At 41.9% G+C, this 143,702-nt stretch overlaps 4 protein-coding genes across 7 annotated transcripts in view; 2 read left to right on the forward strand and 2 right to left on the reverse strand.

Annotated features, from left to right (window-relative positions):
- Positions 1–16,859: 16,859 nt before the first annotated feature.
- Positions 16,860–70,091, forward strand: SYTL4 (synaptotagmin like 4). The gene is made up of 17 exons (XM_054695648.1): positions 16,860–16,987; positions 44,381–44,558; positions 44,806–45,021; positions 45,158–45,267; positions 45,507–45,618; positions 53,752–53,847; positions 54,307–54,388; positions 54,750–54,840; positions 54,956–55,059; positions 55,837–55,929; positions 57,093–57,271; positions 57,568–57,670; positions 58,171–58,332; positions 62,284–62,392; positions 64,332–64,431; positions 65,457–65,665; positions 67,523–70,091. Exons 2-17 carry the CDS (start codon positions 44,449–44,451, stop codon positions 67,669–67,671), a joined length of 2,025 nt encoding a protein of 674 aa, XP_054551623.1. The 5' UTR covers positions 16,860–16,987; positions 44,381–44,448; the 3' UTR covers positions 67,672–70,091.
- Positions 70,092–71,981: 1,890 nt separating this feature from the next.
- Positions 71,982–94,927, reverse strand: SRPX2 (sushi repeat containing protein X-linked 2). The gene is made up of 11 exons (XM_037512212.2): positions 94,590–94,927; positions 92,779–92,993; positions 88,420–88,500; positions 80,386–80,577; positions 78,152–78,328; positions 77,725–77,851; positions 77,450–77,571; positions 76,164–76,343; positions 75,715–75,848; positions 73,731–73,852; positions 71,982–72,671 (listed from the first exon to the last, which is right to left on the reverse strand). Exons 2-11 carry the CDS (start codon positions 92,858–92,860, stop codon positions 72,491–72,493), a joined length of 1,398 nt encoding a protein of 465 aa, XP_037368109.1. The 5' UTR covers positions 92,861–92,993; positions 94,590–94,927; the 3' UTR covers positions 71,982–72,490.
- A 7,097-nt stretch (positions 94,928–102,024) lies between these two features.
- On the forward strand, positions 102,025–108,112 carry TSPAN6 (tetraspanin 6). Of its 4 annotated transcripts, XM_054695650.1 has the most exons (9): positions 102,140–102,171; positions 102,290–102,356; positions 103,360–103,548; positions 103,838–103,912; positions 104,428–104,526; positions 104,920–105,054; positions 105,448–105,531; positions 106,241–106,346; positions 106,937–108,112. In XM_054695650.1, the coding sequence occupies exons 3-8, from the start codon at positions 103,537–103,539 to the stop codon at positions 106,307–106,309; spliced, it is 474 nt and encodes a 157-aa protein (XP_054551625.1). In that variant the 5' UTR covers positions 102,140–102,171; positions 102,290–102,356; positions 103,360–103,536; the 3' UTR covers positions 106,310–106,346; positions 106,937–108,112. The 4 variants fall into 4 exon arrangements, with proteins under 4 accessions (XP_037368111.1, XP_037368110.1, XP_054551625.1 ...); XM_037512214.2 differs by having other exon boundaries at positions 102,025–102,356; positions 106,937–108,111; XM_037512213.2 differs by lacking the exon at positions 102,290–102,356 and having other exon boundaries at positions 102,132–102,171.
- A 21,825-nt stretch (positions 108,113–129,937) lies between these two features.
- The window catches only part of TNMD (tenomodulin), a 14,791-nt gene continuing 1,026 nt past the window's right edge, over positions 129,938–143,702 (reverse strand). Inside the window, exons 3-7 of the mRNA XM_037512994.1 lie at positions 135,276–135,416; positions 134,974–135,075; positions 132,237–132,390; positions 130,622–130,788; positions 129,938–130,315 (exon numbers count right to left, since the gene is read on the reverse strand). Of these exons, the coding sequence (XP_037368891.1) occupies positions 130,106–130,315; positions 130,622–130,788; positions 132,237–132,390; positions 134,974–135,075; positions 135,276–135,416 (774 nt within the window). The 3' untranslated portion in view covers positions 129,938–130,105. The remainder of the gene's footprint in view (positions 130,316–130,621; positions 130,789–132,236; positions 132,391–134,973; positions 135,076–135,275; positions 135,417–143,702) is intronic.

Genomic DNA, 143,702 nt, shown 5'->3' on the forward strand with positions numbered 1-143,702 from the left:
AGAGCACTGAGGCTTGAAAGCTTGCCACATGTGTAAGGCACCTTCCGGTGGGCACCCTTAGGGGCAGTAGGGACCAGGCAAGTCTGGAAGGAATAGAGTAAAATCAAAATCCAAGATAAAGCCTGCCATTCTCAGCCTCCCCACGGGTCTCTCACCCATGTCTCTGTCTCTTTCAAGTGTCTCCTACCATGTCCAAGTCCCTGGGACAAGTCCAAGGCTGAGAAGCAAGCACAGCTCCTTCGCTTGTCTCTCTGCTCCATGTGCCTCCTCCACGTCTTTTTCTTGATCTCCTACCTTCCTCTCCCAGTCTTCTCTAGCTTCTCCTCCTTGCTAAACTCCACCCTCCCTTGGGTGGGGCAGGGAACCTGGAACCTCCCCTTTCTATGGATAACACCCTGTTACAGTATCTCTCCAATTTCTATTATATTGTGATCTAACTCTCCTTATGGACATGGAGCAGATGGAGGGGAGGCAGTATTGCCAAGTTTCCACCAAGTGGAGACTGTAAAAGCTATGCATGTATGTTAATCAATTATCTCTTTTTCTCACTTCCCTTTCCTTGCTTTCTTGATGAAGAATACTGGTGGTAACTAATGTTATAATTGTGGATCCTTGTAGGAGTATAATTTAATCAATAGCATCTCATGACAATGCTATGTTGGCTCATGGAATTTTGTGTCTCCTGTGGGCTGGAGATGAGCATGCTTCTTTTTCAGAAAGGACAGGAAAGACTTGTGAGTGAAAAAGGGGTCCACAGTGCTGATTATTCTTTGTCCCTTATCACCATCCAACTTTTACCCTTCTTACCCTGCCCTGGGTCTGTATCCCTACAGACTGTATGTTCTAGACTCACTTGACTGATGCCTTGTAGTTTGGCGTAGTAAGGGGTTAGAAAAGGTAAGAGATCAAGTAGTGGGAGGAGAGGTGGGGCCAGGGTATTTCCCTCTTCCCCCACTCCTTCCCTTTGGCTCTGCATCTCTGGCAGTAGCTTCATCCCTGCACAGAGCAGCTACTGGGGTGCTCCCCCATGATTCTGGCTCTCACTGGATTCTGGCCACTCTTTTTCTTTCTTTGACCCCCTTGGCTTTAGGGGTGGTAATGGTTTCCCACTCAAACTTCATTATCCCTTGCTTCTTCCTGTAACCCTGAGCACTCACTCTAACTAGTCCTTTTGTAACAGGGTGGTCCCCAGGAAAGGGGGAGGTTCCAGGTTTCCTGCTCCACCCAAAAGGAGCGTGGAGTTGAGCAGGGAGAGAAGAAGCTGCAGAGGAGACTGAGGAAGGAAGCAGGATGGAGCCAGAAGGAGACCTGGAGGAGGCACATGGGGCCAAGAGACACGTGAAGAAACTACACTTGCCTTTTGGTCGTGGACTGGGCGACACAGATGTGGGTGACAGACCCGTGGGGAGGTGACAATGGCGGTTTTTGTCTTGATTTTGATTTTGCTTTTTTCCCTCCAGACTTGTCTGGTTGTTTCTGATCCTTTTCTGTGGGTCCCCACTGGAAGATGCTTTGGACTTGTGGCAGGCTTTGGGGCCTTGCTCTGGGCCAATCCTACTTGGGTGGACTTTTACCCACAAGGGAACGGGTAACTTTGGGTGCTTGATTTAGAAACTATATTCTTTGCCTTGCCTGTATTGTTTCCAAATTGTATTAAAATGCCCTCCCATTAAAGTCTCATATGTTTTGTGTTGATGTGGTGGATGGCAGAACCTATTTAGAGCAGACAGGTTTGCGGGGTCTGGGGTGCCCCTCTGCCTGCCCTGTAACACTTCACAAACTTTTTTCTTCTGAACCAGGAGTAAATGATTTTCCTGCTGAGGCCCTGCAGATGAAGTTTGTTCATATCTTTATCTTTTGTCTTATCATCATGATCTTCCAAGAACAATAAAGCTGGAAGTGGAAAACTCCCCATTTGGGTGTTTTTCTGTACACTTTCTGGGCTGTTCTACAGTGTTCAGAGATAGAGCACCAGGGAAATAAAAATGACTCATCTCAGAAGGTTACCTTTAAAAAAGTTTTTTAAATCTCCATAGTACATGATGGAAAATTTAGGATATTCAGAAAATAAAATTCTCCCATAATACCACTCCACAGAAATAGCCACAGTGACTATCTTGATGAATATCCCTTTAAACTTAATTGTACACTTCTTTAAAACACAATGAGGCAAATGATCCCTTTGAACATTTCTGAAGCCATGCCAGCTTGATTCTTCAGCTTTTGGAATTTCCACAACTGCCCTCATTTGTTGCAGTGTGTACAAAGCAGGAGTAATTGCGGAGAAAAAAAGCACAGCAGAGGGGGAAGCAGACCTGGGTGGTTTCAGAGTCCAGCCCCTTTCTGGACTGTCATTTGAAGCTCTGGATGGACCCCACCCACACTAAGTAAGTCCTGCTGGACTGGGCTGGGCTTGTGTGTTCTCTGGGAGGGGCTGTCTTCTTAAGTTCTCACACTCAGAGGAATCTAAGCCAGAGACATGGGTAAATAAGCCACAACTACACAGCTGGTAGTCCTGCTTGAAGCTGGTTTGGACTACATGGAAACCTCTAGAGCCTTAAGGCAGCCCAGAAAGAGAAGAAACAATTCCCTACAGCCCTTTAAATGCTAATCCCAAATTGACTGCAGAAATGCAAATGTATTCCCACAGGGCAGAATCTAATCTTATTGTAGGTAATAACTTTAATCCTGGGAACTGGAGCTTATTTTCTAGATGACAAGGTCATTTTTTTCCCTAAGAATTTGAAGAGCCAAAATTTCTGCTATTTGATTCGTGTCCCTCCTCAAAAGAAATGACACTATTATGAAACAGTAGAACAGCTTGCCCGTGTCTCTTATATTTGCTTTTTCATTGCCCAGTGTTATGCTGACCCCAAACAATCAACTCTTTTGTCAAGTATATAAAGAAAGTTTATAAAATCAATTTATCAAATCAAGTTTACAAATTAGGCTCAAAAACTGCAGAGGGGGGATCTGCACAGGCAGAAATGTACAGAGGGGAGACTGCTCTGAACTAACTGATTGGTGCCAAGGCACAGGTTTTCTTCCTAGGGACAGTCCCATTGTTATAGGGCAGCCCCAATGCAAAACGGGGTGCCTGACTGTGGGTCCTCACCTGCGTGCTTAAAAGGACATCAATACTCTGCTGCAGGCACACGCGAAAGGTTAATAAAAGGTTTATTTACAAGGGAAGGGCAAATGAGAAAATGTACAGCTCAGGGAGAAAAGTGGGAGACAAAGTTTTAAATGCATCCTACCAGATCTGCTGATCAGGAATCCCAAATGGCACTCTGAGAGCTGGCCGCAAGCCAGGAGCCGTGAAGCCAGGAGGCGAGCGACAGAGCGAGAGACCCCAAGGCCCACCTGTTTGCTTTTTATATCCAACCTGGCTGCTTAACTCCACCCTCAGGTCCCAGGCACCTTCCCTTTGGTGGTGACGGGATTTGTCTTTCCCAATGTCTTGATGGCTTTGGTCTGGAGTGAGGGTGGGGTCCACAAAGCCTGTATGGGATTAGCTGGGGACATCTCTTTCCTCCTAACACCATCAGAGATTATTTGTCTCACTGCTTCAGAGCAACTTGAAGCATCAACTTCCTAATAGTTTCTTTCTCTGGGTGGTTATCAGAAGCAACAGAAGGATGGAATTTGGATATCATCCCTCTTGCTTGTTCTTTCTTTCTTGTTCTATTATTCTTTAAGTCCCTAGTTTCACTCTGAAAGGATTCTGTGGCGTGTCTGCTTCTTTGACGACCTAAAGAAAGAGAAACCATCTGAAAAATTTGTCACAGGAAATCATAAAAAAATAGTGCTTTTCACTTTAACACTGCTAGTCAAATACCTTTGCTTTGGAAATCTTGCTGTACCGTCTCAGTTCATGCTGAAGTGAGAGAGTTCTAAGTTTACGAGCTTCAAATAGAATGGTATCTGGAAGGGTGGACTCTCAGTAAACTTGTTTGTTTGCTTAAAATGGGTGTCCGGACTCAACAAATTTGCTGAAGCTTCCTAGGAACTACCTGCACATCTGATCACAGTTTATTTTTGCCAGGTTTCATTCCCATAGACTTGTGCCACACATTAAGAATAGCCTCGAGATTATCAAGCCGGAGTACAAGAAGAACCCCAAGGAGAATTTTAAGAGAAGGAAGTAGGGATTAAACCCAGATGAAGGGAATGTGCCAATAACCCCTCCTTGTAAGTCTGAAGTGAGAAATTTTGAACTGCATTATCAAAAAGGAATGGCAACAGGAAGATAGATGAAGATGTGACCACAAGTTCCTTGAAAATGAAGCTTGTGATATTGAAGCAGGGCTATAAGGGTGCTATAGCCATCCAAGAACAGTGCCTAATAGAGGACAGGTCACTGTGTGTTCTTCACCTGTGTGCACAATCACAAGACCACTCAGACTCGGGAAACAACAACAGTGGGGTTTATTTAACAAACAGAGGAAAGAAAGAGTTACTAAGGCCACAAGTGGCAGGCTATCTCACCTTAGATAATGCCCACAGTTTCCAGGAATCCCAAACAAAAGTTCACTCCTCCAAGATGGCGCTGTTCTGCCAATGAGTGCCTGGAACAGGTGGAGCTTGCTGCAGCAGCCCTCAACAACAGTCTGAAGGTCTAGATCAACAGCACCGCAGGCTGGAACAGACAACAGCAAAGGCAGCAGCACCAAAAGGCAGTGCCTCATCATCTGATAAACAGCTTTTTGAGACACCAGGCCCAGATCCTTTGGTGCTTTTTCCAGGTGAATGCAGAGACAAGACTCAAGGTAGGCCCGGCCTCCTGGTCCCCTGCAAAACTCTTCATGTCCCTTGACCCACATGGTGCAGCAGACCTCTCCTGTGTTGCCCGCTGCCCACCTCAGCAGTGTATTTCAGCAGATCCACCTGTTCTACTCCCCACTCTGTCTCTGGTGAATCCTCTCACCCCTCCCCGCACCTGTGGCCTACACCTCAGTTCTTGTATGCATAAATAAAATGAAAATAAATTTTATTATTTTTTAAAGATTTATGTATTTATGCATACAAGAACCAGGGTACAGGCCAGATCCGTGGGAGGGTGAGAGGATTCACCAGAGACAGAGCGGGTACAGAACAGGCAGACTGACTGAAATACACTGCTGAGGGGAGTAGCGGGCGAGACAGGAGACATTTGCCTCGCCATGTGGGATTCTTGCTGGCTGACCGGGATGGAACCCGCTCTGCAGAGGCTGCAGACAGCTTCATAGTGCTGCACTCAACCGCCTGCGCCACCAGGGGATACCCTAAATAAAAATAAATTAAAAAAAATCTCTTCAGCTCTCTCTTCAGAGGTCAGCTACTAGAAGCTTCTTTCTTCTTTTCAAGGCAGGTACAGAGTATGACATGTCTAGGCCGGGGATCAGCATCTCTGGGATCTGGGAGTCACTCTTGCACTTCCTCATATGCACTTCTAGGGTCCCCCACCATAGATACCTCCTTTTTGGGCCATTTAACCTGGCTGGACCCCAGGGAAAGGCTGCCCACAGGCAGCAACTTTTGGCATGGGCAGTAAACCCACCGCATTTTTCTAACGGTGCCTGCTGCTTAGGCGGCTCTCAGAAAATGGCCAGTCTTTCCCGTGGTCCACACTGCTGGGCCCTAGTTACAATACTAGAGTAGATCCTCCTCTAGTGGGGGAAAGGTTAGTAATGCAGGCTGTGGTGTGGGACCATCAGTCCATATGCTGCAGGGTCAGCACAAACTATTCCTTTGCATTGTGACAAGTGTTGGTGATTGAGTAATTGAGACATTTTCAAGTGGACACAAGCCTGTGAGAATGACCACCATTCCTATAAAGCATTATATATGGCGCTGCAGCAGTCCTCAGTGATGTTCTTAGTAATGACAGAAAAGTTATACAACCACGATTTCCTAGGTGTTTGCTCCTGCAATTGTCACTCCCTATAATTGAATGACTTGTTTAGTAATGACATAAAAAATTCATTAAAAAGATCTCCTGTGATGGGCGTATTGAGATTGTTTCCCACTCCACAGAAGAGGGGGAGGGGAGCACTAATGAGAAACCCAAGAGACAGAACGGGTGTCAGCACTTTCTGAAAGAGGGAAAGGAAGACTGACTCCTAGGGGCCTTGGCTTGGGAGTATGTCTGGGTCTGAAAAGCGACTCTGAAGTTACACATTAGAAAGGTCTTTATGTGGGATGCATCACATCTGTCATGGTCTAGCGTTACCATCATCAAATTTTATCATTTTGCAGGTGAGAAGCCAAGGAACAATGAGGTAAATGCCACAGTCATTTTTAAGCACGCATGATGAATTTAGTTAGTCCATATCTTTTGATTCCTAGTCCATACATGAATCTGTTGGACTTCAATATGCAAATGTACCAGAGAAAGTTGGAGCTTATTCAAGTGTGAAGTATCAAGCAAATGGTTAACTGGACTTAAGAGTAGATACCAAAATATTTTTCTCTTTTATAAGTTTCAGGGATGCCAACACAATGTTGAAAGTATTAGAAGTTGACATCTTCCTTGAGAACTTAGCTTTCATGTGTCTTGAGCACTGGGGCACCCTGGCATAGTGCAGTAGAAAGGCCCTGGAGTGAAGAACTTATTTGTTCACTTAGTATTAATGTGTTACCTAACTTAGCCAAGCTACATTTTCCTCATCTGTAAAATGAAAGGAGATAATAACAGTGTCTAATTTAAAATGTAATTGTGAGGATTAAAAGAGATAATGCACATAAAACACTTTATACAGTGTTTGGCAATAGAAATTGTTCAACAAATGCTCCTTTTCCTTTCCTTTTTCACTTGCACAAGAGCTTGTCTAACATACTTAACTTGGATAAAAAACAATGGCTCTGAAATCTTTTCTGAATTTAAAGTCCTGTGGACCAATTATAGATGGTCCATCTCTCTGAAAGTGAGCATTTAGCCAAATATGGCTTTTAGCATGTGTTCAAATTTGCTTTTGCTCATCCAGCAAGACTAAGTGACGCCCCAGTCCACAAGAACTTTATCTTTATGACTCCTTTTTTCCTCCTCAACATTATCTTACGCTACAGAAGGCAGCACTGAATTTCTCAGGCAGCTCTATAATTCAGCATAGAAGATCTAAGGCTAGAAAGTAGACCATGGTTGACTTTGCTTGCCCTAGGTCCCCTGGGTCGGGGTCTATTAACCTTGACACTATTAACACTTTCAGCAACATACTCCTGTGCAATGCAGGATCTTTAGTCTCATCCCTGACTGCTGCTGGCTAGATGCCACTAGCGCCCCTTGCCTTAGTTGTGACAACCAAAACTTCCCCTAGACTCTGCCAGATGAAATGTCTCCTGAGGAGGGAGGCAATATTTTTCCCAGTTGAGAAAGAGACCTAGGGGAAACAAATCAGCTAGCTATTTGGTGCACAAACACACTATGTGCATAAACCGATGAGTTCCTAATGACTGCAAATTTAAAGGGAAAAGGGGTGTGGAAAAAGAAGGGTTCAGGCACAGGAACTTTTGGATTTTGAATGAGAACTTATTTCATATGCTCATATTTTAGTGGGAGAGGCAACCACTTGAATGATGAAAATGCTATATAATTTGAGGGCTATGCCAGAAACATACAAAGCGTCAGGGGAGCGGGAGGGAGAGGGATCAAAATGGCAGGGACTGGCCTCCCCTGGAGGCGCAGGCGGTTGAGCGCAGCGCTGTGAAGCTGTCAGCAGTCTCTGCAGCTCTGGTTTGGTTTGATCCCAGCCGGCAGGCGAGGGTCCCACATGGCGAAGTAGACCTCTACTGTCTCCCCTGCTGCTCCCGTCCGCAGTGTATTTCTTCAGTCTGCTGTTCTGTTCCCCGCTCTGTCTCGGTGAATCCTCTCACCCTCCTGCGCATCTGGCCTGTAGCCTGATTCTTATATGCATGAAGAAATAAATCTTAAAAAAAAAAAGGCAGGGACTATGGTAATGGGACATGGGTTAATTGGTGGTGGGAATTTCATGGGGACTACACCTGAGAGGAGAAAGCAAACATTGTACAAAAATGAAGAATGATGTAAAATATATATAAACAAAAAATAAATATTAAAAAATTAAAAACAAAAACAAAAAGAAATCTACAAAGAGTGCTCTGGGACAATGGGAGCACGGAGGAGAGGCACCTTCATTAGGTGCAGAGAAGACTTTTTAGAAGAGATCACATTGAGCAGAAGGATGAGTAATGGTTAGAATGGAGAAGACAAATAAAGGATGGAAGAGACCTGAGAGGATTTGAGGTTTGGAGGGAAATGCAAATCATTTATCTTGGCTGAGAGAAAAGTGCCCAAGAACAAGGAGTGGGGAAAGAGAAGATGTATGAGATAGGAAGCAGATCATGAAAACTCTTCAGAGTCACATAAAACACTCAATTCTGAGAACTATCAAGAGTTTCTCTGTGAGACTGTTTGGCTATAGGGGAGATTACTTTAGCAGCACTGTGGAAAGTAGGTTGGAAATAGGGTGACCAGTCAGGAGGCTACGGCTTTAGTCTAGGTGAGAGATGATTATGGCCTGAGTTAGGGTAGTAGCAGTGGGAAGGAATTCAAGATCTGTTTAGGCAAGGACAACATGATCTGGGGACTGGTTAGATATGGGGACAGTTTCTGGCTTGTGCTGTTGGGCAGATCACGCTGCTATTGACTAGAATGGAAACCATTTCATTATGGAGGTTTGGAAGGAAGACTAAGTTTGGAAAAGGTGAATTTCTTTTCTTCACTGAGGAAGCACATCTGGTAGGCATTAAATACTTGAGTCTGATCATAAATGGTTAATTGAGATCCAAAGACTGAATGACTCCTTCATGGGACTCAATAAACTCCAAGAATGTCCTCAACTACTTCTCTTTCACGTAAAAGTGGTTTAAAATAACTAAATAAATTGATGCCCTTTGCAAAAAAATATACATGAGTCTGAAGATCAGGAGAAAATTTAAGGTAAAGATACAAGACTGGTGGGTGTCATAATGAGGAATTTTATCATAGAAAATGTTGAGATCATCCAAGAAAAATGTATATGTTAAAAAGACATAACAAGGCCTCTCTGGTGGCGCAGCGGTTGGGCCCTGGGTTGCGAAGCTGCCCGCAGCCTCAGCAGCACCAGTTCGGTTCGATCCCCGCCTGCTCCCCGGCCACTGGAGGAGGGTCCCACATGGTGCACAGAACTCTCCTGCCGCCCGCTGCTCCCCTCAGCAGTGTACTTCAATCTACCTGCTCTGCTCCCCGCTCTGGCTCTGGTGAATTCTCTTACCCTCCCGTTCTTCTGACTGTGCCCAGTGCTTGTATAAATAAATAAATAAATAATAAATCTTTAAAAAAAAAAAAAAAGACATAATAGCCAGGGCTATTCCCATGGCTGACTTTTCACTTCACTTGTATCACCTCCTCTGAGCGATTTTCCTTGACTAGCATATATAAAATTTTGCTCCATCACTCTTTACCTTGCTTTTTTTTTTTTTTTAAAGATTTATGTGTGCATACAAGAACTGGGGTACAGGCCAGAGGTGTGGTGGGTGAGAGGATTCACCAGAGACAGAGTGGGGAGCACAACAGGCAGACTGACTGAAATACACTGCTGAGGGGAGCAGTGGGAGAGTCAGGAGAGGTCTGCTGCACCATGTGGGTAGCTCCCTGGCTGGGGATTGAACTCGTGCGTCAGTGGCTGCAATAGCTTCATAGGTTGCGTCTTAACCCTTTGTGCCACTAGGGAGGCCCACCCTGCTTTTTTTTGATAACACATCACTCACTATCCGTTATTATGTTACATTTATAATCCATTAGCATTTTGTTTACTTGCAGATATTTACAACAATTTAAATCACTGGCTTTAAAAAGCTCCATTTTTCAAAATCAAAATTTCCACCTCACTTTCAGTTAGAAGCTTCTCATCTAACCCCCAATCTCCAGTACAAGTTGACGTTGGAAATTGTTCATTTCTCCCCTACTTGCTCTACTGCTTCTGGATCCTCCAGGCTTGAGGAGTGGGGCCAGTAGGAAGAGGAACTCTTTTTTAAAAAAACTTTATCATTTTTTACTGAGGTAATATTGGTTTACAACACTGCATATGATTTAAGGGTACAGACCCATAACTTGGAAGGAGTCTTAAAGAGATGGTGAGCAGCTTAATTGGTGTTATTGTAATTTGGCCATCAGCACCCTTTGGAGGTATATGCCCCCAATGCTGATTTATTTTGTCATGTATTTTTGTGGTTTCTTCAGAGACCCCTTTACTCCCTACACCCCTAGTGGGGGTCCTTACTTGTACCATTCCCTGCTGAGAACAAGGTATGCTCTGTCTTCCCCCTTGGCTCTTGGGCACACAACTTTCTTCTCATTGGCTTTTCATTCTTCTGCTGGAGTTTTCAGTTACACTAGTTTTGAGTACCTAGGCCATAGACAATATAGTCCCTTGGATGTACAGTAATATTACTATGTGTGTTTGCTATTAATGCTATTGATTATTTTTCTTACACTTAGAATCTAAGCTCCCTGCATGCAAGATATTTTTTTCCTTGGTCTACTGCTGCATTTTCAGCTTCTAAAAGCCATTCATATAACAGTTATTAGAAAATATCAGTGCCCTCAGACTTACTCTAAATAAATTAATGTGACATTTAAGCCTTAAATGTTAAGATGTGGATAGAGAAAGTGAGGTCTGAGAAGGTTAAGAAAGACAGCTAGAGAGATGGGAAAACCAGGAGGCTGTTATGTTCCAGAAACCACAGGAGAGGAGATTTTAATAAACAAGGAGTGGATAACAGTGTCAGACATTGCTAGAGTGTCAAAGGAAAATAAAACTAAAATAGAGTCATGGCATTTTGTAGTAAGGAGCCTCTATTTTTTTGCTTTACTATCCTGATAAGTGATGATTTTCTTTTTCCCCAAGATGCTTTTGTTAGAATGAATGATCACACAGAATAAACCTTTGAATAGATCTTGAAACTTTTCAGTCCTGCCCTTGCAACCTCCAAAGAGCAAACCAGTCCTGCAATTACTGAAGTTTTAGTCATAACCACAAAGGACCCATCCTCAATGCAATTAAGTATATTTTCCTCTGAGCTGGACTCTCCTCTTAAATCAAACAACAAAACCTGTTGTTGACATCTGCATCCTGCTCTGTGCCAGTTCCCTTCCTGAGAATATCCATCTCTCTTCTCCCACCCACCTTCTTCCTTTTCAAAAGTATAGATTCTATAAAGAACTACTAACACTCAATAATAAATGATACATAACCCAATCTAAAAACAGACAAAGGATCTGAATAGAATCCTTCAAAGAAGATTTATACATGACTAATAAGTACATAAAATTATGGTCAAGGTCATTGGTTATTAGGGGTATGCCCATGAAAACTATAATGAAATACCACTTTATACCCACTGGAAAGCCTATAATTTAAGAAAGCAAATAATAACAAATGTTACTGAGGATGTGGAAAAATTGGGGAAAAATAATTCCTATCATTATTGCTGATAGGAATGTAAAATTAAAAGCATAGACATAGACATAGATTAGACATAGAGTTGCCATATGACCCAGCAATTCTACTCCTAGATATGTACACAAAAGAACTGAAAATATATGAAAATAAATTTGAAAAATATACACAAGAGATTTGAAAACAAAACAAAATGTGATGCATGAATATTCATATTAGCATTATTTATAATAGTCAAAGTACGGAAACAACCCAAATGTCCATCAACTGAGGAATGGATATGCAAAACGTGGCATATTCCTGCAGTGTAATATTATTCAACCATGAAAAATAATGAAGATGATTTGAGTTATGTTACCAATAATGATGGAATACAGAATTACAGAATTCCTTGAATCGCTGTAATTGGCTTCTGCATAAAATCCGTAACACGACTCACAAGTCCTCTACAGTTCTAAAACCTGCCCATCTGTTATGGGTTTAATTACATCCCCCCCCCTTCTCCTGCCAAATTCATCTGTTGAATTCCTAACCCCCAGTACTTCAGAAATTGTCCTAATTTGGAAATACTATCATTGCAGATATAATAAATTAAGATGAGGTCATTAGGTCAGGCTCTAATGCAATATGACCGGTGACTTTATAAAAGGGAAATTTGGACATAAGACACGTGCATAAGGAGAATGTCACTTGAAGACATAAGCAGTAGGCAGAGATTGTGGTGAAGTTTCTACAAACCAATAAATGCCAATGATGCCCAACAACCACCCAAAGCAGGACAGGGCATGAAACAGATTTTTCCTCACAGTCCTTCAAAGAACTAACCCTGCAGTTACCTTGATCTTAGACTTCTGGTCTCCAGAACTGTGAGAATGAATTTCTGGTGTTTAAGTCATTCTGTTTGTGGTATTTTGTTTTAGCAGCCTCAACAAACATCATCTTTCTAGATTCATCTGTGGTCACTTTCCCTTACACTTTATGCTCTAGCAAGTCCAACTTCCTTGTACTTCCTTTGCATTGACCTAAGTTTTTTGTTGTTGCTTAAGCTGTTCTAGCTAGAGTGTCTTTTTGATCTGGCAAATTCTTGTGCACTTTCCCTCCTAAGATCCAGAGAAATTATTTTTTTTTCAGGAACCCTTCATTGACTCACACTCCCAACTAGGCTGGGAGTGGCTTTCCAAGATGATCCCACATATCCTGTGCCTCTCCCGTTTTTGCACTTTCCACACTGTATTAAATTATGCATTTATCAGGTGTACATGCCTCCCCTTTCCCCACCCTGCACAATAAACTTTGAATGAAAGGACTTTTTTTCAGTGTTTATTCATTTTCTTGCTTCCTAGACCACCTATTAAAGTGCTTCACATATAACTCAGTATGTCTTGACCAGTGTTCTGGGGGGCATTTGGCAATATTTGGACATATTTTTAGCGGTTGCTACTGGCATCTAGTGTGTAGGAGCCAGAGGTGTTGCTAAACATCCTGCAATGCACAGGATAACCCTCTGTTTTCCTGCCTAACTTGTCAATAGTGCAGAGACTGAGAAGCCTCGTTGTTTACTGAATGAGGAAATGATTCTACTTTCTACACCTTATGATCATTTTGCCACTAAATTTGTTTTATCAGAAAGTCTGCTGTTTGTTTTTTGGTTTTTGTTTACAAAATTAAAGTATTATCAAACAAGAAATGAAAAAGACTTTGACAGTTGAAAAGTACCTGATCAACAAGAGAAAAGATACAATATATTCATGCCTGGAATTCTCTATGGCTGTGAAAATGGATGCATTTACAGCTACCTAGATCAGGAAGGACACATCTCACAAGCATAATGTTGGGTGAGGAAAGTAAATTGCAGTAGGTACATATGGGGTGATACTACTTATGTAAAGTACTATATATTGTTTAGCAAGAGAGTCATATATGGAAATGATTAAGATCAAATATGGGATAGTAAAAACTTTAGGATGGAGGGGTATACAGAGGGCATCTATTGTATTAGCAAGGCCTTATTTTTTATTTCTTTTATTTTTTAAGATTTATTTATGCACACAAGAACTGGGGTATAGGCCAGAGATGTGGGGGGTGAGAGGATTCACCAGAGACAGAGTGGGGAGCAGAACAGGCAGACTGACGGAAATACACTGCTGAGTGTATTTCACTGCTGAGGGGAGCAGTGGGCAAGACAGGAGAGATCTGCTACACCATGTGGGTCAGCTCCCTGGCCTGCCAGGTATCAAACTCGTGCTGCAGTGGCTGTGGATAGCTTCATAGTGCTGTACTTAACTCCTTGCACCACTAGGGAGGCCTAGCATGGTCTTATTTCTTAAGCAGGCTAGTGGGCATATCCTTGTTATGTTATTCTCCATATGAGTTTTTTTGGAAATATTTAATACTTTTTAAAAGTAGTAATTGCTCAATACTTTGGCATCTGTTACCTGGGCCTGAGGAAAATCTTCATCTTACTCAATGTGGAAATAGTAAATAACTCATTGAATGCAATCGTTTGCTATGGATAATAATTCATAAATTCCTGTTTACATTGTTGCACAAGATAGTGACTGGGTTGCTTGCACTGGCCCCCTCACAACATTTGGTATAAGCATTTGAGCTCAGAATCCTTGTGACAAGGACCATCGAACAGAAATGGACAACAGTTTGCAAAGCATCTGTCTAAACAGGCCTTTGGATAACTTTGTTGTGGTTCATTGTTTATGTTTGTCTCTCTCTATGGATTTGCAGCTGATTCAGGGAGACTGTCTTAGAGTCAGCTCCTCACACCTTCTTTAAGAGATGGACCTTGGAGAGAGAGCAACTAAATGCAGAAAGAAGGAAAATCCTTAAATAATGCCTGGAACTTTTGCTGAGGAGCAACAGGATTGGATTAAATATTTTCTGACGTCACTTCTGATTGAGACTATGTCAATTGTTGCCAAAGTACCACCTGTAAAGAAGGAGTGGCAAAGTGCTTGCCACATGCCAGGTTATATTCAAAGCCTAGGCTTAGCAGAGTGGCCTCAGGACGTAATGGGTATAGCTAGGTTGAACAAAAAGATTTCCTTTTTTTGAAGTGACTTCTTCACACTGCAGGCTGTGGGTAGGTATTGCATGGCAAAAGTATGAAAGAAAACTGGGAGGAGCTTTGAAGCTGAATTTTACAATTTTATCTGTCAGAATTAGAGGGATATTTTTCCCCTTTTAAAGATTTTTCAAACATCTTTTATATTATCAAAGCCATACATTCTCATGATAAGAAAGTGAAAAATTCATTTAGTTGTACCACCTAGAATATAGCCCCTGTTAATTTTGCATATTTCTTTCTGGTTGTTTTTTATGCAGATTCTCCTATTTTGACCAATTGTTATGATCATATTCTATATTAAATACATCCCATTTTCAATTATTATTAGAGCATAAGCATTTTACTGTCATTATTAAACTATATGTAAATACCCAGTGTATGACTGTAGTATACTTAACCATCGAACCATTGAATTTTATTTTTAATATTTCATTATTGTATGGTATTAACATCACTGTATAAAAAAGTTTGTAATGTCTGTTTCCTTAGGACACATTCATTCACTCATTATAGAGACACTAGTGAGAACCTACTATGTGTCAAGTAATATGCTAGATGCTAAGTTTCTGCCTTGTGTGGCATATTGTCATTTACTGAGATAAACATTGGAAGAGGAACACATCTAAGCATAAAGACGATGGGCTCAGTTCTGGATGTGCTGAGTTTGAAAGGCCTGTGAGACATCCAGTAGAGACGTCAAGAAAGCAGAAGTCAGTGAAGAAATCTGGATAGAGCTGTAGAATTACAGCAGTGGCCAGGGAGATGGCTATTAAAACCAGTGAGTAAAGAGATTATTTAGGGAAGGAGTATATGTAGTGGAAACTTGAGAATGTCTGACTTTCAGTGGTTAAATAGAAGTGGAATCTACAAAGGAGACTAAGGAGAGAGCAAAGGAACAGGATAAAAAGCAAAAGAGTGTGGTGTCATAGATGTCACAGGAAGTGTTTCAAGGAGGAGGAAATGGTTAACAGCTTAACATAGGGGAGAGGTCAAGCAAGATAAAAACTGAAAAAATGCATGTTTATTGACAAAGAGCTCATTAGTTGAGTATCTTGTTGAGCACAGTTTCAGGGAGTGTTGGGGAAGGAAACGGATTTGCTGAGAAGTAAGGGAATGGAGATTGCAAATGTAGCTGTAAAGCATATTTTCAATTAATTGTTCATAAAAGGGAGGTGGAGAGACACCTAGTGTGTAAGGAGGATTTTTTTAAATGGCAGAGACTTGAGCTTTTTCTGTTGCTGATGACTGATGAGAGGAACTTGAGCATGCATGAGGGCTGATGGGAAGGAAAGAGGGAAATGGAGAGAGAAATATACAATCACCGAGCAGATAGAAACATTTTCTAGTCTATTGATATATATTACTCACATGCTTTCTCACAGTACTTTTAACCAACATACACACCTACTAGCAATTATGACAGAGCTTGATTGATGGCCACTGTGTCATGTGTTATGTATTATAAAGACTGTGTTATGTATTATAAAGACAAACAGAAACCTCTGCCAAAGGTTTAAAATAATCTCATTTTTTTCGTATGGTGGAATTTTATTTATTTTTATGTTATAACTTGTATTAAATACTTAATAAAACTTACAAATAACATTTTGTCAACAAGGCATTTCTGTTTTTATAATTCTATATATTTTTTATGGAGGTAACTGGTTTACACCACCCTGTATGATTTAGGAGTAAAGGTTCATACCTCTTCAGATGTAAGAATCTCATTATTTTTCTAATTTGCTCTCCTTTGATTAGTTTCAACCAGTTGTATCTTCACGTGTGTGTAAATTTAGTCTATATTCTTTGCTCAAAATGTTCCTATTTTAGACAGACGGTTTTATTTGCCATAAAAGGCCAAAAGGCAAAGGATTAGAATAGTATCATATTTTATCTTCCCAAATTATATGGTCTTGCAGCACTAAAAGCACCCTGAATCAAGATGAATGAGAAACCATCCTAATAAACAAGTTTTGGATACAAAAAAAAAAAAAAATTATATGGTCTAGAGTGTTCCTTTTCTTAGAAGTACAGGACAGTGTGACAACTTTTGGCTCCGCTGAGAGTAAAAGACAGGTGATTTATCATCTGAGAAAGTGACCACAAAGGGAAGTAAAAGGGGGAGGGGGGCATGTCTAGTTTTAGACCTCTATCCTCAGCCTTCAAGCTCCCTTACCGAACCTGGGAAGGCATCCCTCTAGCAAATTGAGGCATTGATTCCCAGAGCTCCACTTCGGGTACTTCCCCGCCCCCCCGCCCCCTACAGACACCGGAGCTCTGTGCGTCCCCTTTAAGAGTCCAGCTCCTCCCCCACTTAGGGAAAGTTGCAGCTTTTTCCGCCTCCCGGGAGGGTGAGAAGGGCCGGCAGCCGGAGCCGAGCCGGGTGACGGTCTTCCCGGAGTCTGAGACCCTCCCCTCGATCCGGCACTGGGACGTCTCGCCCTCTCGCGGCACCTGTTGCAGGTGACAGGTAGGACCGCGAGCAGGGGCCGCCCCTTCGCCCTCTGTCCCGGGCTCTTCCCGGACCCCCAGAGCGTTTTTGCCGCCTAAGTGCCCTCACCCCCAACTCAGGGACCTGTGCCCTGCCCTCCCACCCCCTACCCCCAGTCTTTCCTTCCCCCTAGCTGACGGTCTGTCCGTCTGTCCTGCCACCTTTCTGGAGCGCACCCCCCAAGTTCGGACTTCTGTCTCCCCGGGCGGCCCCTCCCCGCCAGCGTGCTTTGCCCCGGGCCACTTCGAGCCTCTTTCCCGGTCCAGCCGTCGCTCCGGCTGGCGGCAGTGCCCTCTCTGGGCTCTGCCTCCCCCGGGTGCCCTCGTGCCGGGTGGCCCGGCTCTTCCCGCCTGCCTGCTGGAATTGGGCCACTCCCGAGCGCGGGCCCTGGGGGCGGGGTGGCGGGGAGCTGCTAGCGGGAACTGCGCCCTCGCCCGCGCCCTCGGAGGCGTCTGGTCACTTTGCCCTCGGTTCCTCTCCCAGCGCTCGCTCTCGCGCGGGGTCTCCGCCGGGCACTGCCGCGCTACCTCGCACCTCGCGGCGTCGGCTTCTCTGAGCTCGGCTGGTCCACCGCAGGTAACGGCTGGAGGCCCGACGGCCGGAGTCCTGCCTCAGTGGGCTCCCCTTGCGCTTGGGGTAGGGGACCCGGCTGTGTGCCCTGGAGCTGAACGGATTTATCTTGCCACCCTTCAAGCAGGCTGTGGGCATTTGCTCCTGGAGAGGGTCTCCAGAGCCCTCAGAAGGGACACCGAACGCCCCAGTCCTCTGTGAACCTTTGGAAGGGGGCTGAGCAGTGTTTTGCAGACCTTAACGTTGAATGAGATGATTGGGGTTTTGGTGGCGAAGTCTTTTGGTTAGAATCCTGGTGGCTTGAACAAATGATCTATTTCTCATGAACTAATTTCCACCCCCCTCAGTTCCCTGCTTCTTCAGGACCAGAAAAGCTATGCAGAATACTGCTGTGGGCAGGATTGACCCTAGACCTTGTACTTTTGTGACAAAAATTAGTCTTCAGTATCTTCATGACCTATTTTAACTGGCTTCCTTTCTGCTCTTTTCAGCTTCCCACCCTTCATAAATTCATTAATATGAAGGTGTTAATGACCTAATGTGTTTACCCTGCTGGTTTGCAGAGAGAACAATGTTTCATGCAAAGAGTTAAGGCCCTGAGGAAGGTTTTGTGTTTTTTGTTTTTTGTTGGTTTTTTTTTTTTTTTTTTTTGGTTGTAGTTGTACTTGCTTTTGGGTTTTTGTTTTTTTTTTTTGGTTGTGTATTTAGCACCTGCTGTAAATCCTAGTAGAAAAAGATCACCAACTTGTCTTATGAGACTTTTTCTGGCAGGGGATGACCATTTCAGCTAACACAATTTCAGGGGCCTCACTTTAGGTCAGAGCAGTAAAATGGAGCTTGGAGGCCTGTTCTGGGACTGCTGGTCCATAACTGCATGTAGCATTCTGGTTGATACACTTTGAGATTTTCCCTAGAAAGGCAACTACTAATGATGGTTGTTAGAATCCATTGAACCAGGCCCAGTGATAAGTTCTTTGCATAATTATCTCATAATCCTCCCTTTACTAAGCGGTAGTCACTTAAGTTATAACCATGTTGTGATGAAAAGGAGATGGAGAGCTGAGATGCTTTGCCCCAAACCACCCAACTGATGAGGGGCAGAGCTGGGCCATTTGACTAGAGAACGTATGTCCCCATCACTTGTCACACCACCTCTGCTGTCTTATATGCTAGGAACACTAAATAGCCACACATTAGGGACTGAGTTATTAAAATTCTTCCTTCCCAGCTGAGGCATAAGTTTTCGTCTTTGACTCCACCTCAGATACACTGTAGAGACTTTGGACCCCTTGTTTCTCCTACTTCACTTCCAACATGGAGCCAGTTGCCACCTTGTCACTATAAGCACGCTCCCCTAAGTGTATTAGACTGAACGAAACCTCCAGGGCTCTCAGTAGTGAGAGTGTAACCCTGCCTTCTAGAGATGTGCTCCTGACTTAACTTCTTCCTTTCCTGCTGGTGAGGGGAGAAATGAGGACCTGGTAAGTGATAAGGGTGTCCCAACAAACAGGCCAGTGTGTGCTTGCTTTCTCATGGGATGGATGGAGTACCATAGGCAGGGACAGTCCCGGAGAAGATGTGCTCCCTGATTCCATCTCTGGGCCCTTGTTCAAACTGTTCCTTTTGTTGTTTTTTCCTGAAAAGCTAACTTGCTACACATACCCACTCCCCTGCTTTTAATTCCTATTCACCTCTCAAGATTTAGTTCTAAAGTCAGCAGCTGCTTTGGGGCACCCTTACTCAACTCAGGATTCCCTCCCCAAGCAGAATTACCAGTTGTCCTGGGTCCTAAAGCACCTTTACACCTCAGGAAAGCCCTTAACACCTCCCCTAGTTGTTTTTTCCACCTGGAAAGCTGTCACTTTTTTAAGGGTGAGCTCTGGATGTGGGACTTCCTTTGTCTTTACTATGAGAGATTTAACAAATGTTTGTGCTAGGAACTGTGGAAACCGTGCCTTCAAAGACCTGAGGTCTGGTGATGGTGGGATTAACGTAGGGAAGACATCTTCCTGAGGCTCTTGAAATTTGACACCTAGGCCTTTGTACTTGAACATCACCTTATCAGTGAGGCCTTCCCTAATGACCCTATTGAAATCTGCAACCCCTTCTCTGAACCTTTAGGTGTGTTCCTTCTCTTCCTCCTTGCTCTAGCAAGGAGTAACATATTGTTTATTCTTATTTCTTTCTCATTGTCTGTCCCTCGTCCCCCTCTATGTTAGTTCCACAGGCACAAATATTTCTGTTTTATTTACCAGTGGGCGCCAGCATCCATAGTAGAGCCAGGCCCATCATGAGTGCCTCCTAATATTTTTTACATGAATTAAGCAATGATATTACTCTTCTAGGAATTGGCACTCTTTTCATGCTTACCTGTACCCAGAACTACACGTACCCAGTCTGTTGCCCTACAAACCATAAGGCTGCCCTAAGCCCAATTCTCTAACACATTTCCTTCTTCTGAGTTTTGTCTTGCATCTCAAGACATTCCTGATGACAACTTTGACCTAGTTCAAAGTGCTTCTTCTGTCTTTATTTAAGGCATGAGTCTCTGGATGGAAACCTGTAAAGTTGAAAGTGGAAATGCAAAGATGCTATACTTCCAGGAGGCACAGAGCAGTGCTGCGCTGACAGGAGGAGGAGTGTGACTTGTCAGATGTCTTGAGACCTTTCAGTCATTCACTGAGCTCTGTAAGAAAATGAAGAAGGTTGCTATGGAATAGGAAAGTGAACAGCCCCCCAAAATGAAAGATGCCACAAATTAAGCTTCTGGCCTCGAGTTACCCATAACCTTTTAAGCAAGAGATGGCTAATTAGGGTATGAATTTTATGGGAAAGCCATTGTTGAGTGCTACTTAGATAGTGCCCGACTACTTTTATGATAGGAGGATTATGCACTATGAAGAAATCACTATGTAACATGGAAAAAAAGGGTACTGTTTTGTTTAAATGTGTTTAAAAATATGCAGAGAAAAAAATGCTAGAACTCCTTAAGAGAGAGGTTTGAAAGGAGCTTGACCTTTGATACAGTGGTAAATATCTGATTCTCCACCATCGGATATATGTTGACATCTTTGAAACACAAAATGTACAACAAAATCTTCCTATAAGCACTCATCCAGCTCAGTAGCTTTGAACACTGTCTATCGAGCGGTACACTCATCATGCTCAAACTTCTGTCCCTGGTGGCAGCCTCATACACCCACTGGCCTGTCCCACTTCTCTACTTGGATGTCAAATAGACATCTCAAACATAGCATGGCCAAATCAGGACTCCTGATTCATCTCACCTCCCTGGCCTCCCCCATCAGTAAAATGGCACCACCATTCATTTAATAGCTCAAACTGAGAACCCTTTTTCTTTCCTTTCCCTCACCCACTGACATCAAGTTTATCAGCAAGCCCTGTGAACCTGATCTTCCAACTGTGTCATCTATCCTGCCACATGTCTCCTCTGCCTGTCACCTCAGTTCATGCCACCACAAGGCCACAATAAACATCTTTGTGCAATGTGCATGGATGGAGACTTTATACATACATTGTGCATATATGTGTGTATCTATACATACATGCATGCATAAATACATGCAAATATTTCAGTGGGATAGCTCTCTATAGAATTGTTGAGTCAAAGGATATGTACATTGGAAAATGTGAATTGGCACCACCAAAGTTACATCCAGGGTATTTACACCCTCACCACTGAGAGTGCTTTTCTATATGCTCTTGTTGAGGTCTTTTTAATTTTTGCTGACAATCTTTTTTAATTTTTCCTAATCCAATAGGTGAAAAGTAGTGTCTGATTTAACTTGCCTTTTCTGAATAAAAGTGAACCTGAGTCCCTTTGCATATGTGTTCACTATTTGTATTTTTCCTGAGACTTGCTCTTTACTATCTTTGTATGCTTTTCTGTTGGGTTATAGACTTAATTGACTTAATTTGCTTGTTAAGAACAGCATATTTATTAGGGGTAGTTACCCATTGCCTGTATTATAGCACAAGGCCTTTTTTTCCTCTGGTCTGTCATATGTCATAACTTTATTCATGGTGTGTACCCCTCATGTAATCAGATAAAACACACCATAAAGCATTTAAAAAACACGTTCATTAGATTTGGCAATTAGGACGCCAGTGACGGCATCATGCAACAGGAGGAGAGAAGGCGGGTTATGGAGGGCTGAGGAGTGAACACTGAGAAGGGCTGAGAACGGAATATGGCCTATACAATGAAGAAACCTGGCTATGGGGGGAAGGAAAGAGACTTTCTCGTAGACAGTAGGCCACAAAGGACAAGAAAAGCTTGTTAATTTTTATTTTAAACACAGGAGCGAGATGAGTGCATTATGCTTAGATGGCGTGGAGCTCAGTGATGCAAAGCTCTAGAATAAGGGTGGCGAGAAGATTGGCCATAGAGAAGGGGAGGTAGCTCTTGCATTGAGACAGGAAGGAAAGGGGATAGGATTCGTGAAGCTGTGGGGAAGGAAGGAACTGTGGAAGGACAGGATTTTGAAGGAGGTTCTGCCTGACAAGGCAGGTTGGAAGAGCATTTGAGAGGCACAAACAGAGGAGCTCTTTAGGGGCATATGGTCCAGATGACCACATGATCGTGAGTGGAGAAAGGCTTGGGTAACTTGAATTTGCCTCTGCCCCAAGTCACAGAACCATGTATCTATTCTCTGCAGCAGCACTCATCAGCCCAGGCATAGAAACACAGTGTGGGGAAGCAGCGGGCGGCATGGGGAATTTTTCAGAGTGACTGTGACAAATATAAGAGGGCAGAAAACTGGACAATCCTGGCAGAATAGTTGAAATGATGGTCCACTGTGGCCTTTATAGCTGTGACTATCTAAACCTTCCTTGAATTCAAGTAATTCTTGAAAGATGGACAATTACTATGGCATCTGTACTGTTTTGGTTTGTTGCTCTATCAATTCAGGCATCAGAATAGTTTTAGTGTCAGTGTCTTAAAACTATTGCTTTGCAACTTACCAGAAAGCATGAGTTGATTTACTGTCAGTTTCTAAGTTAAGTGCTGGAGATGTAGTGGAGAGGAAAATAGACAATGACCTTTTTATGTGGGATTTTTTTTTTTTAGCAAGGGAGGTATGTGCTGAACAGTGGATCATGTAATCAGTGATTTAATTGGAATTGTGATAAATTCTAGGAAATTCGGTGTTTTAGAAGTCAAATTGTCACATTGCTTTGTCCAACAGATTTTGCCAATTTACATTTGCTTAAGTGTGAGAGTAAATGAGGTATTATATCCGCTTTTAAAAAATCAAATATTGGGCCTCCCCGGTGGTGCAGCGGTTGAGCGCTGGGTTGCGAAGCTGCCTGCAGCCTCTGCAGCAGCTGCTTCCCCGGCCACCGGACGAGGGTACCACATGATGCGCAGACCTCTCCCGCTGCCCGCTGCTCCCCTCAGCAGTGTACTTCAGTCTGCCTGCTCTGCTCCCCGCTCTGGCTCTGGTGAATTCTCTCACCCTCCCGCGCTTCTGACTGTACCCAGTGCTTGTATAAATAAATAAAAATAAATCTTTAAAAAAATCAAATACTGACTTTTTAATATTTTACTGAATTGATAGGTAAGCATGAAAATACCTTTCTTACCAGTAAGGGTGAAACTTTTTTTTTCACATCTATTGGCCATTTGATCTTTCTCCTTCAAGAATTTTCTGTTTGTGTTCTTTGCTTTGTTTTTAGTAGATATTTCTTTCTATAATTGAAACCGTTAGCCACCATTCTCTTTTTCCTCCCTTGCCTCTGGAAACTAAAACATATTTGATCAAGTGTCTCTGGCCATTCCCTTTTGATTTCCTCTGAACTCTTTTTTTTTTTTTTTTTTACTACTTTGGAAATGTCAGTGTGCTTAAGGATATCACTGAATTTTTATTACTTGACCAGTAAAAGGTAATGTATAAGTCTTCTCTTTCCCTCTCTTCATCCCCTTCCTCAGAGGATGACAATGTTGAATTTGTATATCTTTTTGGATGATTTCCATGCTTATATAAAGTATTTCCTTCTTTCTGTCCTTCCATCCATCCAACCAGTCTACACTTATATGTTAAAAATGCAAATGGAATCCTAATATATTTTGCAATTTTTTTCTTTATATCTGTGGTAAGTGTTCAATGTCCGTATATAAGAACAACCTTTTCCTTTTTAATAGCTGCATAATATTTCATTATATGCATGTACCATACTTTATTTAATCAGCTCCCAATCAATTTTTTGTGATTTTTTTTGCTGGTTCAGGCATGAAGGATCCTTATGATATACATTGGTATATCTACTTGAATATCAGTAGGGTATATTTTTTCTAACTGGAATGACTCCATCGAAAAATGGTCAGTTGTGCTAAAGATTGAGAAGTCTAGAAAGTTAAAGACTAAAAACTGTCCATTGGATTTAGGAAGTTCTTGGTGACCATATTGAGAACAATTTCAGGCCAGTGAGGGGTAGAATGCTAGACTATGTGGGTTGAGAAATAACTGGGGAGATAAGTGTAGGCAATGAATATGGACAATTCTAGAGAAATTTGACTGTGAAGAGCAGAAAGAGAGAGAGAGAGAGAGAGGAGTAGTAGTTGGGGAAGGGTTGATTTCCAGATAATTTTTTAATTTAGGAGGATCTTAGGCATCTTTGAAGGCTGTTGGAAGGAAGGGATAATTGATAGAGCAGAATCCTTACGCTAGATGGGAGAAGATTCATAATGGGCTGAAGAGATTACTCTTAAACATGAGGAAGGACATTACTGTAGGGAAGAACAAAAAAAATAAATAGGTATAGATGAAAACACACTTGTGGATTTGGTGGCAGGAACTTGTCTGAGGGTGTTTATATTTTTCTGAATATAAAGAAGAAGATATAAGAAGAAAGGTCATCATCTTAGAGTAGGAGTTGAGGTGGAGCAAGGTTTGTGTTGGAGATTTGAGGTGCTTCAGAAAGGTTTGAAATACTAATAGTTATTGTGGAGAACAGGAGAGCAAGCTAGAACCATAGAAGCATAGTTGGAGTGTTAAGCAGTGATCAGGTGTGCTTGGTAACCAGGAATTCATATTGATAATAAATCTACCAGATTGTGACTTTTTTTTTCTCTAATAGATCTCAGGAGTCCCAGTGTAGGCATAAGGCACAATTGTTAGCTCTTTTAGGGTTATATTTTTATCAGATATTTGCAATGAAAATATGGGTTATCGAGGCTTTTGATAAGAGTGCACTTCAAACAGAATCCAAAGTGTCTAGGAAAGGAAGTGAAGGCAGGAAGGGGCTAATAGCGCCGGTAGAAGGATCTTATGGAAGGCTACTCTTCCCACGAGGTCTGAGAATCCGAGTGGGGCTGGGGGAGGTCATTGAGTAAACGGGCTAGAGGATAGTCCAAGTGGAATATTTGAATTAATGATATCAAAAATGGAGAAGTCCTGGGTGATGAGGTCTTGGGTGTGGCTGAATATGACGCATGTCATTTTTGATGCCAGTCCAGTCATTCAACAAATATTTATTGTATGCATATTATGTGTCAGCTCTCTATGCGCTGAGGGCAAAGAGATGAACAAGACAAAATCCCTTCTGTCATATAGCTTACAATCTAGTAGGGGAGATGGTTATTTTTATAAAATAAAAGGGTATCCTCATTGATAAGCTGATACCTGAATGTATAATTCTATTTAGAACTAATGATAAGGGGTAAAGCACCGCATTATGAAGCTATCCGCAGCCACTGCAGCGCAGGTTCGATTCCCGGCCGGCTGGGGAGATTCCCGCAGCAGACCTCTCCTGTCTCACCCGCTGCTCCTTTCATCAGTGTATTTCAGTCAATCTGCCTGTTCTGCTCCCTGGTCTGTCTCTAGTGAATTCTCTCATCCTCCCACACCTCTGGCCTGTACCCCAGCTCTTACACCAAAATAACACCAAGATCAAATATTTACATGTATGGAACTAGGAAAGCCCAGCTAGATGTTTTGAGTACCTTGTTTTATTGTAAGTTATATTCACTGAATTATGAAAATTCATATCTCCTTAGTTAGAACTTTTAAAGTGCTTTCATGTGCCGTTAGAATTGAAGATAAAACAAATATACACATCAAATTTGAACATTTTAGTTGTTTTATATTTTTTATACTTTATTATTTTTTTTTAATATTAGGCTGTTGCTTCTAGCAGTAGACAGATGTTGATAATGCACACACTAATCTTGTTCTGGGATTTGATGTAATGTGTAAAGTAATTATGGATAAGCAATTTAGGAGGGAAAGAGGGCTTGCAGTACATTCATATTTTACCTTTATTTTATATTATTCAATTATGTCTACTCTTTTGTGTCATATACTCGTATGTAGATTTATTAATATTTGAAAGAAGTTAGCCTTTATTTTATGTCTTATCAGCCTTAAATACTGCCTTACAATTATCTGCCACATATAGAGTTCAGTGTAAGTTCAACTACAGATTATTTAATTGTTTAAGGTTTCTGTGGCCATAACTAGATCGCAGCATCCTTAAAATTAAAAAAGAAACCAAATGCATGAAATCACAGTTATGTGTGAACATGGGCTGGATTAGTCATGAGCCGTCATGATTTCTCATTTAAGGGGACGGTGTGGGTGATTTTCAGGTGATGTGATCTGTAAGAAAGAGTTAGATGCCAGTTAGAGCTCAGTTTAGAAATCCCTACCATCTGTGACCCTGGCAGGAAAAGAGGGTCTTCCCTGTGGGGGTGCTGGTTTATCAAAGCTTATTGGTTGACTAAGGAAAGATATGCTTTCCACATGGTAGTGAGGCTTACTGAAAAATGACAATGTGTCAGTTCTCTCTGGACTTAAAAGTTTCATACATACAAGTAACCTGAATTTTAAAATATGCTGTTCTTTTAGTTGGACATTTTAGATCTTGCTCAACTTTTGGGCTAAAGAAAGGGGCTTTGACTGAGGACGAACTGGCCATCTTTTGTGCACCCTCAACCTCATGGGCTTTCGTGTGCCTGCCTGGCTCGTGTGAGAGCAGGCGCCAGTGTAGGTCTTGACAGCTGGAAAGCTAAGTGGGATATGTCTTCCTAGGTACATTTCCCTGTTGTCAAGGGGGCTGTTTGGAAACATGGTCTTGTTTTCACACTCTTTTGTTCGTACCCCTATATGCTATATTTATAGAGCTTGCTTTCTAGGATGGGGGTGAGTTTGAGGTGCTGAGGAGCAGGAAAGTAAGTATGAAACAATGAAAATAAAGAGGTTGTATCAAACAACCACTGTGTGGGAGAAATGTATGTATTACGATATCTAGCTACTCCCTGGGACTTATTTTTTTTTAAGTATATATTATTGAAAGTGGGAATTTCTTCAAACCATTTATGAACAGAATTTGGTGGTATTAAAAGGCAGCCATGCAGAGTCAATCTGAAGATAATTGTCCCCACATACTATTATAGGAGCTAGCAAAAGAAATTATATTTTAGCTTCCCATCCCCTATATGCTCCTACCATCCTTTAGGAGTGATGTCTTGGGTGAGGAAAATGGATAATTTTGCTCGTGTAGAGTTGCGCTTAGCACGTTACACATTATTGCATGGCGAGGGTGGCAGGGAACTGAGAAAGTAACCTGGAATAGAGCCCTCTCAGAAGTCCATGTGCTGTTAGTTGAAGGATTTGAAACCGCTACCTCTAGTTACTTTTCCAAAATGTGCCCTTTTCTACTCTCCTAGTGGGAATGCAAACTGGTCTAACCACTATGACAGCTGTGTGGAGGTTCCTCAGGGTACTAAAAATGGAGCTTCCATATCATCTAGCAATTCCACTCCTAGGAATCTACCCAAAGGACACAAAAACATTAATTCAAAAAGATACCTACACCCCTATGTTTATTGCAGCACTATTTACAATGGGTAAGCTATGAAAACAACCCAAATGCCCCCAAATAGATGAGTGGATCAAGAAGATGTGGTACATATACAGAATGGAATACTATTCAGCAATCAAAAAAATAAACTCATACCATTTGCAGCAACATGGATAGAGCTGATAGGGATTATGCTCAGTGGAATAAGCCAGAAGGAAAAAGAAAAATATCAGATGGTTTCACTTACAGGTAGAATATAGGGTAACCAAATAAGGAATCAGGGGAAAAATAGCAATAATAATAATAAATAAATAAACAAAACTAGCAGGCAAGTATAAATCAGAGACATTCTGCAAGGGAGGGGGATGCAAAGGGATCAAAACAGGGGAGGGAAGAGCAGAAGGGACTGTGGTGATGGTGCACGGGTGACTTGGTGGTGGGAATTTCACAGGGACTACACCTGAGAGGAGAAAGCATACATTGTACAAAAAGGAAGACTGAGGTAATGTATATATATAAATAAGTATTAAAAAAAGAAAATGTCGGGCTTCCCCGGTGGCGCAGCGGTTGAGCGCGGGGTTGCGAAGCTGCCCGTAGCCTCTGCAGTGCCGGTTCGATCCCCGGCTGCTCCCCTGCCACTGGAGGAGGGTCCCACATGGCGCGCAGACCTCTCCTGCCGCCCGCTGCTCCCCTCAGCAGTGTACTTCGGTCCTTCTGCCTGCTCTGCTCCCCGCTCTGGCTCTGGTGAATTCTCTCACCCTCCCGCGCTTCTGCCTGTACCCAGTGCTTGTATGAATAAATAAATAAATAAATAAATCTTAAAAAAAAATTAAAAAAAAAAAAGAAAAGAAAATGTCCCCTTTCCCGAACATCTATATGTGTTGGCAGTGTTATCTGACTACGAAGAGATCATGTAGCATAGAGGTCAAGAGCTCCAACTCTAGGAGCCTGCCTGGCTTCAAAAACCAGACTGCTACTTTAAGGGTGTGTGGCCCTGGGGACACCTTTTTATGCACAACATATGCCTCACTTTTCCATTTGTGAAGTATAATATAGCACCGACCTGATACTATGATTGCGAGGATGAAATGGCTCCATGTATGGAAAGTGTTTAGAAGTGCTTGGTACCTAGGAAGCATTATGGAAATGTTAGCTGCTGCTTCCTCCTCCTTCCTCCCCTCTCTCTCATCCCCCTTTCCTGTCCCTCCTCCCACTCTGCCTCTCCTTTCCCCCTCCTCTCCCTTCTCTTCCTCCTCCTTCACTTCTTCCCTCCTCCTCCTCTCCTTTTCCTCTTCCTCCTGCTGCTGCTCCTCCCCTTCTTCCTCTTGCTGTTTTCCCGCCTCCCCCTCCTCCCCCTTCTCCCCCTCCTCCCCCTCCTCTTCCTCCTCCCCCCCTCCTCCACCTCCTCCTCCAGCTCTTCTTCCTCTCCCTCCTCCTCTTTCTTCTCCATCACCTTTACCACCTGATCGATGTCTTAGAAACAGCTAAAATGCCTCAGTACATGCAAACTGCAATATTGTAGAACCTATTTTGAGATAGATTGTATGGGGAAAAGAACCTCACTATAAAACCAAAATCAGAATCTTAGGAACTTGACAGCTAATTATAAATTTCTTGTTAGGAAAAAGCAGAAAGCACTGGGCTACTTACTGTAAGACTTTTGCAAATGGCCCCCAGTGCAGGCAGGGCACACGGGCATGACTTGGGAGACATGGATGTGCAACACGGGGGGTTTGTCTAGACCCCAGCCGACCCTTGGAGCCCTGGTTGCCCTTTAGTACTGGAGTCACGATTCTGACAACTCCACTTTGTCTCCACTCTTGTTTTTCTCTGTTTTGATCCTATTTTTTTTAATTTATGCTTTATGTTATGTTTTATGTATCTTTGTAAGTCACTTTAAATCCTGTCTGGAACAGTGTATAAATAAATGTCTTTTAAACTGATCATATCTAATTACTAACATTTGCTTAATATTTATGCTTGTCAGCCTACCTCCATGCAGAGAGGTACAGTGACTTTCCATCTGGGCAAGAATACTGATTAGATTTCTCAAATTTCATAGTAAGATGTCAAAACAGCCATATGCTCATATATTTTCCAAAGCATATGGTTAATAACAATTAAAACTAAACAGCTACCGATATTAAGTGGTTGTTCTATGCCAGGCACTCGGCTGTCCTTTTACTTATGTATCCTTGAATCCTCATAGCCTTAGGCAAGAACTCATTATTAATCACCATTTTTACAAATCGGGAAACTGAGACTCAGGGAGGTCAAATAACTTGTCCAAGGTCACACAGTTAAAAAGAAGTGAATGTACAATTTGAACTTAGGCTTCCTGGCTCTGACCCAAGACTCTTAGGCACGATTTTGTGCTATACTGCTCTTAATTAGAAATCTACTGCACCAGAACTCCAAGTCCTAGTAGAAGAGGCTGTTCTGTGTTACAGAACATTTACATGTTCTGCAGATTTTCACTCAGTGTCATGCCTTCCAAATGCCCTGTCTCTGTTACCACTACTGTCTACTTGGGGTGCTCATCATCTAGCTCAGCACTTAGCACATAGTTGGCCCTCCTAATTAGTGAGCATTTGGAAAACTGTGGAATACAGTGCACCAGATTGGGGAAAAAAGTAGGATTTTGAAGACCTGAAATCACACAGACATTCAGAGATAACTACTAGAACAACCACAGCCAATGGAGTTCTCACAGGACAATCTTTGGGGCCAGATACATTTACATTATTTAATTCAGGGGCCATATGGGGTTTGTGGGGATGGAAGTGGGGGGGGGTCTGTATCCAAAGAGAACTTGGAAAAATCTGAGAAACTGAACTCAGCAGCTTTGCAATTTGAATTTATCTTAAGTTTGTCTGGTGGTCTTGATCAGATGCCTAAGATGATACATTTTTTATAGAATTAACATTGCATTTTATATCATTATGTTTCAGGTATGTATCATTAAACATCAACTTATGTATACGCTATATTAAGTTTACCACTAAAACTCCAGTTCTATCCTTCACCATACAATTGACCCCATTTTCCTGATTTAGCCACCTGCCTTTTCCCCTGTCCTTTCTGATAACCACTAATTGGTATTATGGCCTAAAAGTTTTTTGTTTTATTTAGTTCATCTGCTTGTTTGTTTTCGCTCTCTATGACTTATTTTAATAAACATAGTTACAGCTGTTTTCTTGGAATGATATTACTCTAAAATTGAAAAGAACTGTTGATACGATAACCAGTGCAGTATCCCCAGGTAAGCTGTAAGTAATATCGCAGGCTCCCTCAGCTCTTATCACTAAGAAGATGTTTTTATTTGGTGCCTGTGTGTATCGGTGACTGCATCCAAACAAGGGGATTAGGAAAGACCTGCATCCCTGGAAGCTTTCTTTTCTACATGGGAGTCTTGTTTTTCTTTTCCCTTTAAGTTCTACATACTCACCATATAACTTGGACTTGGTCTTGCCCTTTTTCTGTGCTCGAAGATCTACTCTCTTTTATCTTTAGATTTTCAAATAGTTTTTTTTTTCCCTAGTGGGTGCTGGGTTTTGCTAGCCTTTAGGGCTATACTTCTGCCATCTTTGTTTTGGAAATACACACACATAATAGGTATTAATTCTGACAGGGTTTAGATTGGTCTGCTTCAAATATTGTAATTGCCTTATTGACAATTCATTAATAGAGTCCACTTTGGAATGTGCCTTACGGTGGTACAAATCTTTATTCATTATACTGCCCTACTTGCATCAGGGCAGCTCCATTATAATCATGAGAATGATCTCCTCTTTCCTAACATTCTTCAGAACTATATTCAAGCAGAGTCATGACAACATATGGCAATTTGTAAAAATGACTTTCCCTTCACCCTCCTTTAAGGAAGGGGTTTCCCAACTTTTTTGACCACTCCTCCTTACCACCAAAATTTTAGATCACCCTAACATACGCATATTTATTTATAAACTATATATTTACTGTATTAACATATACTATAAAGCATTTACAAAAATGAGAGGGATGAGAGATTAAAAGAATACTATTTAAAATTCATTTTTATGGGCCTCCCTGGTGGTGCAGCGGTTGAGCACTGGGTTGCGAGGCTGCGGGCAGCCTCTGCAGTGCCAGTTCGATCCCCAGCCACCGGGCGAGGGTCCCACATGGCACGACAGACCTCTCCTGCCGCCTGCTGCTCCTCTCAGCAGTGTACTTTGTAGATCTGCCTGTTCTGTTCCCCTCTCTGGCTTTGGTGAACTCTCTTACCCTCCTGTGCTTCTGACTGTACCCAGTGCTTGTACAAATAAATAAATAAATCTTTAAAAAAATAAATAAAATTAATTTTTTATTTACTATTGGTATAATAAGCAGTGGCATTATGTGTGCTTTGTTTAAATAAAATCTCAGTTTATGATACAATTACTTGCAGGTCTGATTCAAAGTTGTTTATTTTCACAGTTGATTTTAATAACTGTCATACCTGAAAAAGATACCTTACAAAATACACAAATCGAAAAATAAAAGAAGTGGATTGTTGGATGTACATATTAGATATGACACTTATATTTTAGTTCCTGGAAACAGTTATACACACGTTTTGTTGCTTTTCCAGCTACTCTGCTCTAAGTATGCTGTCTTTTCACATTTTTAACAAGTGGTTCAAAACTCACTGAAATTCTTCATTTAGAAGAGTTGGGAGGAAAATATATCTTTTAGGAGACAAAATTAAATAACGATGCGAACATTTTCAAACCTGCTTTGTATGTTTATTCCCTATAAAAAACCCTTTGATATAAAACAACATTTTACTGTTCAAATGCATTTAAAGTCTCTTGGTGCCCTACAGGTATTCTGGGATTGCAAACCTTCTGATTGAAAGAAGGCCTAGTTACATTTAATCTTAATTTTTTAATCATAATTTTTTAAAAAACAATTTTATTAAGGTATAATTTATACAAAAAACTGTACATATTTAAAGTATACAACTTGATAAATTTGAACATCTGTATATACCATCACCAAAATCAAGGTAGCAAAGTATCAGTCACCTTCAAAAGTGTCCTTGTGCCCTTTTGTAATCCTTCCTGTCTCTATTGACTATATATAGTACTCTGTATTATGAACCCCAACAACTGATTTATTTTCTGTCACTGTTAGATTAATTTGTATTTTCTGAAGTTTTATAAATCAGATCATGTAGCATATGTACTTATTTGCCTTATTTCTTCTATCAGCGTAATTATTTTAAGATTTATCCATTACTTCTGTGTGTGTCACTAATTCATTCCTTTCTATTGCTGAGTACGATTGCTTTGCGTGGACACCTTGCAGTTGTTTTGTATCCATTGGTGGCCATTTGGTTTGTTTTCAGTTTGGAGCTATTATTAATAATGCCTTTAAAAGCATTCATATGATGGCCTTTGTCTGGACATACACTTTTGCTTTTGTAGATATATGGGTCAAATGGGACATACATATTTAACTTTTTGGGAAACTACAAAAATGTGTCTAATGTGGTTATACTATTTCTCATTCCCACTGCAGTGTATTAAAGTTCTGTTTGCTTCAAATCCTGGCCCACCTTGATATATTTTTAATTTTACCCATTCTAATGGGTATCTCATTATGGTTTTAGCTTTTTATTTAGCTAACAGTTAATGATGTACAACATCTTTCCATATGCTTATTTGATATTTGTATATCTTCGGTGATATATTTGTTCAAATCCCTTGCTCATTTGAAAAGTTTAGGTTGATTGGTTTTCTTAAAATGTATACAGGTTTGAGAACTCTTTAGATTTTTTTTTAAAGATTTATTTATTTGATTGTTTGTTTATTTATTTATGCAAGCACTGGGTACAGTCAGAAGCACACGGGAGGGTGAGAGAATTCACCAGAGCCAGAGTGGGGAACAGAACAGGCAGACTGGCGAAATACACTGCTGAGGGGAGCAGCGGGCATGGCAGGAGAGGTCTGTCGTGCCATGTGGGACCCTCGCCGGCGGCCGGGGATTGAACTGGCACTGCAGAGGCTGCGGGCAGCTTCGCAGCCCAGCACTCAACCACTGCGCCAGCAGGGGAGGCCCTTTAGATATTTTAGATACAAGTCCTTTTATTTATTTTATTTTATTTTTTCTTTAATAAATTTTATTTTTATATTCCCCATACAATTGCAACCTCCTTATTTTGACCCCAATCCCTCCCCTCCCCGCCCCCCACCTCCCACAGAGTGTCTCTGGGACATAGTTTTTTGTTGATTTTGATTTTCACTTTCTTATAGTTATTCATTTTCCTGGCCCCTTATTTAAGTTTTGTAGATTCCTGTGAGTGAGACCATCCGGTATTTTTCTTTTTCTTTCTGGCTTATTTTGCTGAGCATGATCCCTTCCAGTGCCATCCATGTTGCTGCAAATTGCATGTGTTTATCTTTTTTGAATGCTGAGTACAAGTCCTTTTAGATACAAGTCCAGCTTTGGTTGGTCAGGTCCATGAGTAAAAAGTAAAGAGATGATGTACAGCCTGAGCAACTCCATTTTCTTATGGTGCTATCTTTATTCCCTCAGTAGCGTTCCTACTTCCCTGTCTTTTGCTATCCCTTGGTCTCATTATCAGTGATACTACTTGTTAATATTTTATTCTAGTATATGAATTGTCCTTTTATTTTCTGAGCAGCTTTCAAAGAGAAGAGGTTTAAAAATTTTTTAATATTTTTTTATTTATGCATACAAGAACTGGGGTACAGTCCAGAGGTGTGTGTGGGGGGGGTGGGAGAGGATTCACCAGAGACAGAGTGGGGAGCAGAACAGGCAGATCTACTGAAATATACTGCTGAGGAGGGTTGTGTGCCAGTCAGGAGAGGTCTGCTGCCCCATGTGGGTCACCTCCCTGGCCGGGGATCAAACTTGTGCCATGCTGCAGTGGCTGTGGATAGCTTCATAGTGCTGTTTCTTAACCCGTTGCGCCACCAGGGATGCCCCAGAGGTTTAACATTTTTAAAATGTCTAACTTACCAAGTTCTAGATATGCTTGAGGTGATATATCTAAGAAATCCTTGCTTTTTTTTTTTTGTATATAGATATCCCGATTTTTCGAGCAGCACTTGTGGAGGGAGGATCATTTCTCTGTTATATCCCTTTGCACTTTTATAAAAAAAAAATCAAGTGCCTATAACCATAGGATTTATTTCTGGACTCCATTCTGTTCCATTGAACTGTCTGTGTACCTGTATGCCATTACTACACTAACCTGATTGTTGTAGACTTATGATTAAAAGTCTTGAAATCAGGTTGTATAAATCTTCCAACTTAGTTCTGGATATATTTGAACCTCACAATATATTGGATTTTTTTTTTGGCTTTAAATTGTCAGTTACATTATTAAGTGAGATTCAAACAATAAGAAAAAAATATTTTTACCCACATAGTTACCATAACATGTGCTCGCCATTCTTTTTATACACTCACATTCCTCTCTGGTGTTATTTTCCTTTGGCATGAAGGACTTCCTTTCAGTCTCTAAGGGATCACGGTCCTTCCTTGCCTGTTTTCATTGCATTGTTTCTTGTACTCTGTTTTTTTCTTAAATATGTTTTGTTTCAGGTAGGATGGAAATTCATTCTTTGTTACTCTGTGTCAAGAGTAGAAGTCCACTGGCACTTTATAATCTTAAATTTTCATGACCAATTATAATTTGTAGCCCAATTTCAATTCTTATCTTTCAAAAAAATAGACAACATCACATTTCCTGACATAGCTAGATCGGTTCTAAAGATGTATGATCAAAAGTAAACAGAATCTGACAAGTTACAGTATAAATCTCTCACATCACTAATCAGTTTCTGTGTGAAACATTTTCATTTGCTTAACAACAGCAGTTTAATTCAGGGCTTCTTGGTTAAGCTAATATCCTCTAAGACTGGTTCACTTTTTCATGTTCAGTAAGGTTTAAATTTTACCAAAATTGTCTACTGTCCTTCGCCCAGAAAGCAAAATGCTTTTCATCATATCACTTTAATTTAATACCGGTTCCAGGTTAGTTTCTGCCCTTCTGCCTAGGTCAATTTTTCTAAAATTATTCTGCCATCTTTAAAACTGTCAGCATAATTTCTTAAAAAATGCTGAAACCTTAAATGGTAGCTATATGCAGTTTGACTCACAATTCATTTCTATTCTTTAAAAGAAAGTTAATGTCATTTTATAAGATCCAGTCAAGTCTGAAAGCGCAAATGCACTTAAAAAAACTGACAAAGAAAGCTAACACTCAGAGAACATTCTGTGTTCATGTTACGTTAACCACTTTACATATTTTATAGCTCATTTAATTTTTATAACAAACTCAAGAGGGCAGATACAGTTATTATCTTCATGTTAGGAAATGAAGGCACTGATAAGTTTAGTAATTTGTCCAGTGTCACACAGCTGGTAAATGGTGACACTGGCATTTCAAATGATTGAACACATGCTGTGTGTCAGTGTGCTAAGTATGCTCTGAGGGCCTGAAGTTCAGAGACAGTGCCTGTGCTTAAGGAGGTCACATTGGTAGAAGTTTCTAGTTTGAGCATAAGTATTCCTATCTTACACTTTTGTATGAGCTGCACGGTTTGGGAGGATAATCAGTGTGCTCAACCAGTTAAACAAGGCAAAATCTGTTCTGTTTGCTGGCCCAGTGCAGGGACATTATTTGGTATTTTTCTAAGTTCACATCAGTTTCCATTTTGGGAGCAGGAAAAGTGATTTTTTTAATCTAAGTACTAGTCTTAAACAGTAACTCTATATTTTTGACAATTTTTTGATACATTCTAGGCCATTGTCCAAGGTCATATGACTAATAAGTAGCAGGCCTAGGATTTGAACTCAAGTCTATCTTTATACCACAATATTCATTATTCCATGTTCCCTGTCAGTTTGGCTCAGCTTTTTACTTTTAAAAACTGATCACCCAAAGCAGTGATAGTGAAGGCAAAGATAAACAGCTGGGACTATATCAAATTAAAGAGCTTTTGCACAGCAAAAGAGACAATAACAAAAACAAAGAGAAACCCCACCAACTGGGAGAACATTTTTGCACCCAACACTAATGATAAAGGACTGATCACAAAAATCTGCAAAGAGCTGATGAGACTCAACAACAACAAAGAAAATAATCCAGTCAAAAAATGGGCAGAAGAGCTTAAAAGAAACTTCTCTGAAGAGGAAATGCAAATGGCCAACAGGCATATGAAAAAATGTTCAACATCACTTGTCATCAGGGAAATGCAAATCAAAACTACCATGAGATACCATCTTACACCAGTGAGAATGGCACATATTAAAAAAACTAGCAACAACAAATGTTGGCGAGGGTGTGGAGAAAAAGGAACTCTTCTGCACTGTTGGTGGGAGTGCAAACTGGTCCAACCACTGTGGAAAGCTGTGTGGAGATTTCTGGACCTACTAAACATAGAGCTTCCATATGACCCAGCAATTCCACTCCTAGGTATTTACCAAAGGACACAGAAACATCAATTCCAAAGAACACCTGCACCCCTATGTTTATAGCAGCACTGTTTACAATAGCTAAGCTTTGGAAACAACCCAAATGCCCAAAAATAGATGACTGGATCAAGAAGATGTGGTACATATATACCATGGAATATTACTCAGCATTCAAAAAAGATAAACACATGCAATTTGCTGCAACATGGATGGCGCTGGAAGGGATCATGCTCAGCGAAATAAGCCAAAAAGAAAAAGAAAAAATACCGGATGGTCTCACTCATAGCAGGAATCTAGAAAACTTAAATAATGGACCAGGAAAATGAAAAACTATAAGAAAGTGAAAATCAAATCAACAAAAAACTATGAACCAGAGACACTTTTAGGGGGGCGGGGCGGAGGGGAGGGATTGGGGTCAGAATGGGGGGCGGCAATTGTATGGGGAATATAACAATAAAATTTATAAAAAAAAAAAATAAATAAATAAAACATAATAAAGGAAAAAAAAATAAAATAAAAAAAAAAATAAAAAAAAAATAAAAAACTGATCTTTAGAGTTTTAAATAATCTGAGTTACCTCTCCCCACCCCTTCTTGAAACTAGCTGTGTTGGTATTTGAATTAGTGTTCATTTACTAATTATTATTATTTCCTAATCTATAGGCTTAGAGGATAAATTGGTTATATTCACATGGATATATAATTCTAAATATGTTCATTGTATCAAGCTTATTGTCCTGTTCAGCTTGGCTATTTACTAATTTTTAACCTGCTGAGAGAGGTATGTTAAGCTCCCATTTTGATGGTAGATTTTTCAGTCTACCTTGGCTTTTTGAAAGTATCTACATTAAAATACTATCCTGAATTTTGAGCAATAAATGCATGCAATTGTCTAGCTAAACAAGCCACCTTTTCTAAAGTATCCTCTTGTGGACATGAAGTCCTAAAAGGATACTATATTAAGGCATTTCATCTGACTCTTGACACCCCACAACTAACCTGGAACAAATTGTCCATCAGAGCTCGGGTTCAGACACATGTTACCTGAGCTGTGGTCTTCTCAGTAGCTAATCCTTGTCCTTTTGACTACACGCCTGTGACTGAATTTCAATGAAGGGTCTTAACAAGTTTTCTTGAGCTTTGGTTTTTCTACTAAGCCCTAGTGTCTGTCAATTGGGAAATATGAAAGGTCACAGATTTTCTAACCACAAATCTGTCTGGCTTTCTTATTTGTACCTCTGCTGTTTTGTTGAGAGATAGTTTTAAATATGTGATGTTCCATTTACCATAAAAAGATATCACTTGCCTCATTGACTATGAATGCATTATTTTTCATCCATAAAAACATTCTACTCTATGATATAGGGGTAGTGGTGGTGGTAGTAAGGCAGCAGGTCTCTTCTTTTACTTGTTAAAGATAGATTTAGTATCAGTGTTATTTATCTTTAACCTATGAGTTACTTAGAAGTGATTTAAATTTCCAAAAAAATATTGGAATTAAAAATTTTCTTTTGTTATTGACTTCATAGTTAATTTCCTTGCTGTCAGGGACTATGGTCTGTCTGTCTGAGGATGATTTTTTTTTCAATTTAATGACACTTCTATAATAAGCTAATAAAAGGTCATTTCACAAATTCTATATGTGCTTGGAAAGAAAGTGATTCTCCAATTGGATATGATCCTGCTATAATCCTGCCTGGCGGGAACAGTCAATTAAGCCAAGCTTATTTTATTTTTAGCTTGTCTATGTATTTAATAACTTTTTTAATCTACTCGTGGTAGTGATAATTGAAAGATCTTGGGAATTTGATGGCATTTGTGGCAGGAGGTGAAGGTACATGAATATGGAATGTATTGGTGAGGGTGATTTCAATGTTGAGCCTCTTGGAGTTCAGGAAGGGATGGGAGGGAAGGAAGATAGATCAGTAGGAGGCAGTAGACCAAGAGAAAATGCAGGGCTCCAGAGACTCTAGTCTGGATGAGACTGAGGAAGTGGGAATGAGCTATGTGAGCTGTGCTTGGAAAGTTGGGATTTTTGAGTTTAAGCTTTGAGATGGGGGAAGTTTTGTTTGGTCAGGTCCAAGAGTAAAAGGTAAAAAGATGATGTACAGTCTGAGCAGCTCCATTTTCTTATGGTGCTATATTTGCTCCCTCTATAGTGTTCATACTTCCCTGTCTTTTGCTATTCCTTGGTCTCTTTATTGTACCATTGCACCTGTCCCACTACAGGACTCTGCTGTGTCTCCACAAGCCCCAGTTTTCTAATAGATCTGGATTTCTTTCATTTCCAGTGTGCCTGTGCCATCCTTGGTCTTTAGCTACTACACAATTGGTGATACTTATTCTATCCAGGAGCCACAGATATTTTTTGACCTTCAGCCATAATCACACATGTGGGGATTAATTTCCACAGTGCTTTTGATTGCTCTGTTTAATATTTGATAATCTCTTTGGCCATGATCCCGCCAGTTGGGAGCCAGTAGAGCACTAACTCTAGAATCACACTGCCCGGGCTTGAATTCCAGCCGCTTTACTTACTTACTGTTTATTCTTAAGCAAGTTAACCTCCCTTGAGTTCTCATCTATAAAATGGGGGTAATGGTATCTGACTCTTCAGATTGTTGTAAGGGTTAAATTAGTTAATATACATAAAATACTTGCTGCTTGGTCATATAGTAAATTCTCAAGAAGTGGAACTGTTGGCGTAACGATGACAGTGATGATATTAAGAGTAGTAGTGGCATTGCAACACTGTGCTAAATATTGTGTTAGGTGCTCAGCCAGATTCATCAAAGAATGTTGAAAAGGTCCTTGGTCTCGTGGAAAGTTTATATTCTCCTTGGAATAAAAACTAAGAAGACTTCCTTAGACTATCTAGAAAAGGCCTATGAAAGAGGCTTAGTGTCTACCAGTTCAATAAGGAGCAGGGAATAGCCAAGTTGAGAAATGTTGAGGCTTCAGGAACCTATAAAGCTTTGCTGTGTTGTTTATGTTATCTATTGTCCTGTAGGTAATTAGTAAAATAAAAAAAATAATAATACACAAAATGGCTTGTCTAGTTTCAAGGGAGAGCATAGAATGTAAGTATAATCATTTCCTTTCTCACAGTCTATCTTGGGCTCTTTGACCTCCATGACTACCACATCTTTATTTCAGATAGAGTCTCTCTTCCTGAGGTCCAGCCCTGTGCCTCCAACTACTTCCTAGCTCTACTTACTGAGCTATCTTGTATGCACCAAATAATATGGCTAAAACAAATCTTCCTTACTTCCAAACCTGCTTCTTACATATAGCCACTATTGCTTCCAGGACTGTCACTAGCCAGTCAGCTGTTTAACCTCAGTATTGGAGGTAGGCGTCTTTGACCTCACCTTCTTCATCCTCTCCACTCACTTACTCCATTCTCTCAATTTTACTTCTCAACCCTATCCGCTGTCCCATTGTCTTGCTGCCCTGGTTTAGACCTGCCCTGTATTTGTACTCCAAGCATGAATTCCAAACACAGTGACTGGACCTTTAATACACTTCATTTCATATTCATGACAACTTTATGAGGTAAGTCATTTTGTAGTTGAGAAGCCAGAGAGAGACAGATACAAATTCACTTGCCCAGTTTAGTAAACCAAGGTTGCTCTTAGTCTAGACTATAGCGTAATTTCCTTGTCTCCTTTGATTTATTTCCCCTTTTTTGATGTTTGAAAGTAAGAATGTATGTGAAAAAAAGAATAATATAAAGTAAGAAATGAAAGTTAGCCATTCCTAATTCTACTCCTAAAGAGAAATCAGCAGTGACGCTTTTTGTTCTAAGCCTTTCTTCTTTGCATAGATGCATGTGTCTTTTAGCGGGCAGAATTTGGGGTGCCCTAAGATCCAAACCTGTCTGCTTTAAATGGGTTCTGCCATCTGCCTCATCAAGGCAAAACATACTCTAGTGTGTAAGACCTTTAATGAAAAATAACTTTAGTACAACTAGTGTGCAATAGAGAGAAGAGAAAGAATATAGTAAAAATAGTGTCCAATTAAACACCCAAAGTTATCCATCTCCTCATTGGTAAATGCTCAGCCAAACAGGGTTGGCCCAAAGCGGGGCCACTGAAGCCTGAAAGTTTGCCACAAGTCTAAGGAACCTTCTAGTGGGGACCCACAGGAAAGGGACAGAAGTAGCCAGGCAAATCTGGAAGGAAAAGAGCAAAATCAAAATACAAGTTAAGACAAAGGCAATTGACAATTGACATTGTCAATCTCCCTGGGTCTCTCACCCACATCTCTGTCTCTTTCAGTTGTCTCCTTACATGTTCCCCAAGTCCCTGGTACAGGTCCAAGGCTGAGAAACAAGTGTGGCTTCTTCTTCAGATGTCTCTCTGCTCTGTGCCTCCTCCAGCCCTCTCCTTCCTTCCAGTCTTCGTCTTCTTCAGCTTCCCCTCCCAGCTCAGCTCCAACCTTCCTCAAGGTGGGGCAGGGAACCTGGAAAGTCCCCTTTCCCTGGGAATTACACTGTCACATGTAGATAAATAGATCTAGGGACCATTCACTATAGTCCTACAACTACTTTCTTCTACGCAGGGATGTACTTTCATACAGATCTATCACATTTAAAAAAATGGATGCATAGTATGCCGTTATATAGAAGTATTTGTTTAATAATCCATCTGTTAAAATAAAGATCACTTACTTTTGCTCTTACAAATAATGTTCCAGTAATATTCTTATACATATATCCTTGCATGTACATTTGTATGACTATTTCTACTAGGTAGATTCTTAGAAGTGGTATTACTGGCTAAGTAGTGTGCATATTTTATAATGTGTTATATTCTTTTTTAAAAAAGATTTATATATACAAGAACCAGGGTACAGGCCAGATGTGCGGGAGGGTGAGAGGATTCACCAGAGACAGAGCAGGGAACAGAACAGGCAGACTGACTGAAATACACTGCTGAGTGGAGCAGTGGGCGAGACAGGAGAGGTCTGCTGTGCCATGTGGGTATCTCCCCGGATGGACAGGATCGAACCTGTTGTGCCCAGCGTCAACAAGTGCAGCCCCCAAGGACACACAGTCAGCTGATGCAAGAACACAAAGGAGTTTATTTCGGGCTCGAGTCCGGGCTCACGACTCACACCGACACAGCGGCAAAGATAGAGAGCCCTGAACAAAGGGAGCGGGGATCTTTTATAGGGTTACAAGCAAATCTAAAAAATTAAATCATCTTGGCAACCATTCATTAGTTATACAGGTGCATTTCCTAACAACTGTGGGCACATGGTTTATTTTATGGCTGGTTTGACCCCATTAGTTGTCCCCATTAGTGTTTGGCTCCACTGTGGCTGGCCGTCCGAGATAAGAGATAAGGCCAGTGTGGGGGTGAGGGTCGAAACCTTCTCTGGAATGCAAGCTATTCAGTCTTGAGTAAGCAAAACTTAAAATGCTAAAATGGTGGTTATACACAAGATGGAGGAACAGTGGCTAGGTCTCACAGAACCCGCACTGCAGAGGCTGTGGACAGCTTCACAGCGCTGCGCTCAACTGCCTGCACTACCAGGGAGGCCCACTGTGTTATAGTCTAACCAATTGTACTTCAATTTGTTCTTTGTCTCAATTTTTCATACTATAACTAGAGTGATTTTTGAAAAATGAATTTGGTCATGTCATGTCCTAATGTCAAAAACAAAGCAACAGCAAAGATGTTTGATGGATTTCTATTGTCTATATGATATATGATAAATTTTAAAATTCTTAATTTTTTGGGCCTCCCTGGTGGTGCAAGTGGTTAAGTCACAGCACTATGAAACTATCCACAGCCACTGCAGCATGAGTTTGATCCCCAGCCAGGGAGGTGACCCACATGGCACAGCAGACCTCTCCTGTCTCGTCCGCTGCTCCCCTCAGCAGTGTATTTCAGTCTGCCTGTTCTGCTCCCCATTCTGTCTCTGGTGGATCCTCTTAACCCTTCCCCTGCTCCTCTTGTTATAGGACAGGGAGAGGGGCAGCCCAAACCCCGCAAACCTGCCTATTCTACATGGGTTCTGCCATCCGCCGCATCAACACAAAACATAGGAGACTTTAATGGGAAGGAACTTTAATAAAACTAGGAAACAATACAGGAAAGACAAAGAGTCTAGTTTCTAAATGAAGCATCCAGAGTTACCCGTCCCCTCGTGGGTAAAAGTCCATCCATATGGGATTGGCCCAGAGCAAGGCCCCAAAGCCTGCCACAAGTCTAAAGCATCTTCCAGTGGGGACCCACAGAAAAGGGTCACAAACAACCGGACAAGCCCGGAAGGAAAAGAGCAAAATCAACATCAAGATAAAAGCTGCCATTGTCACCTCCCCACGGGTCTCACCCACATCTGTCTCACCCAGTCCACGACCAAAAGACAAGCACAGTTTCTTTACGTGTCTCTAGGCTCCATGCGCCTCCTCCAGGTCTCCTTCTGGCTCCATCCTGCTCCTTCCTTCCTTAGTCTCTTCTGCCGCTTCTCTTCTTCCTGCTCAGCTCCACCCTCCCTTGGGTGGGGCAGGGAACCTCCCCCTTTCCTGGGGGCCACCCTGTTACACTCTGGCCTGCACCCCAGCTCTTGTGTGCAGAAATAAATAAATCTTTAAAAAATAAAATAAAATTCTAATTTTTTAAATGAGTACTTAAACATATATTTCCTACCACTCTTGCCCATTAGCAAACTCTGATTTATAAGGCAAAATGCATTTTTTTGGGTAAAATCTTCCATGTATACAGCTCTTTCTCTTCCCACCACACAAAATAGAATTAATTGGTTCTTTCTCTAAGGTCCCATGACACTGAATTGTTATCCCTCTGAGAGCACTTAGTACATTGTACTGTATTTATGTGTGTCTGTTGCCCTCTACTAGTCTGAGAATTTCTTAAGGACAGGAACCTTGTCTTACTCATCTCTATCCCTAGCACTTTGCACAATGCCTGTCAGAGTGGGTTCTCAACAAACTGTGAGATGATAACAATATTCCTGAGGTAGGGTTAACAATAAGAACCTTGAGAGATAAAGTACGTGATGGAAGTTTTGAAATGTAGCAGAGATTTCACTGATTTTTGGGAATATGGAAGCTAGTCTGCAAAGGAGAAATAAGCTTAAGTCGGCAGAAGTCCCATGTGGTTTTCTCCTCTGCTAAAGAGACCATCTATCTGATTTTTTGGGGGTTGATAGGCTTAGGACTTGAGAATATTTAAAATATTGAAAATTGGATAATCGAAGACCCATTTGGTGTATTTTCCAGACTAAGATGCTTATGCTCAAAGGCAGCCCTTTCCCAAGGTCACAAATAAGTTTTTCTTTTTGAGAAATTAAAGCCTCTTCATTTTCAGGGCAGGAATAAGGGGGGGAGTAGGAGTGGCAAATAGATCAGATACTCCTCCATTGTCTCTTTTGCTTGGCCCAAGGGGGAAGTAACTTGCTGAAAGGCCCGAGGGCTGTAGGCCTATTATGGAGTAAATGATCTGCATAAAATGAGTTCTCATCTTTTTTTTTTTTTTCTCAGGTAACTCTAGTAGCTCTCCTGGTCTGGCACTTTGAAGAAAGAAGAAAGAAGAAAAAACACGATAAGTCATGTCAGAGATACTTGACCTCTCTTTTCTGTCTGAGGTGGAAAGGGATTTGATCCTCAATGTTCTACAACGAGATGAGGAGCTCCGGAGAGCAGATGAGAAAAGGATCAGGTTAGAGTCCCAGAAAAGTGTGGGTTCCCACTTGTTTGACCAATGATATCCAGACTTTCTTTCTTTGTCACATCTGAATTTCAAAGGGACTTTCCTATGAGGCTTTACAACCCCTCACAGGGTGATACTGGGTTCTGAGGTTGTTGCTTTCATGGAACCAAATAACCTTACTTCTACCCCACTGCCCCTCTCCATCCACCTATGTGGATCCTGACTCCAAGTGTGCTTCTCTTTTGGGTCTTGGCAGACGACTGAAGAATGAGTTACAGGAGATAAAAAGGAAGGGGGCCAAGAGGGGCAGTCAGCACTACAGCGATCGGACCTGTGCCCGATGCCAGGAGAGCCTGGGTCGCTTGACTCCCAAGACCAACAGCTGTCGGGGTTGCAATCATCTGGTGTGTCGGGAATGCCGCATCCAGGAGACCAATGGTACCTGGAGGTGCAAAGTGTGTGCCAAGGAAATGTGAGTGTCACGTATGGCTGAGTAGGGAGGAAATGAGGCTGTGCCCTTGGTGAGGATTTCTCTCCCCTGCTGTTGTTGGTTGAATGGTAAGAGCCATTCTTTATCCACCTGGCTTTTTTTTTTTATTCCTTCCCAGAGAGTTGAAGATGGCAACTGGAGACTGGTTTTATGACCAGAAAGTGAATCGCTTTGCTTACCGCACAGGCAGTGAGATCATCAGGATGTCCCTGCGCCGCAAGCCTGCAGGTACCAAACCTGTGTGGGGGCTGGTTCCTTGAGGTGCTTCACCTCCATCTTTAGTCATAGGTCCTCGGGTGTGGAATCCTAGTGTATTCTCACTGATAGTGTCTTAACTCCTTGGGCTCAGCCTATTTGTTGGGGAATATAAAAGATTACATTGCCATCCTTTCTACAAGCGTGGTATGGCTCCCTTTCCGCTCTTATCACCACCATTCTGCCTTGCTTTTGTTTTGTTTGTCTTGAAGCCAATAAAAGAGAGACAGTGGGACAGTCCCTCCTTCACCAGGCACAGGTGGGCAATATCTGGCCAGGAAGAAAGATCATTCAGGAGCAACAGAAGGAGCCCAGGGAACTCAGGTAAGAACCAAACAACCATTTAAAAGAAACATTACGTATTCCTTTAATTCCTTGGGTTTTTTTTTTTTTTGCTTCTTTCTATTTATGTAATAATAGGTGTTTAAATTATAGGAAAATTTGAAAAGTAGAAAAAGAAAGGAGGAAAAAATTCCTAATCCTCCTTCTGACATGTAAGCATTAATATTTTGACATATTTAGTTTGTTATTCATAACAACACTTTGAAGACAAATAAAAACACATACTTATTATTGAAATTTTAATCATTATAGGCAACAATTCATTCCAATTTCACATTTTGTGAAATTATTTCAGGTACCTTTTATACAAGGTAGGTGGGTAGGTAGGTAGGTAGATAGACTGAAAAAACTTTGCAATATTGGATCATAATATATTAAATTAAGAGTATTGAGTTTAATTTTATATGAATTAAACAATAAACCACTGAGGTAAAATTAAAAAATTGCTAGTGTTCAGACAAATGTTTGTTTACTGTAAAATGTATTAGTTATTAACATCCTCTAAGTTTAAGAATAAACATGATAAAAACCACTGAGCACTTAGTCATTTTTTTTCTGGTGTCTTTTTGGTAAGTCTTACTCAGATGTAATTCACCTACCATGCAGTTTACCCACGTATAGCCTACAGTGCAATGGTATTTAGTATATTTACAAAAATCATGCAACCATCACTTCAGTCAATCTTTAGATTTTTTTTTAATCATCTTACAACAAAACCCTGTACCCTTTAGATAACACTCCCCCACCCTCCCAGTCCTTCCCCATCCCTAAGCAATCACCTATTTATTTTCTGCCTATCTCTATTTGCCTGTTTTGGACATTTCATTTCAATAGAATCATAGCAATATGTGGTCCTTTGTGATTGCCTCTTTTCACTTTTCAAGTTTTATGCATGTTTTAGCATGTATCTGTACTTCATTTGTTTTTATTGCCAAGCACTATTTTATTATATGTATATTCCACAAATGATTTATCCTTTCGTCTGTTGATGGATCTTTAAGTTATTTCTGCTTTCTCACTATTAAGAGTAATGCTGCTGTGGACATTTGTAGTGAGTTTTTATATAGACATGTTTTCATTTCTCTTAGGTAGCTACTTAGGAGTAAAGTTCCTAGGTCAAGTGGTCCGTTGGTCATTTTTAAAACTTATCTCTTTCAATGTTAGATATTATCAATGGACTCTGCTCTGCAAGGGGAGATTAGCTTTTGTACACTTGTTCCCAACTCTTTCCCCTATTCCCATTTTTATTACTCAAATTATTTTTACTTTGTCAGAATTTACAACATTTATATTCTGTTTTGCAACCATTAATCATCTGCTTGTTTATCTGTTCGTTTAGTTATCGCTGAAATTTAAAAGGATTATATGCTGACAACTGAGCCTGAGACCATGGCATCTCTATATTTCTGAATTCTTTGGTTTATTTCTTGGTGGTCTGGATTTTATCATTGAGAAGGAAGGGCGTGTGGGTGCTATATTTATTTCACTCTTTCATGTTCAAAATGTCTGCCTAGTATGTTTATATTTGAACCATATCTTGGCTGGGTCACACTTTCCCTCAGAATGTAGCTGTTGCTCCATTGTCTTCTGCCACTGAATCCGTGAAGAAGTCTGAAGCCAGCTGGCCTCTTGTATTTCTCCTTTGTAGTAGTTTTCGCTCTCTCTCTCCCCCTCTGTGTGTGTGTGTGTGTGTGTGTGTGTGAGTGAGAGAGAGAGAGTGTGTGTGAGAGAGAGAGAGATGGAGAGAACTTGTATATACATGAAAAGTTCCTTTTATTTTTCTTGAAGTTTAGTAACTTAACAAGGATATATCTCACTGGTCATCATCATGTATAACTCTTTGCAGTATGTGGTATACTCTTGATCTTTCATTGTAGGAAAATTTTCCATATCATGTCCTCAGAATTCTTTTTCTGTTTCGTTAGTTAAGGTTGCCACCTCAGGGACACTGGAATTATTTTAGCTTCTGTTTTTTTTCCTCACTATTTCCTGCAGTCCAAAAAAAGAAAACAGTGAAATCAATTAACCATAATTAGGCCAACCCTTTCTGCCATGCTATTACTTTGATTTTCAGCCATTTTCTTTCTTCCTTCCCCTCCCACCTGGCTCCTTCCCAGGTCTTTTTGCTATCTCTATTTATTTGAATAAATTGCCATGTTTAGGTTTTTTTTTTTTTTTAAAGATTTATTTATTTATTTATTTATACAAGCACTGGGTACAGTCAGAAGTGCGGGAGGGTGAGAGAATTCACCAGAGTGGGGAACAGAACAGGCAGACTGATGAAACACACTGCTGAGGGGAGCAGCGGGTATGGCAGGAGAGGTCTGCGTGCCATGTGGGACCCTCACTGGTGGCCAGGGATTGAAGTGGTGCTGCAGAGGCTGCGGGCAGCTTCGCAGCCCAGCGCTCAACTGCTGCGCCACCGGGGAGGCCCTTGTTTAGGTTTAATTTGTTCTTTGTTTTCAACCTTCCTTTTCCTCTAATTTTGTTGCTTTGTCATCTTCGTATTTGAGTTCTTGTGCTTTATCAAACCTATATTCTTATCAAGTTCCTCTGTAATATAAAGCACTCGCAAGCAATTTGCTGCTTTTTCATAGGGTTAGATTCTGCTCCAGATAGACTCTTTGTCTATCTTACAAGTTGTTTCTACCTCTCCCTACATCATGGCATATTTTTATATCTGCCAGACTATTTCTTTTCATTGTATTCATGTGTAACATGGGAAGTTCTGCCTTTATCTTTGTTTGCTCTATGCAGTGCCTGTGACTTCTTGACAGGCCTCTCATCTCAAATGGAAATGGTTTATCTCTTTCCCACACCCAGCTATGCTTTAGTTTTAGGATAGAACATTGCTTTCCATTTGCTTTTTACTAATCTGATGGGCAGGGCGGCACAGAATTTAGGGGTCCTGGCTTTGATCTGAAATTCTCTTAAATATCCTGGTCCAGAGTTGGTGCTATCCAACTCTAAAATCTTGAGGACTTTTATTTCCCTTGACTCATGTCAGGACTGCCTGCTCCCTTGCTTAGTCTGCATCGCCCCACCATTGGAAGCAGTTTTGCTGAGCTAAACTTAGCTTCTTTTTCCTTAGCTGTTACTTTGGAACTTTGTGACTTGAGGATTTACTCATTGCCTCATTCCATTGCTGCTGGTGAATGTTTGGGTTTTTGTGTTTTCTAACTTTCTCTCAAAGAAAAATGACTTTTTCACATTTTATATGATTGTTAAAAAGAAGTAGAGGAATATATAAAGCAAGTCACCAGTAATTTCACTGCCTCTACCCAAACAATTCTTGCTAATAGTTGTTTAATAGTTTTTCTGTATGGACTGCCAAATGTCTAACTGTATAAATATGGGTTGGATTTTAATTTTGTAATTTCTCTTAAAAGTAAAACCATACTATACACCTGGTCAGTAAAAAAAATGACAGAAAAAGAACTTGAAAACAGTAATACTGATAATCCAATAGACCATGGGCCAAAGATTTGAACAGACATCTCACCAGAGATGATATATAGGAGTCAAATAAGCACATGAAAATATACGCAACATTATTAGTTATTTGGTAAATTCCATTAAAATGACAATACTACTATATGAACTAGAATGACTGAAATTAAAAAGGCCAACCATACCAATTATTAATGAGGATGGAGAGCAATTAGAATTCTCACACATTGCTTATGGGAATAAATAATGGTGCAGCTTCTTTGGAAAGCAAATTAACTTGTGCACCTGTCTTGTGATTCAACCATTTCATTCCTAGGTATTTACTCAAGAGAAATATAAGCCTAACGCCATAGAAAGATTTGTGTGAATGTTGAAAGCAGCTTTATTTACAGTAGCCAAAAAAGCTGGAAACAGCCTAGATATCCATCAGCAGGTAATTGGATAAGCTTTGGCTTGTTTCTGCAATGGAATACTACTCAGGAATGGAAAAGGACAGACTACTGATGCATGCAGCGACATGGCTGCATCTCAGAATGAGCATGCTGAGGGAAAGAAGCCAAACAAAGAGTAGAACACACTGTATGATTCTGTTAATGTACAATTCTAGAAAACAACCTAAATTTTAGTGATAGAAAGCAGATCCACACTGCCTATGGACAGAGACAGGGAGGGAGGGATGAATTATGAAGGGACAAAAGGAAACCTGTGAGGGTGATAGTTGTATTCAGCTAACTTAATTGTGGTGGTGGATATATACATATGTCAAAGTTCACCAAATTGCACACTTAAACATGTGTAGCTCATTTACGTCAGCTATCACTCAAAGTATAAAAGGAAAAAATTGCAGGAAGATATCACATGGACATCTTTCCACATCAGCACCAAGGGTCTGCTCTTTCTTTTTGCTATATGTATGGTGTTTCATTGTATGTATATTCCGTGACTTTTTCCACTCAGCCTTGGATGAGTGACTCATCTGTTTTAGGTGATGGGGCCCCCTTTATCCTCTGCGGATAAGGACAAGGATGGCTTTTATTTTCTGAACCTGATTAACAAATCTGACATCATCGGTCAGAATGCAATTTCTGAAACCTACTGCTTCTGGCTGTCTAGGACCTCTTGTCTTATTGGACCCAGAAGACTCTTATTTATGCTAAACATGGGAACAGATTAAGTGACCATAAGTGATCTTTTCCATAAAATTATGGAGCTTCAGAGATAATCTAATTCAACCCCCTTACTTTTACAGAAAAGAAAGCAGGATAAGTGATTTACCTGAGATCATACAGATAGTTAAAGTCCAGGGTTCCCGTCTCTTAGTCTATTTTTTACTGCACAGATGTCAAATAATTGCTTTTTTTGCCCTAGGGTGGTTTGTATCAGCTCTGGATCAGGGCATATTAATCTTTAGGAAAAAATATAAGCAGAAAGCACTCTCCATGGGCCATTGATAGACTCTCTTTCTAGAGGAATGGTTCTGTTTTGAGTTTTTTATTCTTTGGAGGAAAAAGGTAAAAAGAATGATTCTAAAGTAAAAATGGAATGGATCTCCCTGCTGTGTATTGTACTATAAAGCTAACACATCTCTGAGCAACTGAGCTGTCTCACCATTTGCATGTGCTAGGATTTCAGCTCCTGCTGTCTGTTTTCATAGAACTATCTCAAACATCATGTAATAACTTGAAAGTTGATTTTTTACTGCCGGAGACAGTTATATATTTTGGCTACTTTGTTTTTGTTAATTCATTACTTTGTTCATTTGTTTAACAAGTATCTATGAATGTGTACTATTTGCCAGGCACTGTTTGAGGCAGCGAGATGCACTAGTGAATCCAACCCAGTCCCTTGCCTGTGCCACTTAGATTTGGGGGTGAATATTCATTGTACATATAACGTATATTGTACATCTAACTTTCACAAGTGCTATGGAGAAAGTGAAGGACACTAAAAGGGTAGGGAATGCCAGGAAAGCACATATGTACATATGGCTTTTTATTTAGGATCAGCAGGGAAAAGCGTTACTATACTAATAAGGTGACATTTGAATAAAGACATGAAGCAAATGAATGCACAAACCTAGAGAGTATCTGGGGGGACAGCACTCTAGACGGTGGGGCAGCAGGTATAACAACCATAAGGTGACTTTGTGCTTGACAAGTTTGAGTAATCTGGAACTGAGTGAGGGGAGAGGTAGGAGGTGGGGTAAGAAGCAAAGCATATGAGACCTTTGGCCCTTGGAAAGAATCCAAGTGAAAAGGGGGCCTCTGAATAATACTGTGGGTTTTTTTTTTCCTTTTGTAAAAATTGAGGTAAAATTCACTTAACATAAAGTCCTTCATTTTACTTAACATAAACTGTTAAAGTACACAGTTCAGTGGCTTTTCGTGCCTTCAGTACTTTCAGAATGTTGTGTTTTTCTAATTTCAGAACCTTTTCATCTCTCCCCAAAGAAAATCCATACCCATCAAGCAGTCACCCCTCATTTCCCCCAGCTCCTAATCTGCCTTCTGTCTATGGATTATTTGCCAGTTCTGGACATTTCATATAAATGGAATCATACAAAATGTGACTGTGACTGGCTTCTTTGACTTCACATGTTTTCATGGTTTATCCCTGTTGTAGAATGTATCAGAAATCCATTAGCTTTTTATTTCATTGTATGGATAGACTATATTTGATTTACCCATTCATTCCCTTATGGGAAGTTGAGCTGTTTCCACCTTTTGGCTATAGTGAATGATGCGGCTGTGAGTATTCATGTAAAATTTTTTGAGTGGAAACATATTTTCAGCTATCTTGGGTAGATACCTAAGAGTAGAATTGCTGGGCCATATGGTAATTCTATATTGGATTTATATTTTAAAAGCTCATTTTGCTGTTGTGTTGGGGAGAGATTTCATGGGAATAGTGGCAAAAGCAGGGAAATCCATTAGGAGGCTATTGCAACCATCTATGTGGTAGATGATGGCAGTGTGGACCAGAGTAACGACAGCAGAGGAATAGTAAACTGGCCAGATTCTAGATATACATCAAAGATGGAGTAAAGGGATACATGGAATTTGTACTGTGAGAGAATGAGAGGCATCTAGGATGATTCTCAAGATTTTTGACCTGAGAAATGAAAGGAGGGTATTGTCATTTGGAAGGAAGAACAGGTTTGGGGATTGATTGTGGCTTTTTGTTTTAGACTTGATGTATTTGAGACATCTGAGCAGAGATGTCTAGTAGGCCATTGGCAATACAAGTCTGGCATTTGAGGGAGAGATAAATTTAGGAGTTATTGGTTTATAGAGGATATTTAAAGCCATGAGACTACCTGAGATCACTTAGGGATAATTTTAGAGAGGCTGTCCGAGGAATAAGCCTGGGCACAGTCCAGAGATTAGAGGTCTGGGAGATGAGGAGGGACCGGTAAAGGAGACTGAGAAGTAGCAGCCAGTGAGGTCAGAGTAGAAAACCAGCAGAACGTAGTGTCCTGGCAGCCAAGTACAATTACTTGAGATACTTGATGTACTGTCCCCTTTTCTTTTGCTCTCACAAATTCTGAGGTAGGGAGTCCAGGAATGGTGAGATAATGGGTCTAGGCATCCCTTTAGGGTACCTAGGGTCACCCTTCATTAAGCTGAAAAAGAATTCTGCTCTGAATAGTGTCATCAAAATGACTGCTTCTTTATGATTTACCTTAATCCCCACTGAGGGTATTGAGGCAAGAATTCAGTCAACACATGTTTGAGAGCTCTCTTTAAGCTAATTTCTCTTCTAGGCATTGGGGAACACAGCAGCAAACAAGATGATATGGTCACTGATCCCAGGAAACTTAGTTAGGTGGAAGAGAAGGACATTAAAAATCATTTGTTCAAATTATTAAACAAATTAAATAATTTGTTTAAAAGAATTAAGCAATCACATGCAGTGTCTGCAGTGAAGAAATTAGGCGCTTTAGGAACACATAGGAAAGTAACTCATCTAGCCTTGGGTGGGTGTCATCAGAGAGATTTGGAGGAACTGACATAAGGAGAGACCTGAAGGAGTAGATTTAAGCAGGTACAGAAGAGTGGCCATTGTGAAAAGAGCATCCCAGACAGACAGAAGAGGGAAGAGGGAGAGCTTTGGCACATTTAAGGAGCCAAAAGATGCAGGTCTTTCTGGAGTGTAAAGTGTGAGGAGAGGTGGAAAGTGAAACCTGTGTCCAGAGAGGCGAGCGGGGACCAAATCATAAGGATTTTCTTGCTATGATAGAGTTTGAACTCAATCCCAACAGCAGTGGGGAACCACCGAACAGTTTAAAAAGCTTGTCAGCTATCACTTTTCTATGGAATATAGAGAAATCAGGGAAAGGGTCAGATAAAGCCACACCCAAAAACTAACCCTTGAAAGCAGACTCCAGAAGGAGACATTCAGAGGGGGAGGGCCAAGCACACGGTGGGGAGGGAGCACAGTGGACCATGGTGGGGGGAGCAGAAGGCGAGGATCCCAGACTTCCAAAGTACAAACAACAGTGTAAGCCAGTGTGACCTCAAAAAAATCATTAAACAATAATGTGCTGCTCGGATACTTACCTGAGAAAGATCACTAGGCCTGCCTTTGCGAGTGGGTTGGGAAGAGGCCTGACTCCTGCAGGTGCACCCACGGCCTCTCCACTCTGGCTCTTGGTTCATATTGTAGTGTGCCGTTTGAAGTTCCCAAGCTGAAGGGTGGAAAGAACACGCTGGAGGCTGAGAGTGAGAGTCTAGACAGCTATACAGCTGACTCGGATAGCATCTCCAGGTGAGAGCCCCCCATTCCTTGTACCTCTGCTCTGCCTGGGTTCCCCAGCTTCAGGTGGACCGGTCCCTATGCCTTCAGGGTTCCTGACTTCTGCCCTCGAGAAATTGAAGGAAAGATTTGCTCTGACCTTGGTACAAGTCTTTGAGAAGCACTTCTGCTGTGGCTGTGAGCACAGCCTCCTGGAAGAGGTTGACTTCCTTAGGCTGCTGCGCTGTCCCAAGATTCCTAGACCAGCAACAACTGATGTGCTCTTCCTTAGGAATGGGGGGTGTGAGTATTTGTGTTTGCTTAGCTGATCGTCCACATTCCTTCAAGGTTAATCAGATGTGATGTTTACCTTCTGGATTTGCTTCCTACAGTAACCCCAAGCCAGCAACTCTTCTTCCCATACAGCCCGTGTTCCCGGATAAAGGGGGAAGGGGGAAAGTTGACTGATATAATTTCTCTCTCTACCTCCAGGAGAGACTCTCTAGATAAATCTGGCCTCTTTCCAGAATGGAAGAAGATGTCTGCCCCCAAACCTCAAGTAGAAAAGGCAAGCTCTAGTTTATGGGTACCATCACCTCCTCATCCCCCTCCCCCTCCTCCGTCTCCCACTCTCCTTTTCTTCCTCTTTCACTTCCTCCTCTCCCTCCTTCTCCCTCCCAAGAATTTCAGTGAAGAATTGAATTAAATTTCAGTTGAGATTCACCTGAGAGCATTTTCTAAGGTTTTGGTTGAAACATGTAAGGAAAATATGTTTTGTACTCCTTCATATACATGAAAAGCTTTCCTTTGAGGGCGTCGTAGTTTAATGAAAATCTGAGCCTTAATCTTCTTAAGGCTCTCCTCCTTTACTCCATCCTCCCGCCTACCCAACTGCCCTTTTCCATTTCCTTGCCCCTATTCCTTCCTAGGACACTCAGCCTGGAGGTCAAAATGTGGTATCTATTGATGAGGGTGAAATGATCTTCAAGAAGAACACTAGAAAAATCCTCAGGCCTCCAGGTAGCTGGTTTCCCTTTGTGGCTTATTGAGATTAAAATTCTGAGTACCCGTGCTGGGCTCTTGGTGTGGAGAAGAATAGGTTCTCTCTAACAATGGTTTTTGGTCTTCTATTCAGAATATACTAAATCTGTGATCGATCTTCGCCCGGAAGATGTGGAGCATGAGGGTGGCTCCTTGGGAGACAGAAGCAAATCAGTCCCAGGCCTCAGTGTAGATATGGTAAGTACCTTTGCCTCTCCCTTGTCTATATTGCAACTTTTATATATGTAGAGCTGACTTTAGTATCCAGTACTCTCAAGCAACCTGTGTAATTCTTTAGGGAAAGGTAACATGAACCTTGATTCCTCCAAATTTCTAAAGTTAAAGTGGCTGCTGATTTGCTTAAAGAAAAGGACTGTCTTCACTGTCTCTGCTTCCTAACATATTGCTAGTATGTCATTGGGGGTGCACATAAATACTTATTTTGATGAAAATGTAAAGGGATTGGCAGGTTGGGAGTCAAATGGGAGAGAGATAAACTAATCTTATTCTTTCAAGATTTCCAAGAGATAGTTGGAATTCAGTTTTGGCAGCCTGAAATGGGGAGACATAAAAATAAGGATACGCGGGCCTCCCCTGGTGGCGCAGCAGTTGAGCGCTGGGCTGCGAAGCTGCCCTCAGCCTCTGTAGCTCCGGTTCGATCCCTGGCCGCCTGCGAGGGTCCCACATGGCACACAGATCTCTCCTGCTGTGCCCGCTCAGCAGTGTATTTCGTCAGTCTGCCTGCTCTGTTCCCCGCTCTGGCTCTGGTGAATTCTCTCACCCTCCTGCGCTTCTGACTGTACCCAGTACTTGTATAAATAAATAAATAAATATTAAAAAAAATAAGGATACACACATATATGTGAACATGATGTCTCAGCGCTTAGCAACAGTTAGGATTCCCACTGGAGGAAGGATCTTAGTCTTTGAACTTTTTCCCTGGTTTTATTAACTGGGCCTATATTTATTCTTCAGGAAGAGGAAGAGGAAGAAGAAGACATTGACCACCTGGTGAAGTTGCATCGCCAGAAACTAGCCAGAAGCAGCATGCGAAGTGGCTCCTCCATGGTAAGTTCTAAAAGTTCTGTGGCTATAGACATGTTGGATACCAGGAAGGAAGGAAGGCCCTCCCTCAAGCAGAGTGAGGAGCTGGCGAAATCATCCTAGTCACTCTTCCCGGGTACGTGAGATGTATTTGCTTGTTCCTATCTGCAGGTTGATTAGCACACATCTAGCTGACTTCCTCAGCCTCTGCTCTTCAGAGTCTTATGTCACATCATTTGTGCTAGAGACGTTCTTCATCATAGCCTTGTGAACAGTCACCCTTAACTTCACCCTTTAAGGGATACCCAGGCCATGAAGTGAGCTAGATCAGATTTCTTCATCAGAGCGTGCCCCAAATCTCACATTAAAAAGTCATGCATTGGGGAATATAAAAATAAAAATTAAAAATTAAAAAAAAAAGTCATGTGTGTCATGAGAAGGGCCCCAGCACACTTCATTGGCTTCAGGGTGTGATTAAGGAGCAACAGTATAGTAGAAACATGAAGTTTAAAGGGACGTTTCCCAATCACAGCCTGGTTCTGTCGTAAGTATGAAGATTGATGTTTGGGGAGATAAGAGTCAGAAACCAGGGTGATTATGGTTAGTTCCTGCTTACACACAAGACGAGAATGGCAGGTTTGTAGAACTTACTACTACCTGAGAGGAAGATGTCTTTTTACCACTGCTGGGGGTCTCCCCCTGATTCTGATCTAGTCACTTTTCTCTATAGATCTTGACAAGGATAAGGTGGATTAAAGATAATCAAAGCACCTTATCTTTTTTTTAATTTGTCAGTACGAAGGCACCTAACTTAAATGAGTGACTAACGTACATTTTAGCCTATAGAGTGCATGTTCAAAATGGAACCTTACCTTCTTAGCTGAACCTTACCTCTCCCTACTCCTTGTCCACCCTTTGGGCGGGGCAAAAAGTAACAAAATGTATGAAATGAGTGGGAGAAGAGAAGCTAACAGCCGAGGTTAGGCACGAGCTGATTGATTTATCAACGTGAACAACTGTGAGTGTGCTTCCAGCTTTTCCGTGTGTTCTAGGTGCGAGACTGTTGACAAGACTGGGTTATGGTATGGGCTTCTGAAACATTTGTGGCTTTATCATGAGGGGGAGATGTGCACCATGTGGCAGGGGGAGTATGCCTTCCCCAGATGTTTGTGGTGCTTTATCTTCAGAGTACAATCGGCAGCATGATGAGCATCTATAGTGAAGCTGGTGATTTTGGGAACATCTTTGTGACTGGCAAGATAACCTTTTCCCTGAAGTACGAGCAGCAGACACAGACTCTGGTCATCCATGTGAAGGAGTGCCACGATCTGGCCTACGCTGATGAAGCCAAGAAGCGCTCTAACCCGTGAGTGCTTCTGGAACCCGATGGATGCTCTGAGAGCAGGGCTCAGACCCTGGCATCTCTCCGGGCACCCTTGGATCGAGGCTATCACTTCCTGGAGGAGCAGGGCGGTGTGATGGAGAGTGGTTAGACGAGATGTGGGAAAGGACCAGGATCGGGAAAACACAAGAATGGCGCATCTAAGGGGGCTTGAAGTGACATTTTCATTTCATCATGGCACATGGATATGAGGAGCAGGAGTAATGAATGGAGTGGGGAAATGAGGAGAGATGACGAAGTACTCTCTCTTTGCTTTCTAGATATGTGAAGACTTATCTTCTGCCTGACAAATCACGCCAAGGAAAAAGAAAAACCAGCATCAAGCGGGACACCATCCATCCGCTCTATGATGAGATCCTCAGAGTAAGTATCTGGATCCTGAGGGCAGGAGAATTTGTGCCCTAAACTGCAACTGTTTTTCGGTGACATGGCGGGTTGGCCTGGGTTTCAGTGTCTGGGATACACTCTGGGTATCTGTTCACATCCTGACCTTCCAGAGAAGGGAACAAAGGGGATCTGGCTTTCTTGGATTGTTGTCAAGTCGGAGATTCACGTGGCCACAGACTTCATTTTCAAAATTCATTTGGCATAAGGAGGCTTCATGGAAGCTCTTTTTGTTCCAGTGTTCTCTTACCCACTCAAGGAAAAATAAATGAATTTTCCGGGTCCTCCTGTGGAATATGGTCGGTTTTTGTGAAATGGGGTAAGTTGAAGATCTGAGTGAGGAAACTCAAAATGCTTAGGGATTAAAGTAATTTTATATTCAGGACTTTGGACTTTCGGTATGTTTGCTCACATTCTTGAAAAATCTTTTCTGCAGAATTACCACCAACTAATTATGTTGGGCTTCTTTTCCTTCACAGTATGAGATCCCAGAATCTCTCCTGGCCCAGAGGACATTGCAGTTTTCGGTTTGGCATCATGGCCGTTTTGGCAGAAATGCTTTCCTTGGAGAGGCAGAGGTCCAGATGGATTCCTGGAAGCTTGATAAGAAACTGGATCATTGCCTCCCTTTACATGGAAAGGTAGTCTGCTTTAACAACTCCTTACAGTTTGGTTCTGAGGTAGAATTGTCTGCAGTGACCTCTGGTGGTCCATGCTGGTTAGTACCTTTGAACATAATCTTATGCAGGGTTCCAGCGCACTCTGCTGGGGTTTCTGAGCTTGACAGTGATTTCAGATGCACTTGTATGTCAAGTGCAGGTAATGTCTACTGTGTAGGCCAGGCAAAGGATGAAGCCATGGGTTTCCTTTGGAAAGTCTTTCATTTGTGTGCCAAGCTTTGCCTCCTAACCTTCCAGAGTCTGGGTGTATCCTAACATACTAACTTGCACTTCTCTCCAAGCCAAGCTTTGGAATGTATCCTAAACTGCACTCCTTTTATAAACTATCCTTTTCACTGAAGAAGTGAGAAGTACAGCAATTCATGGAGTTTCAACTACTGCGCTCTTGGGCAGGGACAATTTTACTTTGGAAATGGCACCTCAATTGATAGTGTAGAAGTGTGCATAATAGTGCCTGGGATCTGAGTGCAGATCTGGATTTGAATCCTGTTCTGTTATTTGCCAGCTAGGTAAGTCACCTAACTTATTAAAAAAAAAAACAACTTAGGTAAGTCATCTCACTTCCATGAGTCGAAGTTTCTTTATATAGCAAATGAAGAGAATGATAATATTCCTTTTTTTCAGGATTGTGTACAGAGTACCGATCTATGCCTCACACATAAAGGACATTTAATAGGTTACTGTCATTTTGGTTAAGATAAAATTGCTAAAACAGAGTTAGGATTCTTGATTATCAGATGTGTTCAATTGCAAGGTTCTTCTGTAAATTTTTTTTACACTAGCATTTTATTTATTTACTTTTATACACTAGAATTTTATTTATTTATTTATTTATTTATTTATTTATTTATTTATTTATTTATTTATTTATTTATACAAGCACTGGGTACAGTCAGAAGCATGGGAGGGTGAGAGAATTCATGGGAGGGTGAGCCAGAGCGGGGAACAGAACAGGCAGACTGAGGAAATACACTGCTGAGGGGAGCAGCGGGCGCAGCAGGAGAGGTCTGCGTACCATGTGGGACCCTCGCCGGTGCCCGGGGATCAAACCGGCATTGCAGAGGCTGCGGGTAGCTTTGCAGCCCAGCGCTCAACCGCTGCGCCACCAGGGGAGGCCCTATACACTAGAATTTTAAATGCTAAAAATAGTACTTGGTGCATAGACTGCCTTTGGAAAGGTAGACAAAAGACATAAAGGGAGCCTCTAGGAAGGAAGACTGAGGTAGGAGGGTGATTTTGTTTTCTCTGTATGCCCTTCTTTAACATTTGGATATTTTTTGCTATGTCTATGCATATTGCTTATTAAGAAAATTAAGGCTGTATGTGCACATGGTTCAAATTAAAACAACATTGAAGTGTATAAAAAGAAATGTAGGTTCGATTCCCTGGGGTGGGGGCAGAAAACACTGTTATCTACTGCTTGGATATCTTCATACTTTTATACTAAGCAACCTGAATGTCCATGTATGAGTTTATATTTTACTTTTTACACAAATAGGCTCATATGAACCTCATTGTGATTATATATCTCTCTTACTTCTTTTTTTCTCTTAACACTCTATCATGGATATCTATACTGTTGCTTACAGATCTCTACCTTATTTTCAGTGCTGTGTAGTATTCTTTCATGTGCCTGTGTGGTAAATGATAATTCATTTACCATTCCCACATTGATGGGCATTTAAATTGTTTGCTTTTTTGCTATTAAAACTGTGCTGTAATAATCTGAACCTTCTTTTGTGATTGTAACTCTAGGAGAAATTTCTGGTGGTGGAATTGATGAGTCAAAGGAAATGTACATCCAGTATTTTGATAGCTACTGCCCTTCAAAGAAATAATAACAACATTAAATCAGTCCCTTTAAATATAATAAAGCAGGAGAACAATTATCACTAAATTCTAACATATTATTAGACAATTAGACTTTTTAAACTATTTGTCTCATGGGCCTGTAGGGGCCTACATAATTTGATATACTTATATTGGAAATATCACTGTGAACTATTATGAGCTACTACCAATAAAAAGGCCTTACATCAAAGGGGAAAAAATACTGCATTAAAATGGAGGTATTTGCTTTTTGAAATTATACTGAGCCAGAATGAACATAATAACTAAAACAAATATGGCATTTCCCAGTAAATGCTAAGCTCCAACTTTTCAGAGTGCATTGAGTTCACAATCTAGACATCAACATATTATGTAGACATTTTATAAATAGCTGAAAGACCTCTTCAGGATTACATACCTAATTTAACTTAAAACATTTTATATTTATCATCTCTGATTTTTCTGTTTAGCCCTGGCAATCCATTTGCTTCTGAACTCAGTTTTCTCTTCCTGACATCCACCTCCCAATCCTTTTGTCTCTCTCCTACTTACTAAACTTTGTGCCTCCTGGGCATGTGGTACATTTCTCCAAGCGGATAGGGATTATGCCTTCCTGGCCTGGGTATCCTCAGTAGTGAGGGCTCGGTAAGAGCAGCCCTGGTGAACACTGACGGGTGGAAGGGCACCCCCAGCATGTTCCAGCTCATGCTCTGGTAAAGAGCAGAGCCATGCTAAGAGCAAGTAGAGAGAAGCAGTTCCACTGCCCACAACCAGAGATGATAGGCTGCTTGCTGCCCTCCCCAGACATTCGTTCACTCTTGCATTCATTCAGGAAGTATTTGTGGAGCACCTCCTATGTGCCAGGCACCTCCCCAAATGTCAGGCATACCAGGATGAACAAAAATAGGCCTGATTTGTATTCTCCTGGCACTTAGATTCTAGTGGTAAAGACAGATATATTTGCCAAAAGTAACAAACACATGTAAAATGAAAAATTGTGGCATGTTCAAATCCTCGCAACAGAGTTCCACCTAGCCTTCAAATCTTTGCAAGCTCTCTTTTTAAAAACATATTTATCTTTGAAAATCAGACAAATGTTGCATGCCATTCTGATGAGAAGACAGGAGAGATATAAACAGCGTTAAAAGTAAAAGCCTGCTATGGTCTCCTATTCTGCTCCCCTCCGTATAAGAAACAAGTATTACATTTGTCTGTATCCTTCAGGGTTTTTCTATACAGTGTAGTATACTGGTTAAAGGTATAGACTCTAGAACCATTTGGTCTGATTTTTGAATCCTGCTGTTGCCAATTACTAACTGTGTGACGTTGGGCAAGTTGCTTAACCTCTTCTGTTCCATAACCTGCAAAATGGGAATAATGGTACCTATCTCATAGGGACTATCTTGAGGATTAAACAAAATGATATAATTAAAGCATGTGTAACAGTGTCTGGCACATAGTGAGTGCTATATAAGTGATAATATTGTAATAATTATTTATATACATAAATATTCTCATGCACAGATACAGATACATCTTAAAGTAAGTGGGAAGTTTTGTCTGTGCTTTGTTGACTTATCTACACATCTTGGCTAGCTTTCCATGTCAGCACATGCAGATTCACTGATTGTTCTTGATGATTGCATGCCATAGGCCCTTTGAAAGCACTGAAGTTATTTAATGGAGCCTCTCATTTAATCTCTCCTATAATGATTAATTTTAGTTTATTTATACTTTTTGGCTATTACTAACAATGCTCATATGTTGTCAGTCCCTGATGTGAATGGTAGCCTTGCTGAAGATCTTTGAGGGTATGTGAAATCTAGTTACTGAATTCCCAAAGCAGCAAAATACTGAGCACTGGAGAAGACCCTTTGTTAGTTCTTCTGCAGCTCCTTCAGCAGAAACTGCCTTAAAAACTTGTAGCTATGATAGCCTTGGGACCCTGGATTGCATTCATGAGTAGAAGGATTTCCCTACACATGAAGCTGTGCTTGGGGTGATTTTAGAATCTGCTCAGCAGGAGGTTCCAACAACTCCTGAGAAGCCCAGCTTGACCTGTTGGGTTTGCCTGTGTTTCAGATCAGTGCTGAGTCCCTGACTGGCTTGCCATCACACAAAGGCGAGTTGGTGGTTTCATTGAAATACATCCCAGCCTCCAAACTTCCTGTTGGAGGTGACCGGAAAAAGAGTGAGTTTTCTTTGGGGCCCTGGATTTAGCACTTAGTTTTTCTGCACTGGATCTGTGTGAGGTAGTGCCAGCCAGTGGCTAGTGCTGTTGGAGAAACCAGATTGAGATGCATCCTGGATGATTCATCCCCTGGATCAGCTCCTAGTAAAGAGTCTTTTACTAAGTGCATCCTTTTCTGCAACCTTTAACCAGAAGAAATGCCTTAGGCTGGCATTCCTTTTTTTTTTTTTTTTTTTTTTAGATCATTAAAGCCTAGTAGCTGTGGCAAGCTACTAAGAGGGCAGATCAGAACAGAAACTTAGGGGCTAAGGAAGGGTGGTTAGAAGGGGTAGTGAGGTATGAGGGACAGAGTCGAAAGCTGAGGAAGAGTAAGTCCTAACATGGCAGACACTGTGCTAGGGACTAAGGATATGTAGATGACTAAGACACGCTGCCCTCCTTTACAGAGCTTAATTTAACCAGAAGATAGTCATTGCTAAAGGAGCGCAGATATGGGAATGATAAATTCTGTCTGGTTATAGTTGGGGGAGCATTAGAGAGGAAATGATGAGGAAACTGGACTTACAGCTGTGCCAGGCAAGAAAAAGATAGAGGACTTCTGGAAGAGGAGATAGCCTGAGCGAAAGTTTTGAGAAAGGCATGGTATGTGTGGATTGTCTATGAGCGTGAGGGAATGAACTCCTTATTTCAGTGGTGCTGGAACAATGGTACATGTGTGGGAGTGGGGCTAGCACTGGAGATGAGGTCAACTGAAAAGGGCCTTGAACATAATGGTAAGGAGTTGAACTTGGTCCATTGGCTATTGAGCCAAGGTTCTTAAAATGATAGTGACAGCAAAGCGTAAGCTAAAAGATTTGGGGAGTCAATAAGATCCCCAAGAGGGTATATGGAATAACCAGAGAAGAGAGACAAGCATAGAACTGTATGTAGGGAACAGCAACTTTTTAAAGGATGAAGAGAAGAAGAAAAGCCAGTGAAGTCTAGAGGGCCATCAGGAGAGAGCAGTGCTGGGAGCGAGACTTGTCCATCCTGTCGGTATACTAATTGGAGGCCGGTCCTGAGGAAGACTGAGAAGACGTGGTTCATAGGCATTAGATTATATTTTCAGTGGAAGCAGAAGCTGGAAACTAGTCTGAATGAATGAGGCAAAGAAGTAGAGGTGGTGAGTGTGGACTATTTTTTTCAGGATAATTGATTGCTAAAAAAGAAGAGATATGGAGAATAGCTTGAAGAGAAGATAAGGTTGAATGGAGATTTTCTTTTAGAAGGATTATTTGAAAAGAAGAGATGAGGTTAGCACATATTTAAATGGAAGGGATGGGGCCAGTGGAGAAGAGATACAGGTTTCTCTCGCTATCTGAAAGTAGAACATTCCTATTTGGTATGACTTAGTAGTTTATTTTGGGAGTCTGGGAGAGCTGTTACCATTAAGTTATATAGAAAAATTATTAACACTCCCAGGCCTCCAAAAATAACCTACCAAATCACCAAATAGGAACATTCTACTTTCAACTAGTGGGGGAAACCTGTATTAAAAATGGGTGAAGGGTGTTGAAATTGGTGATACCCAAGGAGTTCTATCGAGAGGGGATGACATCATAAACACAGGTAGAGGAATTCCCTCTTTTTCAGTCATTCAACAGCATTTATCTATAAAATGAAGACAGCAACTCATAGGGTCATTTTGAGAATTAAGTGCTTAATGTGGAATTTGACATAGCCCCATTTTCAATAAGCATTTGTGGCTATTGCTGTTGTTATTAATTGAACACCTATTGCTTACTGGCAGACACCATGCTAGATACTGAGAATACTAGTCAGGTGTGTTGTCATGGAGCTTCCTGCCTTCAGGAGCAAAAAGGGAAGTGCTATGTAGGTAAAGCTCCAGAGAAATCCAGAGGTGTAGGGACTTACTTGCTATGGCTGACATCCCTTGCAGGTAAAGGTGGGGAAGGGGGAGAGCTCCAGGTGTGGATCAAAGAAGCCAAGAACCTGACGGCTGCCAAATCAGGAGGGACTTCAGACACCTTTGTCAAGGGGTGAGTCCTTGGACCAGCACCAAACTAACCAGTTTCAGGCCAAGAAAGCTAAGAAAGGACCCTGATTTAACCTCTCTGTGAAGGTTCTCATATGTCCAACTACCTCCAGCACCCAGGTAATTTCATTACCTGAAATTAGGTAATGGTAAAATCTCCACTGCCACGTTTGCACTGGTCTTAGCTCAGTTTGGACTGGGCTGAAGTATTCATTTCAAAGAGGAGAGTAGGTAGACAGATAGGTCTGACTTCTTCCTTTATTGTAGATTTGTGCTTTTTTTTTTTTAAAGATTTATTTATTTATACAAGCACTGGGTACAGTCAGAAGCGCGGGAGGGTGAGAGAATTCACCAGAGCCAGAGCGGGGAGCAGAACAGGCAGACTGACGAAGTACACTGCTGAGGGGAGCAGTGGGCACGGCAAGAAGATCTGCGTGCCATGTGGGACCCTCACCAGCGGCCGGGGATCAAACCGGCTCTGTGGAGGCTGCAGGCAGCTTCGCAGCCCAGCACTCAACCACTGCACCACCAGGAAGGCCCGTAGATTTGTGCTTTTAATCCCAAATAAAAATCACTTCCCCCAACTGTCAAAGCTTGGGAACTCAGGTCTTTGTCCCTGACAATATTTAAGCAGCGCCAGCTTCCTCCAAATTATAAATCACCTCCACTAACCTAAGTTCTCTAGAAAATTGTGTTTGGCTCTGCCTGTAGTTACTATTATTGGTCTTATTTAAAGAGGACATGGCCCAGTGAAACCAAATACTTAAAACCCATTTTTGGTTTTGGTAACAGTTCACTAATAACATTATATTAATTTTTCCCTCCTGATTTAAAGGAATTGAATTAGGTTAAGACTGGAGTGGGGGCAGTAGGAACTGTGCTTCAGCAGATTCAAAGGAAGGAGTGTGTGTACTAGGATCTGAGTGTTGACTCACCTTCCTGAGCTAGGCCTGTGGTAGGGGAAAGGGGAATTTAGATAGGCCTTGCTAGCTTTGAGTAGATTGTTGATTACTCCCCACCCTCTGCCAGATACCTCCTTCCCATGAGGAACAAGGCCAGTAAGCGTAAAACTCCAGTGATGAAGAAGACCCTGAATCCCCACTACAATCATACATTTGTCTACAATGGTGTGAGGCTGGAAGATCTACAGCACATGTGCCTGGAACTGACTGTGTGGGACCGGGAGCCCCTGGCCAGCAATGACTTCCTGGGAGGGGTCAGGCTGGGTGTTGGCACTGGTGAGCGCCTCTCCCCCTTCTTCCTGCTCTTGTAATGGCCTCTTGTATCTTTCACTTCCAGTCTGCCCATTCCCTTCCCTACACAGCTACTCTATGACAAGAGTTCTCTTCTTTCCTTTCAGTTAACACACAACCAATATTTACTGAGTGCCTACTATGTGCCAGACTGAGGCAAAGGCCAAGTTTACACACTGTTACATGTACAGATAAATGTGACCCTCATTGCCTGGAATGCCATCATATTCCCACCCCCTGGAAATCTACAAACCTACCTATATCTGTACCCATACTTGCCATCTTCCATCCTGTTATAATGAAAGAAGGGGCCTTTCTAGAAAGGCCAAGCTCTTTCCAAGTGTTCTGGATCACATCCTCACCTTTTCAGTGACCTCGCTACTATAATCTCTCTTTCTCTTGTTTGAGCAGTTTCTGTATCTCTCTCTACTGGAGATGAATACAGATTTGCTCTGGTATTTCCAGTCTTAAGAAACAGAAATAAACCTTTCTCGTACCCCCTGCCCGCCCTCTCCCCCTCTGGGTTTCTTAAAACAAATTGTCTCCACTTCCTCACCTCTTGTGTTGTCCTCAGTCCACTGTGACCTGGGCTCTGTCCCACCCCTCCTCTGAGCGATGGCTTATGCCAAAGTTTTGTGTTCATTTTACTAGCTTTTTCAACACCGTTTAACACAGCTGATGACTTCCTTGTGCTTGAAAGATGTAGTTTCTATCCATATTGCTCTTCTTTGTGAGTTCCTCGTTCTCTGCCCAAACTTTAAATATTGGTGCTTCTCAAGGCTTAGTATTGAATCCTCTTTATTTCCCTATCTAGTCTCTGCATTCATACAAAGCATTTAGCACAAAGCATCTAGAATGATGCTCTCACAAAAGGAAGCCAGTGAATTTCAGTCTCCTTAGAACCCTTCTGTCAGTGGCTTCTTGAGCTTAGAAAATAACCCTAACCATGCCTGCAGACCCGGCTGTAATCTGGACCCTGTTCTTTTATGATCCATCTGGTGTCACTCTCATGTGCTCACCATGCTCCAACTGCAGTGGTTTTCTTTCTGCTCTCCGAACACACCAAGCTGGTGTGCAATTTATAACTTCTGCAATTCACATTCTCTCTGGAAAGACTGACTCCTTCCCGTCCACCTTTAGGAGACCTTCATCGAGGCACAGCTGTCCCCCTAGTTATTTACTTTCTGACATTTGCTTCACTATGTGAAATATGCCCGTTGATTTAAATTGTCTTCCCTATTCAAATGTAAGCAGGCAAGACTTTTTTTTTTTTTTTTTTGGCTTTGGTCACTGCTGTATCTGCAGAGCTTAGAAGAGTACTGGCACACAGTAGGCCCTCAGTAAATGTTTGTTGAATGGATGACCGTACAAGAGAATAAAAATGAGGCTACATAGAACCTGAACTTCAGTCCTGGAGTCTACAACTCCAGGGTGTAGAACCATCCAGGTTCTGGGTGGTTCCAGAGGACAAGAGTGACTAGAGAAGAATGTGTTCAGCTTTTTCTCTTAAAAAAAAAAAAAAAAAAGAAAAAAGCTTAAGCTTGACAAGAACAGAAGGGCAGGCACTCTGGCATGAGGTGTCAGACAAAGAAGAGCTCTAGAACAGCCACTGAATCAGAGGTCTCTAGCTGCTGTGTGCCTCTTAAAGTCCCAGTTCATCAACCTCACATCTCTTGATAGTCTCAGGAACCCAGAAATAGCTGTTCAGTGAGGAGCAGTTTGCAAACTGTGCCCCAATCGGCCCATCTTTGTAGAGCTCTGTCTCTTCAGCTGTCTAACCATCTTTCCTGGTGGGCTAAGGAGTGGGGTACCTGTTCAGCCTGCTCTGGTGTTTCTCCTCAGGGATCAGTAATGGGGAAGTGGTGGACTGGATGGACTCGACTGGGGAAGAAGTGAGCCTGTGGCAGAAGATGCGACAGTATCCGGGGTCTTGGGCAGAAGGGACTCTGCAGCTCCGTTCCTCAATGGCCAAGGAGAAGCTGGGCTTATGAGTCCCTGCCCTTCTCTGCGGGTCCAGCCCTGACCAGGGCAATTGAGAGGAAGCGAAGAAACCAAGAGCGAACATTTATAATTTCATGTGTGTGTGATGTATGTGTGTGTACAAACTTGTATTTCTACACATCTAGCTGCCAAAGTGATGCAGGCTTTCTCCCTCTTAAAGCAGGCGCGAGAATGAGGGTCTCTTGAAAATGTTTTTATTTATGCAAAATCTACCCTATTTTCAGAGCCTTGTCTTGCTTGTATCTTTGTGAGGTTGAATTAACTCTAAAAAACCTTCCAAAACGACTTTTTATCTCCTGTCTTGCTGTCCTTGTTTCCACTTCCCAGGAAGCCCCATTACCTTTGGCATTCACACTTACTTAGAATTCAAAGCGAGCCCAGCTCTGGGAGGCAGAGTTGGGTTGCTGGAGAGAGAACGGGGAAAGAGGGGTGTGGGTCCTCGCCGTCATCTCCAGTGTATGTCTGCTTTCAGCTCATTTCCTACCTTGATAAATTTCTGGAACTTGGCTTTTGTTTTGTTTTTAACTAATGTCTACCTTGCTTGGGGTCTAATGGTTTTCCTTCAAATGCTAAGAATAGTCCTCAATTCCTATCTGTTCTAGACATCTTCACTAGACCTTTGGTGAACCCTTATAATGGGGCTGTTTTAGAAAAGCACTTTAATTAGATAGTGGCCTTTTGATTGAGTCATAGAGATGCCCAGCAAGAGCTTCTGGGTGGTTCCAGAGGACCAAAGTGACTGAGGATGAAGTGTCTCCCAGCCCAGGCTGAATTCTTTGCATTGGAAATGGATACAGCGGTTGTTGGAGAGAAAGATGAGACACTTCACTCGCGTAGCCCCTTAGTCTTGGTGTTCGTGGTCACAGGTAGACACAGAATATGATCTGTGTACTGTTCTCTCATCCAGAATAGCCAAGCACCAAGTCAGCACAGTGTTTCTCCAGGATGGGCATTGTTCATGCCCCAAGAGAATGCATTCAGGGAATCTCCCAGTTTCTCTGACTTCTTTCTTGCAGTGGTTTCAGTTTCTGTTCTTTCCTCAACTTGGCCCAGAAGAGTAGTGTGTTGAGAGCTTTCTAAAAAGGGCCTAGTGTTCTGAGGCTCCTTTTCTGATACATGTTCCTCTAAACTGACCTTTCTATTCTTACAAGTATATGTACACAGAGTGGTTTGTGAGAGGAGTGTATACTGGTGAAGAAATCCCTTTCAGCAGAGTCAACTAGTTGACTCTCCTATTAGGCCACTGGGCTGAGAACAGCTATGGAGGTTTCTAATGAATGTGTGAACTGAATGGAGGGGAGTTTTTAAAAGGTGTATTTGGTATAGATTACTACTGTAATGGAAGGCATAACCTGTAATCCTAGACTGTAACTTGCTCCTCTGTTGTCTACCCCCTGAAATCCTGAAATGAATGTGTGCCCCCTCAATAAAAGCTTTCTCATTTGTCAAATGTTTGTTTGCACTTGTCAGTTCTATCAATGCTTTTGTCTCCATGTCCTGACTTACTGTTGTTGCTTTTCATGTGGCTTGAAGGATCAGAATGAGTGTGACACCTTTCCCTAACCATCCTGTGCATATTCAGAGAACATTTGCCTTTCCCCACATTGCTATCTGATACCTCCACTCCCTTGCCCTTTGTGTCTGGTGTCTAGAGAGTTACTATCCATACCCACCCACTCCTACCACCCTGTGCATGTTTCTTTCTGGATCTTTCCATTTCTATAGGAGATAGGACCTTTCTTTTTCTTTCACTCCTATTACCAGTATTTAGTTTTGAGAGATAAATGATGCTGATGCTAGGTAACCCATCTCAGAGATAAGACTCTGGGTTTCTAGTAGAACAGTAGTGATTCTTAACCTCTTAGGCAAAAGGGCATGAAAAGTTTGAATTCCTTTTGTGTATAAGACTTTATGCTAAGCAATTATATATATTATTTCCTTAATTTCTCCAAACACCATCTATAGTTGGAAAATTTTCTTTTTTGCACATGATGAAAGTCAAGCCCACTGTCATACAACAGAGTTTGGGTTTGAATGTGACTCTCCTGTACCATGCTGCCTCCTGTGAAGGTGATGTGTGTTATGGGCAGAGATTCAAAGGAAGGGATGACTTCTAAAATATCTCAAAGAAATACGTTTAGTTTACAAAGTAGGACAATCAGAATGCTTTGAATGTGAACTAATCAACTTACTGACTGAACAGCTTCTGTGTGTGTGTGTGTGTGTGTGTGTGTGTGTGTGTGGTGGGGGGCAAAGAGGGGTGTGGGCTAACCCCCTTTGGTCTGGCTGTGGACCTGATGTTGCTGCTGACCTTTAGAAGTTGGAATGTCTTGAATCAGTCTGCAAAAGAGGTTACAACCACTTTACCCAAAGCAAGATTGATGTGCCTTGACTACTCAATAAAATGAAACTCAACAAAAGCTCCTTGCCTTTTTTTTAAGCTGGGGGAGCATTTATATGTGAGAGTCAGACCTGGGGGGACCTCTGTTCAGGAGACAGCGAGCCGCCTCATGTCATCGTCCGGGCTTCGGCCTGCTAGCTTGCACTTGGTGTTAGTGATAAAGACAGGGAAGTCAGTCATCTTGCCTAATGGTCAGTCTTTGCCTTTGGAACAACAGCTCCTGTCTGACCGGAGATTTCCCACATGAACTCATATTTTGCCTTCTGCCCATAACTTGCCTTTTGCCCATCATAGTGTCTGTATTTCCCTGGAGGGAAGAGGGAAAAGGGACCTAACTTTTTGCTCCAAGTTTGATTATTTCTTCTGTGTTTCAGTCCCCCCCCCCCAGCAACTGCCTAACTTTTTATCTTGCATTTTTTAAAAGGGATTTCTACAAAAATCCCAGTGGAAACAGCTTCTCTCTGACTCACTATCACCCCCATATGTTCTGGGCTCGTGATTTATGTCCCATTACTCTGCTTTGGAGAGTGGCTTTTCTTGAGTTGAAAACCTTTCATTTTCCTTTCCTCCTGGGCCCACTCTGAGCCTTGTGTGTAAGAGGCATTATAGAAGATAAAACCTTTTCCCTTGATTGGAGCTGTCAGCCGTCTTGAAATGAAAAGTGGAAAAAGAAATAGAGGCAGCATAGCATAATGGTTAAGAGCATTGACTCTGGCTGCTGGCCTTTAAATCCCAACTCTGGTGTGGCAACATCCTTGGCAGGGGTGACATCCTATACCTCTGAAACATACCCAGTATTGTTTCCTCAATAAAAAAATCACTCCATCCATCCCAACTCTGCCACGGACTAGCTGTTTGATCTCATGCAAGTTGCCAAGCCTCTCTGTGCTTCAACCCCCTGGTCTGTGGAACGGGGCTAATGACAGCGCCTACTCTGTGAAGATTTCAGAGCAACTCAGAGTGTTCAGAACAGTGCCTAGGACATAGTGAGTGCTCTGGTGTTCACAAGTAGCTTTGCTTCTCTACCCAGCCCACTGCCTTCTCCATGTAGGTTTCCACAGATGACACCACACATAAAGGTGACAGAGAGAGACTACTAAGTCTTAATCATGTCACTGGGTTTTGTGAGTATAGAAAAGAATGTTCTCAATAGCAAGGGGATGAATGCTTTTCTTTCAAATACTGAACCACAGGCTTAAATTAAATTTCAGGCCTGCCTCTCAAGGCTCTGCATACCACACTGAGCTCCCCCCCACCCCCATTCTGTGCTCATCTCTTAAAAGTGGAATCTGAGTAAGTTCACGCATGGGCTCAGTCTGGTTTCCTTGCCTGTCTCCATCATTTGGCTCCACAGGGGCTGGTAGTGGTGCTTTTGAGGTTTCCTAGATCACAGTCTGGGGGTATTTCTGACAAAGGAACAGCACCAGTTACCGTTCACTGTGGGAACCAGAGGCTCAGAAACAGATTATTGCCCACGCAGCCAACAAGAAAGGCCAGAAGGCCTTCTGCTCTGGCCTGACTTTCCTTCCCAAGCTCTCTGCCATTGCAGTATTTTGCTAAAGCTTAGATAAAGCCATGGTGGACATAACCCTTGTACCCCGGTGCCCTAAAAGAGGAAATGACAGGTTCAAGAAGGTTTTGAAGCTCCCCCCACCTCCAATGATACAAATAGCCTGCGAGGAAAATTAAGCTACATTTGCTTGTGTCCTGATGGTCATGATGGTGCTGCCCTCTGCTGTCACCTCAGAGTAGAGCGACCATTTAAATCAACCGCTTGGTACAGCAATTTCCCATCCCTTCAGGCACCTTTGCACTTTCTGTGATTTCAGTTCCTCACAGTCAACCATGGTCTAAAATATTGTGTGCACTAAGATATTCTGAGAAAGGGAGAGAGTGCAGATTCACAAAATTTTTATTACAGTATATTGTTAAAATTGTTTCACTTTACTATTATCTCTTCCTGTGCCTGGCTTATAAATTAAAGTTTATCTTAGGGATATACATATAGGAAAAAACATAGTATATAGGGTTAGGTAGTATCCACAGCCTCAGGCATCCACTGGGGGTCTTGGACCCTGTGTCTTGTGGATAAAGGGGTCCATTATATATATCTCGAAAATTTTAGAGAACTGGATAGAGGCACAGCATAGAAAACAAAGACCTCCTACCCAAACCCACTGCCCAGGGCCTGCCCTCAGTCCCTCCCAGCTTCTTATGCTCCTCCAGTGCTACCTAAAGCAGAGACTTGTTTAGCCAAGACATTACACAGCCTTAATAGGATGCCTGGAAATGTCCCCGGACTGGTAAACCTCACCCACCTCAGAGTCTTGTCCCTTATGGGAAACCTACCCCAGTTTCAGCTAACCAAGAAACTTTTCTCACGATTTCAGTCATGCCCTAGTTCAAGTTCACTCGCACACGTCCCTTTGCTCCCGGCGCTGGGCCAGCTCCTGATTACTCAGTAGGTAGTCATCAATGAATGTGAAGATTTCCTCAGGGGTGACAGGTTCCCTGTAGCGTTCCCGGTCAATTCCCTGCTTGTCAATCAACACCATGTTGAAGTAGGAACGAGTGAGGCGCTGAAATTGCCTAGAGAGAGGAGGCCAGAGATGCATGAGGCCTTATTTGGGCTCCCTCCCTCCAGGCTCTAGTGTCTCTTCAAGGCTCTGCTGTTGGACTAGTTCCCACTCCCCCTGGGCCCTTGTCCCCATTTTCTCTACTCATCCTATTGTTTTTCTCTGCCAAAAGCCTTATTTTCCTGCCCCAAGCATGTAGCTCTGCGGACTTCTCCCTTCCTTACCCCAAATGGAGCAATTTGCTCTTTCTAGGCTGCACTTCCACTGTAGGCCCCCTAAGCGGAGCCAGCGCCTGTCACTCTGCAGGTCACAGAGAGTCACTCTGGGGAGCACCGGTAACATCTGCTGTGATATGACTAATGTCTTCCGGAGCTGGGCTGGGCATCGCTGCACAATTACACGTGGCATCCCTGAGCTTGCTCCGTGTCGAGGGTTGGCTCTTCTAGCTATAGCTGCAAGGTGCAGTCTCCTCTCTGAGTGTTTCCCAGTCTCTGCCTGGGGCAGAATCTTTCCATCCCCACTGAATCTGAGCCCTAGAAGCAGTTACTGTTTCTAGAATAGGAGCAGCAGCGCCTTTATTGGCCGTTAGTATATGTGGAGGTATTGAAAGGTTGATACTGAATAGATAAGAAAAGTCAGCTGCTACCAACTGTCACCTATAGTCCTTTTTTTTTTTTCCTACCAGGGGCAGATGTGTGCACGTCACATTTCGGCGTTTAAGATGACTTTTGCTCCACTGGGGACTGAGGGCAAAGAGATAAGTTCATGAGGCCACAGGGTCAGAGGGCTCTCTGAGTAATGTTTGAGTGTAATTGTGTCTCAGCCCTGGTTGTGCTTCAGTGTCACTTGACAGGCCTTAAAAAAACATATTCCTGAGGAGATTCTGGGTGGGGCCTGGTCATCTGAATTTTAAGCTCCGCCCCACTGGGTTCTGATGCCCCGCCCCTGTCTGCTCTTACCTAAGAGTTCAAACATAAGGAGTGCCCTGAGACAGGAGTGTCTGCGGATTCCCCCACAACCTTCTGTTGCCAGCGTCCTGTCTGCCCCTTCCCTGCAGCCCCCACGCCTGAACCTGAGCTCCTCGATGATGTTGGCTGACAGCTGGTGCTCCCGGATGCGCCCCACCTCCTGAGGTGGCTGCCCCACAAGCTCGATGATGGTCACGTGCCGCAGGTCCAGTCCACAGGTGGATTGCTGGGAGGGGGAGAGAATGCTTGACGGCCTAGGCCCCCTCACTCACACCTAAGGCTCTTTAGCTGATGCCCCCTGGGACCACATGAGGCAGTGTGGCAAAGGAGGGGCTTCTCCCCCATCCACCACACCAGTGGGACCTTCAGACTTTTACTCTGTCATTCCCAAAGCACTTGCCCTAACAGTATTTCTCTTAATCTGAGGAAGCATATGAAAACGGTTAGTAGGTGGGGTAGAAAAGAGAAATGTCATTGCTCAATTTCAGCAGGAATATCATCTCTCATCGTTTAGTTTCGCATAGGTTTTAAACTGCACAGGTTCTGAAAGGATGGCTATTGTGATGTCATAAGAATGGGTATTGTTTATTGAACACATACCTAATGCTTTGCAGGAGTAATCAAATTTAATCCTCACAACAACCCTAACAAGGTAGGTGGTATTAATCTTACTCTGTAGGGTAAAAATCTTGCCCAAGTTTCCATGGCAACAATAAGTTGCTGAGTCCTGAATCAAACTGAGGGCTGAAATTGCCTCCCAAGTATGTGTTGCTCCCCACTATGCAGCATGACCAGGTTCTTCTTTCAGTCTCTAGAACTTCTCTAGAATGGTGCCCAGTGGTCTTTTAATTAACCATTGTTGCTTTCCTCACACTGGGCCACCGGACACTCTAAACCCAGCCCTGGCTCTTTGCCTTGCCTTGTCCTGCAGGGGCGCCTTGTGCCAGAGACCCGGGGCCAGGTTACAGAAGTAGCCAGTAGCTTTGGGCTACTCTTCTAGTAGTGACCCTCACCTTGTATCTACTGGCCGGTTCCTATTCCTGTTCTTGCTTCCTGTTCAAGCTGAGTTACCACCTTTGTCTTTCTATTTTGGATCCCTGGAGGAACTAGGTCCTTTATGGTCTAGACACTCAGGGCCATCCTTTTATAAAACTGCTTCCGCCATGAGCTGTCCCAACAGCTCATGAGTATTGACCTGGCAACTTGTAAGAATCAACCTATCAACCTATAGAAACCCATAAATCATTTCTTCCCTTACCTGGGTATCCAGGCCCCTGCAGCTCATCTGAGCTGGTTCTGTTAGTCACATCGGCACACAGTTCTGTCCAAGAAACTAGTATTTTTTTTTTTTGCAAGTTGCAGTGGTCACACCTATTCTGTCCTCTCTCCCTTTTCCCCCACTGGTGCCTTTGGCTAGGCATCTTAAACTGTGCTAAAAATTGTCATGTGACCCCCTCATTTTACTTTGAAATATCACAATGCTTGTCCTTCTCTTCTGCTTCTGGGAGCAGTCCAAGACGACGCCCTGGAGTCAGACTGCCTGGGTTCAATCCCAGCTTGGCCTCTTATGAGCTAGCAGTCTTGAGCTAGCAATCATTAACCCATCTATGCCTCAGTTTCCTTACCTATAAAATGAGGGATAGTAACAGTCTCTACCTCAAAAGGATTGTTGTGAGAATCAAATGCTTATACACAAAGCACAGACTCACTTATCTGCTATTTGTGCAACACCTTTCGTCTAGGCGTTTGTTTTTGCTTTTATTCTTTGAAAGTGTAGTTGACTCCCAACATTTCTATGTGATCATAGCCATCTTACAGGTTTCTCCAGAGTGCTTGCCCCACACCCTTCCCATTCTTCACCAAGCCCACTGCGAGGGACATGCACCATTCCAGTGGCCTTGCTGCCTTTTCGATAAAAATCAAAACAGCTTTAAAAATGTGCTAAATTTGTCTACAGTGAAATTGATCAAATGCTATCCACGGAAAGTTTGAAAAAGGGTTTGTGCTGCAGAGAGCAGTTCTTTGACTAGGGAAACTAAGGGGGTGTGAGGAATGGGGTCGGGGCTGATCCCTGACTAGGCGCCTCACCTGGAGCATAGAGATCTGCATTTTATAGTAGCGGTTGGAAGGATCGGGGGCTGAGATGATGAGAAGTCTCCGTTTCTCATAGAACTGATCCAGAAGACCAGCAGCCGAGTTGACATTGACATTAATCTTCATAGCTAGAGCAAAAGCAGATGGCCAGTCAGAGGATTGCCTTCTCTTTCCTCTCAGTACAGGGAGCTTAAAACATCTTCAGGAGTTCTAGTTTGTCAGGTTGAGGCTCTTTGGTTGTTTCTCCCATTCCTTGGGGAGATCCGGAAAGATCACTTGCAGATCTTAAACCCTTCTTCCTGGAGTAGGGATATTCTAGAGGGAAACACTGGTCCTTAAAATCAACGCATCTCAGATTCTCATTCCCGTGTCACACTCATTGCTATTGGACCCTCGTGCCATATGCAACATGGCCACTCCCGCCAGCCCCTGGTTTTACTCACGAGTACAGGTGGGTGGTGATCCTGACCACTGGCAGCTGGACTGGCAGACCCGGGAGGGGGTCCCTTGGCGCTCATAACCGCCATCACAGTGGTATTCACAGGTGGCACCATAGTTGTCCCCAGCTGAGGTGCAGGTAAGGTAACCATGCTGTGGTGGTTTCAGAGTTGGGCAGCGTCTCACTGTCAGGGAGGAGTTCAAGTTAGGTGCTCTGGTGTCTCTCTTAAGACAAAAAAAAACAAGGCTCAAAGGGTGCCCAGGCTGAGGTTTCTAAACCAGAAGGCCATGGGCAATCACAATGAATGGCTTCTCTGTTTCCAATGGCCAGGAGAGAGCCAGAATTTTCCTCTTAAGAAATTAAATCTGAAATGCAGATAAAGGTGTTCATAAAGGGTGGAAGCACAAGCAAGTTTCTGTATTGTCATGGAAACACTATCTGTTATATATACTTATATATCTATAACTGTAATATGTATGTATATTGCCGTTCTTGTTCTCAGACTTTGCAAATACCCTGCATAAATATGCCCACTTTATTAAATCACTTTAAGTAGCAAAAATGAATCAGAGGAGGCTTAAATATCCATCAGCAGAGGTGTTATATTTTTTAGAAAGAGATTATTATACTGTTGTGAAAAATATTTCCAAGGATTTCCTAAAGAACCAGAGGAAAATACTTCGGTTATCACAAGAAATGAAAAATGGTGATCTAATATTGGATATATAGTATGATATCTCCTACATATTTTTTGAAGTGTGTGTAGGAAAAAAATTGAAAGGAAAATCCCAAAAGATTAACAGCAATTGCCTCTGGACCAATGAGGTAACAGATCTTGTTCCCTTTGAATATTTATTCCCCATATGTTCATCAATGAGCATAAATTATTTTTATCATGAGTGACGCCAGACAATATGGAAGAGGGAGGAAGAATCAAACAGCTAAGGCCACCAATTTCAGTGGACGAGAAAGAATGAGAATGAAGACCGAACAGGCTCAGTAGTTTAAAGGTCAAGAAAAAGAAACAAACACAGAGAATCTTTGTTAATTTTATCCAGATTTGAGAGAATGAGAAGGCCTAGTTGGGGAGTCAGGGATTAGAAACGTGTATGCACATGCCCTGCAGGCTTCCTGAATGACCCTCTTTAGTGCACTTGTTTTTTCCCTCTCCCAATATAAATGAGGTGTCTGTTTCAGGCAACCCAGACAAGAGGGTTGTGGTGGGCATCTCGAAGGTCAGGAGACAGCAAGAATAATAAGCAATGTGGCAATGGAAGACTTCCCTCTGACCTTGTACTTTCACGATGAACTTGCAGCTGGCCCGGTTGTAGGCTTGGTCATAGGCAGTGTAACGAATCACATGTTCTCCTTCGGGAAATTGAGAGCCAGGCTCAGGGCCCCGAAGTGTCACTCTGCATGGGACAGGGTACAAGCGTCACTGAGGAAAGAAGCCCTTAGTATCGGGGTCTGGGATCCATCATCACTGCCCTCAATTCAGGAAGGGCGGCCTGCGAGCCCTCAAGTAGCTGCTGGGAGGCATATGGGGCATTGTTCTTCCAGCTCACCTGGTGATGGTACCATCAGCAGAATCTTTCACCAAGGGCGGGTCCCAGTATACTCGAGCCGTCAGTTTCTCGGGCTCTGCCATCTTCTCACGTGAGTGGGGGCATCGGATCTTGGGGGGATCTATGTCTGTCGAGGTCAGAAATCAAGTGCTAACTGATGAGCCCCCTGCCTTTCTTGGAGGGGACCCACAGAAGCACTACCACACCACTGGGGAGGTAAAAGATGAGCTCTCTGTTCAAGATGCTCAGTGAAACTGGGGAAGGAGGCCTGAGGCCAGGGGAGTAATCACTTTGCTGAGCACGTGCGTGGAGTGCCACCCTCACAGAGAGCAGGGATGCCTTCTGTGGGGAGAAATGCGCATCCTTTGTGGACATAGTGACAGGGTGGCTTTTTGCAGCAGGATGAATGGTAGCAACCAGCATTTACCTACGCACGCAGGCTCGCCTCCACTCCATCGTCCATCGTCCATGCAGATGCGGCTGCGGTCACCTTCCAAGTGGTAGCCACTGGAACAACTGTAGTCACAGCGGGAGTCAAGAAGCACCCCATTTGTGCAAGTGTAGGTGCCACTAATGATGAGTGGCAGTGCGTGGCATCTCACCTCTAAGAGAGAACCAAATGGCAAGCTCAGTGGCCGGCAGGACTATTTGGAGGGGATGCCTGGGCATCTAGCACAGGGAGAACCAGAACACAGCCAGCAGAGAAAACCCGACCCCAAACTGCCCTCACATTTTTGTGCCTAATTGTTTTCTTTTCCTAAGTGCCTTTTTATTTCTGTATTATAAAGTGCAGTATTATTGGTCTGTGGCAGGGGGAGGGGTCTCAAATAACTCAATTACTCAGCCAAGTGTATAGATTCAGGAATTAGACCTGAGATAGCGCCCCAGCCTCACCTCTCACTGGCTCTGGTACTTGAGCAAGTTACCTTCTCTGTCTGAGTCGCAGTATTTTCATCAGTAAAATGTGAATAATTCAGAGGATCTTTGTGCAGATTAAAGGAGAATACCTAAAAGCCTCTGGGGCCAGGTTTATGTAAACCATAGGACCTCAGCAGCTGTTACTTTTTGTCTCTTGTTTCTTAAATGTTAGATGCCCTTGAACAAATTGAAAGCTTCTTCTTGAGTATAGTTTTGGTGTTACCACAGCACTCCTCAGCTGAAGTGCAATTACTTATGAGGAAGGCTGGCCCTCCAGCCAGGTGAGAATACTAGTCAGGCCAGTGCCTGGAGGGCCAGCTTTGGTGCTACTTGATTCAAGAGGAATCCATGTGCTTTTAGATGCCACGTGTGCCACACGCAGGCACTGCTCTGATGAATTGATGGTGAGCTTGTGCCAAAATCTCATCTGAGATACTTGAGAGGAACAGGCAAACCATACATTTCTTTAGGTTGTCTAAGTTCTAACCCTGCCTAAGTTCAGTTATGGGAGCTTTGAATAAAGCTATATAAACTATGTTTGTTTTGCTTCTTGGCCAAACCAGATTTGAAGATTACTACCTTCCCTGTTTTCTAGTATCCTTTATGCAAAGACCTATTAAAAAATGACCTCCTTGAAATCAAGGCCAAGAAGAAGGTTTGTCTTTTCAGATGAATTTATTTTCTTAGTATTAAGTGACAGTGAAAATAATAGATCCAAAGTGCTCACACTTTTGTCTTTTATGACAAAGGACAAAGCCAGATTCGGTGCTCAAATGCAACTAATTCTAGGCACCTGGAAATAAGGACATCTCCATTCTTTCAACAGGTTTCATGTTCATTTTACATTTATAGACATATTATTTTAATTTTGTAAGGGCAATTCAAATTCACTTTAGGAACGGTGGGATCTAAGTGTCCAATGAATTACGGTCACCTGAGGGATGCGGTGACTTCCTTCTCTCTGGCTATCGAGCCTTTCTTGTCCTCCACCCTGTCTTCTCTGACCATCCCCTCTTTGAATGTTCACCCCTCTGATCCAGTTACACTATATTCATGTGCACATGTTTGTGTCTCTCCCCCATTAGTCTATAAGCAACCTGGGGATATTTGAGGAAGTTAGGAAAGTCTTGAAGTGACCCATACAGGGCTTTCCTACAAATGGCATTCAGGAATGGCCAAATGGACAGAAAAGCTCAGATACTAGAAGGGATGGGGCATAGAACTTGAACTCAATGTAGGGATTGGGGAGCTGAGAAGGACATTACTTGGAATGTGTCAATATTAGCATCCCATATTCTAGCCTTAGGGATTCTTCTTGACTTTCAGAAGAATATGAAGAAAGGAGACATCTCATAGTGTCATCACCAAGGCCTTCCAAGGCCTTAGGTTAGGAAGCACAGCAATTCACCACAAGCGGGGAAGAGGCTGAGACCACATATGCTCAAGAGCTCCAGAGGAAGGCCCAGGCCTAACACATAGCCTATGTACACCTGGACCCCTGAACCAGAAGGACTGGTTTTAACTTCCATGTCCATGCTGTTTGGGTAATAACCACGATGAGAGGAAAAATGAGCTAGCTGTTAGGAAGGAGAAAGGCCCTTTGGGGAGTCTGTGGAAAGTTCTCGATTTGTACTTGACAGAGGATATAGTAACACCTCCAGGTATATACCCCTGGTGGCCGGCCAGTTGGCTGGCTTCTCTTGGACTCACACCTCAGCGTATGCGTGCACACGCACCACTTACGTCTGCAGTAGGAAGTTCCAGACCAACGGCGGTTTGGCAGACACTGCACCGACCTCCGTCCAATCAGTCGAAAGCCCCGGTCACAGGAGAGCTCACAGCGAGTGCCCAGGCTGCTATGATAATTTCCTCCCCTCGGTGAATAGCATGTGGCTTCTCCATCCTGGATATTTAGCGTATAACACCATCGGGGAACTGTAGCAACAGAAAAAAAGGAAATAGAGTAATCAAGATAGAAACAGTAATCAAGACAGTGTGGTATTCGTGAAAAGGCACATAGATCAGTGGGACAGATCAGAAGATCCAGAAATGGACCCACACACATATGCTGAGATTTTTGGCAAAGGTTCCCCCCCAAAAAAAAAAAAGAACAAAAGAAAGGAAAAAGAAAAATAACGTCAACCTAAGCCCAATCTTGCAGAACAATTAAAATGGATCATGGACCTAAGTGTAAAAAGTAAAATGATAGAACTTGTAGGGAAAAAAAAAACACCTAGGGGAAAAAAATCTAGGCTCCAGAGTTAGGCAAACAGGTCTTAGACACGCCATCAAAAACACAATTCATAAAAGAAAAAAATTAATAAATTGAACCTTGGCAAAATGAAAATCATTTGCTCTGTGAAAAGTACTGCTAATAAATGAAAGACAAACCATAGATGGGGAGAAAATACTTACAAACCACATATATGACAAAGGACTAGTATCTGGAATACGTAACGAACTCACAAACTCAGCAATAAAAAGGCAAACAATTCAGTTAAAACATGGGCAAAAGACATGAATAGACATGTCACTGAACAGGCTATACTGGTGACAAGTAAGCATGTGAAAAGATGGTCAGCCTCACTAGAGAAATGCAAATTAAAACTACAAGAACATGCCATTATACACCCATTAGGACGAGCAAATTTAAAAACAAACTGGCAATACTTAGCATTGGGAAGGAGGAGTAACTAGAACTCTCATACATTGCTGGGCGAAAAACAAAATGATAGTCACTTTGGAAAATCCTTTTGCCTTATTTATTTATTTATTTATTTATTTATTTATTTATTTACTTACTTACTTACTTACATAAGCATTGGGTACAGTCAGAAGCACGGGAGGGCGAGAGAATTCACCAGAGCCAGAGCGGGGAGCAGAGCAGGCAGAAGGACCGAAGTACACTGCTGAGGGGAGCAGCGGGCGGCAGGAGAGGTCTGCGCGCCATGTGGGACCCTCCTCCGGTGGCCGGGAAGCAGCCGGGGATCGAACCGGTGCTGCAGAGGCTGCAGGCAGCTTTGCAACCCAGCGCTCAACCGCTGCGCCACCGGGGAGGCCCGCTTTTGCCATTTCTTATAAAGTAAATACACACTGCCACTTTGTAGTCTCGCTTTAGCTATTTACCCAAATGAAACGAAAACTCGTGTTCACTCATAATCCTGTACACACATGGTTAAAGTGTCTCTTCATAATTGCCAAAAATTGTAAGCTGCTCAATATCCTTCTATGGGTGCCTGGGTAAACTGGTTTATCCACACAAAAGATGAAGTGCTAATGCATGCACCAACGTGGATGAATCCCCAATACAGATTGTGAAGTGAAACAAACTGGACACTAAAGGCTGCATGCTGTGTGATTCCATTTGCACGCATTCTGGAGAAGGCAAAAAGATAGGGATAGGTCAGTGTTTGGCAGGGATCAGGAGTAGAGGTGGAGAAGACCTCAAAGGGGCAGCCCTGGGCAAGTTTTTGAGGTGATGGGACTGTTTGGGACTATGGTGGTGGTTACTGGACTTTGAGTTTGTCAAAACCCATAGAACTTGACACCAAAAAAAAAAAAAAAGTGAATTTTGTGGCATATAAATTTAAAACAATATAAAAAATAACACAAAATGTAAAATTGGGAGAGGAAGGGAATGGGAATGCAACATCAAAGAAGGCTGCTTAGGAATGAAAGTCCAATCCCCTTTGATTGCTGAGCACAAATGGTTATAGGGCTGTTAAATCATAAAGGTGTCATAAACATGCCTCGTTGGCTATATGAAATAAATCACTCTCAGCTTGTTCAGATTTTTAAGTACACGTATGAGCAGGTAGAGGGCCACCTGCTAAGGCCTACACAAGATGACACAGATCTGTTAGCCTGCAGTTGGGAAGGCGAGAGTCCCACGTGAGTTCATTCAGTTCCCAAATCTGAGGAGACATAAAAAGAGGGGCTTTGATAAAGAGCATAGCAGGAACTAAAGGAACAAAAAAAGGGTAGAGTCTCAGCTTGAGGGCAGCTGGAAACAGAGGCCAGTTGACAGTGAAAAAGTATCCTTCAAGCACCAAACACTTGTGGCTTCCGGTATCGTTGAGCCCGTACCTGTGATGCACAGCTGCCATCTGGAGACACCACCTCCAAATAACAGAATATCTTTTAAGCTCTGCAGTTGCAGAGCTGGTGATGGTATGGTAACGACGCACATCACAAGGACTTGACGTGGGAGGCTGAGATCTCAGTAATCATTCCCGTCAGATTGTCCTTCTATACATCAGATTGGAATGGACAGGACAAACCCGTATGATAAAGGGAAATATAAAGCACAGGATAAAAGCCAAGACAGAAGAGAAGGTCTCGCTATTGTAAGTAAGTTCAAATGTGCTGTTCCGGCAGACTCCTGGCAGAAAACATGTTGGAAGGGTAGAAAAGAGCAAAAGCACTTTCCCAATTTTCTCCCTCCCCTCAATTTTATTGAGATATATTGAATAAAATTGTATATAGTGAAGTTGTACCACCTAATGTTAAATATAAGTATACATTGTGAAATGATTACCACACACAATCCAGTTCATTAACCTACCTCACATAGCCACTTTGTCTTTTAAGTGAGAGCACTTAAGATGTACTCGCTAGCAAACCGCAAGCATGCAGCGTAGTGTTAGGCACTATAGTCACCATGCTTAGATCTCCAGAAGGAAGGAGGCTGCCTCCAGGAGCTATTAAGCCAATGACAATGACAGCACAGATAGCATAGAGTTCTAGACTATTTAACCACAGGCTTCCGAGCAGTTAGAAAGGGAAGTGGGAACCCCTGATTGCCCTCAACATCAAGTCATTCCAGACCTTATTTCCTTTTTTTGGTACATCGAGCCAACTGGGAGAGCAGGGGAAATAGTGAGTATGTGATATGGGAGTGAAGGAGATACAGGACAATACCTTTCGTGCAGATGAGATGAAGCAATACAGGTGAGGTCGCAGCATAGTTATGGAGATCCATAACTGACTCAACAACTGAACCCAAAGAGCGCTGCAGGGAAACTGAAACTAAGAACGTGGTAAAATATTGTACTGCCTGGAGCAAATGTCTCAGGAAATGTGTTAGTCATTAATGAGTAGCTACTGAGTGCCAAGCACCAAGCTAGGTATTTGCATCTTCATACCCATCACCTCCAATAGTTTGCCAACATCCCTGTGATAGGTAGGCATTGTGGCTACTTCCCTATTTTACTTCTCTGTTTTGCAGAAGAGGAAGTAACTTGCCCAGGGTCCCTCAACAAGTATGGGGGACAGTGGGATTTGAACGCAACCTTTGTCCGACTCTAACCCTGGTGTTTGTTCTAACCACAGTATCTGCTGCTGCAGCATGTTGGGCTGCTATGTTTTTGAATAGAGAATATAGCCACGTGGTTTGAAATTCAAATGTATAAAAAGCCACCAATGCTTTTATTTTTATAAACTTAATGATGTGTTCTAGAAAGCTTTCTATATTACTCCATAGCAAACCTGCAGTTTATTCAAATGAAATAATATTTATAAAACACACAGCACTGTGACTGGCACATAATGGGTGTTTGTCCAGGGTCAAAGAACTGGAAGGTGGGGGAGCTGGGACTTGAATTCAGATCCATGGTCTCTGCTCTGTGCAGCTGTTCACCTATCTCTACTTAGGGGTGGTAAAGAACATGACCTGCTGACCCAGGGTTGAAAGGGCCTGCTTTGTGATTGCTTCAAGATAACTCAGGCAGAGTTACCTCAGTGCCCAGGGCTGGCGTCATCTGTGGGGCCTGCAGGCATGTCTCAGAAGGGCTTCTGACTCCAAGCTAGGAGTTAGGATAATGGAATGAAAGAAACTTTGAAATTAATTGAAATTGGCACTAAATTACACAGGTAGTTTGCTTTCAAATAATGATCAGGTTTTTTACTAATGAGCTCTCTTCTCTTTAACCTTTTTTTTTTTTTTAAATAACAAGTTTTGATGAGACATGAGTGTGGTTTTGGAGTCAGATAGACCTGGGTTTGAGATTTTGGCTCTGCCTCCTCTGAGTTTTGGGACTTGGATCTTTCAAATACGGATAATGAACCTGTTTCATAAGGCTGCTTTAAGAATCAAATGAAATTGAATATGTAAACTCTCTAACCCTGGGGGTTATATTCCCTAAATGGATATCTGGGTTTGAGCCACCAGCTCAACCTTCCTTCAACAACAAACTGCTGTCATCTCTGAATGTTAGAAAGCCTCTTAAGCACGACAGCTCTCCCTCGACTTTCTATGGGGTTAAGTCCTGATATGCCCCAAGGGGTAAAAACCCACCCTAAGTTGAAAATCAAAGATCCTCTCACCTCCCACACCTCTGGCCTGTATGCATAAATAAATAAATCTTAAAAAAAAAGAAAAAAATCATAAGTCAAAAATGCTGAGTGGGAGCTGTGTTTGCCAGTGTTTGCTTGAGTATGGTACTTCAGTTTCCACTGAATACCACCATAAAGTCAAACAGTCTTTAGTTGAATCATCTTAAGTCTGGATCATCTGGATAGTTGCAGAGCTGCTGATTCTGAGATCAAAAAGACCTTTCAAGAGAGGCTGGGAGCTCAAATTGCACTTTTCTCAGCCACCCCGTCCCCACTCCCACTAGTCTCTGATAACCTCACTTGATTGGGATTATTTGTTTGTTAAGGTTGTATCTTGGTTTGTTATTATTATTATTATTGAGATAACATTAGTTTACAACAATGTATAGGTTTCAGGTATCAGCAACTGTACATTTCACACCACGCCCACTGCCAAATATCTGATCACCATCTCCCACCAACCCACCAGCTGCCTCTGCCATCTCTCCTCCCTCCTTCCCCTCTGGGGGGAACCACCATTCTCTTGTCAGGGTTTGTTTTTGTTTATCTTGTTTTTTCTTTTGTATTCCACAAATGAATGAAATCATCTGGTATTTGTCTTTCTCCTGACTTATTTCACTTAGCACACTCCCCTCCATATCCATCCATGTTGTCACAAATGGCAAGATTTCATAATATTTTATGGCTGTCACTTGATTAGTTTTATGTAGAGGAAACATCCCAAAGAGAGCCGTGAGACACTTGACCCCAAGACCAAAGGCCACCATGTGACTTATATTTGTCTAAGGGCTTTAGCTTTAAAAATAACCAGCGAGGGAGGTTGATATTAATCATAGGGTTGCCAGACCCCTTGAAAGTACCTTCAGCTTCTGTTGCTCTTTCCTATCCACTTCTCCCATTTACAGTCTCCAAAATGTGACTTCTGCTCCCAGGATGCTAACCAGCTAGTAAACATTTCTTGGGCATATACTTTTTACTTACTTCTGTAAGTAAAAATGTCATACATGGTTCCTTGTATTTTGTTGAGGGTAATGGAAAGAAACCAAAGTGACAGTACAGAATGAATGGCAAATGAGTGGTCCAGACAGTAAGCTTCTATTCCAGAAGAGGTACATAGTAGGTAATCAATAATAAATATTGAATGAATAGATGGATGAGGGAAAGCTCAATGTGGGCTAAAGCAGTTAGGGAACAGAGACTTCTATTAATTTGGCTGAACCATAAATTTCATGTGGGGAGAAGAGCTCATAGTTGCCAGACTGGACAGCTACACTAAACCCAGACTCTGTTAAAAATGGTCATGGTAGGCCATTAGTTCGGGCTACTCTGTTAGGGAGGAACATGAGTCAGAGAATCCAGCTGGGGGTAAGTGCCATTATCCATGGGAAAAGGGGCTATTAAGGAGCTATTGAACAATTTTTAAGAGAATGATGGTACTATTTTCAGTAGCGGAAAGGGAAGCTAGTAGGGCCCTCCTCAGGGGAGAGAAAAGAATTTAGTGGTAGACATTTTCAAATGGAAGTATCCAGCAGCTGCTACAGATGGAGGAGAGAGGTCAGGGTTACTCCAAGTTCAGATTAACATCTCATTCTCTCTTGGCTTCCGCTATGACAAGAACAATGAAATGTCATGGAGGCCAAGGAAGGGTGGTTAAAAAAAGAGAGAGATGTGCTTGCTGAGTGGCTGAGGAGGCTGTAGCTCAAGAAAGTGCCAAATGATTTGCCTTGGGAGAAGATCGTAATCTTCGAGAGATGTCGTTTGAGCGTGGGGATTTTTGGGTGGGTAAGAAACAGGCTGGAGGGTGTTTACAAGCCAGTGGGTGCTGAGTTGGAGAGGGAGTGGGTGTGGGCCATTGGTCAGGGAGACAAAGATGAGCAGAAGGTAGCTAAAAGGCACATAGAGGAAGTCAAAACTCCGGTCATTTCTCTATTGAAACTTTTCTCAAAGGTCACCATTTACCTTCTTCCTGCCAAATAAAATGTTTGTTCTACTGTCAATTTGTCACTTTGCAATATTTGCACTATTTGATGTCTTATCCCTCCCCCTTCTTAAAGCTCTTTTCTCAGGTGCCTTCTGTAATATGATAGATACTACCCTGGCCTCCTACATGGCCAACCATTATTTATTTTTCCCCGTTGGCTCACCTTCTCCTGCTCACAAATGTGGATGTCTTCTAAAGCTTTGACCTTGGTCCTCTGCTCCCTCAGACAGGTCATTCATCTAAGCTGATGACTCACAAAGCTCCATCTTCCCACTGCCTAGAGGGCATCTTTACCAAAGCAATTTTCTTTTCCAACCTTGCCTTTCTGACAGGGGTCTTACAATTCCCCCAGGTATTCAGACTGGATGTTTTCAGATACCTGTTTTTTTTTTCTTAGGTTCTTGGTACAGCAAATATCTTGCTATATCTATCTTTGAAACATCTCAGGGGTTCTTACTTACTCTCCATTTCTTTGCCACTACCCTCAGTCACCTCTAGCCAACATTGAACTGATCCCTGGAATGTTTCCCTGGCTCAGGCTTTACCTGTCTAGAGCCCATACTCTAGAGCTTTCTATACACATAACGAGGCTAATATTCTGCAGTTACCACTTACCGTGTCACTCCCCTCTTTAGAGCTCTTAGCAAAACAGCTAAATTCTCCTGTGTGGCTTGCCAAGTACGTAAACAAAGAATCTTAGAACGGGAAAGGCCATTACATATTACCTGGTCTAATTTTCTTTTTAGTGCAGGAATGGCTCTTCACTCTTCTCAGTCTTCCTTAGAAGGGTTCCTAGATCATGGAGACTTTCCTAATTTAGTCTCACTCTTTATATTCAACTTTTTTTTTTTCTACTACATCCTCCACATTCTATCTCCTCCAGTCAGATTGGCTTCCTCCTATAACAGGTTGGTTCTCACCTCCATGCCCGTGGCCATCTGTTTTTGCTGAGCATCCTCCTCTTGCCTTTCCAGCTCTCAAAATCCACCCATCATTCAAGACCTACCTCAATATCATCTTTCATGACCCCTTCCCTGACCTCTTTTTCTTCACTCCTATTGCATTTACTGCTACCACATAGTTTCACGCATCCTTTCCTTACATCTGCTAATTCTATTACCTTCTTACCTCCCCTGGCATCTGCAGAATGTAAGCTCTTTGAGGGGACAAAACCCTAACTTAAATTTTGTTTCACCCACAAGCTCATCTTGCACAGAATTACACATACGGTTGGCACGCAGTCAATACTTAATGGTTAATAATAGGTGGGCAACCTTAGTGCTACACAGGTGAGGTCTCAGAGCAAGTCAGGAAGCAAGTTCATGATTAGAAATCACAGTCCCTGATTCCCTGAGCACCAGTTTTGGTACATATGAGCTAAGCTGGATGAGGATGCTTTAGGGGATGCCTAGGCCTTAGGCCAGAACAGACTCTTCCTGAGTCTGCAAAGCAGTGTGGATTACCTCGGTAGTCTAGGGCAGGGGCCCTGGGAACCTCTTCAACATATACTTCATTGTAGCTTTCATCTGGATAGTAGCCTGAACCTGGAATGAAGAAGACAATATCAAGATGATACACTGATTTCTCACTCAAGTCCTTTCCAACCTTCCCCCTATCCAACTTGGTCCCTTCCTGAGGACATGGGTAGGGACCTAAGGGGAAAATTCTGCCTTGTAAAGCAGAATTATTGTGGGCAAAGCTCACACTTCAGGTACATGGAGCTCATGGTTGAGGTGGGGTGGGAGCTCCCTGGTAGCGCTAGAAGTGTCCACTGAAAAGGCAAAAAAAAAAAAAAAAAAATCAAACTTCTTGACCTTTCATCAGTGCAGTCAATCTGGACTTTCCATGACCTATTTCCTTGGTGAGTCACTGGTCACCATGTTTTGAGGATGGACAATTTTCCCAGTTAGGAGGACAAAACAGAGCCTGAGTAGGTGTCTTCCCACCGGTGACAGGCCTGCGCACAGTCCTCAGAGGGAAATAATTCAGCTCCCACTTGCCCACAGAGCATCAGCCTTCTGCCACCTGGTTGCCATCACTGGGGTAGCATGCGAAGGCAAAGGAGGATGCAAAAGGTAAGGGGGGAATGAGAATAGTTTTCATGTCCTGAGCAGCTTGCCCTGGTTTGGAGAACAAAGAGGAAAAGTGCTTTGGAGAAATTTCCGGTTCCTCTAATCAGGAGCCTTAGCGGGAAGCTGCTAAACAAGCTGCCCCCATCCGGATAAGTGGCCCAGTCCCTGGTGGAGGCAGGTCTGTGGCTGTCTGGGAAACTGAACAATGTGTTTCAGCAGACGGCAGGAAATCAGTCGTGAACACAAACTAATTGGAATACAACTTGGCCCTTTCCGGAGTGGAGGTTTTTGAAGCCCTCCTTCCTGCCTCCCGGAGCCCCGTCGCAGGCACGGGAATAGAGGGGCCAGCGCTGCTGCGATCAGAAGACCAGTCTCCATTTCCAGGACCCGGTGTGCTTCCCTGGCAAGGCTGGGTTTAGTGCGGGAGCCCTTTGGGCTGTGTAAACACGAGGACCACAAGGTAGCCTGCCTCTCCTCTGGGAGGGAGGCGCAGGGCCCCCTGCAGTAAAGGGTGGAACACAGCACTGGATGATGAAGTTTCTCCATTCCCCACAGGCCCAGACTGCGGGTTAGGAGGTGGGAAACCAGTGCAGCTTGATGAAGGAGGGAATGAATCAAATTGAAAGTTTGCGTTATGAAATCATGTCCTCATTGGTTACCCGCATTCCAGAGGAAAGACTTCATTTTTTTTCTTTCCTTTTTAATTGGTTTTTTTTTTCTCTTTTCCCATTTCAGTTCTTCTGGCTTCCCTTTATTTCTCCTAAGGCCTCATCTCCCTTTCTCTGCCTGTTTCCACATGGGAGGTTTCTTTGTGGGGCATGGAATTCTTGTCAGCTGTTTTAGTTTAGTATCGGCCTCAAAGCCTTACAGCTCCTGTAAACAGGAGACCAGATGTGTGTGATTCCCTAAAGGATTTGGTCCCCACACTCTGACTGAAGAGCTGGCTTGTGAAGAAATTTCCAGCAGGGAGCAAGCTTCTGTTTCCCAGAGGAGCACACAGGAGTGCCAGAGGCCTGTGGCTGGATGACAGCAACAACAGCAAGGACCGCTAGCAGCACGCAGCATGGGCTGTGTTCAACCTGCTACATATTTACCTCGGGACCTTACCCTAACCTCTCAGTGAAGATAGGTGCCCTTGTTGCTCTCTAACGTACAGACCGGGAAACAGGCCCAGAGGAGTGAGAGTAGTCCAGGTTCTCCTGGCTAGTAAGGAGCAGAGTGGGCATTCTAGCCCAGGGCTGTTTGACCCCCCTCAGTACCAAAGTCAGACAGTCCACTACAGATGGAGGTAGGAGAGAACTTTGTACAATGTCCAGCAGATAAAAATCCAAAATCTTTCTTGAATTCCAACTTCCCTACTGGGGTGTGTGGGTGTGGGGGTGTGGGGGTGTGTGCGCGCGCATGCACGTGTTCCAAGTCCACCGATCATTTTACATCATTCTAGAATTAGATGGGATGTGGGAAAGCTGAGGGGAAAACTCAATTCCATAATTACAGTTGCCACCAGGGTGCGGAGGTAGGTGGACTGGAGCCAAGTTTGTCTTGCGAAGGGAGTGGGTTTGGTCACTTTAAACCTTTCCGTTTTCCTCCTTTGCCCGTCTTTGGGTATTTTTTGCAAATACTAGGATACTGAGATGAGGGTTAGGAATGACATTAAAGGGGCACCTTCCTGACATTGTTCTGTTGGCATGCCCTGGGGGGAGGGGAGAGGGCAGCCCCTTAGGTCCTTTAGACCGAGCAGCAGTTACTCTGTGGTCTGTTACTGCGCTCCTCCAACTTCCATAGCACAGTCAGACGCTCTAACCCCTGCCCTTCACAGAGCTGTGGTTGGAAATGTAACTAATAGCTGACGGCTATTTTCAGATCCACACTCATGCTTGGCTTATGATGACAAATACAATCTGACTTCCAGAACTGTACAGAAATGTTAATATACACTTTGAAACCCACTCTGCACTTTACTTATATTCTTAACCCTCCCGAACCCCTGCTGGTTTTCCTAATTAGCCCAGAATTCACAGTTGGTTGCTCTCTTTGTGCCATTCCCATTTGAAGGTAAGGCTAGAACTGCTAGCGAGGGTGCAGAATGCATAGAATGGTCACTACATATTTGTTGGATGACTGACTGAATGAATGAATGAGCAAATGGAGAGAGTTTAGACAGCTGAGCTAGCAATGTAGGGAAGGATTAATGGAAAATTTCCAAATACCATGCTATAGCCTCCTAAGGATATCAGGGGACATAATGAGTGGGTCTGCAGGGTTACCAGAAACCTCACTAGCCTGCACTGCTCAGGAGTGGTGACCTTGGAAAGTCTTACAGAAGTGGCAGGTTCCACCTTTGCAAACAGCCCTTCCAGAGCCTCAGATGAATACAAATGTAAAAAGAAACAAAACGTTCCCTGTCCTCAAGACACCAACACCTCAGACTCCTGTCCTGGGAAAGGTAAAGGCCTATGCACCCCATGAGGTTTTATATAGGTGTTCAAAACCTGGCTTTGAGCCATCTAATCGACCCACACCTTAGTTCTGTGGGCTTTGGCTGGATTTTGGTCTTATGTCCTTGAACTGAAGCTAGGAGGAGGCTGAGGAGGAAAGGGACACATATTATCTTCTGGAGACTTCGGGCTCCTTGAACCCCAGTTTGTACTCTCCCAAGGGTTTTACTTGAATTTCTTCATCTCAATGTCAGTCCTTGTGCTTCACCCCTATAAAGCCAACTTAAGCTGGAGAGGGGATGAAGTTTGCATATTTGTTTGAAAGCTTGATGCAGCTGTTCCAGACAAACAGAGCTGCTGCCAAAGGCCTCAACCAGGAGCTAAGGGCATGTGGAAAATTTTAGCTGCAATGACTGTGGCTGTGATGGAAGTAGTTTGTTATTTACTCATCTTTGGACATTTTCCTAACTTCATTGGTTGGGTCTGTCTCCTTTCCCTACTCACCCTCCGACTCCCCCGCCCCATGAGGGCAGACACTGCAGGCCACAGAATATTCTTAGCAATTGGAATGCCAGCTGGACCCCATCAAAAACCTCTGTCTGCCACCTCATTATCCTCCCCCTCCCCTTTTCCCTCTCCTCACTGAATCTGTTCTCTTCAGTTCCCTGTGTCTCCAGGGGCAAAGAAAGAAACATTCAGGAATTCAGCCATCTCCATCCCTCTGAAGTAAGGAATGAGCCAGAAGAAACTGGGGAATTCCTGTTTAAGAGAATGTGACTTGTATGTCTTGTGTTGCCATTAATAATTTTTGACAGAAGGGGGCTATAAATATCTCACCCTGTAGATAAGTTCTGAGGTGGGAGAGAGAGAGAAGGAAGGGGAAACTTTGATGGATTCTTGTTTTCCGTGAAAAGATTTTCTTTCCTTATATTTTCCAAGTGACATATGTGGCCCAAGTCCTATTTTTGTGGTCTTGACAAAGGAATTAAGATTTAACTCATAAAGGAATTAATACTGTAAAATGATTTATGAGAAGCTAAGTCTAGAAGCAGGTGAGACAATGGTCTCAAAGTCTATGGTGTCCGATCTTGTCATTTTTATGTTGGTGTAGCCCACATTTAGCTATCTGATAGTTTATCTTAAAAGACTCTCTTGATAGCCAGTTGCAATGTTAAACTATCTTTAATATTGAGAAAAGTTTTCTCTGTATCTAATTAAGTGCCTCATATTGCAATCTAACTCTTTCATCCTCAAAGCTCGGTCTTGGCTCTGCCCTCCCTGGAAACAATGGGCAAAAGCTCCTGGGACTTACCTGCATACCATGTTGGTGTCACTGCTGGCATGAGGAAGAGCAGCAGGGAGAGAGCTACTCTTTGAATTAGTTGACTTGCCATCCTCGAAAGGCAGGGAGAAGGTTTGTTAGGGAGATAGGAATAGAGGTATGTGGCCAGAAGTACCAGGGCAAAGAAAAAAATAACTTTCAGAAATCAGCCATCAGGAACTTCAAGGCAAGCAGAAATGTGGGATCTGCAAGGAAAAAGAGAGATTTTTAAATGAATGAATGAATGAATGAATGTCTGTTATATTGTCCCCCTTGTAAGGATCATTTACTTTATAAAATAACAAGACTCTATTTGCTATCGATGGTTCCTTTTCCTCTCAGAAGGAGGAGCTCATAAAACAATTCTCAATGGACGCTGATGAGATCAGATGCAAATTTTCTATGGTCCATGTAATAGAGAAAGACACAGAGGTACTAAGAGCAGGAAAACAAAATATAAAGTCCTCTTAAACCCAGAGGGAATCCTGAGCTCTATAGGTTGGCAGTTGATGGTTTCAGCTATTCAACTAGTACTTGGGGAAGAATTAGTTTGTATAGAACTTGAACTCTGGACTCACACAACTCTGAATGTGTATTCTATTCTGTACCTGTTAGCTATGCAGCCTTTGATAAAGTCCTTAACTTCTCTGAGCCTCAATTTCCTCATCTGTAACAACAGTATCTACTTTATAAAATAGTTATTACCTAGTACATAGGGGAGTATGATTATCACCAATTTCCTATTGGACAGGTGTGGATGTTTCCTGTCTCCATTCTCACAGGCAGTAACTATACCCTGGCTCTGTTCTTAGCTTTGGGTTTTTAGGCTTAGCGGTTTGGTAGTGGCTTCTGGTTTCCAAGTCCAGCTTAACCTTGTGGTTTACACTGCCCCGCCAGCAGGAAGTCAGCGAGGTTGGGAAGAACCTACCAAGGTACAGGAAGGGAGGGTGAGCAAGCTACAAGAGCCTTCACTGTAATGGAATGAGAGTTTTGTGGTTCCCGGTCAGCAAATGCTTCATAAATGGCAGTATTAAAACTCACTGTCCATTGGTATAAACTGACAGCTGGACCCTTCAACAAGCACTCATTCACCCAGTGGCTTTCAATGAAATGCCATGCTTGGGGGAGGAGTCAGTCCCGGAAACAGAGAACCTAAAAGATGGTAGATTCTGACCAGAGTCCCCAATGGGCATGACAAGTCCAAGAATGGCAAAGATTGATTTTCCAATTCATCGTTACTTGGCCTCAAATTTTGTCTAGAGAGTGGCAATGAAGTAGGATAGAGAAAACATGAGAGCAAGTGGAAAGGAAGCTAGAAAGGAAAAAAAAATTCTACCAGTGCTGGAGGAAAGAGGTAAAAGTAGAAAGAGGGAACAGGGGGATGATAAAGAGATTAAAGAGAGAGCCAGGAAAATGAACAGCTAGAGCAGTGAATCCTTGATCCTCTCCACATGCAGCCCCTTGATTTTGGAACAGGGGCTTTCCTTTCCAGACCCTGTGCTCCGCTGAAGGCTTCCCTGCTCACCTCCTCCCCAATCTCAGACTGAAAACTCTACTCACCGGAGGCAGTCATCTCTCTGTTGCAGGCAGGCTGGAAGGTAGTGGAAACTTGTGTCTGTGCAGGGTCAGGTTCAAGTGGAAAGCAGCATAGGATCCAGCTTCACTAAAGAAATTCCTCCCACCCCGAGTCATGTTGCCCAAGTCCTGGGTCTCTTATCCCCCACTCCTCAAGCCCCATGGTTGTGAACTAGGGCAGTGCATGGAGGGGAGGAGGGCGGGAGATGTTAAGCAGCAGATCTTACCTGTTTTATGATTTTCTGTACTCTTTCTACTTCTCTTTTTCCTTCTCTGCTTCTCTCATCAGTCGGAAAAACGTCTATTTTAACATTCCTAGAACGAATGGATCCTGGTCTGTCCGGGGCCTCCGGGATTCTGTTAACACTGCCCAGATGTTAGGACATCCGCATCTGCCAAAAGTTCCTTAAAGCTACATTATCCCCAAAGCTAGCTGTTCCTCTCTGAGAAGGGTTTTAGAGCGATGGGGAAGAAAGAATACAAGGATTAGAGGAACGCAGTCCGTCTGCTGCAGAACAGGGGGAAGGATGAATGGTGCTGGCCCCAAGCCTGTGAGCATAGCAATAACCAGGAGACAGGCTAGGGGGCCCCCAGAGATGTGGCCCAGAAAAGAATGCTTGTTTTTGTTATGACTCAGCATGACATCAGGAGTGAATGAAAAGGAATTTCACAAACTTCAATGAGAGTGAAAGAGTGTAGTGACTTTGCCATCCTCTGGAGATTTCCCCTGCCATTCCTTAGCATTCCCCAACTCCCAGTGACATGCTAGCCAGAGAGCACAGGGTCAGACACTTTGAAACCCTCCCGGATGATCTAACTTCTGTGGATTTCAATTTCTGGTAAGATTATGTTGTTTACAAAAACACTACAAAATTCTTGCCTGAAGAACCAAGGCTGATTAGCATGTCCAGAGAGGCTTTATTGGGAGGCTGTTTAAGTGAATCTAGATGATCGGTGCACGGCAAGGTTATAGCTGTTTCCCAGTAACCTCTGATGCAAGGATATGTTTCTCTTCACTATGCGAGCTTTCTTCATTTTAGTATTGGGTAACAAGGCTATTCTATGGTATAGAGCAACTTCTTGCATTCTCCCTTCCTCAAGGTTGACATTCCCATCTTGGAAAAGGCAGTGGCTATAGAAGAATTTTTTTTTTTTAGTTATATATATGCAAGCTGGCAGCTCTTTCTCAGTTATAAGGGAAGAAATGTGCTCAGGATAATAAAAAGTTCAGTAGCAAGTCTGAATCTGCTTCACTTCCCATCCACCAATCACATACACGGATTGAGTGTTTAGCATGTGTCCAGCAGCATGCCAGTGGTATAAAGAAGCAGAAGGCTTGACCTTGGCCTCATTCAATCAATAAATTTACCAACTATCTACCATGTTAAGGATGGTAGGCATAATGATGAATAAAACAAATAAAATCCCTGACATCCTAATTCACAATCCAACACATATTTGTTGAGCATCTATTATGTGCTATGTGCTGTTCTGGGAACTTGAGAGACATCAGTGAACAAATTGACAAATACTCTTGCCCCTCATGGAATGGAGGCTACAGAGATTCAATAGAAATGTTCTTAATTACAATTGTGTGTCTTTTGGGACTAATCTCTCTGGACATCTACTAGAAGCTAAGAACCGGGGATACAGTGGTAAACACTGTCATCCTTGACATGATGGAGCTTACTCTCCAGCTCTGAGTGGATTTATGTTTAGTAGGAGAGAACAGGGGGAACCAAAAAATTAGAAAACAGTAAAAGACCATTTATTAATAAAGTTCTTAATGTTATCGTACAGGCAGTGAGGACTCGGTGGGGAAAGGTGGTCATCATGTGCACTCAGGCAAGGGACGTGACATCAACAAGAGCTCATTGTTAGGTCGGCGGGAGGGGGGGGGCGGGGGCGGTGGTGGACTCACTGGTATGAGGGTTCAGGAGTGGTAGGAAACAAAGTTGACAAAATAAGATAGGACCATATTTGGGGACCCTTGAAATAAGATCTAGGAATTAAAACTTATTGTCAGGAAATAGTGACTCTATTAAATGGAAGAGAGAGAGAAAATCCCCAGTGTTGTTTTCTTCTATAACCCCCTCTCCCTCCCTGCCCCCCCCCCCCCACACACACTGGCTCCCTCTTGTCAAAGAATACCTTGTAATTTCTCGACTGGGTCTACCTTACCCTCACAAGCAAACCCTGCCTATGTTCTCAGCCCAGTTTTAAGCATTCACTCCTTGTCTCCTCATTCTAGACACAATGAATTCCTCGTTCTTCCTTTCACACCTTGGTTCCTTTGTACAGACATATTTACCCTGTATTTCTTCCCACCTTTCTTGGTGTTTTGAATCCATCACCATCTTTCCTGCTGAGAAGCTTCTCTCCACCCACCCCAATCAGAGGCAATTTACTTGGTCTTCCTTTCCCCGTATAGCACTTTGTTCATATGAAGACGACAGGGATGATCACACTTATTGTCACTGATCATCCCTGACAACCTCTGTCCCCTAGTTTTTTCATTTCAGACTTGTCTCTGCCCTTACTGGAATGGAGGGGACAGAGATTTTTATTAATAAATGGTCTTTTACTGTTTTCTAATTTTTTGGTTCCCCCTGTTCTCTCCTACTAAACATAAATCCTCTCAGAGCTGGAGAGTAAGCTCCATCATGTCAAGGATGACAGTGTTTACCACTGTATCCCCGGTTCTTAGCTTCTAGTAGATGTCCAGAGAGATTAGTTCCCAAAACACACACAATTGTAATTAAGAACACTTCTATTGAATCTCTGTCCCCTCCATTCCATGAGGGCCATGTCCCCTTGCTTGGCTGTGAGTACTTAAGGGGCAAAAACCTTATCTTAGTCTTCTTCAAGCCCCCAGCACCAAGCTTAGGGCTTAGCGCATGCTAGGGTAAAGATGCTGGATAAAGACTCATGCCCTACGTAGAGCTGGAAGGAGCAGGACAGAGGGGTAGAAGAGAGCGGTTAAAGCAGAAAGGGAAGGAGAATATAGAAATCAAAAGGACATCAAAGTAAGGGAATAAATGAGGAAAGAGCCTTCCTGGTGAAGCTCTGGGATAAGTAACATAAAGAACTCAACCAAACCAGATGGGTTTAATAAAAATAAAAACCTTCTTTGGTACCTGTTATATGCGGGTAACACTATGTTAAACACTGGGGGTATAAAGTTCCATTAAACACCTCTCCCTGTGGGTTGGTTGGGAAGATAAGACACACACACACACACACACACACACTGACCAGGGGCCTCCCTGGTGGCACAAGGGGTTAAGCACCGCACTATGAAGCAATCCGCAGCCACTGCAGCACGAGTTTGATCCCTGGCCAGCCAGGGAGAAACCCACATGATGAAGCAGACCTCTCCTGTCTCGCCCGCTGCTCCCCTCAGCAGTGTGTTTCAGTCAGTCTGCCTGTTCTGTTCCCCACTCTGTCTCTGGTGAATCCTCTCAACCCCGCATCTCTAGCCTGTACCCCAGCTCTTGTATACATAAATAAATAAATCTTTCAAAAAAGCTGACCACATCTATACATACAAACATAAAGTTCTCAAAGTCCAGTACCACTTTAAACATCAAGCGCAAATATGAAGCTTGTCAACAGTCAATAAGGTATTGTTTTTAAAAATGTTAGATATGGAAACTGACTTGTCTAGCTGATATCTCAGTAAAAGTTAACAAGGCTAGATTGGAAACAAAGTTCAAAGAAAATGGACGAAGGCAGATTGACATGGAACTGTGAATTTCAATACCGTTCAAAAGTATTTCATTTTTGTGTGTTCCAAAGTGTATAAGTCTTTTCAAAGAAGAAACAGTTAGTCTGGGAAGGAAAGAAAGGATTCTTGGAGAGTCTGAAAGGAGTGGGTGGGAGAAAAGTGAATGAAAAGTAAACAAAAAAGGGAACTGCACAGAAGGAATAATGCGAACATGCCAGTAACAATGGGAAAAAAAAGATTCTCATTCGGAAAACTGGTTTTTCAAACTGTATACATGAATTATCTCGATGTTTAAGTAATCTGTCTAAGTGATGTTTAGCTGACTGCTGTAATGTAAAATATGAGATTTTAAGAAAATAAATAGGAGGTGGTTTTAAATTTTATGATAGGCACTTAGCCAAAGGTAATTGAGGAGAGTCTATGAAAGGGACTAAAAATGAAAATGGTAAGGCTATTATGTGAATAAGAGATAAGATGTATTCTAAGTGGAATGGTTGATAACTTTTTACTGATTTCTAAGACAGGCATAGTAATGTCCTAAAACATCATCCAGCACTTAATTTTTCTGTTTATTAAAAGTGTGATACTAGGATGACTTAGACATTTGCTTTTTTATTTAAGAAACCAAACCTTAACTCACTCCTAAGGGCCTTAGGAGTTAGCCTTAGCAACCAGCTATGACCAGTGTACTCAAAAGGGATTGGCTGAGCACCATATGACCTCATCAATTGAGCATTATGTCCTAGGGCCTTTGGGAGACTATAAAAGGGGCGCAGGAGCCTGCCAAATTGGCTCTTCTCTAGTTTCTAAACATAGACAGCAGGATGTAGGACAGGTAAGTAGAGAAGAAAGCAAGTACCAGGTACCGTAGTAATTGGCTAAGGGTCTGGGTTAATGTGAGTGGGCACTGAGGTTAGAGAAGGGTGGTGGTGGGAGGGGGCAGAGGGGAGGGGGAGGACACTCACACTGAGTTGAGCTGAACCTTAAGTAGGGAGTAGGAAGTAGAGGGTGAGAAGTTGAGTGAGGTATGGAGAGTGGGAAGGGGGTATAGGGAACACAATTTGTTTATTGGGGAGATCTTCATAATGACTGATTGTGAAAAGTGGGGGAAATAAATGGGAAATGTATTTGTTGGGGGAGGCATAGTTTAAATGCTTCCCCTTATAAATTAAGACTGATCTTGAAGGTTACAGGGAGTTAGTAGGGGAGGGACACAAATGCCTACAAAATGTTGACTGTAAAACAAGCAGGAACAGTATGTGCTTTTTTGTGATTATTAAGAGGTTGAACCAGAAAAAGTATTGAAGTCTCCACCTTATCCATGTGGGATGGGCAGGGTCACTTCCTAGGTAATTGGGCTATTGGAGTGAAGTCAAAGGAAACTCAACAAAAAAACCCCTCAAGTTCTTGCAAGGCACAATTGGGGAAAATCATTAAGGCCCTTGCGCTTCAGGGGCTCTGAAGAGCCGTTGTTCATGGCTAAATACTGAATCCAGTAGTCTTTGTTGGGGAACACAGCGGTTTGTACCATGGCAGTCATGTCTTATCACTGCGTGGGCCCCATTTCTGATGGGGGAAGTAGCAGTTGGCCGGGCTTAGTCCTAGGCAAGTTACTTAGCCTCTCTGAACCTGTTTCCTCACTTGTAAAATGAGGGCAGTTGTAGTCTTGACCTCACAATCAGGGCTTTCATGATGTAAGCATGTGGTAACATGGGTCCATGCTTAGCAACAGTGGTTGGCACATAGTGCTCCATATTACAGTCAAATTAATACTTTAAAGTATACATTTATCTTATGACCAAGAGAATTACTTCTTACTTTGCCTTAGATGAAATTAGACATCCCGTTGGCCTGGTGGAACTAAACTGAATTTCTGGGTTTGCTGGTGTGGTGGGGCGGGGGGTCGGTAAGGAGGTAGCAGTGTAAGGTGTTGTGGCCATAGGAATATTAAATTCCACGTCAGCCATTGGTTTAATTTGGCATTGACTGTTATTCAAACAAAGCAGTGTTGTGAGTGGCCAAGGGAGCAGAGCAGACCAACACTTTCTTGGAAATAAAATGTGGCTTTTCCTTAAACTATTTTATTTTTTCTTCAGCCACAGAAATATTTCTTTGCTCTGGGGCTCAAAACCAAAAATCCCTTCCTGGACTTGGTACAAATCTAATACTCAAAGGAAACTTCCATTTAAGATGACAGGGAGAAAGTAGTCCATAACTTAGAGCTCCCTTTAACGTCATTTCCGGTTACTATGGCGTAAGTGGTGCTTTAAAAGTTGGTCTCCCCATTTATATTTCCCAACCTTGCCTCAGTATTTATAAGTGTATGGATGTATCATTCACCCATTCTCTCTGTGTGCTTATGTGTTGGGTTTTTCTAACTTTAGAATAAAATTTTAGTTATAAAGCCTGGTAGTGCAATTCTTTTTCCAGTCCTTGTTCCCTTTGACCTCATACACGTGGCATGATGCTACAGCACATGTTCCTAGGTCAATATTGAAAGCACAAGGAAGTTCTGTGTGACTAAGTCAAATGGAATGTTCCAGTTTTCTGCTTCTGTAACATATGTTTAAATGCAAGGTTTCAAGTGAAAAGGTTTGGGTATCCACCTCACCAATAACACAGGACATTTTGCAACAGCAATGCAATGAATGCCCATTTGTGATGTGATGCTTGTGTGGGTGGTGAGGCGGTGGGCTGGGTAAGAATTGGATGCTATCTTGTAATCCCAGAAGACAGTAGCACACACTAAGCACCCCCTCTCTCATAGAGATAGTGACACGCATGATTTAATAGGAAAAAACCACTTTGGGGGAAAAACATGTTTTTGTGGAGAGAGCAGGAACACCCAAACTGAATATTGGATCTTGACACCTAACAGTGATCTTTCTTTTCTCCTTGGTTATATCGCTCCTGCATTTCTAGAAAGATGAATGCTAGGGATTGAACCAATGTCTGTTTGACCAGGTTGCTTAGGCCACTTGATTAATTCATTTGTACTTAATTCATTTTGTAAATGTGTTTTGGACCTGATTAGATGAAAAAGACAACGCTATTCTGAGGTTCCTGTGAGAAGTAAAAGATCTATTTAAGCTGAGGACAATTTGAATGGTTCATTTGGTCTCTCCTGAAGCCTAAAAGGTGCCGGAAAGCAGAAAACAGTGGATAGCTGTGCTTAAGCTCATTGCCTAAGCTCATTTCCCCTCTTTTAGAGGGAGGTTTAGGATTAACCTGTTACAGGTCAAATGAATGCATTTACTCCTGCTTGCCGTGCAAAAACACACATAACATCTTTTTTGAAAGAGACATCTCCATTTTACAGATGCATCAAAGAACTTTAAATACCCTATAAGAAGGCCCTGCTGATTTGCACGATCCAAGTTTCAAAAACAGCCTCAGCTTTTATCAGCAGTGTTTAGGCTGTGTAGTGTGCGTTTTTTTAATTCCACTTTATCTCTAAGGTTGACTCCGGGGTGCCTCTGACTCAGGGGTGCCTTCTGACAATCCATAGCCCACAACCCATTCATTCTTATGCCCCTTCTCTGCCGCATAAAACAATGTTCGAAAACTGGCAAGCACAAAACAAATGGGGGGACATTCAGCCCAATTTCACCACTCAGGTAAATTTCATTTTTCCTTTCGTTTTTTGTAAAAAAAAACACGTGACTGTTAAGTATCCCTTGCAATTCTTGTTTCGCTTTGGAATTGTATTTGCCATGTAATAAGCCCTTTCTTTCTTAGGTCACTTTTAATCTCTTTTCATTCCTTTTCTCCCCTCTAGGGCACCAGGGGCCGGCGGGGCCGAAGCTCCCAGCGCGGCTGGCGCTGCTGGTGATAGAATATGTAGAAATTATATTTAGGGCGGGGGATGGGTGGGGGGGTGGGAAAGATCCTTTCAGACGAAAACGAAGAAAGCTCCACTTGAAGATCTAAGAAAGTTCCGACACTAGAACCTTTGTATATAGTTTTCGGTAACCTTCGGCAGGGGGCGCTCGGAAGTTGTCGTCACTTTCCGGACAGCCTCCGGGACTTTACCCTCCAGAAATTCGTGCAGTGTTTCCGGCTCTTCTCAGTTGTAGACGCTCGTAAGTTTTCGGCGGTTTTCGGGGAGACTCGGGGACTCCGCGTCTCGCTCGCTCTGTTCCGATCGCCGGGTGCGGCGGGACAGGGTCTGGGGCTAGCCATGGCGTCCCCTTCTCGAAGGCTGCAGACGAAACCCGTCATTACTTGTTTCAAGAGTGTCCTCTTGATCTACACGTTCATCTTCTGGGTGAGAGACTCAGCGCCTGGGGACGGAAGGGGGTCCCGGGCTGCAGTGGGGGGGTGTGGCCGTGAGCGGAGGGAGCTCAGGGCCGGGGTGGGGGGCAGGCGCGCGCGGGGTTGGGCGGCCGTGGCTGTTGGGACCCCGGCGCCGGCCGCGCGTTGCTGGGGCCCGAGCTGGGGGCGTCACGCTTGCGCCGGGGTCGGGGTGCGCGACGACCGCAGCCGACCGGCTGAGCCGAGGCCGGGACGAGTCTCGCGTTGGAGTTCGAGGCGGGGCGGAGGGCGAGGAAGGGAGTGTTTGACCCTCCCTGCCCCCTTCCCGGAGCCCGCAGAGGGGTGTCCCCTGACCGTTGGAGAGGCCAGGCTTGCCCGACCCCTCTGAGGGCTCGCTTGCATAATAGTCTCTTTCTTTTCACTGCTTCATAAGAGGGGAGTATTTCGCAGGTAAGTATGGTAATGGCTCCTCTCCCGCCAATCTGGGGCTGGCTTTTGTTTCCCACCCCTTTGTACCCTGGGCTCTGCGCTGGACTGGGGTGGGGAGTTGTTAGAGGGGAATGTGGGGAGGGGGAGTTCCTGGAACTCATGGAAACTTTTGTTTTCTTTCCAGGAAGGCTTTCCCTCCCCTCCCCCCAAGGAAGCAGTAAGACAGTTAAGGAAGTTTTGATTCCTAAGGACAAATAAGCAGTGGGCTTGTGTTTACACAAAAAGATGAAGTTTAGGAATTGTGTTAAGTTGCCTACTCCAGTGTACCCCACCTGGTTTTGGCCCTGGCTACCCTGGCTGCCCAGTGATCTAGCTGTGGGTTTAGTAAGGCCTGCCCTTGTGTGCAGAACCCCCTCTGCCCTCCTCTCTTGTCTCCCCTTGTCTGCCATACTCCAGCCTCAGCTCTGTGGTCACAGATTGCTAAATCAATTCTCACACCTGTTGTTTCTTAAATACCTAGTGGCTTGTGTTTTGAAGATGCTGCTGTACACATGTATAACTGTCTCCATTCTCTCATTTCCCTGTAGATCACTGGTGTTATCCTTCTTGTTGTTGGCATTTGGGGGAAGGTGAGCCTGGAGAATTATTTTTCCCTTTTGAATGAGAAGGCCACCAACGTCCCCTTCGTGCTCATTGGCACTGGCACTGTCATTATTCTTTTGGGCACATTTGGCTGTTTTGCTACCTGCCGAGCTTCTGCATGGATGCTAAAACTGGTGAGTCCTTGTTTTCTTTACAGTTGATTCTTGCTTGTAGAAAAGTCCTCTACGCTGTACATTTTGTTTCTTGGAACTGGCTATGGCCCTTTATGATTTTTCCTGTTCCTTCTGAAAACTTTCCAAGTAACAGTTCAGCTGCCAATTCCCACTTTTGTTGTGTTTTCCCTGCCCTTTCCAATAAAAACATGCAGAACGGATTGAGCAGACCATTTTTCCCCCCTTAGTCTCCCTTTGCAGCTGTAATGTATCTTATTCATGCTGACTGGCCTTCCTTTTTAATCCACAGTATGCAATGTTTCTGACTCTCGTTTTCTTGGTCGAACTGGTCGCTGCCATCGTAGGGTTTGTTTTCAGACATGAGGTAACCTTGAGTTTGGAAACCTTAATATATTAAAAAATGTGTGCACTAAGAGAAAAATTGATGAGTGGAGTTGAAGACATCTTTTAATAGTCTACAGATCACTTACAGCTATGTTTAAAGTTTACTTTTTCAACCTGTAGCTGAACAATATGGGCTTTCTTGTGAATATTCTAGCCTACTTTGAAAGGTACCCATCATTCTATGTATTTCCAATAATTTTTCTGTGTATAAAGTACTTATGGAAAGTGGAGATAATAGAACTTTACTGTTAGGAAAATATTGATTAAATGTTTCATGCACTTGAATGAAATACATGCTCCCATAGGACTTTGAATTTGTAGTAATTAATTTTTTTATTATATATTATATTTTGTTTAGTTGTCCCCTAGTTAAACTATATTCCCTAAAAGGTAGGCTTAGACCTTATAATTACCATACTTGTTGCTGCTGCAAAGATAAGACTGAAAGAACTTCCTAGAATGTTTGTTTCCTAACATTGTGTCTCTTTGTTATAGATTAAGAACAGCTTCAAGAGTAATTATGAAAATGCTTTAAAACAATATAACACTACAGGAGATTATAGAAGCGATGCAGTAGACAAGATCCAAAATACGGTAAGTGGCCATAGGCCGGACTTCCCAGAAGGGGAGCACAGTCCTTAGCCCCTCAGGATGTTGTCCCCTTGTTCCATATTCTCAATATCTCAGATTAGGGGAAAATGGAAATGTGTCCCTGGAAAGAAATGTGGCATGATACCAAGTGACATCTCTCCATTTTCTCCTAATCTTTCTACTCACCTGCCTCTTTTTTTTTTTTTTTAACTGTAAAATATAACATTTTGTGTTAAGGAACAAGTGCTAAATCATTTGAATTATAATGCCAGTTGAGGACAATGTCTTTAAAATATCAGGCTAGAGTACATTGAGTATAATGTTTTGAGGGCAGGTTGCAATCTAAGATGATACCTTAAATGTTTGACTCTAAAGTTTTTGTTGGATTTTTTTCAGTTACATTGTTGTGGTGTCACCAACTTTAATGATTGGAAGGTTACCGCCTATTACTCAGAAAAAGGATTTCCTAAAAGCTGCTGTAAACTTGAAGATTGTTCTCCACAGAAAGATGAAGATAAAGTAAACAGTGAAGTAAGAAGCTTTTACGATTTTTTATTTGAAAATATTAACTGAATATAGAGTTGACTCAATTTTTATTTTTTACTTACAATATACATACTTTGAAATAGGCAGGGCAAGTAGTAATCTTACTGAGTAAAGGAGGAAACTCTAGCTCAGAAAATTTGTGACTTGGGTTCACAAAATTAGCAAGTAACTTTTAAATGCATAATCCAAAAGGTGGAACTTGTGTTCCCCAAATTTCTGTTGAGAGCATTGCACTTGAAAATAACAGGAATTTTCATATGAGAGCAAATTTTAATGAAATCACCAAGGCTGAGGTAGCTGAAGCTCATCTTTAGGAGATGTATCACAGATTTTATTACTGAGGTACTTAATGTTTTTTTTTTTTTTCTCTCACGTAAGGGTTGTTTTATAAAGGTGATGACCATTATAGAGTCAGAAATGGGAGTTGTTGCAGGAATTTCTTTTGGAGTCGCTTGCTTCCAGGTAAGTCTTTGTAGCTAGGAAAGGTTTCATCATTCTTGTAGGTGTAAACTAGAAGATTTCCACTTTGAAGGCTTTGAGGTTTTCCTTCTGGGGCCTTAGTAGCCAGTCACATTTTCACAAAGCTGTCAGTTGCTCATCATGCTATAGAAAGACATTTATGTCTTGTGATTAGATCTTTGTAACTAGCTTTGTTTTACTTGGGAAGGGGCGGTGTGCTATTTCCATTCCAATTTTTTGATCTTCTGGATCTTCTGTTTCCCACATGACTTTCCCTTTTACCACGACTAGTCATGTCTTGGAAACTACAAAAAGCAAGATTTAGACTGAATTTCAGGCAGTACCTACCTTTTGAAAGCAGTTAGCTGTGGAAAGACCTGGTGCCCTCTTAGTCACGGCAGCCTTCCTGCATTGCAGTTCATTAAACAAAACATAAGCTAGATGGGGGACCTTGTTTTGCTCTGCACTCACTCCAGATTCTAAAATGTTATTAGGCTCTTTCCTGGGCTGCCACTGCCTGATGAGTTGCTGCATCTAGGTTCCAACCTATTAAAATTTAGCTCATACAAGGTCAAGTTGTATTTCCTGAGTTGTGCTTATAGAATTTGAACTTAAGGAAGTGTTTGGTGGTTCAGAAGTTAAGGAGAATATACCTATGTCTTGAGGTGTTTAAGGCTGTGTGTGTTTAATTTTGTCTATATTTTATCCCCAGCTGATTGGAATCTTTCTCGCCTACTGCCTCTCTCGAGCCATAACAAATAACCAGTATGAAATAGTATAACCAGCGTATCACAGGCTTACTCCTCTCCAACTTTAAGGTACGTTCAGTTTGGTGCTCACTTCTATCAGTGTTGGTGTTTACCACTGTTTGCCAAGGTAGTCTTGCCCCGTAGTGTATTTAGATTTTGTTGGTGCAGAGATCAGGTCTTCTAAACTCTAGGCACGGTCAAAAAGGACAGAAGGGCCTCTCTGAATTTATGTGCACATGTCAGCCTAAAGATCCTGAGTAGTCCCCTTTCTAACAAATGTGTAGCTAGAGTCAGAGAAATGAAGAATCCCAGAAGTGGCCTTATTGCTAGGTTCCCAGGCAACAAGTACCCTGTGCTCTTACCAGGTTCTCTAGTCTTTTTCCTAATTCTCATTCACCCCAGTTCTATGGTAAACAGTTGTTAGAGTCATAAACTCATCTTGCCTAACCGGAAACCAGATTTGGGAGAGAAATGTGTTCTAATAAGTTCAATATTTGAGTAGTGAAGTAATCCCTGGGGCACCCTTCACATTTTATTTGAGGCACTGACTAGGAACACCTGAAGGTCTTCATTAGCAGAATAGATTAGAATGTGTGCAAGCAAATAGAGATATTGAAAATTGGGTTGCGAGTACATTAACTTTTCTTCTTTACTTTTAGGACATTTATATCCTCCCCTCCCCCTGTGAACTACAATACTGCCTGGATGGAGGACTGACTAACTACTTACGGATAGACTGAAAAATTACGATAGTCTGATTCAATCAAGACATTTATTCAGTGTTACAAGTCCACTTTCTGTCCCATTCATGTTAGATCATTGAAACACCCCATATCACTCTGAAACACTGGAAGAGCTAGTAAATTGTAAATGAAGCAATACGGTGTTCCTCTTGACTTATTTTTCTCAATGTGGGGTGTTTGAAATGCACTGTGAGTTTGCTGTTTTCATGTAGTGTATAAGAGAGAAAATTGACCCCTTTGAATTTACTGTTAATGTGTCAGGAAATGGACCCCTCTGAACTGCCCCCTTCTCAGCCAAGGTTATCTGATTGATTGTATAATTTGTGTCAAAAAGTTGACAAGGTTTTGTTAGTCTCTGTTCTGTTGATAGGCAGAGTCACGTTGTAGAATGTTAGTGCAGCCTGTAGTTGGATGGCACCCATCAGCATTGCCAGAATGGTGGTAAGGGTCTTTGACCTAAGCCCCCCAAGACTAAAATGGCATACCAGCGTTCTGTGACATCAGGTTGTAGAACAAGTAACTGCATTTCTTTGCTTCCAAATTGAGGTATTTGTTCTGTTTATATTTCCCCCATTGTTTGAAAGGTTCTATTACTTTAACGGTGTCGGAATTGTTATTTTCCTTAGGGATTTAAAGCATCTCGTATTCATTCGTTTTAGCTAGTATTTCCTTGCCAGGTTGATAGGACTTCATTGTCAATATTATGGTCAACTTTAATAATAGTCTTAGTTTCGATGTGTGCCTTTGATTAATAAATATAAATCTTTTAAACAATAAATACTGTTTTCTTCTAAAATCGTCTTTACATTAACTTAGAAAATCTGCTGGGGTGCTTGTTCCCCACTGGGAAAGTGAAGCCCCACATTTCGACTTGGAATACAGTTTGGGGTATGAAATGTAAAACTGGGGTCTGATTCCATGTCATTAAGAGATATTAACATCCCTGTTTACAAAAACAACTCCCTGTGAAAGGACTGCTTGTGATAAAATGGCCTATGCTTAGCATTCTGTAGATCAAATGTTGTGGAGCTGATGGGGAGAGTTGAAACCTGCACCTTTGTGGAGTAATGAAATTAATAAACTTCGAGTTGAAGTAATAAGGAAATTAACTTTTAAACTTTGAGTTGAAATGGGGGGATTCTTTTGTTTGGGGTTTCTTGCTATAGCCACGAATACACAGGTCCTAGCTCGTTTTTGATTGCCACGCATCCACATGGTCCTTGAATTTGATAAGAGGGAGTCAATCAAGATTTTAAGTGGACAAAAACTAGCACTACTGCCTGAGGATTAATGACATGACTTCAAGTTACATGTTGTTTTTTTTTTTTTAAAGATTTATGTGTACAAGAGCTGGGGTGCAGGTCAAAGGTAGGGGGCTGAGAGGATTCACCAGAGACAGAATGGAGAACAGAACAGGCAGATCTACTGAAATACACTGCTGAAGGGAGCAGAGGGCGAGACAGGAGAGGTCTGCTGCTAACCCATGTGGGTTAGCTCCCTGGTCAGAGATTGATCCAACTCAGGGTGCAGCTTCATAGTGCTACATCTTAACCTCATACACCACCAGGGAGGCCCAAGGTACGTGTTTTAAAATACTTGAAGTCATTGGAGAAAGAATATTCTCCATGAAGATATTACAACCTGACAAGGTAGAATAACACAACTGATAAACAGCGGCTCTTCAAATGCAGTTGGCTAAGGGAATTTGTAAAGCTAAGGAAATTAATATTTAAAGGATAATCTGTGATTTTCCAATGAGTATTTTTCACTAGGGTGGCCTTGAAGAACAGTTAAGGTTTTCTTTAGTGTGTGTGTGTGTGTGTGTGTGTGTGTGTGTGTGTGTGAACAGCTTTTCCTCAGTAGTAAAAAATGGAAAGCAGAAAGGAAAAAACACCCCTAATGTGGATTTATTTGGGATAGCCAATTACAAAAGTCCCTTAGAGCTAATGTGTGCATGTGCACACAAGATTGTAAAATTCACCTCCACCTTCCATGTGCCAAAGGTATCCTGTGGGTTGTCTCACTTCCAGGCACCAGGTTGCTTAACTGCCAGGCAACTCTGAACTCCCTTTGAGAAGCAGAGCGCCATGGGTGTATTTTCTGGAAGTGTGGAAAGCTTGGCAGTTTTGGCCTTTTCCTGTGGAGGACTGGGTTTATGTTGTAGGCATCAAACTTTTGTGGAAATAAATACCTACTACAGGGTATAAATGCCATTTCTGTTTTTCCTCAGAGCTCACACAGGATTCTTTGTGACTAGATGTTTTTGCTCCTGTCAGAATCCAAATTGGTACTTTGCCAGTGAGGCGGCTAACCAAACTGATTAAATAATGAGATGGAAAGAAACGTATACTTTATTGTGTGAAACTGAGGAAACTTCAGGTTCCTTTAGACCACTTCCATGTGGGCATTTATATTTGTAAAAAAAAATCTCACACAAGGTATAAATACCACTTCTGCTTTTCCTCACAGCATACATAAGACATGCTGGGATTTGGTATTTTTTAAACTTTACTGCCCTTCTAAGTTGTCGCCTTGACTGTGATGTGGCAAACCAAACATTTTTTAATTCAAAAAAGGAAAACAAGAAGTTAATATCAGGAAAGAATATATAAATCAAAATCATTGTAGCTAGCAAAATGAGACTTGCATTTTTATTTTTAATGTTTAAGTTCTAGAAGTAATTGTAATCATAAGCAAGTGTTGCTTATGATTCGTAGGGAACAAACATGGTTGTAAAGGCAGGACTGGACACAGTGCAGGTTTCCTGATCCAATGCAGACTGGGTAAAGGAGGAGTCAGAGTCCTCAGTGGTTTTTTGCAGGTCTTTCATTGGGATTTAGCAGGTACACGGCAGGCAGGAGTGCTGGGGGGCCGGGAGGCTGGCAGGCCTCCCGGCCCCCAGCAAGTCTTTACTCTTTCTGGGCTCTCCGGTGTTCTCTCTGCTTCTCTGTTCTCGGCTTCTCTTTCAGCTTCTGCTGGCGTCCCCGTGACGCCGCCCTTAAAAGCCCAGTCTCAGCCCAGGTAAATCCCACCTACCTATGCCCACACCCTACTCCAGGTGCCCGCCATCAAGCATGCATTCAGGACTGCAAGGCATGCATTCAGGACTGATGGTGGGAGGGCAGAAAAGCCTAACATTTTTCCTTACCCTACAATGGTATAAAAGTTGCTAATCAAAATGAGAATTTCTAGAAGACATACCAAGAAAAACATAGCTTTCTTATTTCTATACTTGATTTTAGCCATAAGGCTGAGAAGTGATTAATTCCTTATTTTTAAACATGTGTAGAGAATGGCTACACTCTCCTCCTCAACTAGGAAATAGTGGTAATGACTAAAGTTTATCGAGCACTTACTATAGGCTGTGGGGTAAGCATTTCCCTCTCTCTCTCCACAACTACTTAATGGTGCTAGGACTATCATCTCATTTTACCAATGGGAAATTTGAGACATAAAGAGGTTAGTTTTTCCACAGTTCCTCTGTTGGCAAATTTGGCAGAAAGTTAGGTATTGAACCCAAAAGGTTTAACAGTAGAATCCCTGCCAACACATTTTCTATCCAGAATCATACATGCAAATCTCAGGGATTATGGATTTTACAGCAATTCTTTGCAGCTGCCTTGAAACATAATTATTGATGGTTTTCTCTAAAAATATTTTTTGGTTCTAGTGTTAAAAAATGAGAGTGTATACATAGTTTTAAATAATTCCCTAATTTAGCAGCCATTGAAGTTGTTCTTTAGCTCAGTGCTGCTCGAATTTTAATGTTCCTAAGAACCACGTGGAGATCATGTTGGATGCAGATTCTGACTCAGGAGGTGTTGGGTGTGGGCTGACAAGCTGCTGGAAGGGGGACCACAATTACAGTGAAAAGGATTAGGTGACTTAGTGCAGAACTACGACGCGCTGGAGCCAACATCCACTGCCTTGTGAGAACCAACTGTTAGCTTTTCAGGAATATTGGGAGTTGGTTATTAAACATAAGACTGATTTTTCAATCATCGATCTAAAACCCAGATTCCTTGTGAGAGGGAAGTCATGATTTAATTATGGCTTTTCTATTTGGTACCCTTATCCCATAGAGCTTAGTTGAGTTAGGCACTTGAAAGAGCACAGCAAATGGTAATGAAATAAATGAACGAGTGAATCTAATTATAATTGTTCTTTAATGTTCTAAGTGAAATAATTTGTTGATTGAAATAATGTCATTCCAATATAAGCTACTGTCTATATAACGGAAACCACCTGCTCATTCAGAAACCACAACCTCAGAAACTACTACTAACTTCCTCCTGGGCAAATCACTTTTGCTACTTCTCTTTTTTGATCTTGTTGCTGCATTTGATGCCACCAAGTGTTCTTGGTTTTTGTATTGACCTTGCAATATCCTGATTTTCTTCCCCTTTATTGCTCTTTGTAGTTTATGCTGCTGTTTTAATTTCCTCTTACTTTTCAAGTGGGCTGCCCCCAAAGGCTTGTATTTGGCCCTCTGCTCTTAGATTATGCTGAATTTAGAGGAATTAAATGTAGATGACCATCAGGCCTACCCCCTTGGCCTCTGCGTTCGTCACAGTTTTTGCTTGTTTCACCTTTTCCTGTCCAACACCTCAAAGCTTAGCATTCTGAACACTTAAAAATATTTCTTCTATAGCATCTGGTCCATGCATAGCAGACATTCATTTGATGTTGGCTGAACTGCCTTCTTCACCCAGAAATACAGTTTATGGAAATTGGACATGGGCCAGTTACTCTTAAGAATTCATTATCATTTGCTCTGTCTCATGCCTTTATCTGGTGAATACGAATCTTTGGGTAAGATTGTCATATTTGATCTGGTGCTGCTATCATTACTATAGCCTCAAAAAAAAACAAAAAAAAACACTGAAGTAGTGGCCTGTAAAGACTCTTCTTTCTCCCGACAGAAGTTTCTCACCATCTTTTCAGGGAAAAGATTATCCTAGTAGCAATATCCTGAAAGCAAATAAAACTGGCAGGGAACTTGCCTTTATAGAGGCAATCAATTCACAAGTGCGTACATACAGCTTCTAAGTAGGTGGTGCAGAATCATCTCTGGAAAGCCACAGTCGCTACATTATGCACCCAGTTAGGGAAACATCCTGGGAGTATAATAGAGATTTTGAGAGGTGAGGGATGTCAGCTCCATTCTGTCCAGAAAGGTCATGTACTTCCTTAGTAAGAACGTGACATATAAGAGAATGTAGACTCTTTGCCAAAAGTGTTTCTTCTGCTCCAGAGGGGAGTGTAGGGGCTGGAAGGGCCAGAGCAGGATCTCTATGACCCTATGCAGATGGGTAAATGAAAATCCTGGAGCCCTTGGTGGCTTTTCAGGCTTTTATTGGGATTTTTACCGGGTACATGGCAGGCAGGGGTGCAAGGGGACTCCTCCCAGCCCCCAGCAAATCTTCACTCTTTCTGGGCTTCACTCTGTTCTCTCGTGGTCTCGTTCTCTTTCTGGTTCCATTCTGCTCTCTTGTTTATTCTTGTTCTCTTCCTCTGGCGTCCCTGTGACGCTGCCCTTATAGGCCCGGTCTCAGCCTAGGTGTGCCCACCTACATCTGCCATCACCTCACTCCAGGTGCCCGCCATCAGGCATGCATTCGGGACCGCAGGGATCCATCATTAATCCTGATGGCGGGAGGGCAGAAAAGCCTGACAATCATTCAATCATTAGGTTAAGAGAATAATGTTTATTGAATGCTCACTAATTGCCAGGCATTGTATAGGATGCTTCAATCCCCTACCCTGTGTGGGGAGGTAGTGCTAGTCCCATTTCAGACAACCAGTGAAAAAGCTGAATAGGTTAATAACTTGCCCAAGGTCACACAATTAGCATATGGCAGATCTGGGATTTGAACTTAAGTCAGAGTCTGAAGCTCATGTGTAGTGCCAATGTAGAGTAAATGATTGTCAGGCTTTTCTGCCCACCCGCCATTAGATTAAATGCATGCCTGATGGCAGACACCTGGAGGAGGGTGTGGGCATGCATAGGTGGGCACACCTGAGCCAAGAGACTGGGCATATAAGGCCAGGGCTGCAGAGGACGGTGTGGTGTGGAGTGGCAGGGTGTGGAGTATGGTGGAGTACAGCGAAGTACAGTGGAGACCATGAAAACAGCTAAAACACCAACACAGCTGTTTGAACTGGTGATGAACCTACCCGGCTTGGGATGGTTGCTTTGCAGACAGGTAAAGGAGGAGCCCTGGAGCCCTCAGTGGCTTTTTCAGGCTTTTAGTGATCTTTCTACACCACGTGCAGTGCGGCAACCAAGGGCAGGGCAGGGAGAGAGGCCTGGGGGCCGGCCAATCTCCACTCTTTCTGGGCTCTTTTTCTTGCGCTCTCTTTGCTGATCTCACCACTCTCTGTACTTGGTTCTCTGCCGCCCTTATAGGCTCCGTCTCTGGCTCAGGCGCGCCCACACACGCACGCCCACCCCACACTGCAGGTGCCGCCATCAGGCACGCGTGTAAGCCCACAGATGTCACTCATTGATGTTAATGGAGGGAGGGCAGAAAAAACCTGATCACTTCCATTTACCCTACGCCATGCTTTGTGCATTGGATTTTTTTTTTAAAATCTTATTAGCAAAAGGCTCTGGGATTATGAGACTAGTCCATGGCCAGAGGACAGAAGAAAGAATCTTTTAATCACTCTTTACTGAATACGAAATTTTCAAAACGGAAAATTTCATCCTATTTTCTCACAATATGCTCTTGCAGGGTATTAACATACAATAATAAAAACAAACAAAACCTGTTGTTCCTCCCTTGGCCCCACAAGAGTTATTGAATCAAAGACATGATTACAAAGAGTTAATCACAATCTAAACATGAACGCCTCCCATTTTCTTTTAAGCATCTGGTTACACAGCCTTGTGCTTCTTAAAGCTTACAAGCTAATATTTCCTATATTAAAAAAAGATATTACACAACACTTAGCTGCTTTCCTATGTATTCCTTTGTGAATATCTTCAAATATTACGTGGAAAAAACACCCCCCGTAAACAAACCTCTGCAGCACAAACGGACACATGCTGGAGGCAGAATCACAGTCTGCAGGCACAGATACAAAGGTGCTTGTGTTAAATGTTTTTTTTTTTTTTCTTTTGCACATGTGCACGCTTGGAGATAATCCTTCCCCCTACAGGAGAGCAGCAGTTTCTGAGGCTGCCAGCCTCCAGGCGCAACACAGGGACCTAGGGAGTTAATTCAGAACTTATACCATGGCTCAGTGCATCCTTGAACCGCCCCAGTCCACAGTCTCGCCCAGGCAAGGGAACAAGCAACACATCCCGCACCCAACTCTTGTTGGCCTCAACTCCATCCTGGCCAGGCTCTGACTTTAGTGGAAACAAGTGTTGACAGAAACTATGTCATGATAATTATTTGGGAACTTGGCCCAAAGACATACCCTGTAGAATTTAGAAAATATCAGAAAGTTTAGAGATGATGAAACGTAAAAATCTAAGTGAAAGATAAGCCATGTTTTGATTTAAAAATAGATGTTTCTTATCTACAAAATGAGTACATGAATTAAAAAAGTATTAAAAAATTCAAAGTGATAAAAGTAATACATTTGATTAAAAAATTCAAAGTGATATAAAGCAATACATTTGTCCTCCTCCCCTGGTCACCCTCATTCCCACTTCCCAGAGGGAATCATTGATAGAGGTTCCTTGTGATTTCTTCCACATCGTGCCATATACAAGTATATCTGTATTTTTTCTTTTTTCTCCTATAAGTGGAAACCTTGGTTAAACTCACAGACTGGAGCAAGACTGACTGGGTCTAATTTATGAAAGGGAGATAAATAATAATTCCCTACTTTATAGGGTTGTCACAAGGATTAAATGAGTTGCTACATGCCGGGCACTTCAAAACAGTATATGGCACATACAAAGTGCTATGTAAGTGTTGGCTATAATTTTTAATGACTTTATTGAGCAATATTTTATGTGTCATAGAATTCACACCTTCAAATGTACAGTTCAGTGATTTAATCAATTTTACACCATTTTTGTTTTCCCTGTGAACTTCCTCATGCTCATTTATGGCTAATTCTTTTCCCATTCCTAACCCAAGGCAACCTTAATCTACGTTCTCTAAAGATCTGCCTTTTCTAGACATCTAATATAACTGGAATCTTACAATATGTATCCAACTTCTTTTATTTCACAATGTTTTTGAGGTTTACCATATAGAGCATATGTCAGCAGTCCATTCTTTTTAATGACTGAGTAGTATTCCACTGCATGAATATATTTATATATATATGTATATATTATATATATATATATATATATATATAGCACATTTTGTCTACCCATCTGCCAGTTGGTACACATGTAAGTTTTTTTTCCCAATTTTTGACTATTACAACTAATGCTGCTGTGAGCATTTCCTTGCAAGTCCTTGTATGGACTTATGTTTTCATTTTTCTTGATTAGATACCTAGGAGTAGAATTGCTGCCTTGTATGAGAAATTTATGTTCAACATTTTGATGAACTGCCAAAATAGCTGTGCCATTTTACATTCCCATCAGCATTCCCATTTCTCCATACTCTTGTCAGCCTTTGTTATTGTCTGTCTTGTACTTATTCTAGTGGGCACAAAATAGTATCTCACTGTGCTTTTAATTTGCAATTCCCTAATGACTGAGTCTGTTAAGCGTCTTTTTACATGCTTACTACTCATTTGTATATCTCCTTTGGTGGAACATTTGCTCATGTCTTCTGTCCATTTTAAATATTTGCTTTCTTTTGAACTGTGAGAGTCCTTTGTGTGTTTTGGATCCAAGTCCTTTATCAGACACATGTTTTGTAAGTATTTTCTCCTAGTCTGTTGCTTGTCTTTTCATTTTCTTAATGGTTTCTTTTGAAGTACAGAAATTTTGAATTTTGATGAGTTCTAATTTAGCAATTATTTTTCCTTTTTTGGACTGTGCTTTCAGTGGAGTATCTAAGAAATCTTTGCCTAGCCTAAGGTCTCATAGATTCCCTCTTATGTCTTCTTCTCAAAGTGTTAACTGTTTTTAGCTTTTACATTAAAGTTTAAAAATGCTAAAGTGAATTTTTATGTGTGATGTGAGATAAGGATTGTCTAGGATTGTCTTTTCTTTAGATGTTCAAATCCAGTCACCACAGCACCCTTTGTTGAACATTCCTCCCGCTCCAATGATTTATCTTAATACCTTTGTCAAAAATCAGTTGACTTTAAATATTGGGGTTTGTTTTTGAACCATTAATTCTGTTTCATTGATCATTGTGTTTGTTATTATACCTTTCTACACTATCTCTTGATAACTGTAGTTTATAATAACTTTTGAAATTGGGAAATGAGGATCACCCAACATTTTTCCTCAAGGTTGTTTTAGCTATTTTGAATTCTTTGCACTTTCATAAACAGTTTGAGCTCTCATTAATTTCTGCAAAAAGGACTGCTGGAATTTTGTCAGCTATTGTATTGAATCTACAGAGCAATTGAAGGAAAACTATTTGATCAATACTGAGTTTTCCAATCCAAGAACATGGAATACCTGTCCATATATTCATATCTTTTTTAACATTTCACAGCAAAGTTTTGTAATTGTTAGCCTACAAGTCTTGTGTTTTGTTTGCATTTCTAAGTATTTTATTCTTTTCATGCTATTGTAAATGAAATTGCATTTTAAATTTGATTTTTGGATTTTTTTTGTTGCTTGTGTACATAAATAAAATTGATTTTTGCATATTGAGCTTATATCCTGTGACCTTATTGTACTTCTAATATAATTTGTTTTGTGAATTCCTTAGGATTTTCTACACATAAAGATTATATCATATGCAAAGAGAGATAGTTGTGCTTCTACTTTTTTAGTCTGGATCTCTTTTCTTTCTTTTGTCTAATTTTCCTGACTACAACGTCCAGTACAATGTTTGAACAAAAGTGATGAGAACAAATGTTTTGTAGCTGATCTTAGGGGAAATTTTTCAGTCTTTTACTATTGTGTTGTTATTTGTGGGTTTTTTAATATATGGCTTTTATCAAGTTAGGGAATTTCCTTCTATTCCTATCCTTCCCTCCGCCCCAGTTTTTTTTTTCCAATCATGAAAGTGTGTTGTGTTTTATCAAATGATTTTTCTGTGTCTATTGAGATGATCATGTGGTTTTTGCATGTTTTCAATTGAAATATCTTACAGTGATTTTAATATGTTGAACCAAGCTTGCATTCCTAAGATGTGTCTCACTTGGTCATAGTGTATCAATCTTTCTATATATTGCTGGCTTTAGTTTACTGGTATTTTGGTGAGGATTTTTATACCTATATTCATAAGGGATATTGGTCTGTAGTTTCATTATGATGTCTTTGTCTGATTTGGATAATACTTCCCTTATAGAATTAGTTGTGAAGTATTTCCTTAATGCGTTTGTAAAGCGTCGATATTGATTCTTCTTTAAGCATTCAATATAATTAACTAGTGAAGCCACCTGAACCTGAGTTTTAATTTTTGAAGTTTATTGATTTTTAGTTTAATATCTTTACTTTTTATAAATCTATTTAGGTTTTCTATTTCTTTTTGAGTCAGGTTTGGTAGCTTGGGACTTACTAGGAACTTGTCCATTTCCTATATCTAATTTGATGTCATACAATTGTTCACAGTATTCCTTTCTAATATTTTTACTTCTTTAAAGTTGATAGTGATGTCCACTCTTCCATTCCTGATTCTTTTCTTCCTGGTGAGTCTAGCTTAATGTTTCTTAATTTGTTGATTTTCTCAAAGAAACTTTGGTTTTGTTGATTTTTCTCTACTAATTTTCTGCTCAAGTCAACTAGTTCCATACTAATATTTATTATAATCTTCTTCAGCTTGCCTTGGGTTTAATTTGCTCTATAGGCAGCTTACATCTCTCCCTTGGTCTTCACTTGTGCTTTGAAGAAAGCCTTAAACACAGTCAAAGTTGGGAGATTGGTGTCCTCTCAGGTCTTTCCTGGGCTTGTACATAGCCCTGCACATGCAGCCTTCCAGATTCCCAGGAATAGGCCAGAGCCCTTTCAAGGCCACCATGAACATCTTATTCCTTGCATCATTCTTTTAGGTTTTTGGCTAGGTTCTTACTTGCCCAAACTAGTATCACAGCCTCAGGTAGCTGTGATGTTAAATAATCGCTGCTGATTGCTTTCAGTAAATACTCTGCAGATAGGGCTTTTCTTGTAGAGCAAGCTCTGAGTCAGGACAAGTAATGCAAATACTTTATGAATGGGGTTTTCCCAGAGGACAGTGAGATAGGTCAAATAGTGACAATGTTCTGGAGATGTGACTTTTTGTGGAATTCCAAACCTAGCCTGCTCCCTCTGGTGGCTCTGATGCAATAGTTCTTATAGTAACTATAGTTGTGAGTCTACTGTTTTTCCAAGCTACAGGGGAACTGGAGAGAGGGACATGGAAATAGGACAAGTTAGAACTGCCATAAAGTATTATTGCAGAGGTTAAAATGTAACTCCTGATCAAATGTTCCTCTGATTGCTTTAGATCTTTGGTTAGTCTCCAGATTTCTGAAAAGGTTTATTTTGATTATTTTGTAAGTAAATTTTCATTGTTTTTACAAGAGTGGATTTAATGGCAGACTTTCTGCCATTCCAGAAAGTCCCATCTGGTTAGCTATTATTTTATTATACAAGCTACTCCTCAGCTTCCTTTACTACTACCCCCACTTAACAATGCATCTTGGATATTTTTCCACAGAAGATCATACAGGGGTGTGAAATAATTTATTTAACCAGGCACTGTCACTGGATCATTTAAGTGTTCCAGCAAAATCTATGAAATAAATACTCTTTCGAACTCCAGATTTCTCTCTCTCACTCAAGCATACATTATATATACTTATAATACTTATAATAAATTCCCAGCTGAGGAATAGCTACTCAAAGAATATGTGCAGTTCTAATTTTGATTCATATTGCCAAGTTTCCCTCAAAATAGCGGCACTAATTACACTCTTTACTACTATATAATAGTGCCATTCTTCATATATATATTTGTCAACACTGAGAATCTTCTTAAATTTTGCTAATTCGGTAGTTCAGAAAATGGTGCCTCATTCCATATATTCATATATTTTTAACTTGGTTTTAATGCCATAAATATGATTAAACAGATTAGTATAAAGTTGACTATCTGCTTACTTCACACACACAGTTCGAAAGGTCCTTTGGATTGAGACTTTGTTACAACAAGCAAGTGGAGAAGGAAAAGCAGTTGCAGATGTGGGGAGCATCACAGAGCATGCCTTATTACCAAAGTGCTTTTTCAATACTTTACAAAAGCAGTCTGGGTATAAAGTCATCAGTCAAAACCTGCTGCTGCCCTTGTTTCATTTGGATAACCATCCTATTAAGACTCACAGTGATTGTTGTCAAACTGGAGTCCTACACTCTGGAATTTGGCATGATGACTCAGGATGGTGAAAGCATCTCCCTCTCAAAATCTTTTGGGACTCTGGTAAGCTCTGATTGGAACTCAGTTGCTCAGGAACATTTTAGCTAGTTTCTGGTGACCTTTTCTTTCAGTTATAACTAAAAACATGTTTGGAGCTCACAAATTGTAGAGGAATGAGACTACTATTTTGTTCAGAGTGCTTTAAAAGTAAAACAGCCATAGTATTTTAAAAGCAAAGAGAAGAAGATAGTGATGCCTAAAATGAAGTTAAATGAGACAGGGAAGAAATCTAAGTCCTGCAATGGAAGATATACCTAATGTCAGGAACAGTTCAGCGAGAGGTTTATGATGACAACTGTAAAGCAAACACCTCCCTTGTCTAGGTTATATTTACTGTTTTTTGGGCACTAGCATGGTTTCCAAAAGCCATGCCAAGTTTGCTTAATACTCAGTTTGTTCTTCTACATCCTCCATACATGGCCGTTCACAGGCTATGGATATTGTGCTGCCCAAATCAAGCAGCTGAGGAGAGGAGTTGAGTGGGGAAACATAGGAATTGAGTGTAAAGGGCAAAATGTGCTGCTTCCATTGACTCCATAGTGACCTTTGAAAATTTGCTTAATGTATCAGTTTCCAAATCTCTTCAGTGAGGCAATGCAACAGGGAACACAGAAAGCATTATGAAAGTATTATAGAGGATATCACCATGAGCACAAACTGTTAGCCCATGACTGAGGGGTACCCCGGGACCCGCAAACTTGCACCCTCTAAAAGAGTCTATTCATCTGTGTATACAAAGTATACTTAGCATGAGATAACTTTAATAGGATTAATGTGAATAAAGAGAAGAAATGGTAATAGTTTCCCAGTGAAACACCCTAACTTACCCATCCCCTTGTGGATAAACACCCAGCCAAACAGGGTTACCAAAGTGGGACTATTGAGGCCCAAGTGCCTCAAATCTAAGACACCTCCTGACAGGGAAACATAGAAAGGGGTGAAAGGGACCAGGCAAGTCTGGGATGAAAGGAACAAAATCAAAGTACAAATCAAGATAATGGCTGCCATTGTCAGCCTCCCCACAGGTCTCCCACCCACGGGTCTCTTTCAAGTGTCTGTACATGTCTCTCCTCCATGTGTCTCCTCTAAGGCTCCCAAGTCCCTGGTGCAAGTCCAAAAGCCAAGAAGCAAGCACCCTTCTTGCCTGTGTGTCTCTGTATATCCCGTGTTATTGAGCTTCACCTGGCCCCTCCGTTCCGCCCCCTAGTTGGCAGTAGCTAGTCCAAGGTGGCTGCATGGAAGTGGGGACAGGGAACATGGAACCTCCCCCTTTTATGGAGACGCCTCTATTATAAAACTGTTCAGGGAAATTAACCTTGACCCGGTAAGGCTTCAATTAAAGTTTTTACTTTAAATTTGTTTTTTTCCCACCTCACAATAAGTTTGTGATTCTGAGCCTTGGTGAGTTAAGTAAAAACTATATGATCACAAAGAGGTGGGGAGTGTACTGTACTTTTCCTTTTGAATATAGACAACATAGCATAGTGGTTAAATGCATGATTTTACCTAAATGCCATGGGTTTTGGAGTCAGACTGCCTGGCTTCATAGCCTGGCTTTGCCACTTATAGCTCTGTGGCCGTGGGCGGTATATCATTTTATTCATTTGTAAAATAAGAAAAATAATACTTCCTACCTCTCTATATGATTACTATGGGGATTAGATTAGTTAATATAAGAAAAACAGTTAGTACCGGGCAAACAGAAAGCACCCAGTAAAAGTTAACTTTTGTTGTTATTATTCTTAATTTAAAATGTTCTCCTTTGCCCAGGTACCTAACAGGAGTCAGTAAGGAAGGCAGAAGCAGAAGTAGAGAGCAGGACTACTAGAACTTTCTGGGAGATCACAGTTTTGAGGGTGGTGTTGCTGACACACAAGTCAGCATGCTGTCAGGCTGTTTTATAAAAAATATGTCAATGTTACTCAAAATGTATTCTTTGAATCACTTGCGTTAGAATTGCCAGGAGAGGGAAGAATTGATAAAATGAGGATTCCAAAGTTTCATCCCAAACCTGAAAAATCAGAAAGTCTGGGCCTTGGACCTATGATTGTACAGTTTTTACAGGCACCCCAGGAGTTTCTGATACAGACTAAGGTTTGAGAACCATTGGATCATACTTTATTTAGATGTGGTTGGGGCACCAGTGGTGGGCAGGGTATGAATGTATATATTTGTAGAGGTTTGGACCTATAGCCCCAGAACAGATACAAAGATGTAAACCTACTTTACGTCAATAAACATGATTTGGGAAAAATAATTAAAGACAACAACAACACAGTAAGCAGCTAGTAACACCAGTAACCACGTGCAAGTTTCTAGCATATGAATCCATGTTCAGCTCCACCCAGGAGTTGCTTTGGCTCCTGCTCTCAGGCAAATGAATGGTCTTTTCTTGTAATTTTTGAACTTAGACTGCAAGACATCCTGTTTCTGGACATAATAAACAAATGTTTAATTCCTACACCTCTAATGCTTTTGTCAAATGCGTTTTGTGATGCTGGCTGTAGCTCCTGATTTTACCAGTAGGGTGCACAGTCAGTCTATTGATCCTAGGTTTTGTGTAACAAAGAATTCTAAGCTGGTCTGTTTTAGTTATGGAAATCTTTTCCTGGGGTTTGGATAATAATAGACAAGGGCCACTTCTGTGTAGGGTAGGAGGGTGACCCCCGGGTGGGGTGGCTCATTTTTTAAAGATGACACATAATGAAACTTTGTAATTGAAAATTTTATATCTGAAAGTATGGGCTCCTGGACATGACACTCCATAAAATGAAACAGGGCCCTTCTTTCATGAATAACATGCACTCCAGTTACGCACTTTGGAATAAGGTGTGACATGTGAAGTGTAAGAAAAATTATGAGACGTTGAATTATTTTATTTTTGAAAACAATGTGATTTGGCATGTGGAATTAGACACCTGGAAGAAAATACTTGAATGCTTGATGAAAAATAAATTTCAATTTTTTGTGACTCCGCGTTTTTTTCCCTCAACTCTTAGACTGTTTACTTATCATTTAAAAGGAAATTGAGGGGGCAAGGATTTGAGGGATTTGGGAAAAAGGTAAAACATCCATCCATCAGTTTTCCCTGCCCTTCTTCCAACCCTCCAACGTCAAAAGAGCAGAGACCACCTTCAAATGAAAATGTTTCTCAGTGTTCTCTGTACAACCTTCTTAAACTGAAAAGGAAGGATTAGTTCATTAATAAAGTGCAGACACTGGGAAAACAAGTTTTAGGAAAGAAATTGGACTGTACATCAAACATGTAGAGTTTTTGTGTAGAAGTCTCTCAGTACTTAAAGTGGGCTTCATTCTTAAGATGCCTAAATATAACGCTGGGTTTAAACACTGGGGAATGTTGGTTAATATTTATTGAATGCCCACAATGAATGTGCTGTAGGGAATCAGTTTGTGTTGGTTGGCCTGAAGACTGTGAATAACTTTCAAACTAGTAAATTTTTTTTCTATATTTTTTTTTCCTCTGGTGGCCTAAATAGTCATCGTAGTTTCTCTGAATATAAAGGCTTATGCTCCTGGGATTGGTCTATAAATTGGTTACAGCCTTTTATATCTCCAAAGCCATATTCATTGGGATGACAGATGGGATCCATTGATGGTGCAAAGAGTGAAGACTTAGAAAAATAAGTGTGGATTACCGGCTACTTGAAAGAAAAAGGAAATTTCCCTGGGTGACAGTAAAATAAAACTTGTTTTTTCTGGCCTTAAAGTCTCACATCTGCTCTGCGGATGATGTGTCATGAAATTTACTCTGCTCTACTAGACACATTTTGATTCCCCATAAAGTAGGAGATGAACTTTCTCTAGTCAATTTAAGTCTGTCAAAACAAAACCTCTGATGAATAATATTCATTGTATAAAGGTCTTCCTCCAAAAACTGATTAGGAGTTTTGAAAAGAAAAACCCATCCTCATACTTTTCTTCAAAATAGTAATCTGTTTTGATTTAGAAATAATTAAAATGATTTGAAAACTTTTTTTTTCTCTCCTTTTTTCAGGGAGTTCAAAATCTCCTAGTATCATTGACACTCCTCCCACTCTTGCTGGTCAAAATGAAAAAAATAAAATAATAACAGCCTTGCAAAAGATAATACCATATCAGGGCCTCCCCTGGTGGTGCAGCGGTTGAGCGCTGGGCTGCGAAGCTGCTGGCAGCCTCTGCAGCGCAGGTTCGTTCCCCGGTTGCTGGTGAGGGTCCCACATGGCGTGCAGACCTCTCTTGCCGCCCGCTGCTCCCCTCAGCTGTGTATTTTGGTCCTTCTGCCTGTTCTGTTCCCCGCTCTGGCTCTGGTGAATTCTCTCACCCTCCCGCACTTCTGACTGTACCTAGTGCTTGTATAAATAAATAAATAAATAAATAATCTTTTAAAAAAAAAAAAGATAATACCATATCAAATTATTTGCTTCATGATATGCTACTTTGGGGTATAATCTACAGACCACGGCAGTTGCGTACTATTGTAATCAACCTAGACTCAGTGTCAGTCCTCAGTGAAAAATGTGAAGTTGTAAAATGGCTGGTTTTCTACCAGCCGCAGCCTTTTGACCTGTTACACCTTGACTTCATGGTTCCTGTGGCTGATTTCTCTTTACATATCTTTTGTTTCCCTGTTGTTTGTCCATTTTTAGTTTCCTTTACACATGGTCACATTCTTCAGGGGGAAAGTGAATCTCATAGACTGGTTTGTTATCATATGAGAATGGGTCTTAATTTGTTAATGTTTTGTCACTTGTCAAGTAATTCATTTGCATTTAACAGATTTTGAATGACAGAAACTTCATACAAAGGGGTGGCTTTAATAATTGGGCTTCCAGATCCTGCAACACAGCCATAGGTGTGGCTGAGATTGGTGATTGCCTCCCCCAGCAAGACTTCTCATCTTCTTCTTCAGGGACAAGATCTTGATTTCATTTGGTATGATACTGTGCTCAGAACAAAGACTGTTACCCATCTCTTTTGAAGGTACATTTGGCCACGTGGCTAAGTTCAGGTTTATAACATGTTTGTGAAGTTTCCCTAAAAAATAGAGACTGGTCTTTTGTTCTGCCCAAGCTACTTTGTGAGGCCAATGTTAATTATGGACAGAACTGGCTAGAACTGGAGTCATCTTAGATCACAAGATGACCTTGAGGATGGAAACCACATACTGAGGGTCATGGAGCTGAAAGATATTGCATGAATCAGCTGACCCAAACACCTATACTACCTACTTCTACCATCTTTAAACTACATCATTTGGGGATTTTCTGTTACATGCAGCTGAAGTTGTTTCTAAGGAAGACAAATCTCTTTGGGCAATCAGGGTTTTGAGTACCTCACAGCAAAATTGGTTGACTCTGAGAAAACTATCAGTTGTCTTTTGAAAGAGAGAAGTTCTTGGTTTCTGAGAGCCTATAGAGAAGTCTTGCTATACTGAAACCTTTTGAAAAAAAAATTCTCTCTCCAACTTTCTTACTTGTTTAGAGGGCACAGATCTTAATAAGCCACATCTATTGTAAATGACCAGTCAACCAAGAGATTCACCTATCGTCTATCTGCCATGCTAGTGTCTAGCAGACTGGAATACTGGGTTATTCATATCTTGTTGATGATATTAGCATAACAGTTACCTTAGATTGACATGCCCTGGTAGAAAGACACTCCAAGAGAGAGTAGTCTGGAGGAACAGGAAATGTAAAAGGTCAACCACAAACTGTTTGGATTTGAACTTGATATGATTTAGCATAATCGAAACATCAAAAGCTATTACTGGGAACATGGAAGATTTGCATTTCAGACGTGCACCAGATAATTACACATGACTAGAGCAACATTGTTATGAAGTGGCAGCACCACTCCAAGGAGTGGATTTCAGTGGCCACAATGAATCTGTGAGTCAATATAACACATGGGTGCTTTTGCAAAATAAGCAAGCTAAAATCCCCGTGTTCTATTTGCAGCTAGTCACAAAGCTTCTGTTTTTACTCTCTACTTCAGCAACTCAATGACTGCTAGGGCGTGCGCCCCAAACCCCCTACTTTTGGCAAGTGTCTTGTTCTTGACTCACTGATGATTGATATGGGTATGAGCCTAAATTATGTTTTAGTAGCCAACATCTATGTAAGTAAGACCAGCAGAAATCCTGCCGTCAGTGGAAAATTCAAAATGGCAAATGACAGCATCACTACAGAAAGAGAAATATAAACTATATATTCATATCACTGCTGGAGATCATTTCGGCACTGTGGAGTTACTGTTCTTTCTTTGTTTTGATTGAGGGATCTATTGTGGCTTGGCCTGTTTCCCTTGGTTCAGTCTGCCTCTCTCCTTCTGAGTGTTTTAGGATGGACAATGGGTCTGACTGTCAAATAGTGAATGGTAGAAAAGGTAGGCAAACGGAACCCAAATCTTGAAGGAAGTATGCAAGTGACTATTCACACGTTAGGCTACCAATGCCAGCATTGATTAGTGATCTAGATAGGTGATCAGTGCAGTCCTTGGGGTATGTAGCTTCCATACAAATTAATTAAAAATACTAAAGGAGACTTAAGAACAGGACTTCAGAATGAGCCACAGTCATATTTTTGTGTACATTCATACCTGGTTTTTAATACGGAGACACTTTTCTTTCTTGTTAGGGAACAGCATGTTGTCAGCAGAATTAAGCCCCAGAATGAAACTTCTTCAAAAAAGGAAAGCCAAAATGAAATCATTTTTTAAGGATATAAATAAAATAGATCCACGCATTTCCTGACAGCCTGAATGAGAAGGTCCATATTTATCTCAGTAAGCTTTCAGCGTTAGACTTTAGGAGCCAAAGTGACAGTTTTGGACTCAGCCAGACAGTAAGCCTTATATATAAAGACTCAAAATAGATTTCCTTTGCCCCTAGTCCTGCCAAAGAGCCATTTTAGGTGTGCAGGAAGGCGCTGAGCACACTAATGCATAGTGCCCTTGTGCTGAGTGGAAGCAATAGATGGCTTCGCCTCACCTGACTTTTCTTGATTGGAATTTAGATCCTCAAAGAATTGGAAAGTTAATATGATATTTCTTGTGATTTCATAGCAGATTTTTTTTTTGCTTTTTTCTATATGGACTCATTGAAAGTTGAGAAGAAAATGTAAAAGACCTGCATTTGCTGTATGGAAATAGATCATCGAGCTGTGGGCAATCATTGATGCTTTTGATCATCTTGAGATTAAATCACAAATTCCTCATATGTGTGTCAAAAGATAAGGAATAACAAAGATGGATTTAAGTAAGATAAGAACTTCAGTCCCAAATTGCAATAGGACTCAAAGCCAACTTTTTGTAAATAATATTTTGAAAAGCCTTGTTGCTGTGCTCTTTATAGTCTCCTCTCTTCCACCTTCTTCCCTTTCTTCTTCATTGCCTCCAGTTTAAAAAAAAAATCAAAAACCACCTACATGCTTCTATTATATGTTTTCAATATTGTGCAAGGTTCTGCACAGAGCAAAATGGGAGAGGTTGTGTGCCTTCTTTTAAAACTTGCAAATTAAACTCATATGTAAATTGTGCATTGAATGATATATTAACTTTTATAGGCATAGAATGAAGGAGAAAGGATTTAGATTTCATGTTTAGGTAAGTGGAAAATAGGATTCGAAAAAATTTCTTCAATTTAGTGAGAGAAAACTCTAAAGGAGATGGAGTGACTGGACAAATAGAGCATGAAGCTAATGTGCCTGAGAAAAGCAAAGGCATGCTGGGAGAAAGGGAAGATGAGATGGTGGTTAAGGGTGGTTTGAGGAAGGACTATTTGAATGTAATTGAGGCCTGATCTTTAATGTTGTAAGTAGCTATTACAGACTTTCAGGAAAAGAAATGGCATTCATAAAATCTATGTGATAAATACATTTCTCGTAAAAAACATTTATTCATGCTTCAGTCGACAGCCTGGGGAACTTCGGCCATGAGGTGACTGAAACAGTTATGCCAAGAATTAACCTGTAGCCTGAACCATCAGCATAATTGAGGGGTGGTTTAGGACAAGCTGGAAGTGGTTGGTGAGAGGCTGAAGTCGACAGGGATACAGTAGAATTCCTACAAGGTCTCTCTGACTTGGACTTTAGAGTTACTTTGATGTTGCCTCTTGTGACCAGCAGCTGGGCTTAGGGAAGTGTGGTGAGGAAGAGCAGCATCCCCAGCTTCAGTGGAATTGGTCTGAGGGAAGCACAAGGCAAGAAGTAAATAGTCTACATGGAACTCAAATGAGGGACAAAAATCCATGACAGGAGAGGTCATATCTTCTCTTTTCCCATCATGGCCTGGGCCTTTATGAAGTGAAAGACTACTGTGTTCAGGTTGGTTTGTTTTCTGTTTTGGCTTGATCTTTTCAAGAGATGATTTGAATGGTTCTTGTATTTTCCTTTGAACTAATGATTTTCCTGATTAAGGGGATCACACTTGCCCAATGTGGAATGATGTGGAGGTCAAGGTATCTCTTTGAGCAAGAAATGTCTCCTGGATTAAAATAATGTGAGTAGGAATGCTTAGCCATCAAATGTGATGTGGAATCTTCTATACCTCTTGTGCGAACTTGTGTGATGACACACATGTATACAGAATGCCATATACAACTGAAATTAGTTGTGTATGTTTCTGTATTTGGGTTTCTGTATTTCAGGTGTCCTATCTTTGTCTGGAAATAAAGAGTGTACACTCTACTTAATTTGTATCCCCCACAGAGGGTAATATATATAGTACAATGCAGACTGCATAAAATTGAGTGTCTCAGGAATTTAAAATTATTGGCTGATCTTAAAAACCATTGTTAAAATGAATAATTTATTTTAAAACAATGATAGAGAGCATCATAAAGCCCATAAACCTTAAATTAATGTCATATCTTTACATTTTTCTATTTCAAGTATAAATTAATGCTTGATAATTGAAGTGCTCCAAAGTTCTCTGGATGGGTTCTAAATCATTACTAAAAAACAAAAATTGGGCCTCCCTGGTGCGCAAGGGGTTAAGATGCAACCTGTGAAGCTAACCACAGCCACTGCAGCACGAGTTCAATCCCCGGCCCACCAGGGAGCAACCCACATGGTGCAGCAGACCTCACCTGACTTGCCCGCTGCTCCCCTCAGCAGTGTATTTCAGTCAGTCTGTCTGTTCTGTCCCCCACTCTGTTTCTGGTGAATCCTCTCACCCCCCATACCTCTGGCCTCTACCCCAGCTCTTGTACGCATAAATAAATAAATCTTTAAAAAATAAAATAAAAATAAAAAATTTTTTCAGTAATGTTGCTTTTGTTAGATATGTTTCCTTGTTCTCTCATTCTGTGCGAATTGGCAACCCAAGTCTGACAAGTATGCTAATTATCAATGGATAACTGGTTAATCTTAACACAGCCTTGGGCAAATCTGTTTCTATTTACTTCCTCGACTGTTAAATGGGGGGTGGGGTGGGGTGGGGTAGGGGTGGAGGATGGCTCTTGGCCCACAAGCAGCTTGGTGAAGATTTTGCTATTTAAAAATGCCTTCTCAATTGTACAGTGCCAGACAGATATTTTTGTGACACAATAACTTTGAAATTGAGCAACAATGGGGGTTCCCTTCAAATGAAACTATAAGGGCTGATTGGTAGAGCAGGAATTTTGAAACTAAAAGAGGTTGGAACATCAAAGTTAACATTACCCTCAACTGCTATTCTTCCTCTCTCCTTTGCCGCTTTTCGTTTTTTCTAAGTATCTGGTGATTGAGAACTAGGCCTCCTTCCTTTAAGAAAGTAACACACTTCCTCGTGGTTTTGAGGAGGAAAAAATCGTTCCTCGTGGTTTCGAGGAGGAAAAAAATCCCATTTGACTCCTTACCTCAGTAATTTCCTGTTTCTAGGAATGCTATTTACAGCCCCTTTCCCGGACAATTGCCTTGAAAAGTTAGGTAACCAGACACTGATCTAGACAGAAGTCAAACCTGAAGGTTATGAAAAGTTGAACCTGTCCAAAGTTGAGTCCTGTTCACTGGAGGAGAGCCTGGGACTATTTTTGCTAGGTTAGCTTTTTCCTTTGCTGAGTCTCAGCACTTGGAATATTTTAGTGTCGGCCTGCTGTGACTCACTGCCTGTCCAGTGGCTTCATAGATGCTTAAGTGAGTCTATGATATGTCTCTCAGATAATTAAACACTGAGACAAGGAACAAAGGACATGTTTATATGCATCAGTTTATGGGGACATTTTATCATCAGCTCCTCATTTTCACTTTCTCAATATAGCATCGTAAAATGTGGTATTTGAGAACCCTTCTGCTTTGCCCTTTCCTACCACCCAAACCTGGTGAAACGTAACTTTCCATCATTGTCATGTCGTCCATGTCAGACATATCTGTTCCATTTCAGTTTCAGGAAATATTCATGGGAAACACTTACCCAGTGTGTTCAGCAGCAATCAGGCCATTGATGATGATGTAGAAGTTTATTAGAACACGAAGAGAGGAATTACCTACAAGTCATTCTAGATTACTGGCTAACAGAAGCCAAATGCCTCATAAGCAGAAATTCATTGGATAGCATGCATTTACTATATGTTGGCTGCCAGAAGTTTAAGCACTTGAGCCCAAACTTCCTATTAGACCCTCCCCAGCATGCGGGCCACCCACCAGTTGCAAGGCATGATGACACGACATATAACCCGCCCTCCCTGGTAACAATATGGATACGGGTAGTAACCCAGTAAAGGTTCACAGACGCGGCGGCAGTAGCGGTTGCCTCGACGGCAGTAAATACAACAATAACCTCTCTCATCCAGCATGGGGTCAAATTCTATTCCATTTTCAGTCTGAAAGAAGAAGAAGCCAGTGTTGGAGGGGAAACTTCTCTAGGGAAAGAGCCACCAAACAGGGGAGGATTGTAAAACTATATGATTTGGGGACTGGTAAGACATTAAACTCCTTAGCGTGATCACGGAGATACATCAATCAAGATCAAGACTGATTTTGAATGAACCTGCTGGGAATTCCAAGTTTCTTAAATATGTTTTGTGCAAACCACGACCATTCATCCAATGACCGTGATTTGAGGAGTAGTGAGTTTGGTGAGGGCTCATAGTTTTTCCTCTGAACTGAGTAACATGAACATAACTCACATAGTCATTTATTGGAAGGTCTTCCTCACTTGCTTGTCTGGTGTGACGGGTCTTCTCCACTTTCACTTGGGGGACCACCCACTGCTCATTTTGTTCAATGCCTTTTTTTTCATTGGTAGGAAAGTGAAGATCTTCACCATCCTCCTCAAAGTCTTGCAACTCCGAAACTAAGATAACACATACCAAGTTGTATTTTTCACCAAGCTGCATATACTCTGCAAATGTTTCTGAAAAAAGAACTTGGGGGTGTAGTACTGGGGGGGGTTTCATTTTCATTGTGTCTTCTCACTGCCATCATTTAGGTATACATGAACAACTTTTCCATGCTCCTTCAGTTGATATTTTAAGGAGATTTTCTATAACAAATCTGACTCTTCCCTCCCCCCCCCCCCCCCACACACACAACACACACAGACCCCTTTTTGGCTATTTGGCTTTAAACACTTACTGCTTTGCCTTGTGAAGAGACTAAAATAAAAACTAAAGACAGATGACATCTGTGTCTCCCACAATGATTTACCCACAGTAGGTGTTCAATAAATAGTTCTTAGATTTGTTTCAGTGCCCACTGTCTACCTTCCTCTTCCCATTCTTTCTTGTCTTAAATTTTCTTTACCTTTCTATTTAGAAATAATCTTAGATCTAGAGAAGAGTTATAAAGATAATTCAGAGTTCCTGTATACCTTCACCCAGTCTCCCCTAATGTTAGCATCTCACATAATTATGGTACAATATTATCAAAATTAAGAAATTAACAATGATACAATATCATTAACTAAAATTTCAGACTTAGCTCAGATTTTGTCGGATTTCCACTACTGTCCTTTAGAAAAGGGATGCCAAGGCAGTTCTAGCTTCCAATTCAACACCACATGGTATTTAGTTGCCTTTTTAAGGTGAGAGAGTGCCACCAGATGCCTGCTTGGGTGGGAACAGCAACTTTTGGGTAATATAGTAATCTGTGCTGCTGAGAATGAAATCTGTATTAGCTGGGCAGCATAAGACATCCAGAGATTTTTGCCTTCTCTGTGGGTGCCTGGAAGTTGAGAACTGGGAATCTTCTTGCCTCTAGCCCTCAGGTTCTTTTACGGTGATTTTTAAAACAGCCATGGAGACATTTGTATTGCAGCAACTGTCTTATCTTTTGGGGAAATGACACCATTTGACATAGAGAATCTATCTTGGGACAACAAAGCATTGTTTTGACTCTTGGCTCCTCTGTTTTGGGTTGGGCCCACCACTGGTTTGAGCAATAGTCTGGTATCCTGACTGCAATGAATACAGATGTGCAAAGAAAGACAGATTAGGGTTTTTGCTATCACTAGTCACATTAAGGTGGTGTTACCTTTGCTGGGATATTTAAAAGCCTGTCAGCATTAATTTATCTGATTTATAACTTGGCTGTGAAAAATTCTCTCCTCACTGGCAGTCAGCATTTACAGTTTCATCTAAGAAGATATAAGCTGATCATTTGTTTTCCTAGAAATGTAGTCTCTGAATGCTGGGAACATTAACCTGTTACTGACTTGAAGGGAGAAGGAGGAGGGGAGTGAGAGGAGAAGGAGGAAGAGGAAGAAGAGGGAAGGGGAGAGGGAGGGGGAGGAGAAAGTCTTACCTGCTATTAGAGTGGGGTTGATCCAATACATGGTCACATTATCACAAATTTCCAAAATTTTAGAATTTTTAAGAAAGTCTCGGTTTTCAATAGGCTTTTCTGCTGGGACCCAAATCACTGACTGTTCAAAGAAAGTGGTGGTAATTTCTTCATTCTGAAAGAGAAAAGTACATCAGGTGGATTTAGGCAGAGAAATTAATAAAATGAGTGAGACTTTATTGGATACTTAAAACTGATCTATTTTGAGTTTGAGTAACACTTCCAATCCCAAGGCTGCCAATGAGCTAGCTCTGTGCTTTGCATGTAGAAGGCACCCTTGGGAGAGTGAAGGATTGATTCCTCCCCTCTTGGGTTTAACAGTAAGGCTGTTCACTGAAACAGTTACCATTTCCTTTAAAGTCAGGAAGGCTCCCCATCATTTCTGGGCCTCCCACTGGGCCATTATATTTTAATTTGGGCTTCTGGAACTCTAAGTTATTTACAAATTTTTCCTCTCTTTAAATGGATCTTGTGAGTGACTGCCTTGTTTTAGGTTTACAACAAAGGCTGCAAACAGTATTTGATTTCAAGCTGAAGAAATCCAAACTGATGAAATCAATTAAATAGAAACCAAACATAATGTTTTAGTTTTACAAGATTAGTCTGTTAAAGGTAGCTGGTTGTAGTACAAAAGATGTCATCTTTTGTTTTAAAGTCAGGTCTCCAGCTGATGACTTCACTGGCTATAGCCTCATTTTTATTCCTTTCATTCTAGATGCTTAGAGTTTGTCTTCCATGCTTTTCCTTTACATGGCTTTTCTTTTATTGTCAGGAACAGAACCATCTCTTCTGGAAGCAGTCGTCTTGTATACTTAATTCTTTCTTGTTTTTTGAGCTTCAATTTTTAATAAAATACTCTTAATAAAATATTTCCTTTTTTTCTTTCTAGCTTTATGATTTCCGTGTTTTGTTTATCCTCTGAAATATATTTTTCTATAATTCTATACCTACTCATTTACAACTCTTAAGTCTTAGTTCCTTTGCCCTTGAGTCTGTAAAGAAAGGGACTGTATAAAATGAGGTTGGTATGCTGACTAGCTTTGTTAGCAAAATCAGGGCTATTTATATACCTGCTCTGCATGTTTAGCATGCACAGACCATGGATACAGTGGTGCGGGAAGAAGAGAATAAGAGGGTTTTTTTTTTTTTTTATTCCAGATCACGAATTTGTCTCATAAAAAAAAAAAATCTATAGCTTGAACTGAAAAAAAAAATAGGATTTCAATGGAGATCAACTAATCTCACCCTAGCAAAGATAACTAATTGCATTATTTAAAAGGTTTGACAAAAATAATGAAAGAATAAATAAGGGTCAAAATGAGACTTGGTGGACCTATTGTGTCAGTTCAGTCCCTCAGTGCTGACTGCCCTTGCTCAATGCTTACATTATTTTCTGGGGGAAAAAAAGGCAGCATAAGATATTAGATATAGCAGCTTTTTATCTTATTGATTATTCTCTCATCTTACCTCACCTACTAATATCTATAGTAATTCCTAATACCTGGAAATTGGTCTGTTCCTCAGCCACATCTACCTTATACTCATTAAAAAAGGTTCCCCAATTTTTCACTAGTATAGACCTTGGGGGAAGAGTTATGGAAATCTTTTCCTTTTCTTAGAAATTCTAGAAATAAAGGTCTGAAATTCTCTGGTCATGAGAAGACCAATAGCATGAAAAATTAATGTCTGTGTGAGTCAGTGACAGCTCTGAGGCTTGGGTCAGGGAAAGGAAAAAGGAAAAGAATTAAGAGGGAGAGAGTTGGGTGGGAGAGTAGTGGAAAAAAAGGGGGGGAGAGAAAAAAAGACAAAGAGGTATTTATGGTACAGAGAGAGGCCCTGGTGCCACTGTCACAATCTCATTGTAGATTTGCCAATTAAACACTAAAGTAAAACAAAATAAGCATTGCCTCTTTCTGGCTACAGTGGGGGTTTGCTGCTACAATGTGGCATTAGCTAAGGTTCCCTCTTCTTCCTTCACTGAGACCGACACACTGTGATTACAGGCAGAATAGCAGGAAAAATAAAACCTCAAGGGCTTTATTGATGGGTGTATTTTAGGAATAGGATTATTCCATCTCCAACTAGCAGTAAGGGCTCCAGTGATTGCACTGGTACATTATGTTACCTGGCCCTGGCCTAGTAGTGTGTTTCTAGAGCGTTTCTATTGTATTGTAGTTTTCACCCACTCAGGTTTTGCCTTTTCCAGTGAGGTTAAATGCAGATTATTCCATTAGTAAACCAGCATAAAATGGTCAACTGAATGAACTGAAATCTTTAAAACAGGTGAATGTCACAGTGTGATAAAAGTAGCAAAGATCCAGGTGGCCTTGGGACTTGTTTTAAAGGACTTCATCTTAGGAAGGATTGATTTGGTCCTTCTGGCTCACCCCTCTTACTAGGAATCTTTGATGTGGAAGCAAACGAACATAATGTTCATGGGTATCCAATGTAAAAGTATGAATTTTAGAGGCTTGAGTTCAAGATTCCAATCTGCTACTTACTGGCTGTGTGACCTTGGGTAAGTCACTTTTCAGTTCTGGGCCAGTTTCCTCATCTGAAAATGGGGATAATTATAGTACCTATCTGTAGGGTCATCACAAGAATCAAATGATAGTAAAGCATTTAGCACAATATCTGGCATATAGTTAGCACCCCCAAAATTATGGCACTTGCTACCATTATTTTTATTCTTACATACCTCATCTATTTCCTCTTCTGGTTCAGAAAATTCAGGAATCACTTTAATTTGAGTTTTGATGAAGCATTTCTGAAGACCTACAAAGTAGATGCCAGTGTATCCCTATAAAACAGACAAAGTTTGAAAAATAACAAATCTTCCTGAAATTGCCACATTTGAGAGACCGGATGTGTCAAGGCCCCAGGTGAGGCAAAATGTGAATTCAAAGACAACGTTTTTGTCTTATAAATTAAACAGAGGCCCTGACTCAAAAATGCTAATACTTTAAGTGGGAAGCCTTCGGAGGGAAAGAGCCAGCTTACGTTTTTAAAGTCGTGTACTTCCAATGTCTCATCAGTGCCATTTCCACTTCGGAATATCTCAGTTCTGGTCACAGGATCGATTTCCATGTAAATCTTCTTCTTCTCTCCGTTGCTGTAGAAAGTGTGCTCCATGTCATATGTCTGGGAGAACAGAAGAAAACAAGCTCTAAGATGTTCAGTGTGTCTCTTCGTGAGACACTTTAATTGGGTCATATCTGGGGCGCCTTCTCTTTCCAGCAGCTTTATAGTGAGGTGCCATCTCCACAGTTTGCCTTTGGGAATTCTCGAGATGAAAGTGAGGTACTTTTTGGCACTGGAGCTGAGATGGGGATCCCTTCAGAGCCAGTATTTTATATTTAAGCCAAGTTGCTGAGCTAATTACTAAGAATTCCAACAGTTTTCTTGGCAGCATTGACTAAACAGCAAATGATATTTTACAAACCAGTCTGTAAAGTATTTTTCCCTTGAGTTAAACAGAGGAATCACCTCCAACCTATGCTGCTTTAAGCACCACTTCCCTTTCCTACTGCCCAGGGGTTACTCCCTCAATCCCTGTGAGATTCACAGAGCCTGAGAAAGAGATTTGAACACATTTAGAATCATGAGGCATTGCTTTTTTTGTCACCTTATTTATTCAAGGGCTTGAATATCAGCTCTACAGTCTTGGAATCCTCCCTTTTAGAAGCTGAAGACTGTACTCCTTGGCTAATATCAAGTAATCATCTTACCCTGCCCACTGTTGCTTCTTGTTTGCCCTTTAAACCTCAGAACATTTACAGTCTTCAACCTCATCATTTACAGGCTAACCCATCTCAGTGTATTCTTGAGTTCTATTTTCCAAACCTGTTTCAGTTGACTTCAAGTTTTCTAGACTCTTCCACATGTAGAATTCAACAACTGAGTCAGGTGTCCCCCACTAAATAATATGGGATGTCCCATGAAGAGTGCCTTGGAAAGGTTACTTATCAGGTCTCTCTAGGGGTTGAAACAAAACCCCAGATTTACTTCACTCTCAAAAAGAAATTATTCTTTTTCTTTTTCTTTCTTTTTTTTAAGTTTTATTTTTTTATTTGTACAATAGCTGGGGTACAGGCTAGAGGTGTGGGAGGGTACCGAGACAGAGTGGGGAGCAGAACAGGCAGACAGAACGAAAGCACTGCTGAGGGGAGCAGCGGGCGCCACAGGAGAGGTCCGCCGTGCCATGTGGGAATCTCCCTGGCCGGCCGGGAATCGAACCCGCACTCTGCAGAGGCTGTGAACAGCTTCACAGCGCTGTGCTCAACCCGCTGCGCTACTAGGAGGCCCCGAAATGATTCTTTTTCAAAGGATCAAGAGGACCAGTTCCATGGAGTGTTTCAGTATAGCAGTAAGCCTATTACCTATAACTGAGGACATATCTATTGCTTGCAGCAAATAATAAGTCCAAAGGAATTTGCTTCCTGTCACTAACTAGGCCAGGCCTGATGGAAGTTGATCTTATCCCTGTTGTTAATAAGCCTTTGGCTATCCTGTTTTTTCATAGTCATTTTTCCTCATGAAAAACCTTGGAAAATTAAAGCAGGTCATTTACATAACCAATGTTGCTTTCTAATGATATAGTTCCTAGTGGCAACCTTTTAGAGCTTGTACTGTGTTAGGCTGTTTCTTAATCTGCTGGTGTCCATGACTGTATGTTAGTTTAACCTGGTCAAATTTTCCCCAACTCAAGTAGAAAAACAAGTTGGAAGGGTTTGTAGAAACAATGTTACTTGAAGCATGCAAAGTCTCTGGAGTTGCTGAATAGGAAAACAGGAGACAGTGACATTAACTCTTTTTAACCAGACGGTGCCTTAAGCATGGTCGACACTTTGTTGAATAAGTTTACCTACCAATGGTAACTTCTCATATTCCTAAAGAGAGATTTTGAACATGGGCAAGGCCATTTAAGAGGCCATATTTTAAAAGGGGAAGGAAAACAGCATTTCGAATCTTTCAGCAACCACACAGTTAACCCAGGAAGTCTGGTCTGGTTTGTGACAGGTAGCAAATTCCTTTAGGCTTTTTATTTGCGTCTAGTTATAAATATGTCCTCAGTCCCAGCTCTGCAGCCAGCTTGAGTAACTTCTACCTATGGCAACAAATTGAGCTCTCAGCCAGCCTGACCTAAGTAGAGGAGAGAAGCATCTACTTCAGATCCAGTCTTGTCAGATCTCCCATCAGGGGGGGAATTTCTTTAGAAATACTATCCATTGTTGAGACAAATGTCCACAGGACTAGTCATTGGGGGGTGAGGGGGTGTTTGTTTCATCAGTTGCACCACTGATGGATTGTTGCATGGAAAAATGAGGTTAGAGACTAGGGGATGTTGGAACACTGCCTACCTGGGCAAAAGAGAAAATACAGGCTGTATTTTCAATCATTGGTAGAAGACTATGGAACCATACTGGTGACATTTAGAATTTCAGTGTGCTTCTGTGGAATGAGTTTTCCTGCACTCTTGGCAATGCACTTCACTTGGACACCTTGTTAGGTGAAAACTATTGGAAACTGCCAAGCTCAGCAGATCTTGATTATTTTCAACATTCCTTCAAAGAGTTTTGGTTTTCTGTTTGGTTGGTTGGTTTTGGTGAGAAGAAAGGGTTCGTGCTGATTGTACTTGTTAGCCAGCTCCTTGACTTTTGTTAACAATGGTAGGTTGCCTAAAACAGTGGGATCAAAATGACGTCAGTGACGTGTGAATCCTGGGAAGGAAGGGGTGAGGGTGGGGAGCTCTGTGTTCCTGCAGATGGAATTCTACTATCAAAGGTGTCCTTTTGGAAGAGGCTGTCCTTTGTCTAGGAAGAGGATGCCAGTGGCCCAGTTTGGACTGTCTGGGGATGGGTTTGAACAAACCCAGACATACTGTCTCGCCTGGGTCCCTGTGGAGCGCGCTGCCTGGGTAATGGCTCTGCAAGCTTCACTGGCCCATAAGAAGACTGAGCTCATACTTTTGGCCTCAGAAGTACTTTTCTCTCTACTAAACTCGCTGGTTTGGAGATGAGGGTGTTTCTGGAGATAAAGGAATAAATGATTTTGTCCTCTCTCAGCACAAACTAAAGCAGAGACAGGATGACGGGCCTAAGAAAGGTGTGAGTGAGCTCCCAGTAGCTCATCTTAGACTGTCCTCGACTCAGCTTTATTCCAGGAGCAACAGAGCAAGGACCGAGTCTGACGAAGAATACGCTTCTGCCAAACTGGCAAATAGGGACAGTTAATCTTTGGTGCTTCTAATTTCCCTTTTCTGTTCTTTTCATATCCTGTTCACTCTGTGCCCTCCTATTCCTCCCCTCTCATCCCACCTCCCTCTATCTTTTTGTCTCCTGTCTAGACATGAAGAAATTTTGTGGTGCTTCGGGTTCCTTATGTCAAAGAAGAAATCAATCTGACAAATGATTTCACGCTAAGATGTTAGCGATGGGTATTTGTCTGTTAAAAAAACAAAACCGAGTCCAGTATTTACTCAAAGAAATGAATTGCTAATGATGGGTTTAAGCACAGTGGCACAGAAAATAGGAGGTATTTAGGGGCTCAGGGGGATCTTTCCAGCACCACTCAATGGGTTCCTACTCCACCCACCCAGAAGGCTGGTCTTCACTATCAGAACCTGAACCCTGGAGAGGGACAGGGAAGCAGTGGAGTGGAATGTGACTCTGAAATGAAATGAGATGAATGTGTGGTTACGCCCAGGCAGTGAGAGATATAAAAAGACAACACAGACAAAACATGGAGAGCATGCAAACTCATTTCTCTTCCCTGCTCAGGAATTCTTTCTTCAGACACGTTATATCCTCCACTCAGGCAGCAAATGAGCCCTAACATCTCCTTTCACACTTTGCCCTGCTTTCTTGCCTCAATTTGTGGCAATCTCTGAGATCAGAAAAGAAAGCTTTTTATAAAGAGTCAAGCAACCTTAGACCTTAGTGTGATGGATCTGTTTTGGGGGCAAGTAGCTTTAGCCTGTCCTGAAAGGGATTTGAGGACATTTGGCTTAGGTTTGTTTTTTGAAGCCTGTGATAAATCTCGCTGCTCTTCTCTCCACCTTCATCCTTTACTGTCTGTTTATGAGCTATACTCTCCAAAGGTGAAATACATGCTCAGAATAGCTGGCTAGCAGGTGTCAGGCTGGAAGAAAGGGAAGGGAATTCATTGAACCAGATTATTACCAACCTAGCCTGTGGGAATTAAAGGACCTCTGGATATTTCTTTACCAAACACGGGGCAGACAGATTGTGTCTTATGCAAAGTTGGGCTTCTGCATCTTCAATCACCAGGTCTCAGCCCTGAAAAAAAATTGGCTTAAGCAGCACAGACATTCCTCTTTTTCAACAAGAAAAAACATTTCTTTCATCTACAAACTCAAGCTGGCTGGGAAATTTTCCCCTACCCACCACCACCCTGCCCCCCTCATTCTTAAAGACAGCTGAAGAATACTGGAAAAAATCCCTAGACCAGGTCCTAGTCTCAACCCTGCCCCTTGCAAGCTTGTGACTTGGAGCAAGTCACCAAATACCTCTGGAGGCTTAATTCCCATATTAATCTTGCGTCCCTTGCCAGATGCAATGTTGCGGAGTTGACAAAATCAATCCCACTCAGACGTGGGCTGACACGTGTCTGGTTGACCAGGAGTCTGCCACTACCTGCTGATCCCCTGAGCTGCCTTCCCCTGCAGCCCCAGTCCCGCTCTCAACCCTGAAAGGACAGCTCCCTTTGAAGACCCAGCCTCTCCTAGCTGGTGCCACAAAGTTGCTCAGCAAATGCTGACTTAGGAGATTGAAGGGACTGAATAAGATGGCCATAGCAATGCTACATAATTGGTGGGAGCTGCCCCTGAGCAGCCGAGAGCTGCCCCTCGCCAGTCCAGGCCTGGTGAGCGTTTCTGAACAGAATGGACTTGGCTCCCATAATGGTTTTGGAGGAAAAGAAAAGGCAGCGAGTGCTCATATAAAAAATGCCGACGTGGCACCATCTGGTGAAGCTTAGTTCCCTGCTGAAGAGATTCCAGCTACAACTCCAACTTTTTCCCTGAGGGTATGAATACTTCTCCAGACCCACACATACCCACCCAAGTGCTGTGTTGGAAAAGCCCAGGGCATCGGGGGAGGAAAGCTTATCACCTGTGGGCCTAGGAGAGGAGTGAAGAAAGTGGGTCTCTACCAATGCTAGCTCTCGTGAAGCAGGCACGAAGAAAGCTGGATCCAAACTTAGCAAGAAAAAGTACTTTTTCTGCGCAAGGATTCTCAGCCTAGAATGATATCGTATTCGCAGCCCTTAGTGGGACTGTTTGAATGGTCATCTGCGGTTGAGCTCAGGAGGATGGCAGCAGGATGCCCCCCATCCCTACCTCTTCTCATCTCATACTGGTAATAGGGAGAAGTTGAGGGGGCATCTCCAGGAACCTGCCGATTGCTGTGTGGCTCTTAAGCGTTCTAATTTCCTGACAGCCCTAAAGTCACCAAGCAGTTCCCACACAGCAGGAAGAAGAGCATTTCAATAATAAAAATATTATTCTGCCTCATTCTACTAAGAATTGGAGGGCCTGGGCTACAAGGTCTGTGCTCTCTCTATGAACTACTGTTTCAGGGCTGGGTTTTTTTCTGATTTGTTTTCTCCATGGTGGATTAATTAGCTGGGGAGTTGGCTTCTAGTTGTTTCAAGTTAAGTGTGTAATACAGGGAGCTTTAAGCCAGCATGCTTCTCCAAGGAATCTGCTTCAAAGATCCCTGAGCAGTCACTGCCTGGAAGTGGAACCTCGTTGTGATGCTCTCTCAGAATCTCGGGAATGAATAAGTCCCTTCTGCTTGGTGACGAGAGCTGAATCTAGAGCTTAAAGGATGGGCTTCCATTCAGCAATAGTGGCTCCTGTGTGTAGCTAGGGGCTGGGGTCCTGCAGCCTGAGTGGGAGTGCGGCAGCTCACCCAGAGTTAGTTCTCTTCGTTTTACTTTATCCCTGTGGGGTGGTGTGTGTGTGTGTGTGTGTGTGTGTGTGCGTGTGTATGTACACACATATACTCCTGCTTGAGGTGTATGAGAAGGAGTCAGGCATGGCAAGGGAAGGGGATTCTTGGTCCCCTTCTGGGATTAAGAATCTAGGTCTTTCGTGCACACCAAGGTGGGAGGCAATGGATGGAAGGGGAGGACTTACTGGTTTGGAAATGTCAACACCAGATGTGCGATGTTAAATAAACACTTTATTATAAACAGATGCCAAAAAACAAAATTAAAAGGAAGTGTGGTGGAGGCTAGAGGAGCAAACACTAAAAGCTTAGAGGAAATGCCAGGACAGAAAACAAATGACTGCTGTGGATAAAGGCGACAACATTGAAAGTTCTCTCCACCAGTGCTCCATAGTCCCCATAGGTCCCACAGGTCTGGAAAAGGAAAGTCCAGAAGTGTCTGTGTTTTAATCTGCTAAATGCTGTTTCTTGCAGGGCCATACACTTAAGAGGAGAGTCCTTTTAATTTGTGCAAGATGCCCAGACCCTTTTCTTCTCCAAATTTCTCAAGGCTAATCTGACTATTCTTCTCTGCCCAGGATTCGTAAGTCAGCTCACAGGCAGCCTTAGTGGCTGTCTCAGCCATTGGAAACTGAGGTGGTCTCTTGGGCCCTTTGTCTGGGACTTGAAGTTAATAGGAGACCGTGAAGCATCTATGTCTCCAGTTGGTTGTTAATTTGTAGTGGACCCAGCCTGGTCTCCTGGTGAAGGCTTGGACTGAACTGGCAGAAATATAAATTGCACCTCCCCATTGGAATGGAGAACAAGCAACCTTTGTTCGAAGTTGAAAAACCTGCCCAGGAGACACCCATTGTCTTTTCACCACGTGACTGCAACAAATTTGTTCATGTCTGAGAACTGTTTTGCTGAAAATGATATCACAATATGGATTACTTTGTAAAATATTTAATTCTTTGATAAACTTTATTCAGTAGCATACCCCACCTCCTCTTCATGCACTGACTGCATTTTACTTTTTGTTTGAGGATTCATAGAATTCCTCCGTATAATCCATTAAAAAGAGAACTGGAGCAAGAGGCAAAGATGATAGAAAAAGGATGCAGAGTGACCCCTGGGCCCTGCTAGTGTGTTTGATGCCTTGCATGATAAAAGCAAGGCCCCCACCTAGTCTTTCACAATTATACTCTGGAAAATAGCATTGTAATTTAGAAAAACACATAACCTTTTCAGAATAGCATTTCCAGTGCCAATGGCTACAATAAGCAAGAAAGGCCACCTGGTCCCTTATTTAGGCAAGCATGTACGGGTGGTCAAAAGGGCCAGCTACCTACCACACTCAGTTAAGTACATTATGGCCATGGAGAACAAAAGGGTTTATTGTCCTGTAACTCATCTGTAGTTGTTAAGAGGAGCCAAGATTCAATTTGTGGGCAGCCTGTCACTTTGGGAATTAGTTAAGTGGTAATAGAATTGGATAGGAATACATTTTGGCACTGATTCATTTGCTGTTTCCTTCCAGATCTCAATTGCTTTACCCACCTTGTTAGCCTGAACATAGCTTCTCCTGAAAGACATCTGAACAGTAAGTAGTTTAGAAGCAGGAGGGAGAGAGGGAGAGAGGTGAGAGAGAGAGAGAGGGAGAGAAGTTAACTGTAGGCATTGACATACTTTCTGGGTCAAGGTATAAATAAAAAGGCAATCAAATTAGGTTGGTTTGCTCTTCATTCTCCCTCCTACTTAAACTTAGAAGTTAAATGTATTTACTCCTCTGGGAGTAAATGAAAGTGGGTATGGAAGCAGAAATGAAGATTCCACGGGTGATTATGCCTTATTTTTCTCTTTTCTTTTAGACACTTGTCCACTTGATTTTCTGTTTTTAACCTGTCCTTCCTCATCGATCTGTATCCTTTCCTCTCTGCTCCTATAGCTCCTTTGGCTCCTAATGGTCCATGCCAACCCATTTTCTTCTTGTTTCATACTCCCTCCTGGATTTGTGCTTTTCCCTTCTGTTATTAAATAGAAATGAGTGTCTCATGACAATACATTAATAACAACAGCAACAACCACCCACACGAAGAGAGAAAATTGTGGCAAAGCCAAAAAAACCATCTTCACATCTTGTCGCTTGTGCATCTATTAATTCTCTTGCAAATAGAAATTGTTAGTACGAGGGGTCTGTGATGTCTATTGGATCACATCAAAACTTGCCCATTGCATATAAGCCCAGGAGTAACAATAACACTGAAGCACACTAATACCAACTACAACGACCTGTCAGGCTTCACTGAATGACCCTCATATCAGAAGTTTTCTGAGATACCTGTGATTAATGACTCGGTGTGGCTGTTTCTACCTGGTAGCGTTACTATCTCAGTGGGACAGTGATGACTGTGGCTGGCGAGGAGCTGAGAAGCTCTAGGCTGTTTTTTTTTTTTTTAAGTCATAAATAAATGTG

This window comes from Talpa occidentalis, unplaced genomic scaffold (assembly GCF_014898055.3).
Source record: "Talpa occidentalis isolate TD23 unplaced genomic scaffold, MPIMG_talOcc4v2.1 talOcc4.15, whole genome shotgun sequence".
Taxonomy (NCBI): domain Eukaryota; kingdom Metazoa; phylum Chordata; class Mammalia; order Eulipotyphla; family Talpidae; genus Talpa; species Talpa occidentalis.

Excerpts from the sequence above, each read along its gene's own strand:
- SYTL4 (XM_054695648.1), top strand. The coding sequence starts at position 44,449 with ATGTCAGAGATACTTGACCTCTCTTTTCTGTCTGAGGTGGAAAGGGAT. Across the intron at positions 54,389-54,749 it reads CCAAACCTCAAGTAGAAAAG|GACACTCAGCCTGGAGGTCA; the intron begins GCAAGCTCTAGT and ends ATTCCTTCCTAG. Across the intron at positions 54,841-54,955 it reads AAAAATCCTCAGGCCTCCAG|AATATACTAAATCTGTGATC; the intron begins GTAGCTGGTTTC and ends TCTTCTATTCAG.
- SRPX2 (XM_037512212.2), bottom strand. The coding sequence starts at position 92,860 with ATGGCAAGTCAACTAATTCAAAGAGTAGCTCTCTCCCTGCTGCTCTTC. Across the intron at positions 77,572-77,724 it reads GCTGATGGTACCATCACCAG|AGTGACACTTCGGGGCCCTG; the intron begins GTGAGCTGGAAG and ends TGTCCCATGCAG. Across the intron at positions 72,672-73,730 it reads AACATCATCGAGGAGCTCAG|GCAATTTCAGCGCCTCACTC; the intron begins GTTCAGGCGTGG and ends TCCTCTCTCTAG.
- TSPAN6 (XM_037512214.2), top strand. The coding sequence starts at position 102,270 with ATGGCGTCCCCTTCTCGAAGGCTGCAGACGAAACCCGTCATTACTTGT. Across the intron at positions 105,055-105,447 it reads AAGATAAAGTAAACAGTGAA|GGTTGTTTTATAAAGGTGAT; the intron begins GTAAGAAGCTTT and ends CTCTCACGTAAG. Across the intron at positions 105,532-106,240 it reads TTGGAGTCGCTTGCTTCCAG|CTGATTGGAATCTTTCTCGC; the intron begins GTAAGTCTTTGT and ends TTTTATCCCCAG.